The sequence below is a fragment of the Myxine glutinosa genome, chromosome 2 (assembly GCF_964187855.1).
Source record: "Myxine glutinosa chromosome 2, kmMyxGlut1.1, whole genome shotgun sequence".
NCBI classification, from domain to species: domain Eukaryota; kingdom Metazoa; phylum Chordata; class Myxini; order Myxiniformes; family Myxinidae; genus Myxine; species Myxine glutinosa.
In genome coordinates, this window is record NC_136262.1 from 106,838,385 (window position 1) to 106,982,563 (window position 144,179).

At 46.6% G+C, this 144,179-nt stretch overlaps 2 protein-coding genes across 17 annotated transcripts in view; one reads left to right on the plus strand and one right to left on the minus strand.

Annotated features, from left to right (window-relative positions):
* The first annotated feature begins 12,528 nt into the window (after nucleotides 1–12,528).
* WLS (Wnt ligand secretion mediator) lies at nucleotides 12,529–111,445 on the plus strand. 9 transcript variants are annotated; one of them, XM_078771384.1, is made up of 14 exons: nucleotides 12,554–12,599; nucleotides 26,160–26,227; nucleotides 55,449–55,564; nucleotides 58,342–58,602; nucleotides 59,669–59,793; nucleotides 59,937–60,098; nucleotides 76,165–76,301; nucleotides 77,241–77,409; nucleotides 80,370–80,467; nucleotides 80,649–80,712; nucleotides 96,214–96,357; nucleotides 109,094–109,177; nucleotides 110,417–110,552; nucleotides 110,777–111,445. In XM_078771384.1, exons 3-14 carry the CDS (start codon nucleotides 55,459–55,461, stop codon nucleotides 110,872–110,874), a joined length of 1,584 nt encoding a protein of 527 aa, XP_078627510.1. In that variant the 5' UTR covers nucleotides 12,554–12,599; nucleotides 26,160–26,227; nucleotides 55,449–55,458; the 3' UTR covers nucleotides 110,875–111,445. The 9 variants fall into 9 exon arrangements, with proteins under 9 accessions (XP_078627514.1, XP_078627510.1, XP_078627516.1 ...); XM_078771390.1 differs by having other exon boundaries at nucleotides 110,417–110,546; XM_078771388.1 differs by lacking the exon at nucleotides 26,160–26,227 and having other exon boundaries at nucleotides 12,529–12,599; nucleotides 110,417–110,546.
* Nucleotides 111,446–131,858: 20,413 nt separating this feature from the next.
* Nucleotides 131,859–144,179, minus strand: part of LOC137421449 (uncharacterized) — a 30,200-nt gene continuing 17,879 nt past the window's right edge. For 4 of the 8 annotated variants that reach the window (XM_068107530.2, XM_068107533.2, XM_068107531.2 and 1 more), the window contains exons 5-9: nucleotides 141,217–141,300; nucleotides 140,839–140,934; nucleotides 140,636–140,755; nucleotides 132,516–132,823; nucleotides 131,859–132,405 (exon numbers count right to left, since the gene is read on the minus strand). In XM_068107530.2, the coding sequence (XP_067963631.2) occupies nucleotides 132,157–132,405; nucleotides 132,516–132,823; nucleotides 140,636–140,755; nucleotides 140,839–140,934; nucleotides 141,217–141,300 (857 nt within the window). In that variant the 3' untranslated portion in view covers nucleotides 131,859–132,156. The remainder of the gene's footprint in view (nucleotides 132,406–132,515; nucleotides 132,824–140,635; nucleotides 140,756–140,838; nucleotides 140,935–141,216; nucleotides 141,301–144,179) is intronic. The other 4 variants (XM_068107532.2, XM_078771393.1, XM_078771391.1 and 1 more) reach the window with 1 other exon arrangement.

The window sequence follows — 144,179 nt, forward strand, 5'->3', positions numbered from 1 at the left end:
GGACAGTTAGACATCGACAAACAGCATGTGCTCTTGCCAGACAGTACCTCGACGGACAGTTAGACAACGGATAAACAGCACGTGCTCTTGCCAGACAGTACCTCGACGGACAGTTAGACAACGGACAAACAGCATGTGCTCTTGCCAGACAGTACCTCGACGGACAGTTAGACAACGGACAAACAGCATGTGCTCTTGCCAGACAAGTGCCTCGACGGACAGTTAGACAACGGACAAACAGCATGTGCTCATGCCATATAGTACTTCGACAGACAGTTCGACAACGGACAAACAGCATGTGCTCTTGCCAGACAGTACCTCGACGGACAGTTAGACATCGACAAACAGCATGTGCTCTTGCCAGACAGTACCTCGACGGACAGTTAGACAACGGACAAACAGCTTGTGCTTTTATCAGACAGTACCTCGACGGACAGTTAGACATCGGACAAACAGAATGTGCTTTTACCAGACAGTACCTAGACGGACAGTTAGACATCCGACAAAGAGCATGTGCTTTTACCAGACAGTACCTCGACGAACAGTTAGACATCGGACAAACATCACGTGGTCTTGCCAGACAGTACCTCGACAGACAGTTAGCTTTTGCCAGACAGTACCTCGACGGACAGTTAGACAACGGACAAACAGCATGTGCTCTTGCCAGACAGTACCTCGACGGATAGTTAGACAACGGACAAACAGCATGTGCTCTTGCCAGACAGTACCTCGACGGACAGTTAGACATCGGAAGCGTGTGCTTCTGCTTCGACGGACAGTTAGACATCGGACAAACAGCACGTGGTCTTGCCAGACCGTACCTCCATGGGCAGTTAGAAAACGGACATACAGCACGTGGTCTTGCCAAACAATACATCGACGGACAGTTATAAAAAGGACACACAGCACGTGGTCTTGCCAGACAGTGCCTCGACGGACAGTTGGACAACGGACAAACAGCATGTGATCTTGCCAGACAGTACCTCGACGGACAGTTACACATGGGACAAACAGCATGTGCTCTTGCCAGACAGTACCTAGGCGGACAGTTAGACAACGGACAAACAGCACGTGGTCTTGCGAGACAGTACCTCAATGGACAGTTGGACAACGGACAAACTGCAGACTGATTAAGAAATGAGTAGCTTGTATTGATCGATATGGACAGATAAAGGGTTGATATGCTGTCGCCTTTTAACACACAAACAACAACTATTGGGTCGATTAGTTTGTTGTGGTTCGTGTTTTTGTGGTTGCCTGTATAGTTGAGTTGTGGTTGCGGCTCATGTTGCTGATACGAACGCCCTTGGCGACTAATTACATACAAACCTCAACCAAAGGAATTGCCCCTGAAAACTTCCATTTCCCGTAAACCTCTCGTGGGAATTCGCTGACGTCATCACGGCGGGAATACCCGTCCGAGTGTGTATTTAACCTAAATGTGTCTGCGAGTGGAAACAGCTTGACCTTTCGGCTCGTCTGCCTTGTGTTCCATTTTGTGACCCCCAACCCCACCCCGGGTTTTTGACCGTTCGGGTTGAAGCTCACGTTTGTTGTTTTCCCCATGAAATTGTAAACACTTTTCGTTTGTCTCGTCCAAATGTCAGGGAGAAGCTCGAGAGATAAATATTCCCTGATGTTGGCACAGCCGGAGATGAAAAACCGGTTCAGATCCAGACTTGGAATATTTTAATGTCCTTGGAACACCGTCCCAAAAACCACACTTATTCGGTTATCCCTCTTCCCGCGTAACCACACACACACCTCCCTCTCCCGTATAACCACACTCCCAATCTCCCCCATACAATCCCTCCAACCCCGTAACCACATCCACTCTGCCCCTTTCAGCCACGTAATCCCAACCGCACTTTCTTCTTTTTCCACCTGAATTCCATCCACAATCTCCGATCGTCTTTCTTCCTCTAATATTAGAAATATGTAAATATGAAATTGGAAACCGGAAACTGTGATCGATGGAGTGTAAATAGGTAAATTTAGGCAGGAAGCGGCGTGATGAGGTATGAATGGAAGGAGCAAGCGATGTTCGATGGAGTGTGAATGCCGGATTTGAAATACGAAGCTGAATATAATCGATTGAGTGTTAATGCGGGATTTGAAATACGAAGCTGAATATGCTCGATGGAGTGTTAATGTGGGGTAGAACTCACGAAACTGTCTATGTTCGATGGAGTGTAAATGCGGGATTCGAATCACGAAACGGCCTGTGCTTGGTGTACGATGGAGTGTAAATGTGGAATTTGAACCATGAAGCTGTGTTCGATGGATGGAGTGTAAATGCGGGATTTGAATCAGGAAAGCTGTCTCTGCTCGATGGAGTGTGAATGTGTGATTCGAATCACGAAACTTTCTATGCTCGGTGGAGTGCAAATGTGCGATTCGAACCATGAAACTGTCTATGCTCGATGGAGTGCAAATGCGAAATTCGAATCATGAAACGGCCTGTGCTCGATGAGTGCAAATGCGGGATTCGAATCATGAAACGGCCTGTGCTCGATGTACGATGGAGTGTAAATGTGGGATTTCAACCACGAAGCTGTGTTCGATGGATGAAGTGTGAATGCGGGATTTGAATTAGGAAAGCTGTCTATGCTCGATGGAGTGTAAATCTGGGATTTGAATCAGGAAAGCTGTCTATGCTCGATACAGTGTAAATGTGGGATTCGAATCATGAAACGGCCTGTGCTCGATGTACGATGGAGTGTAAATGTGGGATTTGAACCACGAAGCTGTGTCGATGGATGGAGTGTAAATGCGGGATTTGAATCAGGAAAGCTGTCTCTGCTCGATGGAGTGTGAATGTGTGATTCGAATCACGAAACTTTCTATGCTCGATGGAGTGCAAATGTGCGATTCGAACCATGAAACTGTCTATGCTCGATGGAGTGCAAATGCGGGATTCGAATCATGAAACGGCCTGTGCTCGATGGAGTGCAAATGCGGGATTCGAATCATGAAACGGCCTGTGCTCGATGTACGATGGAGTGTAAATGTGGGATTTCAACCACGAATCTGTGTTCGATGGATGAAGTGTGAATGCGGGATTTGAATCAGGAAAGCTGTCTATGCTCGATGGAGTGTAAATGTGGGATTTGAATCAGGAAAGCTGTCTATGCTCGATACAGTGTAAATGTGGGATTCGAATCATGAAACGGCCTGTGCTCGATGTACGATGGAGTGTAAATGTGGGATTTCAACCACGAAGCTGTGTTCGATGGATGAAGTGTGAATGCGGGATTTGAATCAGGAAAGCTGTCTATGCTCGATGGAGTGTAAATGTGGGATTTGAATCAGGAAAGCTGTCTTTGCTCGATAGAGTGTAAATGTGGGATTCGAATCACGAAACTTTCTATGCTTGATGAAGTGTAAATGCGGGATTTGAATCAGGAAAGCTGTCTATGCTCGATGGAGTGTAAATGCGGGATTTGAATCAGGAAAGCTGTCTATGCTCGATAGAGTGTAAATGTGGGATTCGAATCACGAAACTTTCTATGCTTGATGAAGTGTAAATGCGGGATTTGAATCAGGAAAGCTGTCTATGCTCGATGGAGTGTAAATGCGGGATTTGAATCAGGAAAGCTGTCTATGCTCGATAGAGTGTAAATGTGGGATTCGAATCACGAAACGTTCTATGCTTGATGAAGTGTAAATGCGGGATTTGAATCAGGAAAGCTGTCGATGCTCAATGGAGTGTAATTGCGGGATTTGAATCAGTAAAGCAGTCTGTGCTCGATGGAGTGTAAATGTGGGATTCGAATCACGAAACTTCACGAAACACGAAATCACGAAAATTCGAATCACGAATCACGAAACGGGATTCGAATCATGAAACGGCCTGTGCTCGATGGAGTGCAAATGCGGGATTCGAATCATGAAACGGCCTGTGCTCGGTGTACGATGGAGTGTAAATGTGGGATTTCAACCATGAAGCTGTGTCGATGGATGAAGTGTAAATTCGGGATTTGAATCAGGAAAGCTGTCTATGCTCGATGGAGTGTAAATGTGGGATTTGAATCAGGAAAGCTGTCTATGCTCGATAGAGTGTAAATGTGGGATTCGAATCACGAAACGTTCTATGCTTGATGAAGTGTAAATGCGGGATTTGAATCAGGAAAGCTGTCGATGCTCAATGGAGTGTAATTGCGGGATTTGAATCAGTAAAGCAGTCTGTGCTCGATGGAGTGTAAATGTGGGATTTGAATCAGGAAAGCTGTTTATGCTCGATGGAGTGCAAATGTGCGATTCGAATCACAAAACTGTCTATGCTCGATGGAGTACAAATGCGGGATTCGAATCATGAAACGGCCTGTGCTCGATGGAGTGCAAATGCGGGATTCGAATCATGAAACAGCCTGTGCTCGATGTACGATGGAGTGTAAATGTGGGATTTCAACCACGAAGCTGTGTTCGATGGATGAAGTGTGCATGCGGGATTTGAATCAGAAAAGCTCTCTATGCTCGATGGAGTGTAAATGTGGGATTTGAATCACGAAAGCTGTCAATGCTCGATAGAGTGTAAATGTGGGATTTGAATCACGAAACTTTCCATGCTTGATGAAGTGTAAATGCGGGATTTGAATCAGGAAAGCTGTCTATGCTCGATAGAGTGTAAATGTGGGATTCGAATCACGAAACTTTCTATGCTCGATGGAGTGTAAATGCGGGATTCGAATCATGAAACGGCCTGTGCTCGATGTACGATGGAGTGTAAATGTGGGATTTGAACCACGAAGCTGTGTCGATGGATGGAGTGTAAATGCGGGATTTGAATCAGGAAAGCTGTCTCTGCTCGATGGAGTGTGAATGTGTGATTCGAATCACGAAACTTTCTATGCTCGATGGAGTGCAAATGTGCGATTCGAACCATGAAACTGTCTATGCTCGATGGAGTGCAAATGCGGGATTCGAATCATGAAACGGCCTGTGCTCGATGGAGTGCAAATGCGGGATTCGAATCATGAAACGGCCTGTGCTCGATGTACGATGGAGTGTAAATGTGGGATTTCAACCACGAATCTGTGTTCGATGGATGAAGTGTGAATGCGGGATTTGAATCAGGAAAGCTGTCTATGCTCGATGGAGTGTAAATGTGGGATTTGAATCAGGAAAGCTGTCTATGCTCGATACAGTGTAAATGTGGGATTCGAATCATGAAACGGCCTGTGCTCGATGTACGATGGAGTGTAAATGTTGGATTTCAACCACGAAGCTGTGTTCGATGGATGAAGTGTGAATGCGGGATTTGAATCAGGAAAGCTGTCTATGCTCGATGGAGTGTAAATGTGGGATTTGAATCAGGAAAGCTGTCTTTGCTCGATAGAGTGTAAATGTGGGATTCGAATCACGAAACTTTCTATGCTTGATGAAGTGTAAATGCGGGATTTGAATCAGGAAAGCTGTCTATGCTCGATGGAGTGTAAATGCGGGATTTGAATCAGGAAAGCTGTCTATGCTCGATAGAGTGTAAATGTGGGATTCGAATCACGAAACTTTCTATGCTTGATGAAGTGTAAATGCGGGATTTGAATCAGGAAAGCTGTCTATGCTCGATGGAGTGTAAATGCGGGATTTGAATCAGGAAAGCTGTCTATGCTCGATAGAGTGTAAATGTGGGATTCGAATCACGAAACGTTCTATGCTTGATGAAGTGTAAATGCGGGATTTGAATCAGGAAAGCTGTCGATGCTCAATGGAGTGTAATTGCGGGATTTGAATCAGTAAAGCAGTCTGTGCTCGATGGAGTGTAAATGTGGGATTCGAATCACGAAACTTCACGAAACACGAAATCACGAAAATTCGAATCACGAATCACGAAACGGGATTCGAATCATGAAACGGCCTGTGCTCGATGGAGTGCAAATGCGGGATTCGAATCATGAAACGGCCTGTGCTCGATGTACGATGGAGTGTAAATGTGGGATTTCAACCACGAAGCTGTGTTCGATGGATGAAGTGTGAATGCGGGATTTGAATCAGGAAAGCTGTCTATGCTCGATGGAGTGTAAATGTGGGATTTGAATCAGGAAAGCTGTCTATGCTCGATAGAGTGTAAATGTGGGATTCGAATCATGAAACGGCCTGTGCTCGATGTACGATGGAGTGTAAATGTGGGATTTGAACCATGAAGCTGTGTCGATGGATGAAGTGTAAATTCGGGATTTGAATCAGGAAAGCTGTCTATGCTCGATGGAGTGTAAATGTGGGATTTGAATCAGGAAAGCTGTCTATGCTCGATAGAGTGTAAATGTGGGATTCGAATCACGAAACGTTCTATGCTTGATGAAGTGTAAATGCGGGATTTGAATCAGGAAAGCTGTCGATGCTCAATGGAGTGTAATTGCGGGATTTGAATCAGTAAAGCAGTCTGTGCTCGATGGAGTGTAAATGTGGGATTTGAATCAGGAAAGCTGTTTATGCTCGATGGAGTGCAAATGTGCGATTCGAATCACAAAACTGTCTATGCTCGATGGAGTACAAATGCGGGATTCGAATCATGAAACGGCCTGTGCTCGATGGAGTGCAAATGCGGGATTCGAATCATGAAACAGCCTGTGCTCGATGTACGATGGAGTGTAAATGTGGGATTTCAACCACGAAGCTGTGTTCGATGGATGAAGTGTGCATGCGGGATTTGAATCAGAAAAGCTCTCTATGCTCGATGGAGTGTAAATGTGGGATTTGAATCACGAAAGCTGTCAATGCTCGATAGAGTGTAAATGTGGGATTTGAATCACGAAACTTTCCATGCTTGATGAAGTGTAAATGCGGGATTTGAATCAGGAAAGCTGTCTATGCTCGATAGAGTGTAAATGTGGGATTCGAATCACGAAACTTTCTATGCTCGATGGAGTGTAAATGCGGGATTCGAATCATGAAACGGCCTGTGCTCGATGTACGATGGAGTGTAAATGTGGGATTTGAACCACGAAGCTGTGTTCGATGGATGAAGTGTAAATGCGGGATTTGAATCAGGAAAGCTGTCTCTGCTCGATGGAGTGTAAATGTGGGATTTGAATCAGGAAAGCTGTCTATGCTCGATGGAGTGTAAATGTGGGATTCGAATCACGAAACTTTCTATGCTTGATGAAGTGCAAACGTGCCATTCGAATCACAAAACTGTCTATGCTTGATGGAGTGTAAATGCGGGATTAGAATCACGAAATGGCCTGTGCTTGATGTACGATGGAGTGTAAATGTGGAATTTGAACCACGAACCTGTGTTCGATGGATGGAGTGTAAATGCGGGATTTGAATCAGGAAAGCTGTCTGCTCGATGGAGTGTGAATGTGTGATTCAAATCACGAAACTTTCTATGCTCGATGGAGTGTAAATGTGGGATTTCAACCACAAAGCTGTGTTCAATGGATGAAGTGTAAATGCGGGATTTGAATCAGGAAAGCTGTCTATGCTCGATTGAGTGTAAATGTGGGATTTGAATCAGGAAAGCTGTCTATGCTCGATAGAGTGTAAATGTGGGATTCGAATCACGAAACTTTCTATGCTTGATGAAGTGTAAATGCGGGATTTGAATCAGGAAAGCTGTGTTTGATGCGTGGAGTGTAATTGCGGGATTCGAATCACGAAACTTTCTATGCTTGATGAAGTGTAAATGCGGGATTTGAATCAGGAAAGCTGTCTATGCTCGATAGAGTGTAAATGTGGGATTCGAATCACGAAACTTTCTATGCTCGATGGAGTGTAAATGCGGGATTCGAATCATGAAACGGCCTGTGCTCGATGTACGATGGAGTGTAAATGTGGGATTTGAACCACGAAGCTGTGTTCGATGGATGAAGTGTAAATGCGGGATTTGAATCAGGAAAGCTGTCTCTGCTCGATGGAGTGTAAATGTGGGATTTGAATCAGGAAAGCTGTCTATGCTCGATGGAGTGTAAATGTGGGATTCGAATCACGAAATTGTCTACGCTTGATGAAGTGCAAACGTGCCATTCGAATCACCAAACTGTCTATGCTTGATGGAGTGTAAATGCGGGATTCGAATCACGAACCTGTGTTCGATGGATGGAGTGTAAATGCGGGATTTGAATCAGGAAAGCTGTCTGCTCGATGGAGTGTGAATGTGTGATTCAAATCACGAAACTTTCTATGCTCGATGGAGTGTAAATGTGGGATTTCAACCACAAAGCTGTGTTCGATGGATGAAGTGTAAATGCGGGATTTGAATCAGGAAAGCTGTCTATGCTCGATTGAGTGTAAATGTGGGATTTGAATCAGGAAAGCTGTCTATGCTCGATGGAGTGTAAATGTGGGATTCGAATCAGGAAAGCTGTCTATGCTCGATGGAGTGTGAATGTGTGATTCGAATCACGAAACTTTCTATGCTCGATGCAGTGCAAATGTGTGATTCGAATCACAAAACGGTCTATGCTCGATGGAGTGTAAATGCGGGATTCGAATCATGAAACGGCCTGTGCTCGATGTACGATGGAGTGTAAATGTGGGATTTGAATCACGAAGCTGTGTTCGATGGATGAAGTGTAAATGCGGGATTTGAATCAGGAAAGCTGTCTATGCTCGATGGAGTGTAAATGTGGGATTCGAATCACGAAACTTTCTATGCTTGATGAAGTGTAAATGCGGGATTTGAATCAGGAAAGCTGTCTATGCTCAATGGAGTGTAAAGGTGGGATTTGAATCACGAAGCTGTGTTCGATGGATGGAGTGTAAATGCGGGATTTGAATCAGGAAAGCTGTCTGTGCTCAATGGAGTGTAAATGTGGGATTTGAATCAGGAAAGCTGTCTATGCTGGATGGAGTGTAAATGTGGGATTTTAATCAGGAATCTGTGTCGATGGATGAAGTGTAAATGCGGGATTTGAATCAGGAAAGCTATCTATGCTCGATGAAGTGTAAATGTGGGATTGGAATCACGAAGCTGTGTTCGATGGATGGAGTGTAAATGCGGGATTTGAATCAGGAAAGCTGTCTATGCTCAATGGAGTAAATGTGGGATTTGAATCACGAAGCTCTGTTCGATGGATGGAGTGTAAATGCGGGATTTGAATCAGGAACGCTGTCTGTGCTCGATGGAGTGTAAATGTGGGATTTGAATCACGAAGCTTTGTTCGATGGATGGAGTGCAAATGCGGGATTTGAATCAGGAAAGCTGTCTGTGCTCGATGGAGTGTAAATGTGGGATTTGAATCAGGACAGCTGTTTATGCTCGATGGAGTGCAAATGTGCGATTCGAATCACAAAACTGTCTATGCTCGATGGAGTACAAATGCGGGATTCGAATCATGAAACGGCCTGTGCTCGATGGAGTGCAAATGCGGGATTCGAATCATGAAACAGCCTGTGCTCGATGTACGATGGAGTGTAAATGTGGGATTTCAACCACGAAGCTGTGTTCGATGGATGAAGTGTGCATGCGGGATTTGAATCAGAAAAGCTCTCTATGCTCGATGGAGTGTAAATGTGGGATTTGAATCACGAAAGCTGTCAATGCTCGATAGAGTGTAAATGTGGGATTTGAATCACGAAACTTTCCATGCTTGATGAAGTGTAAATGCGGGATTTGAATCAGGAAAGCTGTCTATGCTCGATAGAGTGTAAATGTGGGATTCGAATCACGAAACTTTCTATGCTCGATGGAGTGTAAATGCGGGATTCGAATCATGAAACGGCCTGTGCTCGATGTACGATGGAGTGTAAATGTGGGATTTGAACCACGAAGCTGTGTTCGATGGATGAAGTGTAAATGCGGGATTTGAATCAGGAAAGCTGTCTCTGCTCGATGGAGTGTAAATGTGGGATTTGAATCAGGAAAGCTGTCTATGCTCGATGGAGTGTAAATGTGGGATTCGAATCACGAAACTTTCTATGCTTGATGAAGTGCAAACGTGCCATTCGAATCACAAAACTGTCTATGCTTGATGGAGTGTAAATGCGGGATTCGAATCACGAAATGGCCTGTGCTTGATGTACGATGGAGTGTAAATGTGGAATTTGAACCACGAACCTGTGTTCGATGGATGGAGTGTAAATGCGGGATTTGAATCAGGAAAGCTGTCTGCTCGATGGAGTGTGAATGTGTGATTCAAATCACGAAACTTTCTATGCTCGATGGAGTGTAAATGTGGGATTTCAACCACAAAGCTGTGTTCAATGGATGAAGTGTAAATGCGGGATTTGAATCAGGAAAGCTGTCTATGCTCGATTGAGTGTAAATGTGGGATTTGAATCAGGAAAGCTGTCTATGCTCGATAGAGTGTAAATGTGGGATTCGAATCACGAAACTTTCTATGCTTGATGAAGTGTAAATGCGGGATTTGAATCAGGAAAGCTGTGTTTGATGCGTGGAGTGTAATTGCGGGATTCGAATCACGAAACTTTCTATGCTTGATGAAGTGTAAATGCGGGATTTGAATCAGGAAAGCTGTCTATGCTCGATAGAGTGTAAATGTGGGATTCGAATCACGAAACTTTCTATGCTCGATGGAGTGTAAATGCGGGATTCGAATCATGAAACGGCCTGTGCTCGATGTACGATGGAGTGTAAATGTGGGATTTGAACCACGAAGCTGTGTTCGATGGATGAAGTGTAAATGCGGGATTTGAATCAGGAAAGCTGTCTCTGCTCGATGGAGTGTAAATGTGGGATTTGAATCAGGAAAGCTGTCTATGCTCGATGGAGTGTAAATGTGGGATTCGAATCACGAAATTGTCTACGCTTGATGAAGTGCAAACGTGCCATTCGAATCACCAAACTGTCTATGCTTGATGGAGTGTAAATGCGGGATTCGAATCACGAACCTGTGTTCGATGGATGGAGTGTAAATGCGGGATTTGAATCAGGAAAGCTGTCTGCTCGATGGAGTGTGAATGTGTGATTCAAATCACGAAACTTTCTATGCTCGATGGAGTGTAAATGTGGGATTTCAACCACAAAGCTGTGTTCGATGGATGAAGTGTAAATGCGGGATTTGAATCAGGAAAGCTGTCTATGCTCGATTGAGTGTAAATGTGGGATTTGAATCAGGAAAGCTGTCTATGCTCGATGGAGTGTAAATGTGGGATTCGAATCAGGAAAGCTGTCTATGCTCGATGGAGTGTGAATGTGTGATTCGAATCACGAAACTTTCTATGCTCGATGCAGTGCAAATGTGTGATTCGAATCACAAAACGGTCTATGCTCGATGGAGTGTAAATGCGGGATTCGAATCATGAAACGGCCTGTGCTCGATGTACGATGGAGTGTAAATGTGGGATTTGAATCACGAAGCTGTGTTCGATGGATGAAGTGTAAATGCGGGATTTGAATCAGGAAAGCTGTCTATGCTCGATGGAGTGTAAATGTGGGATTCGAATCACGAAACTTTCTATGCTTGATGAAGTGTAAATGCGGGATTTGAATCAGGAAAGCTGTCTATGCTCAATGGAGTGTAAAGGTGGGATTTGAATCACGAAGCTGTGTTCGATGGATGGAGTGTAAATGCGGGATTTGAATCAGGAAAGCTGTCTGTGCTCAATGGAGTGTAAATGTGGGATTTGAATCAGGAAAGCTGTCTATGCTGGATGGAGTGTAAATGTGGGATTTTAATCAGGAATCTGTGTCGATGGATGAAGTGTAAATGCGGGATTTGAATCAGGAAAGCTATCTATGCTCGATGAAGTGTAAATGTGGGATTGGAATCACGAAGCTGTGTTCGATGGATGGAGTGTAAATGCGGGATTTGAATCAGGAAAGCTGTCTATGCTCAATGGAGTAAATGTGGGATTTGAATCACGAAGCTCTGTTCGATGGATGGAGTGTAAATGCGGGATTTGAATCAGGAACGCTGTCTGTGCTCGATGGAGTGTAAATGTGGGATTTGAATCACGAAGCTTTGTTCGATGGATGGAGTGCAAATGCGGGATTTGAATCAGGAAAGCTGTCTGTGCTCGATGGAGTGTAAATGTGGGATTTGAATCAGGACAGCTGTTTATGCTGGATGGAGTGTAAATGTGTGATTCGAATCACAAAACTTTCTATGCTCGATGGAGTGCAAATGTGCGATTCTAATCACGAAACTGTCTATGTACGATGGAGTGTAAATGTGGGATTTGAATCAGGAAAGCTGTCTATGCTGGGTGGAGTGTAAATGTGGGATTGGAACCACGGAGCTGTGTTCGATGGATGAAGTGTAATTGCGGGATTTGAATCAGGAAAGCTGTCTATGCTCGATGGAGTGTGAATGTGGGATTTGAATCACGAAGCTGTGTTCGATGGATGGAGTGTAAATGTGGGATTTGAACCACGAAGCTGTGTCGATGGATGAAGTGTAAATGCGGGATTTGAATCAGGAAAGCTGTCTATGCTGGATGGAGTGTAAATGTGGGATTGGAATCACGAAGCCGTGCTCCACGGAGCGAAGGACAAGCATCCGCCCAATGGAAGCAGATGAAAGGTGCTGCTGCTGCTGCGTTCGTGTTGGCAATGTGGAGCTGGTGCGGCATTGGCCACCTGCCAAATAGGACTCGCCCTTTGTCCGTGTCTGAGTCAGTCTTACGTAACAGCTGTGTGCAGCCGCCCACTCTCAATCACAGTAATAAACAACAGACAGCTGCTCGGATTGGAGGTACTAAAACCTTACGGTTAAAGATAAATATGTGCTTATAAGTTACAACATTTCGAAGTTGTGTGGCGTGTGAATTTAGGCTTTCAGTCAGTCAGTGTGTGGCGAGCTATCAGTCAGTCTATCGTTTATTCCGAACCCGACTATAAACCGTTTCATCATTGATTCACAAGCTGTGTCCTGTATGACAGCATAACAGCAACCGAGGTATTTCCGAAGCCTGGTGTTAATTTAACGGTTAAGGTGACTGATTTAAGATCATTGGGTCTCGAGTTTGAGCCGCTGACACCAGGTGGGTTAACTCCGCCTGTCATACTTCCGAGATCGGCAAAATGAGTACCAGATGACTGGTAACAGGGGTTTTGCCATCAGTGTACCATCAAAAATGATGGTTGTTTTAGCCACGTTCAGCGCTTCCAGAAAATGATGCAACAAGCAGCCATCGGTTGCATACGAAACTAGAACAGCACTCGGTAGAGCGCATACCCCCGCCAGGCTGAACAGTTTACGTTTTGTATTCCACTGATCGGCCATATCTGGATTCGACCTCAATCAAAATCGAATCGGCTTGTTCTTGTCACTTACCCAACTCATCCACCAAGTTTCGTCTGAATCTTTTCATAACTTTTTGAAATATTGTGCTATATATCGGCTTTAGCCCTATCACTTAATGGCGAAGAGTCCCTTGAAAAAATTCTCAGATCCAGATCCACATCCGAGTCTTCACCAAAATATACTTTCGTCCGTGTCACATACCCAACCTGTCCAACAAATTTCGTCCGAATCGATCCACAAGTTTTTGAGATATCCTGTTCATAAACAACAAACAAGAAATATGTCGTGCATAGCACCTGTCCCTGGTGTTGGGCTAGCGGCTAGGGTGTCAGCTTAGGATCCTAGGATCCTGGGTTCGTAATCCCGGTCGATCGCTGAATTAACGCCAGGGGGGTTGACTCAGCCTGTCATCCTTCCGAGGTCGGCTAATTGAGGACCAGTTCACTGGTAATTCCCTGTTTGTCGTTAAAGGCGGCAAAAAGGGTTGGCGTCAGGAAGGGCATCCGGCCGTAAAACATTGCTTCAAAAAGGGGACCGAAAAACAACAACAACCACGGTTCCCGAAAAAGGCCAACCCCCGCTTGCGGGGAAAAATGGCCTCTAAAGGTGGTTATAGCACGATACTTGCGAAATCCCTAAAATAAGTTGTTGGCCTATGATGACCTCAAAAATAGTTGGGGGTTGAATTCAGTGACCAGACATGCAAATCCTCTTAAATTTCAAGTCAATCGGATTAAAATGGAGGATTTTAGAAATTCGGCCGATGTTGACATTTTGGCCTATGTTGACCTCAAATATACTTGGTGGTTGAATTCAGTGACCAGATATGCAAATCCTCTTAAATTTCAAGTCAATCAGATTAAAATGGAGGATTTTAGAAATTCGGCCGATGTTGACCCTTTGGCCTATGTTGACCTAAAATGAAATTGGTGGTTGAATTCAGTGACCAGATCTGCAAATCCTCTTAAAATTTCAAGTCAATTGGATGAAAATTGAGGATTTTAGAAATTTGAGAAAAGTGGTTGACCTTTGGCCTATATTGGGCTTGTGACCTATGTTGACCTCAAAATATTTGGGGGTGATTTCAGTGACCTTATATGCAAATCCTCTTCAAATTTCAAGTCAATCATATGGAAATTGAGGATTTTAGAAATTCCACAAAGTTGGTGACCGTTGGCCTATTTTGACCGATTGACCTTTTGACGCAAAACAATAGGCTTCTTGCTTATGACCAACTCTACCATTTGGTGAAGTTTCGTGAAGATCGGTTGACAATTGTGACCTGTAAGCGAAAATTGTGACATACAGACAGAGAGACAAACAGACAGAATAACGCACAAGACCAACCAATATACTTGAAAAATATTCGATTTTCGCAAGTAACAAGAAGATGGCATACAGAGCACGATACTTGCAAAATGTACCCCTCCCCAAAATAAAAAGTTGCCATGGATACATAAAATTGTCCATTTCATGAAGATTAAAATTGACGATCTTAATCAAAGCTCGGGTCAATCGGATGAAAATTGATGATTTTATAAGTTTGACCTTGAGTTGACCTTTGACCTCTTTGACCTAAAAAATGGTTGGTTTCCCCATTCAGTGATGCACTATGCAATTGCTCTTTAATTTTCAGGTTAATAGGATGAAAATGTATGGTTTTATAAGTTTGACCTTGAGTTGACCTTTGACCTTTGGCCTAAAAATGGTTGGCTTCCCCATTCAGTGATGCACTATGCTTATTGCTCTTTAATTTTCAGGTTAATAGGATGAAAATTTATGATTTTATAAGTTTGACCCTGAGTTGACCTTTAACCTCTGACCTAAAACAATTGTTGGTTTCCCCATTCAGTGATGCACTATGCAATTGATCTTTAATATTCATGTTAATATGATGAAAATTGGTGATTTTTCAGATTAAAATTTATGATTTTAGAAATTTGACCTTTTGACCTCAAATATTGTTGGTTTCCTAATTAATTGACCCAATATGAAAATCCTGTTCAACTGTCAAGTAAATCGGATGGAAAATGATGATTTAAAAAACTTGACCTCAAGATGACCTTTGACCTCAAAATCAATAGGCTGCTTCCTTATGACCAACACTATCATCTGGTGAAGTTTCGTGAAGATCGGTTTAAAATTGTGACCTGTAGGCGATTGATAGACAAGCATATAGAAAGACAGACAGGGGTGAAAACATAACCTTCATCCACCTCCGGTGGTGGAGGTAACAACAACAATAAGGGTATTGTTACGGATCCCGGATTTAGAGGAGTTACTATTCATGTCATTGCTTATTAATGTTTATTCTATTAAAGGTTGTTGTGGTTAAAGGGTTAGAGAGGCTCCGGATAACAGGAGACCGGAAACGGGATAGTGAACCGGAAGAAGAAAAAGACACGAGGTCCGGGAGAAGCGGCGATCTTCTTCTTCCTCGCCCAACTCCGACACGAGTGGTGTCGATATTGAGCAGCGTGGGGAACGCTGCGTTTGAAAGCCCGTCTGGCGAGAGGAGTTACCTGCGCGGAGTAATTACCGGTTACGCGTCAAGTTGCCGTGGGTTCGTGCACGGAACCAAGCGTCCGGCACAGTTCGCCTCAACGTCTACAAGGACGCGTACGGGTCGCACCTTGGGCCTCGCGCACTTTGCGAGCCGCGCCTTGCTTTGCCCGCTTTGCTTTGCAAGGAGGTGTGCGCTGCAGCAGCTGTTCCCGGTACGTGACGTGCACGTTTGGAGCACGTCAGCCAGGGGTTCGTTCAACCGCCCGTGTGCGGAGAAGTCGACCTTCACCTTGGTCTGGAGGGGCCCAGAGACATTGTGAGGGACAGGGACCATTGAAGGGTCGTGAGTGGGGAAAGGGGGGAAATATATGAGATGGCCATCTTAGTAATATTGGGGATTGATTGTTGATGGTTGTTGATTGATTGGGGAATATATTATTGAGTAATCCGGATCCTTGGTGTGGGGTTTCTTATTGACTTGAATTATTGTGTCTTTCATATTGATTGCGCTACGAAAGCGTAGAAATCATATATCTTTCTGGCGGGGTCCCTCCCACGGTCCGGGGGTCACCAAGACCAGGTAGTTACCGGGAGGACCACGTAACAGAATTGGGGACTCGTCCGGGATCTAAAATTGTATAACATAATAAAATAATAATTTTTATTAATTAAAATTAATTAATTAATTATTAATTGGTAAATTTTTGAGAAATTGTGGTAAAGTCTTGGGTGAAGGTTAACAGGTGTTAACGATAGTCACCATGGCGTTTGTTGCACAGAACTTTGCGGTAACACCTAGTGAGGCACAGTTCCGAGCGTTACTAAAAGCGGACCTCTTGAAATTGGCCAAACATTTTAACTTGGAGGTCCGAACTAATTTGAGGAAGGCAGAGTTGCAGACCACGGTGATACAATCTATGGTGGGATTAGGAACATGGGACGAGTTAGCCTGGCAGTGGCTACCCGAAGAACCAGAAGACGTTGAGCTCCGGAAACTGGAGTTGCAATTACGGAGCCAGGAACGGATCAAAGAAGAGGAAAGGAAAGCAGAAGAGAGGAGAGAAGAGAAACAAGCAGAGGAAAGGAGAGTGGAATGAGAACTCCAGGAAAGGTTAAAAGAAGAAGAAAGGAAAGCGGAAAAGGAAAGAGCAGAAGAGGAAAGGAAAGAAGAAGAGAGGAGAGAAGAGAAACAAGCAGAGGAAAGGAGAGTGGAACGAGAACTCCAGGAACGGATCAAAGAAGAAGAAAGGAAAGCAGAAAAGGAAAGAGCAGAAGAAGAAAGGAAAGCAGAAAAGGAAAGAGCAGAAGAGGAAAGGAAAGCAGAAGAGAGGAGAGAAGAGAAACAAGCAGAGGAAAGGAGAGTGGAACGAGAACTCCAGGAAAGGTTAGAAAGGATGAAAACAGAGGAAAGGAAAGCAGAAAAGGAAAGAGCAGAAGAGGAAAGGAAAGCAGAAGAGAGGAGAGAAGAGAAACGAGCAGAGGAAAGGAGAGTGGAACGAGAACTCCAGGAAAGGTTAGCAGAAGAAGAAAGGAAAGCAGAAAAGGAAAGAGCAGAAGAAGAAAGGAAAGCAGAAGAGAGGAGAGAAGAGAAACAAGCAGAGGAAAGGAGAGTGGAACGAGAACTCCAGGAAAGGTTAGAAGGGAGAAAAGCAGAGGAGAGGAGAGCTGCCAGGGAACTCGAAGCAGAGGAGAGAAAAGCCGAAAGGGAGTTGAAGGAACATGATCTGGCGCTTCAGCAAGAAATTAAATTCAAGGAGGTGGATTTAATGAGAGAACGGGGAGAGGTACCACCCTTGCTGATGGGGTCGACACCTAGCCAGAACACCTGGGAGGTGGGCAGTCATTTGAGGCTGGTTCCACCCTTCAGTGAAAAGGAAGTCACTCAATTTTTTCCACACTTTGAGAAAGTGGCTTGACAGTTAAACTGGCCGGAGGAGGCCTGGACCATACTAGTGCAAAGTGTGCTGGTGGGTAAAGCTCAAGAGATTTATTCGGCGCTACCAATGGACCAATGTGCAGATTATGAGGTATTGAAGAAGCACATCCTCAAAGCCTATGAGTTGGTTCCTGAAGCTTATCGGCAAAAATTCAGGAATGCCAGGAAGAGGGAGAGTGAGACCCATGTGGAGTTTGCCAGAGTGAAAGAAAACATGTTTGATCGGTGGTGTGAGTCGAAAGGAGTCGGGAACGACTTCGAAGCATTGCGTGACCTGATGCTGGTGGAGGAATTTCAACAGTGTGTCCACGAGGACATCAAAGTGTACCTGCAGGAAAAGAAAGTACCAAAGTTGTGGGACGCAGCCACCATGGCAGATGATTATGCCTTAACACACCGGATATGGGTCCACACACCTAGCTCCTCGCCTAGACTTCAGCAGGGGAGTTATGGAACACCCGGTGCGGAGAACGACAATACATGGCGGCGGCCTCGAGAGGATTATGGGGACAACGCGGATACCCCAACTGTTCGAAATCAGAGGGCTACGGGCCCAAGACAAACTTATTTCCCGGGGGCCCCGAGGCAGACCACGAGTTTTTCCTCCGGGCCTACTTGCGCCTTTTGCAAAAAACCTGGACACTTGATGTCCAGTTGTTACCTCATGAAAAGGGACAACCCAGAGCGGAGTCCGACTATTACAACTCCGAATGCGATGGCTAGCGTAAGAAATCGCCCACAGAAGAGTTACCAACCATTTATTTATATGGGGTTTGTCTCACTCGAGGGAGACTTGACTAACCCAAGACCTGTTAGGGTATTGAGGGACACAGGAGCCCATCAATCCTTAATGCTTGAAGGCATTTTGCCATTGTCAAAGAGTACCGCAACTGGTGATAGTGTTCGGTTACAAGGGATCGGTGGCTGTGTTAGTGCCCCACTTCATGTCATCCATTTGGAATCCGATTTGGTGTCAGGACCGGTCACCGTCGGTTTACAAGCCACGCTTCCTGTAGAGGGGGTATCTGTGATTATCGGGAATGATTTGGCCGGGGGGCAAATTTATGGTAACCCGAGGGTGGGTAAAGAGCCCCGCAGGGGAAATAACACCACCCCAGCTCGGGATGGCGACAAAAGTTCCAAGTTATTCATAGGGGGACTGAACTTCAACACAGAGGAAGAAGTTCTGACCTCTGTCTTCAACAGATATGGGCCGCTGGTGGAAGTGCGGGTGGTAAAAGACAGGGAAACGCAACGGTCAAGAGGGTTCGGCTTTGTCACGTTTGCAAGCACAAGAGACGCCAGGGAGGCAGAGAAGAATTGGAATGGTAAGGATTTGGAGGGTCGGACCATAACAGTAGGGAAGGCATTTCGTAGGCGTCGAGAGGTCTACAGAAGAGGACCACTTGGCGGTAGTTTTGGTGTTGGCAGCAGCCGATATTACTATGGAGGCTCCCAGAGTTACGGCATCTCCCGAAAGAATGATTGGCAGAGGACTGGCCGAGAAGGAGACCGCCAGTCAGGGGACTGCTGGGACAAGGGGTCCCACCGTAACTGTTCGGAGTCCGGAGAAGTTGAAGCCCTCTATATACGGCGGAGCCGCCGAGCCTGGGCTCCTACACGGGCTAACCGTGAACGCCACGTTCTTAAAAGGCGTCCCGGTAGGGAACGTTCCTACACGGACTAACCGTGAACTCCACGTTCTTAAAGGCGTCCATGTAATGAACTTTCCTCCCCGGACTAACCGTGAACCCCACATTCCTTAAGGCGTCCATGTAGTGAGTACTCAGCTGGGCCTCCATCCAAGAGCAACTAGAAGTGGTTGACGCTTGGTCTAGAGGGAATTACCTTGGAATCTCTGGGGGGTTTTGGTGAAAGTTTGTTGCTTTATTTTTGAGATGCGATAATTGTGCCCGGGGGGAACTGATGATTTGGGGTATCGGGTTGGTTTATCAAAGTTGGCCGGCACAGAAATTTTTCGCGGGGTTCAAACTTTCTTTCTTGAAGGGGGGGAGTGTTACGGATCCCGGATTTAGAGGAGTTACTATTCATGTCATTGCTTATTAATGTTTATTCTATTAAAGGTTGTTGTGGTTAAAGGGTTAGAGAGGCTCCGGATAACAGGAGACCGGAAACGGGATAGTGAACCGGAAGAAGAAAAAGACACAAGGTCCGGGAGAAGCGGCGATCTTCTTCTTCCTCGCCCAGCTCTGACGCGAGCGGTGTCGATATTGAGCAGCGTGAGGAACGCTGTGTTTGAAAGCCCGTCTGGCGAGAGGAGTTACCTGCGCGGAGTAATTACCGGTTACGCGTCAAGTTGCCGTGGGTTCGTGCACGGAACCAAGCGTCCGGCACAGTTCGCCTCAACGTCTACAGGGACGGGTACGGGTCGCACCTTGGGCCTCGCACGCTTTGCGAGCCGCGCCTTGCTTTGCCCGCTTTGCTTTGCAAGGAGGTGTGCGCTGCAGCAGCTGTTCCCGGTACGCGATGTGCACGTTTGGAGCACGTCAGCCAGGGGTTCGTTCAACCGCCCGTGTGCGGAGAAGTCGACCTTCACCTTGGTCTGGAGGGGCCCAGAGACATTGTGAGGGACAGGGACCATTGAGGGGTCGTGAGTGGGGAAAGGGGGGAAATATATGAGATGGCCATCTTAGTAATATTGGGGATTGATTGTTGATGGTTGTTGATTGATTGGGGAATATATTATTGAGTAATCCGGATCCTTGGTGTGGGGTTTCTTATTGACTTGAATTATTGTGTCTTTCATATTGATTGCGCTACGAAAGCGTAGAAATCATATATCTTTCTGGCGGGGTCCCTCCCATGGTCCGGGGGTCACCAAGACCAGGTAGTTACCGGGAGGACCACGTAACAGTATCTCCAACACCCTGAAACAAGTCCTGAAACTCCAATTCTTTCCCAAATCATTATTCACCTTCAATCGAATGTTAGGCCTTGGGTGTGTTCAGTTACCAAGCAGCTTGTGGAGTCCTCACCAACTGGTTTAAGCACTCAAGCAAGCATTCCATTTGAAACCGTTGATATAAGGAACGGCTGGCTTGGCAAGCGCTAACTATCTGCTTGGTAACGAACCACTCCGCCGGATATCCGGTTCGTGAAGGCTTGGGGCAAAACATGTCCGAGCGGTGTAGCCGACCCTGCGGCCTATCCTAGGAACGGTCCACTTTGTCCTAAGATCATTACCCCATGCACGCCAAGTGAAAAGCAGGGTTAGGTAATAATCGGTTCACTTCTGTCCTGTCTACAAACGTCGATTTATAATCGAGGAGCAAATTGGTTTCAATCAAATGTTATATTTTGAACATGGATATGAAAACAAACCTGTACTCTGTAGTTTCTGAATTTGTCCGATCACACTTGTACAGAGAGAGAGAATGAGATAATATTTTCGTCTGTCTGCCTCGCTGGCAGTCAGACAAAATTGATATTCATTCCAAACAGGAAACTGTTGTTAAGGACGTCATAAAGGACACAAACAGGTACAAGAGGATTCTTAATCATTACTGATCATTATGTTCATTCTTATGTCTTTCAGACCGTGTTCATTGTTGAAGTTGCAATAAACCGCCAACTGGATTAACAAAGAGAACTGGTCTTATTTATGAACACGGTGCAAGTTGACCAATGCCATCATGCCTGCTGTGGGATGCCTAATCGCCGGATGTGACGACACCACTGAAGACCTCGATCCTGCTATCGTGGCTGCACTCATCACTGCCCACAGTGCCATACACGCCCCTGGACATGCCGCCAAGGTTGAAAAAGTCAAAAGGCCCACAATTGTCGCCGCTGGCTCCAGTGAAGAGTGGGCTTACTTTGAGTCACGATGGTCTGAATACGTCGTCGATGCAACCAAAATAATTGGCTGCGATAAAGTAGTGCAGTTACTAGAGTGCTGTGATGAACCTCTGCGCAAGGATCTAACAAGATCGACAGGTGGTAGCCTTTCAAACAAACCCATCGAGGTGGTAATGGCAGCCATTAAAAAACTTGCTGTTCGCGGAGAGAACACTATGGTTGCCAGAGTAGCACTACATAATATGCGTCAATACCGTGATGAGACAGTGTGCAGCTTCGGAGCCCGCCTACATGGTCAAGCGGGAATATGCAAATTCCTAATCAAATGCCCTAGTTGTGATGCTGAAGTTAACTACACAGAAGCGATCGTGCATGATGTACTTACACGAGGAATTGCTGACCCTGAAATCCAGCTTGACCTCCTTGGTGACAAGAACCAGGACATGATCCTGGAGGACGTTTTCCAATTCATTGAGGCTAAAGAATCTGGCAAACGTTCAGCATCTACACTACTGGACACACACTCAGTGAAAGCAGCTAGCAGCACATATTAAAAGGCCAAGCAAGTAACCATCAAGGACAGAAACGACCCATGCTCCTACTGTGGCAAAAAGGGACACGGGAAGAGCGCCCCAGCCCACGTTCGCAAAACAGAATGCGTGGCATATGGTCACAGATGTGGGCATTGCAATCGCAATAATCACATGGAGAGTATATGTCGCAGTAGGAACAAACCCAAACACACGAGTGCCTCTTCTAATAACAGTGAAAATGCTGTGTTTGATACCTTATGTACTGTCCACGTATCAGAACAACAGTCAAATGAAACTCCTAACATATCTGGGCATGAATGTAATGAGTTTGATACTGTTATTAATTTGGGTTGATCACGCAGTGAGCGTTCCATCACCCTTGACCACCATGTTTATGACAAACTCTCTAATACATGGATCAGGAAGGGTTCAAAACCTCAACCATTTGTTAGTGTGACTGTCAAAATCATGCGCGAAGACTACGCAGCCCTTGGCTTTGACTTTTCCACTCAGACCATGACTTGCCATGTCCCCGCGATGGCAGACACAGGGTGCCAGAGTTGCCTTGCTGGTATAAAGGTCATCCACCGCCTTGGTTTGCGCAAATCTGACCTCATCCCAGTAACCATGAGAATGCGCACTGCCGACAATGGAGGCATCAATATCCTTGGGGCCACTGTACTCCGCTTGTCGGGCAAAGACAAACGGGGTCAGGTTGTTGAAACTAGGCAAATGACCTATGTCACAAAAAGCTCTGACAAGCTCTTCCTCAGCAGAGAAGCCTGTGTCGCCCTTGACATCATCCCGGATAGCTTCCCCAAGATTGGTGTAGACCTGACAGCACAGCAGCCGGACGCAACAGCAGTCTTACTGGAAGACCCCACTACAGCGTGCCGTTGCCTTCAGCGTCGTCGACCCCCACCACCCCCGACAAAGCTGCCGTTCCCCGCAACTGATGCTAATCGCATGAAGCTACAACAGTATCTCCTTGAATACTATAAGTCAAGCACATTTAACACTTGTGAGCATGAAACATTGCCTCTAAAGGAAGGCCCGCCCATGAAACTGATGGTGGATCCTAATGCTGAACCAGTGGCACACCTCACACTGGTACCAGTCCCACTACACTTGCGGGATGTGGTCAAAGCTGGGATAGACCACGATGTACAGTTGGGTGTGCTTGAACCAGTCCCCATTGGTGAACCCGTCACCTGGTGCCATAGAATGGTTGTCTGTGCAAGGAAGAATGGCCAGCCACGCCACACCGTTGCTTTCCAGGCCCTCAACGCCCATGCTACACGGGAAACACATCACACGCCATCACCCTTTCATCAGGCGAGATCGGTTCCGAACGGTAAGAAGAAGATGGTCTTTGATGCGTGGAACGGTTACCACAGCATGCCCATCTGCAAAGAAGACTGGCACCTGACCACCTTCATCACACCCTGGGGTAGATACCGTTATAAAACAGCCCCTCAAAGGTATATTGCGTCTGGCGATGGATATACAAGACGTTATGAGGAGATCGTGTCTGACATCCCCAATAAGACCAAATGCGTTGATGACGTCTTGCTATTGTCTGACTCGCTGGCAGACAGTTTCTTCCAGGCTGTTCAGTGGCCTGACACCTGTGGACAGAATGGAATCACCCTGAACCCTGACAAGTTTGTGTTTGGCGAAGATATAGTGGAATTTGCTGGGTTCGAAACAACTCCCAATAGTGTCCGTCCTTGCAGGAAATACCTACGCGCGATCCTCGATTTCCCAACACCCAAGGACATCACAGATGTACGTTCTTGGTTTGGACTTGTCAATCAAGTGTCATACGCTTTCAGTATGGCTGAGAAGATGTTGCCATTCCGGCAACTACTTAAACCTAGTACACCGTTTAAGTGGGATGAGCACCTCCAAGATGCATTTGAAGAGTCGAAAGCTGTCATTGCCAGTGAGATCGAGGAGGGTGTCCGGATATTCGACCCAAGCAAGCCCACGTGCCTCGCTACAGACTGGTCCAAGACTGGCATTGGCTTCTGGCTACTGCAGAAACACTGTACCTGTACCAACATAAAACCCTTCTGTTGTCACACAGGATGGAAAGTCATACTTGTTGGCAGCAGATTCACCCACCCTGCTGAATCACATTATGCACCAGTTGAGGGTGAGGCCCTAGCAGTTGCTGATGCCCTAGACAAGGCCAGATACTTTGTTCTGGGATGTGAAGACCTCATAATCGCTGTTGACCACAAACCTCTGCTCATGATCTTTAATGATCGAAGTCTAGAGGATATCTCAAACGCTCGACTTCGGAACCTGAAGGAGAAGACCCTGCGATACAGGTTCCGGATGGTCCATGTGCCGGGGATTAGACATCGCGCCACAGACTGCATCTCACGCCACCCTACTGGTGACAATATCATGCAGAGCCTTGTTGACCTTATCGAGTCAGGTATCCCTGAATTCCGTCATGAGCTCCCTGGACCCCTACACGAATACTTCCAATTTCGAGATAGTCTACATATAGTTCATGATGTCATACTCTACGAGGATCGTGTCCTTATATCACCGTCTCACAGGGACGAGGTGTTAGCCGCTCTGCACGCTGCCCATCAAGGGGTCACCTCTATGACTGCGAGAGCCGAGTCTTCCATCTTCTGGCCTGGCGTCGCCCCTGCCATTGCGGCCCTTCGTGCTGGGTGCTACCATTGTAATCGGATTGAGCCCTCCAATCCAAGTGCACCACCCACTCCTCTGACACCTCCAGATTATCCATTCCAATGCATGTGTGCCGACTACTTTCACTACAAAGGATGTAGTGGTCGACCTGTATTCTAACTGGCCGATAGTTGAGAGAGCCTCACATGGTGCAGGTGGACTCATCACTTGCCGAAGACGTACCTTTGTCACATTTGGTATCCCTGATGAATTAGCTTCCGATGGTGGTCCTGAATTCACAGCTGTCGCTACACGTCAATTCCTCAAGGACTGGGGTGTACATCATCGACTCTCCTCAGTAGCTTATCCACATAGCAACTGCCATGCTGAAATTGGTTTCAAGACTGTGAAGCGTCTTCTCATGGACAACACTAGCCCTAATGGAGGCCTTGATACCGATGCATTCCAACGTGCACTGCTCCAGTATAGAAATACTCCAGACAGAGATGCAAAACTCTCTCCAGCGATGTGCATTTTTGGCCACCCAATTCGAGACTTCATCCCAATACCACCTGGCAGATACAAACCTCATAACACCTGGCGTGGGACTCTGGAGGCTCGGGAGGAAGCACTTCGCAACCGCCACATGAGACGCTGAGCACTGGTCTGAACATACCAAGAGACTCTTGCCCCTTGTTGTCGGCGACTGTGTTTGCAACCAGAATCAGACCGGGCCACACCCCCTCAAATGGGACAAAACCGGCATCATCATCGAGGTTCGCCGGTTTGACCAATATGTGGTAAGAGTTGACGGTTCAGGAAGGGTTACTCTGCGCAATAGGAAATTCCTGCGAAAGTACATTCCTGTGCTAACACCCCTACCAAGATTGACGATAGATGGTGATATTGGAGTGCAGAGACCAATGGTTCGGCAGAACATCCCACACCCATGCATTGTGCACACCACAACCCCGGCCAGTCACAAGGAGGGCCTATGGCCCATCCATTACTAGTCCAATGCCACCGCAACATCCCACCATCAACTCTGACACCACTCCACCGCAGCCACCTGCTACGTTTCCTATTGAATCACCCAGGGTCAACCGGAGCCCTCCTGGCCACCATCAGCTCTTTGATGATGCTACATCCCCATCTATGGCTAAGTCATCGCAGGTAACTCGGCATATCAGTGCAGCACCTCTAATGTCACCTCCTCAAGTCAGTGATCCCAAACCCAATACGGTTACCACACGCCCTGCGCTTGACAAACCAGCTGCTGCACCCAGACGGTCCGGCCGAAGCACGAGCAAGCCTGCCTGGCACTCTGACTATGACATGTGATTCTGGCATTGACCATTACTGACATTGTGTTTGGTTTCTGGTTCACCAGTTCTTCAATTAGCTTCAAAGTTAGTTACATATCTTTTTCATATTCTCAGTCTTTGTCATGCCAAAAGACACACATACTTGTTATACACTTATATTTTCCATGCCAAAGACTTGGGGGGAGATAGAGGATTCTTAATCATTACTGATCATTATGTTCATTCTTATGTCTTTCAGACCGTGTTCATTGTTGAAGTTGCAATAAACCGCCAACTGGATTAACAAAGAGAACTGGTCTTATTTAGGTACGAAAAACGAATGTAATGAGGTGTCATCGGTGGTGAAACTGGAATTAATTTTTTTCCTCCAACCCTAAAATCTTCATTTTATTTTTCTACAAACCATTTATTTTTCTTTTTATTCAATTAATATACTTCAACACTGAGTAGGGTAAGGTGTTCTATGAACTCGATTTGTCCAGGAGGCGCGTGCGATTTGGTCTCTTCCGAAGACAGAAGCCTCTTCCGGAAGATTGCTTTGCGCCGAACAGGGCAACAGGCAGAAGAGAAGCAAGATGGCGGCCAAACATGTATTACTCGCGCTCATGATGGAAGAATTAGACAAAGATGACACTAAATCACAAGTTGATGCAAATATCCAGATTGTGTTTTCACTTGCAAGTTTTGCTGCATAAGTATAACCAGCAGTGTTTCAGATGCTCGTATAAAAGGACACGGAGCCGTCAGTAGTTCAAGCAATCCATGTTCCGCGTCCGGCACTCCGGCCCGGAGGTAACTCCGGAAGTACATGTGCACAGTACACTGGGCGGTGTTATCAACACAAGCTAACACCTGTAACAAGCAGCATTTCTCCGTGACTGAAATTATGGGTGAAAACGGCGTATATATCACTCCCATATCACTCACTAATTACCAAGAAAACAACAAATAAGTAAAATAGAACTCGTGATCAAGTGAGTTAAGCCTGTTAAACTCGTGATCAAGTGAGTTAAGCCTGTTAAGCAAACTTGCCATACAGCTGTAATATCAACGTGTCATATAGGCCTAATGAATACGTTGATGCGAAGCGAAAGACACCTCAGAGCTGTCACATTCACAATCGCTATGTCGTATGTCCTCCCGATACGTGTTTCCTTCATTGTAAAACTACCTAGTCAACAGTTAAAAGGAATTTGAGCCGATAGGTGTTACGGCCTTGGCAAATCGATGGAGACAGTGATCTGTTACTGTTAGCTTATACACCGCCCAAAAAGCTATGTGGCATTCTCTCATGTAGAGAGAGATTAAACCCACGTCGTTTGAACTTTGGCCGAGGTCATAATTTACTTTTAATGATGTTTATATAGGAATCAAAAAGAAGATAATTGGTTTTGGGTCGTCCTTTCCACAGAGGCCTATCTCGTGGGATTGTGAGTTGGAGAGACGACCGCGATGGCAGGGAGGGGGTTGGCATTCTCTCAAGCGGAGATTCAACCCATGTCCTTATAAAAGGTCTTTGTCCGAGGTCACCAAGTCCGATCGGTGCAGCCATACAGCGCAGCCATACAGCGATCGGTGCAGCCGTTTGCGCGGCACCCGGGAAAATAACGTTATGCGGGAGTCCAAACCTGAAAATGCTGGAGGCCAAAGCTGAAATTGGAAAAACAATACACTGTAGCGGTTACCGCTGGGTATACACAATCGCCTTGCACCTGCCAGGGACGCGGCCAGGGAGCGATCGCCGTGCCGGGCTCGCCCAGGCCGCCCGGACAGGCCCAGACGCGCCTCTCCCGGGCATGCCCGGACTCGCCTTTCCCGGGCTCGCCCGAGCCGCCCGGGCACGCCCAGTCTCGCCTTTCCAGGGCTCGCCCAGGACGCCCGGGCATGCCCAGCCTCACCTTTCCAGGGCTCGCCCAGGATGCCCGGGCATGCCCAGACTCGCCTTTCCAGGGCTCGCCCAGGACGCCCGGGCACGTCCAGACTCGCCTTTCCAGGGCTCACCCAGGACGCCCGGGCACGCCCGGTCTCGCCTTTCCCGGGCAAACGCTCCGGCATGACGTGTTTGAGTGTGTATATTGTTACGGATCGCGGATTAGATGTTATTTACCGAGCGGTGGTATTGCCGCGACCTAACAATTCCCCCGATTCTTCCCCAACTCACCCGATTCCACTCGAACGTTGGCCGAATCGCGCTACGCTAAATCAATGATGGAAAGGACACAACGGCTGGGATAAATGAAATGACACAAGGGGTACAGTTCTCAAGACCTCCGGAGGAGGATATAATTGGTGGGGGAGAAAAGGGGTAGATTACACGGTAATGAGGTAAAGACACAGAAGAGATAGGCACTTAGACACAATCTTATCTATCCCAGACAGACCACAGACAAACGGAACAAGACTGACTTACACAGGGATTGATGGCAGGGAAGGACAGGCAGTCGATAGCACAAGGTGCACCTTGGCTCAGGGACAGGATACAGCTCAGTCTTTGGGAGGTCTCTCGGCGCTCGGAGGGTGCGTCCTTTCTCCTTCAGCTCTGCGCGCATCTGACGTCACCTCCCTCTTCCTGCGCATGCTCAGCGGGGAGTGACACGCCCTCGGCTCGTTGGCTCCGCCCCAGATGGGATCGGTCCGCCGCTTCTATTGGGTGCGGGGGTTACCGGGCTCCGCCCTTGACGAGGAGCTGACAGCGAGCCCCTACCTGGTAACCCCGTCGAGCACATGCTCGATGGCGGCTCGTTGGAAAGGCATGGTGCACTCCCAACACCCCCTACCAACCAAGCCGGAGTGAGGACGCACACTCCCCGTGCCGCCACCGTTGTTGTTGTTGTTGTTGTTGTTGAACCGTGAGGAAGAGCTGCGGGGAGGTATTGGGAGGTCCTAAACTTCCTAACGGTGCCATACAATCACATTCTGGTGCAACGAAGAGTCAGAATTAATGGAAACGAGTCCTTAACTGACAAAGACTAAGAATAACTAGCAAGATGTCCTATAGTTGTCTACGTGAGATGCGGTGGACCTGGATGCGACATTTAATGGGGGAAATAGGGGAAGGTCGGGTCTACAGAGTGTTGTTTACAGAAAATGGGACTAGGGAATGGGGGATTGGGGATAGTTGGGAAGTACTGAGGAAATAGGGGAATATTTACAAGCGGATATGGATGGATGTAAATCCCATATCCGCAACATTGCACCCTTCTCTACCTCGGGGCGTCCCGACCCGATAAATTTTTACCTACTTTAGTGTGGCACTCAGATGTAGTTCCCTCTACTATTAACTCAACCCTGAGTGCGACAGTTTTACAGATGTTCACAAATGAGTAAATATGTCCCCCTGCGACGTTGCACCCTTCTCCTCACAGAAACACACCCACAGGATAACCGAATCGCGGAAAGAATCCTCAAACTAAACATACAGCCGGTAGGGAGCATCATTTATACAAGACTACACTGATATTTACACTACGATCCAGGACCCGTTCTTTGAGGAACACATGCAGATGTTATGCAAAGAGAGAGCACGCATGCCAGCATCGATACACCAACCCACGAGTGCCCTGTGGCCCTACGGCCTTTAATAATGTGCAGAGCACCCCATCCAAGCACCAAAAGCACCACCCCATACGCACAGTCAGCACCATCCGGTGCACCAATAAAGTGTTCATAAAAATGCACAATTAAGTGTCCATGGTCACCGGTGGTGTCGCAGCCGGCCGATGTTCTGCCGCTGGTCTTGCCTTCATGGAGTGCACTTGGCCTTCTGGCTTCTTTAAAAATAAAGAAAGGCGCCAACCGCGTCCATTTCTGAATTGTGGCCGTCAGGGGGGCCAACTATAAGTGGTTCACCTGTATGGCATAGGTGCCACGTTGACCCAGAGGTCCATCAACGGGTGGTGCTTGCCCGCAAAAGAACTGCGGTCCATTGTGGGCGGCCACAAAAATTGCGGTCCATATGGTGTATCGATCCAGGCAGCAAGCAGCGGAAGTGCAGGCCCACAACTGCGGAGCCAGCACCTCTCTCTCCTCTCTCTCTGCCCCAAAGCCAGATCCTCGGAGGTGGGAGACAAAAGAAGACAAGTGAGTAAGGTGGTAAGGGCGCAAAAGTGCACGCAATACCAGGTAATGCACACTAGGGGCACATGGGAACCAGGTGAGACAGGTATGTTCCTACCGTACGCCCCCCCCCCCACCAGGTAACCTACATTGCCCCTCCCTTACCCCTTACGGTATCCACAAAACACAACGCTACCCATAAACATCTACTTTACACATCAACAAACGTCCCTACTGTCTTCCCCGTTCCTCCCATAAACCAAATTCGTCTTCTCTCCCTCCTAACCAATCAACTTTGCCATTTCCAACTCTCATCAAAATTTGCCATCACCAATTCATCATCAGTCCCTCCTAAGGAGGGAGAGATGGAATCACCCCAATGTCTCATACACGTCGTGATGCGTCTCACAAATCCACACAGCAATTCTCCTTTCCTGCAACACAGAACAAAGGAACACAGGTGTGGAGTCATCATCATCACCTCAGGTAAGTGGCTGCGTATGGTGCGACAGGTTCATCAATCCTAACTATTTCCTAAATGACTTTAACAACTTTACATTACCCGGGGTCTTTCCCTGCCAATCCATTGGCCAACTTACACTATGGGTTCTAAAAACCAATTCCCATTGACCCACCTGTGGTGCTTCTCAATTTGGGGTCTCACTCCCCTGATTCATCTCCCGGTGCCCTCGCACAATTTCTGGGCTGTGACGTGTAGCTCTCCCAGCAGGTCTACCCACCTGCACACCTCCACCACTGTAGTTGCCACCCGAGCTTACCTGCTCCTCACCCTAACCTAACTAACTGGGGAAGGCCCTCTCGCACTCTCACCCCCTCAGTGCCCTCTCTGGCACGGGCTGCCCGATCCACACCCGGGATCCTCAGGCACCCACTGACACTAACGGCTCCCAGAGCCCACCTGCGGCCTCACCTGGCCGACATCCTCACAGTGGTGGAGTGCCCAAACCAACTACACACACTAACAGGCTACACGCCCAGCCATTTCCACAACACTAATGCACCCATCCACAATACCATTCTGCAACCGCACCACAAATGCCAATATCCAACCACAATTTACCTATACCTTCTAACTATTCTTTAAACTACCCTCCCCGGGTACTCGTGAAAAGGGGTCCACTCTTCCCCCATCCACACCTTCGCACCATGCACACCACTCCGTACCACTTACTCCATGTATTCCACACACCTGTACTTGCACACCTGTGCACTCATACTTGGTGCCGCCTGCACCCTTCTCTCCCCCAAGCGCATTTGCGCTGATCCACAACACTCACTACTCATACACTGCTCCACACACCTGTCCAGTTCTCACACAGCATCATCTCATCTAACTACTCCCCTCTGAAACTTGCGCTTCCCAGTCGTCCCTTTAAACTATTGCGCTCCCTCGTCATTATCATCCACTCTAATCTACCTGCGTCCCCACTACAGGTATCAGTCACTAGCTAAACCTTAACGTTACCTAATGTCAATCTCTTCTAGATCCCTACACACAATATCCTAACCCACCCGGGCTAGTTTCCACTGCCATACACCCCATAAGCTAGTGCGCATTTGCCCCACGTTTGTGAGGGATGACAGAGTTGCCATCCCACCACATCGGGCATCTCCCACTACCAATTTTGCACATCAAATTTCAACAAATCAAAAATTTGCCAATCACTACCCATCATCTGCCAATCATTACTGTCAATCCTTTGCCAATCATCAAATTTTGTTTTTCTCTAATTTTGGGTCCAAAACACTAACCTCATCACCCGTCTACTTATTAGATCCTCTCGGTGCGCCAATTCACGTCTACAGCCCGGCTTCGTACAGCCGAGCAATGAACGCGGGTTGTTTTGTGCCAGCGGCTGGATACGTCCCGCATTCGGGGCAGGGACGGGGGCTTACCTGGCCCGAGGTCCCATGCACCATCTCGGCACGGAGCCATCCCATGGCCCGATCTCGACCTGCCGGAATGCCTCAACAAAATGTGGTCGCCATGACGACCCTTCCTATCGGGCTGCCCGCTCCGCCTAGTGGAGCACGGACGCGGCCGTTCAAAGCGAGGCCCAGCGTGGATCGCGTAAGGCGGTCCTTTCGAACCCGCCGTGGCTCGGATCCCCGCTGGTTCTCGCGGCACGCGAAGCCCGGCACGCACCGAGGGCCTGATTCGGCTATAAGTCGCTCTAACCGCTAACCCGGTTACCGTCGATGCCTCACCTGCGTGCTTACACGCATACGCTACCCCTTTCTTGCTCATACATCCAGCCGTTTCCATGCTCCTCGTCGTACCTTCTCTTACACACCTCGGTACACTCATTCCACTCACAGCCTTGGTCACACACCTGACCACCGAACACTTTGGCACACATTCGTCGCTCGCACACCTCACCAACACACCTCTTCACGCCCCTTCCTCGGTCACCTCCTCTGTGACAATCACAGGTGTGCTTTCACTCGCACACCCAACCACGTGCCTCACTACCAATTCCAGCGTGCATTCTGTTACGTGGTCCCCTCGGTGACTACCTGGTCTCGGTGACCCCCGGACCGTGAGAGGAACTTCGCCAGAAAGTTCTATCACATAGGCGCTTTCGCCACGCAATCCATATGAATTCCCCACAAGAGAAACTGAGTTTCAATGATATATTTCAAGGGTAAGGATACCATACAATTTCAATGCTACAATCAAGGATATTTTCCCCGAGCAATCAACAATAGACAACCATCAACAATTCACACTCCACAATCAATTCCCTAGATGATTAAGATGGCCATCTTATATATGTGTGTCCCCTTTTGTACTCACGACCCCCTTTTGGTCTCTGTCCCTCACAATGTCTCTGGGCCCCTCCTGACCAAGATGATGGTCGGCTTCGCCGCACTCGGGCGGTTGAACGAACCCCGGGTGGACGTGTTTCCACCGGGCATGTATCGCACCGTGAACCACGGCTACAGCCCCCTCGTGGCCACGCGAAGCGGGTACTGTAAAGCAAGCAAAAGCCACCCGCCGCTTGCCACGCGTGTTAGGCCCCAACGTGCGACCCGTACGCGTCTTTGCAGACGGTGCCGCGAACGGTGCCAGACGCTGGGTCGATGCACGGCCCCACGGCAACTTGACGTCTCCACCGGGTAGGTACACGTCCCGGTAACTCCTCTCGCCAGACGGGCTTGGGAACGCCGCTTTTCCACGCGGCGCAAGATCGATCCCACCTTTCGTCGGAGCGGGGCGAGGAAGAAGAATCCTCGTCGCTTTTCTTCCTCGTGTCTTTTCCTCTTCCGTTTCCGGTCTCTTTTTCAGAAGGGCTCCTGACCCTCCAACCACAACAACCCTTAATCTACTACACATTGATAAGCAAAGACCTGAATGGTAATTCACATACATTCACATAAATATGTAACAATTCCCACACACGCTCTACCATTCCAGGTGTGCTTCCTTTCTCATCTGTCACAACCAACTCACGCTCCGTGTCACTCTTACTACTCTCACCTCCACTCTTGACAGCGCACTCACCCTTACTCTCGACAGCGAACTCTTTCCTCATGCACCCGTCCGTTACACACCTTTCTCACGCACACTCTTGCGCACACTCTCCCGTCACACCCTCTGTAACACTCACCACAGGCGTGCATTCTTCCTTACTTTTGACAGCGCACTCTTTCCCCATGCACCTCAGAGTCGGACTTTCTCGCACACCTCCTTTTTCGCACACCAGACCTGTCGCACACTTCACCAACGGCCTCTCACGAACACCCGGTTCCATCTCGACCCCCAAGCTTATTAAATCACCTGGCGCATCATACGCACGACCATATTGGTCACCACTTACACCGGGTCCTCTTTCTCTTTGCTTCTCCTCCATCACCTGCGAATCCCTCATCCGGTTAATGAGCACATCATCACGATCCGAACACAGACTTTGGACCAATTCTTTTACTTCCTCCTTTATCTCTTTCTTATCCTCTCTCCGTCGCTTCTTAATTTCGCTCACCCCTTCTTCCACTTCTTCTAATTTCTGCTTCACCTCCTTCATCTCCTCGTGCGCCCCCTTAAGTTCTTCCTCTAACTCCACATTATTTTTTTCTATGTGCTCCCGCACCTCCCGCTCTTTAACCTCCATCACCTCTACCACCTTGTTCATTTTCGTCAGGTCCTCATGTACTGTCTGACACTCTTTTTTAATTACCCCTACGTCCTTTTTCATCTCCTTCTGTGTCGATTTTAAACCCTCTATTACCGTTGTGTTCTTCTTTACCTGATCCCCCAACTCCTTTTGTCCCACTGTCAGTTGTTCTACTCCCAGCGTCAACTCCTCTATACCACCTTGCAATTTTACAGTCCCCTTTCTCACCTCCTTCTCCATGCGCTCCTTACAGTGCCTCACCTCCTCGCGCACTCCTCCGACCTCCTCACTCACACCTCTTCTGATCTCTTCTCCCATCACTTGCATCTCCTGCCCAGATGCCACCCTCATCTGCTCCATTTCCTCCCTGTGAGCATCCAATTTAGTTTCTACCCCCATTCTGACCCCCTCTATCTGCTGCCCCATTTGTTTAACTTCCCTTTCCGCTTGGTCCCTCATGTCCCTCAATTTGCCTGCCATACTGTTTTGTAACCCCTCTAACCCATTTTTCACTCCCTCTATCTGATTCTCCTGGGCAGCCATTCTATTTTCCACCCCCGTTAACCCCTCCTGTATTTCCCCTAATCTATTGTCTAATCCCTCTATTCTACTCCCTAACCCTCCGATCTGGGCCCCCATGTCCTCCCTCAATTTCTCGCTATTGGACCCCATTACCCCCATTTGCTCACTCTGAGCCTCTATACTGTTTTTCAAACCTCCAATTTGGTCTCCCATTTGTCCCATAAGGGCCCTCATTTGCAGGAAAAAAAGGTTCGAATCCACCAACGGCGCTGCTACGGTCGCGGGCGCGGTCGCCGTAGCCATGTGCGAGGCGCCATTTTGCGCGCCCGTAACCTCGTGCGCGAGGACGCCATTTTGCGAACCTGCCGCCCTCACTGCTTCGCTCTCCTCATGTCCCTCAATTTGGTCCTGGATCGACCCTGCCTCACTCTCCTCTACCGGAACCCAGCCGTCTTGATCCGCCATAGCGCGACTTTCAAAATTCGGGTTTTTATTTTAAAACAAAACAAATTTCGGTTACTTGTAATTTTGAGCGCGTTAAGCGCGCTTCGGGTCCGATCTCACTCCTCGACACCAGTTGTTACGGATCGCGGATTAGATGTTATTTACCGAGCGGTGGTATTGCCGCGACCTAACAATTCCCCCGATTCTTCCCCAACTCACCCGATTCCACTCGAACGTTGGCCGAATCGCGCTACGCTAAATCAATGATGGAAAGGACACAACGGCTGGGATAAATGAAACGACACAAGGGGTACAGTTCTCAAGACCTCCGGAGGAGGATATAATTGGTGGGGTAGAAAAGGGGTAGATTACAAGGTAATGAGGTAAAGACACAGAAGAGATAGGCACTTAGACACAATCTTATCTATCCCAGACAGACCACAGACAAACGGAACAAGACTGACTTACACAGGGATTGATGGCAGGGAAGGACAGGCAGTCGATAGCACAAGGTGCACCTTGGCTCAGGGACAGGATACAGCTCAGTCTTTGGGAGGTCTCTCGGCGCTCGGAGGGTGCGTCCTTTCTCCTTCAGCTCTGCGCGCATCTGACGTCACCTCCCTCTTCCTGCGCATGCTCAGCGGGGAGTGACACGCCCTCGGCTCGTTGGCTCCGCCCCAGATGGGATCGGTCCGCCGCTTCTATTGGGTGCGGGGGTTACCGGGCTCCGCCCTTGACGAGGAGCTGACAGCGAGCCCCTACCTGGTAACCCCGTCGAGCACATGCTCGATGGCGGCTCGTTGGAAAGGCATGGTGCACTCCCAACACCCCCTACCAACCAAGCCGGAGTGAGGACGCACACTCCCCGCGCCGCCGCCGTTGTTGTTGTTGTTGTTGTTGTTGAACCGTGAGGAAGAGCTGCGGGGAGGTATTGGGAGGTCCTAAACTTCCTAACGGTGCCATACAATCACATTCTGGTGCAACGAAGAGTCAGAATTAATGGAAACGAGTCCTTAACTGACATAGACTAAGAATAACTAGCAAGATGTCCTATAGTTGTCTACGTGAGATGCGGTGGACCTGGATGCGACATTTAATGGGGGAAATAGGGGAAGGTCGGGTCTACAGAGTGTTGTTTACAGAAAATGGGACTAGGGAATGGGGGATTGGGGATAGTTGGGAAGTACTGAGGAAATAGGGGAATATTTACAAGCGGATATGGATGGATGTAAATCCCATATCCGCAACAATATATACTGCTACCCGATAAACGGGCTGGACAGAGTGTGCTGGGTTCTGTACGAATAAACATGCTTTGAACTCAACCAAATGGCCTCGTTCTCTCGCCGTCCACGACTCCTAAACTGGTGACCTCGTCTACCCCCGAACGGATTCGGGGGCTGCAAACGAACACGGCGGTTTCGATCGGGCTGCCGGAGTTTTGGCACCGACGAGCGGCCATGTGGTTCGCGCACCATGCTCGGCTCCTCCTCTACGACCGGAGGGGCGACCCCACTCGAGGACCCTCCGAAGGAACGCAGTTACGCGATGTGGGTGGCACTGCTGCTCATCTCTTGCGCGCGCTCTGACGTTAGCGGCACGGCTGCTTCGTTACCTTCGCGCGCACTGCTGTTCGTCACCTTCACACAACTTCACTCTACAACTACAGCCGCAACTACTTCTCCGACCCTGCATCCTCGGGAGGCCTGCGAGGAACCTCGGCAGCCTCCCCCGAGGCCTTGACCAGCCCCTCGGTTGGCTCAACCGCTTTTCGCGTGCACCGACGCCGAGCGCTGCTCGAGCCTTCTCGGCACTGCACCCACGAACTGCAACCTCGGGAGGCCCGCGAGGAACCTCGGCAGCCTCCCCCGAGGACTTGACCAGCCCCTCGGTCGGCTCAATCCCGGTCCTACGTCCCCCCAGCGCTTCGCACAGCGGAGTACGTCGCGGCGAGGCCGCCCCCCGTCCGCGGTTCCCCCCGCTCGACCACCCACCGCCGCACCGCCCCCCCCCCCCACGACCCTCCAGGGGTCGCTTCAGCCGGGTCATCAGGTCCCCCTTAAATTGGCCCTGCCGGTGCAAGTCGATTCTGGAGGGGCGCGTGTAGCGGTTACCGCTGGGTATACACAATCGCCTTGCACCTGCCGGGGACGCGGCCAAGGAGCGATCGCCATGCCGGGCTCGCCCAGGCCGCCCGGACAGGCCCAGACGCGCCTCTCCCGGGCATGCCCGGACTCGCCTTTCCCGGGCTCGCCCGAGCCGCCCGGGCACGCCCAGTCTCGCCTTTCCAGGGCTCGCCCAGGACGCCCGGGCATGCCCAGCCTAGCCTTTCCAGGGCTCGCCCAGGACGCCCGGGCATGCCCAGCCTCGCCTTTCCAGGGCTCGCCCAGGACGCCCGGGCACGTCCAGACTCGCCTTTCCAGGGCTCGCCCAAGACGCCCGGGCACGCCCGGTCTCGCCTTTCCCGGGCAAACGCTCCGGCATGACGTGTTTGAGTGTGTATATATTGTTACAGACACGACTTTGATGTTAAAGTGGGCCGAGCGGAATGGCCGTCGTGTCCGCACAAATTACCCGACTATACTCGACGTTGACGAAGTCGCGCGATGCTGGCTCAATAAGAAAAAGAAGACACCCGGCTGGATCACAATAACACAATACGACACCAGGGGTTCAGTTCTCAAGACCTCCGGAGGAGGTTATATTAAGGCGGAAGGTTAGATTACAACTACAAGAGGGACAGCATAGAAAGACAAGCACTTAGACACAATCTTATATTATTCCCAACAGACGACAGATAAACGGGACAAAATGCTGACTCACACGGGGATTGATGGCAAGGACAGGCGGTAGCGATGGCTCCAGGTGCACCTGGGCTCAAAGGTCAGAATCGACTCGGTCCGGTCCAGAGATGCGGGGAGGTCGCAGCGCTCGGATGGCGACGTTCTTTCTCCAAGCTGAGGCGCATCTGACTCAGCGCTCGCAGGTGGCTTTCCTTCTCCAAGCTGGGTGCGCATCTGACTCAGCGCTCGCAGGTGGCTTTCCTTCTCCAAGCTGGGTGCGCATCTGACTCAGCGCTCGCAGGTGGCTTTCCTTCTCCAAGCTGGGTGCGCATCTGACGTCACATCCGGCGCGGGGCCGCGTATATCCGGCGGGGAGTGACACGCCCTCGGCTCGTTAGCTCCGCCTCGTGGAATCGGCACGTTGCTTCTCATTGGGTGCGTGCGGGGGGGTTTACCAGGCTCCGCCCTTGACGAGGAGCTGACAAGGAGCCCCTTCGTGGTAACCCCGTGGAGCGCATGGTCTATGGCGCTAATCGAGCCGGTGTGAGGACGCATCCTCCCCCGCTCCGCCGCCATCTCCTCTGTTGTTGTTGTAATTGTTGGGGAAGAAGATGGAAGGAGGTATGGGAAAGGTCCTAAACTCACTACTGATGCCATATAATCACATTCTGGTGCAACGAAGAGTCATAATTAATGGAGACGAGGCCTTAACTGACATAGAATAAGAATAACTAGGAAGATGTCCGAAAGTTGTCTACGTGTGGTGCGGTGGACCTGGGCACGACATTTAATGGGGGAATAAGGGGAAGGTCGGCTCTACTGATTGTTATTTACATGCAATGGGACTAGGGAATGGGGGATTGGGGAAAGTTGGGGAGTATTGGAGAAAATAGGGGAATATTTACAAGCGGATATGGAGGCCAAATTCCATATTCGCAACAATATACTGCTACCCGATAAACGGGCTGGACAGAGTGTGCTGGGTTCTGTACGAATAAACATGCTTTGAACTCAACCAAATGGCCTCGTTCTCTCGCCGTCCACGACTCCTAAAATACCCTATTTTACTCCAGGGGATCCCAGTATTACCCACCCAAAATATCGTTGCGATCGATTCAGCCGTTTTTGCGGTACCTTCAGACGGACAGACAGACAGACAGACGAACGGACATTTGGTGAATTATAGTAAGATATAATCTGACAGCACTGTTGCATATAGTTTGAAAATGATGATGTCATAGGTCACGTGGTTTGGCAGCCATCTTGGATAGAAAAACGAACCTTATCCGATCAACACTAAACTTCACAAACGTGATCCACTACCCATACATATACAGAGTGATGGCATCTACCCGTTGTGGGACTATGCAGAGGCATATTGGCGACACAGTCGCATTCTTCTAGTACTTCTTGTTATTAGGCTGGTTTAAAAAAATTCCCTGTTTATCATCGCCGCCCGTTCCATAAAAGTCGTCCGCCTCTAAAATATATATATATATTTTTGCTCACGAAGTCAGTAAAATCCGTTCCCGCTCAGTGGAACAGGTTCGAATTTCGTATGTGCTCGCGTACTGTCTGAGCCAAGTTACATGTGCTCGAACTTCGCCGATCTGCAGGAGACCAATGAGGCAAACGTCTTCAATAATGTCTACGCCAAAGCCAATCTCACATGCAACGATGCGACAGAGAAGCCATAGTACACGGCTGGCTATGAAGATGTGTGCTATTTATGTGGCTGTGTTGAGGAGCTGAGTACCACAGATGAGTCATATCCTATATGCAGTACCTGCAGTAAGCGTCGTACTGCCGAGAAGAGGCCCACTCGGAAGTTCAAGAAGTATATAGTTGGTATTCTGAAGGAGAAGCCAAATATCATCGGCAAACGGGAGAGCCTCATGTGATAATTATTGCTGTGGATTCCGAGTCAAAAATTAAACGAGCGCTACCACTACATGTAGTAGTAGGTGATGATAGATAGATACATCTATGAGTGCTATAATAGCAGTAGCTGCTGATATATAGATACATCTATGAGTGCTATAATAGCAGTAGCTGCTGATAGATAGATACATCTATGAGTGCTATAATAGCAGTAGCTGCTGATATATAGATACATCTATGAGTGCTATAATCGCAGGAGCTGCTGATATATAGATACATCTATGAGTGCTATAATCGCAGGAGCTGCTGATATATAGATACATCTATGAGTGCTATAATCGCAGGAGCTGCTGATATATAGATACATCTATGAGTGCTATAATCGCAGTAGCTGCTGATATATAGATACATCTATGAGTGCTATAATCGCAGTAGCTGCTGATATATAGATACATCTGTGAGTGCTATAATAGCAGTAGCTGCTGATATATAGATACATCTATGAGTGCTATAATCGCAGTAGCTGCTGATATATAGATACATCTGTGAGTGCTATAATAGCAGTAGATGCTGATATATAGATAGATACATCTATGAGTGCTATCATCGCAGTAGCTGCTGATATATAGATACATCTGTGAGTGCTATAATAGCAGTAGCTGCTGATATATAGATACATCTATGAGTGCTATAATCGCAGTAGCTGCTGATATATAGATACATCTGTGAGTGCTATAATAGCAGTAGATGCTGATATATAGATAGATACATCTATGAGTGCTATCATCGCAGTAGCTGCTGATATATAGATACATCTGTGAGTGCTATAATAGCAGTAGATGCTGATATATAGATACATCTATGAGTGCTATAATCGCAGTAGCTGCTGATATATAGATACATCTGTGAGTGCTATAATAGCAGTAGATGCTGATATATAGATACATCTATGAGTGCTATAATCGCAGTAGCTGCTGATATATAGATACATCTGTGAGTGCTATAATAGCAGTAGCTGCTGATAGATAGATACATCTATGAGTGCTATAATCGCAGTAGCTGCTGATATATAGATACATCTGTGAGTGCTATAATAGCAGTAGATGCTGATATATAGATATGAAGGACTGCGCTCCAACGCGAGTCGAAAGAATTGACGCGACCAAAGACGGAATTCGTCCGAGTTGCTTTATTGAAACAAAACAGCTCAGGTATTCTGACAAGCCCGTTTATCGGGCAGCAATATATATACACATTTATGTCGGGAAGTTTACCCGGCAAAAGCTATACCGGGCATGCCCGGGTGTCAAGGGCGAGCCTTGGAAAGGCGAGTCTGGACCTGCCCGGGCGTGTTTGGCTGCGGCCTGGCAAGTCGAGGCTGGGCGTGCCCGGGCGCTCTGGGCGAGCCCTGGAAAGGCGATAGCGGGCATGCCCGGACGCTCTGGGCGAGCCCTGGAAAGGCGATAGCGGGCGTGCCCGGGCGCTCTGGGCGAGCCCTGGAAAGGCGAGAGCGGGCATGCCCGGGAAAGACGAGACCGGGCGTTCCCTGGAGGTTCGGGCGTGCCCGGGAACAGTGAGTCCGGGCATGCCCGGGAGAGGCGCGCTGGCCGTGTTCTGGCCGGTGCATGGCGATTGTGTGCATCCAGCGGTAACCGCTACAGATACATCTATGAGTGCTATAATCGCAGTAGCTGCTGATATATAGATACATCTATGAGTGCTATAATAGCAGTAGATACTGATAAATAGATACAACTATGAGTGCTATAATAGCAGTAGCTGCTGATATATAGATAGATACATCTATGAGTGCTATAATAGCAGTAGCTGCTGATATATAGATACATATATGAGTGCTATAATAGCAGTAGCTGCTGATATATAGATACATCTATGAGTGCTATAATCGCAGTCGCTGCTGATAGATAGATAGATACATCTATGAGTGCTATAATAGCAGTAGCTGCCGATATATAGATACATCTATGAGTGCAATAATAGCAGTAGCTGCTGATAGATAGATACATCTATGAGTGCTATAATAGCAGTAGCTGCTGATATATAGATACATCTATGAGTGCTATAATAGCAGTAGCTGCTGATAGATAGATACATCTATGAGTGCTATAATAGCAGTAGCTGCTGATATATAGATACATCTATGAGTGCTATAATAGCAGTAGCTGCTGATATAAAGATACATCTATGAGTGCTATAATAGCAGTAGCTGCTGATAGATAGATACATCTATGAGTGCTGTAATAGCAGTAGCTGCTGATAGATAGATACATCTATGAGTGCTGTAATAGCAGTAGCTGCTGATAGATAGATACATCTATGAGTGCTATAATAGCAGTAGCTTCTGATAGATAGATACATCTGTGAGTGCTATAATAGCAGTAGCTGCTGATAGATAGATACATCTATGAGTGCTGTAATAGCAGTAGCTGCTGATAGATAGATACATCTATGAGTGCTGTAATAGCAGTAGCTGCTGATATAAAGATACATCTATGAGTGCTATAATAGCAGTAGCTGCTGATAGATAGATACATCTATGAGTGCTGTAATAGCAGTAGCTGCTGATAGATAGATACATCTATGAGTGCGATAATAGCAGTAGCTGCTGATAGATAGATACATCTATGAGTGCTATAATAGCAGTAGCTGCTGATAGATAGATACATCTATGAGTGCGATAATAGCAGTAGCTGCTGATAGATAGATACATCTATGAGTGCTGTAATAGCAGTAGCTGCTGATAGATAGATACATCTATGAGTGCGATAATAGCAGTAGCTGCTGATAGATAGATACATCTATGAGTGCTATAATAGCAGTAGCTGCTGATAGATAGATACATCTATGAGTGCTATAATAGCAGTAGCTGCTGATAGATAGATACATCTATGAGTGCTGTAATAGCAGTAGCTGCTGATATATCGATACATCTATGAGTGTTATAATAGCAGTCGCTGCTGATAGATAGATACATCTATGAGTGCTATAATAGCAGTCGCTGCTGATAGATAGATACATCTATGAGTGCTATAATAGCAGTAGCTGCTGATATATAGATACATCTATGAGTGCTATAATAGCAGTAGCTGCTGATAGATAGATAGATACATCTATGAGTGCTAAAATAGCAGTAGCTGCTGATAGATAGATACATCTATGAGTGCTGTAATAGCAGTAGCTGCTGATAGATAGATACATCTATGAGTGCTATAATAGCAGTAGCTGCTGATAGATAGATACATCTATGAGTGCTATAATAGCAGTAGCTGCTGATAGATAGATACATCTATGAGTGCTATAATAGCAGTAGATGCTGATAGATTGATACATCTATGAGTGCTATAATAGCAGTAGATGCTGATAGATTGATACATCCATGAGTGCTATAATAGCAGTAGCTGCTGAAAGATAGATACATCTATGAGTGCTATAATAGCAGTAGCTGCTGATAGATAGATACATCTATGAGTGCTATAATAGCAGTAGCTGCTGATAGATAGATACATCTATGGGTGCTATAATAGTAGTAGCTGCTGATAGATAGATACATCTATGGGTGCTATAATAGCAGTAGATGCTGATAGATAGATACATCTATGAGTGCTATAATAGCAGTAGCTGCTGATAGATAGATACATCTATGAGTGCTATAATAGCAGTAGCTGCTGATAGATAGATACATCTATGAGTGCTGTAATAGCAGTAGCTGCTGATAGATAGATACATCTATGAGTGCTATAATAGCAGTAGCTGCTGATAGATAGATACATCTATGAGTGCTATAATAGAAGTAGATGCTGATAGATAGATACATATATGAGTGCTATAATAGCAGTAGCTGCTGATAGATAGATACATCTACGAGTGCTATAATAGCAGTAGATGCTGATAGATAGATACATCTATGAGTGCTATAATAGCAGTAGCTGCTGATATATAGATACATCTATGAGTGCTATAATAGCAGTAGATGCTGATAAATAGATACATCTATGAGTGCTATAATAGCAGTAGCTGCTGAAAGATAGATACATCTATGAGTGCTATAATAGCAGTAGCTGCTGAAAGATAGATATGTAGCGGTTACCGCTGGATGCACACAATCGCCTTGCACCGGCCAGAACACGGCCAGACGCGCCTCTCCCGGGCATGCCCGGACTCACTGTTCCCGGGCACGCCCGAACCTCCCGGGCACGCCCGGTCTCGTCTTTCCAGGGCTCGCCCAGAGCGTCCGGGCATGCCCGCTCTCGCCTTTCCAGTGCTCGTCCAAAGCGCCCGGGCACGCCCAGCCTCGACTTGCCAGGCCGCAGCCAAACACGCCCGGGCAGGTCCAGAGTCCAGACTCGCCTTTCCAAGGCTCGCCCTTGACACCCGGGCATGCCCGGTATAGCTTTTGCCGGGTAAACTTCCCGACATAAATGTGTATATATATTGCTGCCCGATAAACGGGCTTGTCAGAATACCTGAGCTGTTTTGTTTCAATAAAGCAACTCGGACGAATTCCGTCTTTGGTCGCGTCACTTCTTTCGACTCGCGTTGGAGCGCAGCTCCTTCAGATACATCTATGAGTGCGATAATAGCAGTAGATGCTGATAGATAGATAGATATGTAAAGTATCTCGACAAACTGCGATCAATTGTCGTACGCGTTTATTCACTCTGCCAATCAAGGCCCGATTCACAGCAGCGCCATCCGAGCTCTGGCGTAGGGATACAACCCAGTCCCGGTGTAGGGATACAACGGTGAACATTTGCACTGCATACATGACATCCTCCCCTTTAAGTCCAAAATTACCAAGAGCAATACGTGCTAGATTTCCAGAATTGACATTTCAAAAGCAACATTTCCAAAACATGTGAAAATATGTGTGCAAACGGTTATGAGAATAATGAAAATACGTGAAAATAGAACATGTGTCAACGTGAAAAAAAACATCTTCAAAGATTCAACCGGTCGGGTGCTTTTCTCTCACGCATTGAGCGTCGCGGTGTACCAGTGGATACAGAGTCCGAGGTGATTCCTTTGGGTCGCGGTGTACCAGTGGATACAGAGTCCGAGGTGATTCCTTTGGTCTCCACGAAGGGTGTAGCGTTTGCAGAGGTTTTCGGGGCATCCGAGCTGGCTGGAGCGGCCACGACGATCTCCGGCAGTGGCGGGTCGAACTGTTGTCCTGACTGTGACGATGCTACAGGCTCCATCGACTCACAGTGACGGTAGGTTATGTGGTCCTGATGTCGACGAATTTTGCGGCCGTCCTGCAGGCGAATCACACTGGACAGTGGACCTGGCTTCTCGATGATGTCTCCCGGTAGCCACGTCGCACCTGCACCAAAATTTCGGGCAAACACTGGATCTCCAATGTTGATACATCGACTGTTGGACGTCTTATCGTGCACCAACTTTTGATTAAGCTGGCTCTGATAAACATTTGATGATATGTCTGGTTTGAGATTGTCAAGTGTCGATCTCAAGTGTCGTTTCATCAATAACTCAGACGGAGCTGCACCGGTTGTTGATTGTGGCGTGATGCGGTATTTGAACAGGAGACGAGACAGCTTTGTTTCCAGGGTTCCCTCCTGAAGTTTCTGCAATCCGGATTTGATGATTCCCACGGATCGTTCGGCCAAGCCATTTGAAGCCTGGTGATGTGGGCTGACAAACTTATGTTTGATGCCGTTCCGACGTGTGAACTTGGCAAACTCGGTACTGGAAAAACACGAACCGTTATCACTCACGATCATCCTGGGCAGACCATGAGTGGCGAAACAGCGTCTGAGTCTTTCGATGACAATGGCTGACGTAGTACCACGCGTCACATAGGCATCAATCCATTTTGTGTGCGCGTCCGTAATTATTAGAATCATGCTGCCGTTAATAGGCCCGGCATAATCGAGATGTAGGCGATGCCACGGTTCGCTGGGCCATTCCCAGGGATGCAGTGGCGCTTTCGCAGGTGTATTCCGGGTGCTCTGGCAGGGGTAACAATGTCGAACATGATGTTCGATATCAGCATCAAGATTCGGCCACCACACATAGTTTCTGGCGAGTGACTTCATCTTCACAATCCCGGGGTGACAGTCATGGATTTCATCCATGACCCTGGAACGCAGATTTTTCGGGATCACGACACGACATCCCCAGAGTAGGCAACCATTTTCCACGCTGAGTTCGTTTTTACGTGCTTTAAAAGCCGCAAAATCTGGGTCACCCTCAGGTAGCAAATGCCATCCAAGCTGTACAGCCTGGACAGTTCTGGACAGAACGGGGTCTCGTCGAGTATGAGTGCGGATCTGGCCAGAATCGACAGCACAATCTTCCAGATGATCCATCAGTGCGATAATGGATCCTGGTGTAGGCGAATCATCAACGGATTCTGGAAGGGGTAACCGACTCATGGCATCTGCATTTGTGATAGACGAACCGGGCTTATAACATATGGTGTAGTCATAAGCAGCGAGAAACAGGGACCAGCGGATGATCCTGGGCGGTAGTGTGTCAGATGTCGCCTTAGTTGGACCAAACAGACTGATCAGCGGCTTGTGATCAGTGCGAATCGTGAAATGATGTCCAAGAAGGTACTGGCGAAATTTGCCAACGCCGAAAACGATTCCCAATCCTTCCTTGTCAAGTTGGGAATAGTTTTTCTCTGCTGGGGTCAACGTTCTGGATGCAAATGCAACCGGTCTTTCTGTACCATCAGGCATCACGTGCGATAATACACTCCCCACTCCATACCGACAGGCATCGCATGTCAGCACAAGATCCTTCTCTGGATCAAAATGAACGAGAACATTGGACGATTTGAGCAGATCCTTAGAGGTCTGGAATGCTGATTGTTCACTAGACCCCCAGCTCCAGGAGACTCCTTTCCTCAAAAGCCGATAAAGGGGGCCCAAAACGTCGGTCACATTCGGGATGTAACGACCATAGAACTGAAGCAAACCGAGGTATGACTTCAATTCGGTCACATCTCGTGGAGAAGGAGCATCCTTGATAGCTCGGACTTTCTCATCTGTCGGGTGTAGACCCTCGGCATCAATCGTATGACCCAGGTACGTGACTGATGGCACCATAAACTTGCACTTGTCTCGACGCAAACGTAGGCCGGAGTCCGAAATCTTCTTCAGAACTCTCTCCAGGTTCTGTAGATGTTCCGCGTCCGTACGACCAGTAACCAGAATATCATCCTGGTAACAAACGACGTTGCGTTCGGCGGCAAACAAACTGTCCATGACACGCTGATAAATTCCAGGTGCAGATTTCACTCCAAAACTAAGTCGGTGGTACCTATACAACCCACGATGCGTGTTGATGGTAAGATACTGTTTCGAATTCTCGTCCAAGCAGAGCTGTAGATAGGCGGATTTGAGATCGAGTTTCGTAAAAGTCTTGCCTCCCGTGAGACGAGCATAGAGGTCTTCGATCCTCGGGATTGGATATTTATCCAATGAAGAACACCTGTTCACGGTCATTTTATAATCTCCACATATGCGGATGGACTGGTCCGATTTTATGACTGGAACGATGGGCGCCGCCCATTCGGCATACTGGATTTGCTCGATGATCCCCAGATTTTCAAGATGATCCAGTTCCTTGTCAATCCGCTCACGCAGGGCGAAAGGGACTGGGCGAGCCCTGCAAAATATAGGATTGGCATCCCGGTCAACCCTGAGTTTAGCCGTATGTCCTTTCAAGGTTCCAAGCTCATCCTTGAAGACATCCGGGTACGTATCCAGCACATTTTTGAGTGTGTATGCTGCGGTAGGAGAAACATTGGCTGCCCGGAGTTGATGAATGCTTTCCCACTTCAGTCGAATTATGCTCAACCAGTTCCTGCCGAGTAAGGAAGGGCCCTTTCCAGGAATGACGATCAGGGGTAGGTGAAACTCACGGTTATCGTAGCCCACCGTGACATCACATGTACCGCAGGGAACAATCTTCTCACCTGTATAGGTGGAGAGTCCATAGGTAGTAGGTTTCAGATGGGGTCGGTCAGCATCACTCCACAGGTTTGTGAAAACAGCATGGCTGATGAGCGAGACGGCCGCACCAGTGTCGACCTCCATTTGCAATGGTCGATTGTTGACGACAACATTGGCAAGAAGAGGGTCCCGCCTATGGTGAGAATCAATATGAAGCAGGTCATACGATTCTGAGTTGTCGGAAACAGAGCTCACCTGGTCAAGCTCGGGTTCCTCCGAACCGATAAACTGATGAATCTTGTCAGCAGCTTTTCCTTTTCCCGATTTGCGAGTGATGCAAGCTGGAGCAATATGGCCAGTTTTCGAACAGAAATGGCAGGTGGCATCTTTGAACCGACACGTCTCCGGAGGGTGCTTTCCGTTGCACCGAAAACAGTTGTTGTGGGTTTGAGACTGCACTGGCTTCTGACGAGGAGCCTTGTTCCAACGTTGTGGCTGAACATGATCCAACCGATTCACAGCAGGGCTGGTACCAGATGAGCGAGTGGCACCGATGCTTGTAGCGTTGCGTTCAGCACTTTCCATGGAAATTGCGGTGTCTCTGGCATTTTGGAACGTCAGTCTTCTCTCAGCAAGCAGGCGTCTACGAGTGCGGTCATCGGACATGCCAACCACCAGCAAATCACGAAGCATGTCATCAATCGTGTCCCCAAACTCACACAGATGTGACAGTTTTTTGAGGTGTGCAATGAAGTCTGCGATCGACTGACCTTGCTGCTGTCTGCACATGTAAAAATTAAACCGACACAGGATGACTGAAGGAGATGGGTTGCAATGTTCCTTCAAAGCGGCCTTGAGCTCTGCATACGTGAGCTCCTGGATTGTCCGAGGCCGAATCAGGTTTTTAACGAGTGTGAACGTCTCACCTCCGCAAACGGACAGGAAGACGGCCTTCATCAGGCCTTCGGTCGCAATGCCGTTCGCCTCGAAGTAGAAAGACAAACGCTCAGAATACGTGTCAAAATCCCCCTCATGAGGGTCGAATTCATCGATATGGCCGAAAGATGTCATGGTCTAGATGTTTACCTTCGTCGCCATGTAAAGTATCTCGACAAACTGCGATCAATTGTCGTACGCGTTTATTAACGCACAGGTTGTAAACCTGGTGCGTTATAGCGTTTGCCTGGGAATTTCGGGCGCTCAAAAGTGAAGCTAGTTTCTGTCACCCATTTCTGTCGCTCATTTCTGTCGCTCATTTCTGTCGCTCAGATGTGTAAACATGACGTCATCAAATCTATATTTATAGGATAGGTTATAGGAGATATATATGTTATAGGATAGGAATATAGGACCCAAATGACCCAGAGGACCCAAATGACCCAGAGGACCCAAATGACCCAGAGGACCCAAATGACCCAGAGGACCCAAATGACCCAAATGACCCAGAGGACCCAAATGACCCAGAGGACCCAAATGACCCAGAGGACCCAAATGACCCAGAGGACCCAAATGACCCAGAGGACCCAAATGACCCAGAGGACCCAAATGACCCAGAGGACCCAAATGACCCAAATGACCCAGAGGACCCAAATGACCCAGAGGACCCAAAATGACCCAGAGGACCCAAATGACCCAGAGGACCCAAATGACCCAGAGGACCCAAATGACCCAGAGGACCCAAATGACCCAGAGGACCCAAATGACCCAGAGGACCCAAATGACCCAGAGGACCCAAATGACCCAGAGGACCCAAATGACCCAAATGACCCAGAGGACCCAAATGACCCAGAGGACCCAAATGACCCAGAGGACCCAAATGACCCAAATGACCCAGAGGACCCAGAGGACCCAAATGACCCAGAGGACCCAGAGGACCCAGAGGACCCAAAGGACCCAAATGACCCAGAGGACCCAAATGACCCAGAGGACCCAAATGACCCAGAGGACCCAAATGACCCAGAGGACCCAAATGACCCAGAGGACCCAAATGACCCAGAGGACCCAAATGACCCAGAGGACCCAAATGACCCAGAGGACCCAAATGACCCAGAGGACCCAGAGGACCCAAATGACCCAAATGACCCAGAGGACCCAAATGACCCAGAGGACCCAAATGACCCAGAGGACCCAAATGACCCAGAGGACCCAAATGACCCAGAGGACCCAAATGACCCAGAGGACCCAAATGACCCAGAGGACCCAAATGACCCAGAGGACCCAAATGACCCAGAGGACCCAAATGACCCAGAGGACCCAAATGACCCAGAGGACCCAAATGACCCAGAGGACCCAAATGACCCAGAGGACCCAAATGACCCAGAGGACCCAAATGACCCAAATGACCCAGAGGACCCAAATGACCCAGAGGACCCAAATGACCCAGAGGACCCAAATGACCCAGAGGACCCAAATGACCCAAATGACCCAGAGGACCCAAATGACCCAGAGGACCCAAATGACCCAGAGGACCCAAATGACCCAGAGGACCCAAATGACCCAGAGGACCCAAATGACCCAGAGGACCCAAATGACCCAGAGGACCCAAATGACCCAAATGACCCAAATGACCCAGAGGACCCAAATGACCCAGAGGACCCAAATGACCCAGAGGACCCAAATGACCCAAATGACCCAGAGGACCCAAATGACCCAGAGGACCCAGAGGACCCAGAGGACCCAGAGGACCCAAATGACCCAAATGACCCAGAGGACCCAAATGACCCAGAGGACCCAAATGACCCAAATGACCCAGAGGACCCAAATGACCCAGAGGACCCAAATGACCCAGAGGACCCAAATGACCCAGAGGACCCAAATGACCCAAATGACCCAGAGGACCCAAATGACCCAGAGGACCCAGAGGACCCAAATGACCCAGAGGACCCAAATGACCCAGAGGACCCAAATGACCCAGAGGACCCAAATGACCCAGAGGACCCAAATGACCCAGAGGACCCAAATTCTATGTATGTTTCTATGATGATGTATGTTTTGGTGAAAGTACATAATGTGAATACAAGTAGCAATTTTACAAAAACCATGGCATAATTTCAAATCTTGACCCGAGATGATAATTATGCTACATCATAATTTCCATGTGCCAACCTGGGCGGAATCCAAGTGGATTCACTTGACTTGTTCACTCTGCCAATCAAGGCCCGATTCACAGCAGCGCCATCCGAGCTCTGGCGTAGGGATACAACCCAGTCCCGGTGTAGGGATACAACGGTGAACATTTGCACTGCATACATGACAAGATACATCTATGAGTGCTATAATAGCAGTAGATGCTGATAAATAGATACAGCTATGAGTGCTATAATAGCAGTAGATGCTGTTATATAGATACATCTATGAGTGATATAATAGCAGTAGCTGCTGAAAGATAGATACATCTATGGGTGCTATAATAGCAGTAGCTGCTGATAGATAGATACATCTATGAGTGCTATAATAGCAGTAACTGCTGATAGATAGATACATCTATGAGTGCTATAATAGCAGTAGCTGCTGATAGATAGATACATCTATGGGTGCTATAATAGTAGTAGCTGCTGATAGATAGATACATCTATGGGTGCTATAATAGCAGTAGATGCTGATAGATAGATACATCTATGAGTGCTATAATAGCAGTAGCTGCTGATAGATAGATACATCTATGGGTGCTATAATAGTAGTAGCTGCTGATAGATAGATACATCTATGGGTGCTATAATAGCAGTAGATGCTGATAGATAGATACATCTATGAGTGCTATAATAGCAGTAGCTGCTGATAGATAGATACATTTATGAGTGCTATAATAGCAGTAGCTGCTGATAGATAGATACATCTATGGGTGCTATAATAGTAGTAGCTGCTGATAGATAGATACATCTATGAGTGCTATAATAGCAGTAGCTGCTGATAGATAGATACATCTATGAGTGCTATAATAGCAGTAGCTGCTGATAGATAGATACATCTATGGGTGCTATAATAGCAGTAGATGCTGATAGATAGATACATCTATGAGTGCTATAATAGCAGTAGCTGCTGATAGATAGATACATCTATGGGTGCTATAATAGTAGTAGCTGCTGATAGATAGATACATCTATGAGTGCTATAATAGCAGTAGCTGCTGATAGATAGATACATCTATGGGTGCTATAATAGTAGTAGCTGCTGATAGATAGATACATCTATGAGTGCTATAATAGTAGTAGCTGCTGATAGATAGATACATCTATGAGTGCTATAATAGCAGTAGCTGCTGATAGATAGATACATCTATGGGTGCTATAATAGCAGTAGCTGCTGATAGATAGATACATCTATGAGTGCTATAATAGCAGTAACTGCTGATAGATAGATACTTCTATGAGTGCTATAATAGCAGTAGCTGCTGATAGATAGATACATCTATGGGTGCTATAATAGTAGTAGCTGCTGATAGATAGATACATCTATGGGTGCTATAATAGCAGTAGCTGCTGATAGATAGATACATCTATGAGTGCTATAATAGCAGTAGCTGCTGATAGATAGATACATCTATGGGTGCTATAATAGTAGTAGCTGCTGATAGATAGATACATCTATGGGTGCTATAATAGCAGTAGATGCTGATAGATAGATACATCTATGAGTGCTATAATAGCAGTAGCTGCTGATAGATAGATACATTTATGAGTGCTATAATAGCAGTAGCTACTGATAGATAGATACATCTATGGGTGCTATAATAGTAGTAGCTGCTGATAGATAGATACATCTATGAGTGCTATAATAGCAGTAGCTGCTGATAGATAGATACATCTATGAGTGCTATAATAGCAGTAGCTGCTGATAGATAGATACATCTATGAGTGCTGTAATAGCAGTAGATGCTGATAGATAGATACATCTATGAGTGCTATAATAGCAGTAGCTGCTGATAGATAGATACATCTATGGGTGCTATAATAGTAGTAGCTGCTGATAGATAGATACATCTATGAGTGCTATAATAGCAGTAGCTGCTGATAGATAGATACATCTATGAGTGCTATAATAGCAGTAGCTGCTGATAGATAGATACATCTATGGGTGCTATAATAGTAGTAGCTGCTGATAGATAGATACATCTATGAGTGCTATAATAGCAGTAACTGCTGATAGATAGATACATCTATGAGTGCTATAATAGCAGTAGATGCTGATATATAGATACATCTATGAGTGCTATAATAGCAGTAGCTGCTGATATATAGATACATCTATGAGTGCTATAATAGCAGTAGATGCTGATAGATAGATACATCTATGAGTGCTATAATAGCAGTAGATGCTGATAGATAGATACATCTATGAGTGCTATAATAGCAGTAGCTGCTGATATATAGATACATCTATGAGTGCTATAATAGCAGTAACTGCTGATAGATAGATACATCTATGAGTGCTATAATAGCAGTAGATGCTGATATATAGATACATCTATGAGTGCTATAATAGCAGTAGCTGCTGATAGATAGATACATCTATGAGTGCTATAATAGCAGTAGATGCTGATATATAGATACATCTATGAGTGCTATAATAGCAGTAGCTCCTGATATATAGATACATCTATGAGTGCTGTAATAGCAGTAGCTGCTGATAGATAGATACATCTATGGGTTCTATAATAGTAGTAGCTGCTGATATATAGATACATCTATGGGTGCTATAATAGCAGTAGATGCTGATAGATAGATACATCTATGAGTGCTATAATAGCAGTAGCTGCTGATAGATAGATACATCTATGAGTGCTATAATAGCAGTAGATGCTGATATATAGATACATCTATGAGTGCTATAATAGCAGTAGCTGCTGATAGATAGATACATCTATGAGTGCTATAATAGCAGTAGATGCTGATATATAGATACATCTATGAGTGCTATAATAGCAGTAGCTCCTGATATATAGATACATCTATGAGTGCTATAATAGCAGTAGATGCTGATATATAGATACATCTATGAGTGCTATAATAGCAGTAGCTCCTGATATATAGATACATCTATGAGTGCTGTAATAGCAGTAGCTGCTGATAGATAGATACATCTATGAGTGCTATAATAGCAGTAGCTGCTGATAGATAGATACATCTATGAGTGCTGTAATAGCAGTAGCTGCTGATAGATAGATACATCTATGAGTGCTATAATAGCAGTAGATGCTGATAGATAGATACATCTATGAGTGCTATCATAGCAGTAGCTGCTGATAGATAGATACATCTATGAGTGCTATAATAGCAGTAGCTGCTGATAGATAGATACATCTATGAGTGCTATAATAGCAGTAGCTGCTGATAGATAGATACATCTATGAGTGCTATAATAGCAGTAGATGCTGATATATAGATACATCTATGAGTGCTATAATAGCAGTAGCTGCTGATAGATAGATACATCTATGAGTGCTATAATAGCAGTAGATGCTGATATATAGATACATCTATGAGTGCTATAATAGCAGTAGCTCCTGATATATAGATACATCTATGAGTGCTATAATAGCAGTAGATGCTGATATATAGATACATCTATGAGTGCTATAATAGCAGTAGCTCCTGATATATAGATACATCTATGAGTGCTGTAATAGCAGTAGCTGCTGATAGATAGATACATCTATGAGTGCTATAATAGCAGTAGCTGCTGATAGATAGATACATCTATGAGTTCTGTAATAGCAGTAGCTGCTGATAGATATATACATCTATGAGTGCTATCATAGCAGTAGCTGCTGATAGATAGATACAATAAACTGCCCAATATGCATGTACCGGTACCATGAAGTGATATTTCGTGGCGAGGAATTCTAGTCAAATATGTATGAATGTGATGGCAATAGCTGCTGATAGAAACATGTATGGCAACCGGACATTATTCTTAAAAGCCGAAGTTTTGGTCTACCATTGTTATATGTATCAGCAAATATTAAAAGTAAACAGAACTCAATGTGACACAGGTTTCTTTATTTTCTTTATTTGAATGGTATCAGTGCGTACATACGAAGGTTTACTCGTTTAGAAATCATAACATGATTCATCATGTATGTCCGATCAAGTATATTTAAGAAAAAAAACATTGTGCGTTGAAGAAACCATTAAAATTTGATTCTGAAAAAAAAAAAAAAAAAAAAAAACCCCTCTCCCTCCCCACTTTTTTGAAAAAAAGTGATAAACAGGATTTTTTTTTTTTAACCAGCCTTACTGATATTTCTGTAAAAGCGTCAGAAATAAACTATTTATTTCTTAAAAATATAATAACACTTGTGAAAAGAGTTGTGTAATAATATTACTTTTTTTCAACCAAACCTCAAAATGCAAACGATATGCAGTGAAGTTGTACGTCGAGAGCCCCCCACTAAAGCACCCCACCATATTATTGTTTCGGGATAATCTGAGAATCTCAACGTCCGGCGTATTTTGCAACGAAACAACCGCCACAGGAACGTATTTTCCCTTCAGAATGTGAAATCGGAGAGAAACCCTCGGAAGAACCACAATGGCGCGCGCGAGGTCGCGGTGGCGAGGCGGTTACCTGCGCGTTATTGTTTTGGCGCGCGCGTCGTCCCTCAGGGTGCTCCCTCAGGTTCCCACCGCCGGGATACCTTTTGTTCACGAAACTTTTCTCTTTGAGCCACGAGTTGGTGAAGTTTGTGGTATTCTTCGCCCGGTTCGATTTGGCTATTTCATTATTTATTATTATTATTATTGTTGTTGTTATTATTTCTGAGGTGTGTGAGGATGGCGGGAGCGATCATCGAGAACATGAGTTCGCGCAAGCTCTGCATGCTGGGCGTCGCGCTGCTGCTCGTACAAGCGCTGGCGTTCATGGTCGGCGGTCTTATCGGTGAGGCGGCGCGACCTTTCACGTCTCCTGCTTGGCGTCTTTGTGTCGCCGCCGGTCTCCATTTGCAGTATCTCTCCTCAGTTCTCATTTATTTATTTCTCCGATCTTCCCCTCCCGCATTCTACACTTCGCTCCATTCTCGTGGTTTACCTGGTTGGTGGCTCCTTTTCTTTCTTGGGTCTTTCTTCCCATTTGACATCAACACAAAAATGGAGTTTAATATATAAATGGGTATCTTGCATACTCATGTTAATTTCCGCTGGAGGGTACTTCCTTTTGATACCCATATTTGGCAACCTCACCTGATAGATAGTGATATGTATATATATACGTATATATATATATATATACAATTATCTAAAAACGTAACTTTTGTCAGATAATTGGTGCTGCTTCTTACCCACCCATTTGTTCCTTTTTGCAAATATTTGCAACGACCACCCCACCCCATCTCTTCCCTTCTCCCATCCCCATCTTCTTTTTTCTTTTTTTTTCTTCTCGCAATCCCATCTTCTTCTTTCTCCCTTCGCCCATCAGCATCTTTCTCTTCACTTCACTCATCCTCATCTTTTACCCTCCTCTCTGTCTCCCTTCCCTATATTCTTCTTCCTCCATTCTCCCATCTTCTTCTGCCTTTCAATGATCTCTATCTTCTTCCCTTCTCCAATGTTCTTCTTCTTCTTCCCTTTGACCATCCCCACCTCCTTCCCTTCTCCCACCTCTATATTCTCCCATCCCCATCTTTTTCCCTTCTTCCATTCTCATTTCCTTCCCTCCTCCCATCATCATCTTCCTCCTCCATACTCTAAACCCATTCTTCTTCTTCTTCCTCCTCATCGTCTTTCCTTCTCACATCATTTCTAACCCCTTCCTTTCAACTCCTTTCTTCCTCCCATGTCCAACTCTAATCTTTAAAAGTATTTCTTTATTTTGCACATTAGCCAAATTTTGTTTTAACAAAAACAAAAGTTAAATTACGACTGGGATTACGAACAGTAAAATGACAGTTCAGTACTTCGTGCAACCCCCACGAGCATTCAGGAGAGCACGTACACGTTGAGGAATGCTGTTCACGAGATTTGCCAAGGTTTGGACAGGAATCTCTTGCCATGCAGTGACAATAGCCTGCTGCAATTCACGCACAGAGGTAGGCTGCTGGTCCAAGTTGTCGATTAGACGCGTTAATTCTGCCCACAAGTTCTCTATCGGATTCATATCCAGGGACATGGCAGGCCACTCCATATGCTCTACACCACGGTCAGCAAGAAAGTGTTGGATCATGCGAGCACGATGAGGCCGTGCATTGTCATCTTGGAAGACAAAGTTTCCTCAAAAGGCTGCACGAGCAAATGGAAGCAATGTTTCTTCCAGAATGGCCCTGTACTTCAACTGGTTCAGGTTTCCATTCAGAACAACCAGGTCAGTTTTGCCCCCTGCATGAAAAGCAGCCCAAACGGTCACCCCACCACCTCCAGCCTGGACTCTTGGCACTATACAATCTTCGTTGTAGGCTTCATGCACTTGTCTGCGCACTCGGACATGGCCATCTTGACGATAGACCAGAAATCAAGACTCGTCACTGAAGATCACGTGATTCCAGTGTCCTGGCAGCCATTGATGGTGCTCTCTGGCCCACTGCAATCGGCGCTGGCGGTGTTGTCTTGTCAGGTGTGGCTTTCTCAGGGGACGCCTGGCACGATAGCCTGCTTGAACCAGTCGTTGGTTGACTAGCCTTCTGGATACAGGCACATTTGTCAGTTGCTGCCACTCAGCCCTAAGCCGATTAGCTGACTTGGTACGGCCATTGCGGACTAACCGGTGCAGCTGGCAATCATCCCTCCTTGTGGTTCTGCGGGGACGTCCTGGCCTCGATATTGGAGAAGGGACATCCCTCTGAGCATTTCGTTTCGGGATCTTTGACACCTGACCTTGAGTGATGCCATACTGCTGAGCAATAGCACGCTGTTTCATGCCGGAAGTTCGTAAAGCCACCACTCCATGACAAACAGCATTGTCGAGTTGACGGACCATCTCCAGAGGAAGAGGCAATAACTTTTGTAGACGTGCAGCAGTTGTTTTGCCACTAATACAGAACGCAACAACCCTTATATACCCGATTGTGAAGCCAATCGTCAAATGTACCTGTCCGTACATTTTGTCACGCCACCTGTGATATAATCCTGTTATTGACTTCTTGCTGCGACAGACAATCAGTGACATGGTTCTTTTCACAAAGAAATCACCGAAGCGTAAAAGAAACTCACCAGATTGATATACCGAGTTCAGAAAGTAAACCCAAGTCAAGAAAAAAAATAATTCCATATTAAATGCCAAGTCTGTATGAAGTTTCATTTCTCTAAAAATTCTTTAAAATTCTAAAATTTCTTAAAATTCTTTCTCTAAGTTTTTTTTTTTTCTAAGTTATTATTATTTTGAAGTCTTCATTATTATTCCTTCATTATTATTCCTTCATTCCTTCATTATTCCTTCATTATTCCTATTTTTCCTTCATTATCCCATGCCTTTTGTTTTGTCTTGAATCACTGACGTTTTCTTTCCACATTTATTATTGTTTCCCTTTTCCAACCTCCTCCAATGCAGAGTGATGTCAGAAAAATATAAGTGATTAGAAGTTCCCCCATTTCTCTTGCTGTCTCGTTTTGAAAAAAATTCTTAGTTTTCCCTTTTCCTTTGTCCCTTTTTTCCCTCTCCACTCTGATCCTTGAATTTTGTCTGTACCCCTCCTTATTATTTTTCGTTCTTTTCAATGTTCACAGCTCCAAGCCCCACGAACGCCAGTCACTACCTCGCAACAAAGTGCGTTCGAAGTCACCACACTGGCTGGCTCGAACCATGGGGTAGAAACTCGTGCAAAAAGGTGCGCGACTTTGGCGAGGCTACGGAGCAGCGCATTGAGGCCAGCCAGATTGTGTTTGCAGTCCACGTTCCTCAGCCTGGCTATGAGCTCAGCCCATGGTTCCAATACATGCTCGTGGTGCTGGATCTAAATATTCAGTACTGGGAGCAAAATAAGATCGGTAGGTGGCTTGGAGGGAAGGACCGGTGTGAAATTTCTTGGTTTGGTTTATTATTAAACAACAATTGTGTTTCGTTTTTAGAATTGCTTTTTCTGTAAAGGGGCTGGGAAATTATAAGATCTTTTTTGCATACAGATGTCCAGGCTCGTGGAAGAGCTGGGACACAACAAATTAGGACGCAACAGAAGAAACAATTATGACAATTGAACACGTTATATAAATGGATTGCCAATCACAGGTGTTCTTAGGTCAGTGCGACACACGGATTGTTGAAAGTTAAAAAAAAAATTGCATCATTGGTTAAGAGTACATCTACATAGTCATGTGATCAGGATCAAGCCTGCCCCCCAACAGCTGAGCTGTAACCCCCAAAGGGATGGACTAAATGAAATCACACCCCCAACGTTGAGACACGCCTCGATTACAAAAATCATGATTGACTCGCCATATTGGCAGCTGTGTCAGAAAGTCGGTCAATCAAAGATGTCGCCAAAATTGCTGATTCACAGAGAACTTTTTCTCGATGTTAAAGTCATAATTTTCTGCAATTTATTTTGATATTTGGTGTGTTGGTTTGCTTTAGTTAGTGGAACATTCAAACATCCATATTGTTTTTAGTCACCCCGCACACACGCGTAGCGAAGAGCAGAGTTAAGCAATTAGTTCACTTCTTGCTATCCGTCCGTCTGTGTGTTTACAGTTGTCCGTTTATGATTGAGGAACAATTTAAATTCAATATTATATCTTCAACATGAATCAGACCATGAATTGGAAAACAAACTGCAGTTTAACAGTAAAATGGCTCTGAATTTGTCCAGATCGCACATGCGCAGAGAGGAGTGAAATAATTGTTTTACTCTGTCTGCCTGTCTGGTGACCAGCCAAAATTTATAGTCATGATAAACTTCAACTTCATTCCAAACGGGAAACACTCTTTTTAAGGACGTCATAAAGGACGCAAACAACAGGCACGAATAACTAATGTAACAATATGTGTGGGGAATGTCTTGTGGCAACACGGTTAATGATATATTTCTTCATGCTGCCTTTCCTTGTTGCTGAGCAGAGGAGGGAGCAGCAGTGACACTGGATGTAAGGGTAGGATATCGAGACTCGCGTGAAGAAAACTGGACAGAATTGGTGCGTGCTGTGGAGAGACGCACCCTGCAGTGTACATTCCCATTCGCCATGGTAGGGACTGGAATATTGTAGCACATGTTGATGTTCCAGAATCACTTCCTAATGCATTATTTTGTAACAATTTCATGAAATCCTTTAATCTTCAACTGTTCAATATTTATTCAACTGAAATCCCTTTTCCGACCCTGTATTAGACGCCAGAAAATGAAGGGCGGAGATATGAATGTCAGTCGATGCCTTTCTTGGAGTTGGGTAGCCTTGGACACAAGTTCTACTTATTCAACATACGCCTCCCAGTCATCGAGAGACGCAGGCTGAATATGGGTATTGGTGCTATTGAAGATCTCAGTCTTGTGGTAAGCTTAGTTGAACACACACACACACACACACACACACACACACACACACACACACACACACACACACACACACACACACACACACACACACGTTAGTCAGTGGGGGATGCGATAAGCATTTCACACTACGATTTGTGAAAATGATGCTTTTGACTCGGCCGGATGGTTGGAGGCTGGAATCGAGCAGTTTTATTATCCTTACTATTATAATTATTGTTATGATAATTATTATTATTAATAATATTAATTTGGAATAACGTTGATATTATTATGCTCTTATCATTATTGCTGACGCACTATTTTGAATGGAAAGAATGTCCTGCGAAGATAAAACATTTGATTTCCTGCTCCTTGTTCACGTAATGTACAGATGGCAGCATGGTAATATTATTAGCATTACTATTATTATTATTATTACTAGGGCATGCCCGTACGTGGGTGCCCGTTCCTTGCCAAAAAAAAAAAAAACGCTACCCGTACGCTCTACCCCGCCCGTACGCCCGTAAACAAAAAAAACAACGCTCTTCGCTTCCGCCCTTCGCTCTGACTGAATTGGGAGAAATAATGCGCATATGAAATCGAGAAATTATTATTTTCTCCGGAAGAAATCGAATTACGAACCGTAACGTAATGGCGGTCAGCTCGTAACGCGCTCAGCTCCGCTCGTTCTCACATCGGCCACGCCTACGCAACAAAGCGTTCTGTGATTGGCTGCCGGACCGGAAGTTCGCAAATCGTCGCAGTTACGATGAATCGTTTTAATTTAATCGCAGTTTGAATTCGTTTTAAAACATAGTTTAACGGCAACATAGTTTTCCAACGTGAAATAAATGAATACGCTCTCAAATGTGCCGTCCGAGGTAGAGTCTGATCGCCACGTTCGGCACACGTGATAGCTCGCTGCTCTCTGATTGGTTGAAGCGTTTTTTGGACATAGCTCGGTAAGTACTTGTCCGATTAATTTAAAACCTTGAAAAGGCACATCCTCGGGTCCCCAGCAATATACCTGGCAAGTTTAAAGTATATCGGACCCGTGGTTGTCGAGAAACAGCGGTCACAGACAAACACACAGACACACAGACACACAGACACACAGACACACAGACACACAGACACACAGAGATTGCTGGAATTATAGATAGATTATTATTATTATTATTATGCCATCAACATTATTGTTATTACTCCCGCCAGGGAGTAACGCGTTTAGCCGTGTCCGTCTGTGTGTGTGTTCTTGCTTCGCTTGCTTCGGGCTTGCTTCGATCTCTCCACGGCATCAAAGTTTGAGTGTTTTCCCGTTCGTTTCTTTGTCAAATTTCCGCTGCGTATTTTGTTGTGTATGTGTTATTGTGTGTTTCTATTTGGTTTTGGTTTTGTAGTTGTTGCAAATTTGTGTGTAATTAGTCGTTTCTTTGTTCGCGCCTCGTGCGCCTCGTGCGGCCTGGTGTCTCGTGCGGCCTCCTCGTCTCGACTTGTGCCCCGCCCCCTATATCTCGTTTTTCTTTCACCTCTGCTCCTGCTTTCTCAAATCCACGTTCTCACTGAGAGACTTTTCCCAGATTGTTTTCATGGTTTTGTTTAAATATTTATTTAAATATGTTTAAGCCACAGCCGTGATGCTGACGCCCCCCCCCCCCCCACCCCCCAGAATTTCCATGTTTTAAACGTTTCCCAGTGTGTACCCTGGATAAGAATAGGTACGCCGTATCCCTGCGTGTCGTAAGAGGCGACTAAGAGGGTTGGCGTCAGGAAGGGCATCCGGCCATAAAAACATTGCCTCAAAAAGAGAACCATGACAATTACAACTACATGTGGGCAGGGTACAGCCCGAAGTGGAGATCGGTTTCTGAGGTTTGGGACATGGAATATAGGGACAATGACAGGGAGATCAGGAGAAGTGGTGGAAGTATTGGTCAGAAGAAGAGTGGACATATGTTGTGTGCAAGAGACGAGATTGGAGGGAAGTGGTGTGAGAATGGTGAAGGGTAGGCAGGGACAGAAATACAAGTTTGTGTGGCAAGGGTGCCTGGAGGGTGTGAATGGTGTTGGTGTCCTGTTTTCTGAGGAGTTTGTAGACAGTGTGGTGAGTGTGACTAGAGTGAGTCATAGGTTGATGATGGTGAAAATGATGATTGGAAAGCTCTTGGTGAACGTCATCTTATGCTCCGCAGGTTGGTCGAAACGATGAAGAGAAGGACAAGTTCTGGTGTGCGATAGAGAAGCTGATGGAAAACGTGAAATATGAGGAAGTTGTTGTGGTAGGAGGAGACCTAAATGGACATGTGGGAAGGAGTATGGATGGTTTTGACGGAGTTCATGGGGGTTACGGATATGGTGTGAGAAATGGAGAAGGTGAAAGGATTATGGAGTTTGCTGATGGAGCTGATTTGTTGATTTGTAATACTCAGTTCCAGAAAGAGGATAATAAGCTTGTTACATACACGTCAGGTGGGTCGACGACAACCGTTGACTACCTGATGGTGCGTAGGCGAGATAGGGGGCACCTCCGGGACACAAAGGTGATCCCGGGGGAGGAGGCTGTTTCACAGCACCACTTGGTTGTCTGCGACATAATGGTGAAAAGTGCGAGGAGAGCTCGGCGGGTGAAGTACCAACCGAGAATGAAGGTGTGAAGGTTGAAAGAGGTGACAGTAAGGGAGGCATTAAAAGAGAGGCTGAGTAGGGTCGAGGATGATGTGGTTGAGCTTGAAAGTGGTTGGATGTCAATGAAAGCTGGTCTGTTGGGAGCCGTTGGTGAGGTATGTGGATGGACAAAAGGACCACCGAGGCACTCGGAAACATGGTGGTGGGATGATGAAGTTGGAAAGAGGATTTACGAGAAGAGGAAGAAGTTCAAGGAGTGGCAGAAGGCGAAGGGTACGGGAGCAGAAACAGCAGAGCATGAAAGTTATAAGGCAGCCAGGAAGGCTGCAAAGAAAGAGGTAGCAAAGGCGCAGGAGGCATGTAGGAAAATGTTCGGAGAACGCTTGGATTCGGAAGAGGGTCAGAAAGCAGTATTCAGGATTGCAAAGCAGATAGCAAAAGAGAGGTGTGATGTGATGGGGGTGAGTTGCTTGAAGGATGAAGTGGGACAAATCGTTGTCGACCCAGATGGAATTAAAGGAAGATGGAAAAGATATATGGAAATGCTGTTGAATACAGAGAATGAATGGGATGGCAACATAGAGAGTGGCCCAGTTTTGGGACCGGCAGAGAGGATAACTGAGAAGGAAGTTGAGGAAGCGATAAAAGCAATGAAGGGTAGAAAAGCGGGAGGGCCGACGGGAGTTGTGGGAGATGTGTTGAAGGCAGCAGGAAGTTGGGGTGTGAAGAGAATGACAGAGATCTGTAATCTGGTGGTGAAAGAAGGCCGCATTCCAGTGGATTGGGAACTGAGTACCCTCGTCCCTCTATACAAGGGGAAAGGTGACCCTCTGGAGTGTGGCTCGTACCGAGCGATAAAGTTATTGGAGCATGGAATGAAGGTATTGGAAAGGGTGTTGGAGAGGAGGATAAGGAAGAAAGTGAAGATCGACGAAATGCAGTTTGGATTCATGCCAGGAAGAGGAACGACAGACGCGCTTTTCATTGTGAGGCAGTTGCAGGAGAAGTACATGGAGAAGAGGAATAAGTTGTTTCTTGGGTTTGTTGATCTGGAGAAAGCATTCAATCGGGTTCCACGCAAAGTATTGACATGGGCATTGAGGAAGTTAGGAGTGGAGGAATGGTTGAGCAGAGTAGTGATGGCAATGTACAAAAGAGCGCGCACAGCTGTAAGGACGAAGGACGGGAACAGTGGTGAGTTTGAGGTGAAGGTGGGAGTGCATCAGGGGTCGGTACTAAGTCCGCTACTATTTGTAGCTGTGATGGAGGTGCTGGCTCAGAACGTAAAGGAGGGTTTACCGTGGGAGTTGTTGTATGCAGGTGATCTGGTGTTGATTGCGGAAAGTATGGATGGACTGAAGGAAAAGATGAACACGTGGAATGAATGTATGGAGACAAAAGGTCTGAAGGTGAATATCGGAAAGACGAAGGTGATGGCAAGTGGTAAAGCATGTGGTGAGGTGGAAAGAACTGGGAAGTGGCCCTGTGCTGTGTGTAGGAAGGGTGTCGGAGTGAACTCCATTCAGTGTACAATGTGCGCTGAGTGGGTTCATCAAAAATGTAGTGGTCTGAGAGGGTCATTAACCAGTGTGGCAGCTACATTCAAATGTAAGGTGTGCACATAGGGAGCTGCAGATGGAGGAAATGTTGAGTTGGATCTTGGAGACAGCGTGAAGCTGGAAGGTGTGAAAACATTTTGCTACCTCGGAGACATGCTGAATGGAGAAGGTCGATCAGACTCGGCAACGGTTGCTCGAGTGAGATGTGCATGGAAGAAGTTTCGGGAATTGAGTGGCATGCTGATGATGAGGGGAGTGTCGTTGAAGCTGAAGGGAAAGGTGTATGCTGCATGTGTGAGAAGTGATGATTTATGGGAGCGAGACATGGGTAATGAACGTAGAGCAGCAACGAAGGTTGGAAAGGGTGGAAATGCGAATGGTTCGACGGATGTGCGGAGTATCGTTGAGAGAGAGGAAGACAAATGATGAATTGCGAAAGATGATGGGAATAGAGCCTGTGATTGATGCTGTGAAGAGGAACAGGTTGAGATGGTTTGGTCATGTGTTGAGGAAGGATGAAAGTGACTGGTTGAGAAGAGTGATGGAAATGAATGTAGAAGGAAGTAGAGGACGGGGAAGACCGAGAAAGACTTGGCTAAAGATGGTGGAAGAAGAAATGCGGGCAAGGGGGTTAACAAGGAGAGATGCAGAAAATAGGGCCAAATGGAGAAGATTGTCATGGGGACCGCAAGGCTAACCCCCACTCTAGCAGGGAAAATGGCCTTAAAATGCATGTTGTTGTTGTGTTGTTGTCTGTGTGTGTGTTCGTATGTTTGTGTGTTTGTGAACAAGATATCTAGAAAAGTTCTGAACGGATTTGGATGAAAGTTGGTGGGATGATTGCCCTTGGGATAAGGAAGAATTGATTAGTTTTTGGTGAAGCTCAGGATATTATTCCGGATCCAGGAATTTTTTGAAGGATTTTTTTTACCATTGGAAGATCGGGCTCGGCAGCGGCCACCCACGGCGGGAGTATGCGCTCTACTGAGTGGCGTTCTAGTTGCTTTTGTTGTTATTAGCAGCCACGGAAAAATGCCACGATAAGCTATATATACATGTTAACATGGCGTTTGTTTAAGGCGGAAAACCCCTATGGGGAGGAGGACAAATGAAGTCACTACAACCTCCATCATATGACCCGTAGTCTCCCTCTGGTAAGTTTGGTTGAGTAACGACCGACTAGGGCTGTCAACCGAGCCGAGACCGGGACGAAATCCCGGCGGTTTCGGCTTTCGAGACGGTCTTGGGACGGTCCCGAGATAAATTATTGACGCAATTTATCGGTAAAAAAATCCCGGTTAAAATTCCAACTTCTTGCAGATATTTTCCATAATAGAGGCATTTATTGAACCTTGCTTTCATTACTCTGCTTCTGCACAAGAATCATTTTTCGCAAGTGCAGCTGAACTGACACAAACGATGATAGATAAAGTAAACTCACTGTTCCAGGATTTTCCCCTTGTCAACAAACAATGCACTGCAAACGAATCCGAATTCCGAATCCGGATCTTCACCAACATCTAATCATGTCGTCCTTGTCACACACGCTGCATCTCCACAAAATTTCGTCCGAATCCGTCCACAACTTTTTGAGATATTGTGTTCACAAACAAACGGACAAACAGACAGGAGTGAAAACATAACCTCCATCTACCTTTGGTGGCGGAAGTAACGACATCAGGATGAAGGTCACAATGAAAATCCGCCGCATCGCGGCTTCATTTAAACCGTTGAATCCTTCCGCTGTATCACTCCGCCTCGCTCCGCTTTATGCTGCGGTCACGTGTCCGTCCTTGGAGACGAGTTACAGGATGTGGTTGCTAGGGTCTTTTGCACATTAATATCGAGGGACTCGCTCGAGGCCCCGTGAATGGAGGGACGATGTTTATTCAGATTAAAAACACGTTTATAACGGATTATTCTACACACAATGTATTAATACAAGTACAATACATTATGTAGTTTTATGAAATGAGTTTTTGATGAACGTTTATGTTTAATTGCAACGCTAAATCTATAAATTGTAAGAATCCCTCGGGGTTTGGTTTGACGGTTTGAATGTGAAAGTATTTTGGTTATCTTATCTCCACTTTAGGCCTGATAAGCTGATTACGTTTACTTTAGTCACAGAGTCAAAATAAGGAGGGGGGGGGGGGGTGATCACTACACCGCCTGCTTTATAATTTACTAGCAGAAGTACCCGGCATTGCCGGGCGGGGGAAGGGAGGGGAACGGGGGGGGGGGGGGGGGGGGAGCGAGCCCCTTGGCGATCACAACTCACAAAATGATAATGAAACTCCAACCGGGACTCGAATATGCCTGCGCAGAAACATTTTCTCCCTCTCTCTGACATTCCGAGCAAGAAATTACACGACAATACAAACTGTAATGAGATAACCCGGTCCCATCGGTGGCCGATCATCTGCATGTAGGCGGTGTATTTTATTTCATCCCGGTAAATGGAAGCTAAGTCGGAATTTAAGTACTCAACATCAGAAATGAATTTTTTTCATTGTTGTTTATATATTGTAATGAAATTCCATTATTTTTGAAGCCTTGTTTATTTTTTATTATTTTTATTTTTTTATTTTATTTTATTTTACTTTGCCGGGAACCGAGCCGAACCGAGATCCCGTTATGAAAATTGAAAATTTATCGAGACGGTTCCGAGACGGGATTTTGAATCTAGCTAACAGCACTATGACCGACTGCATCACGGTCAAACCGACAAGACTGACAGACATGAATTGGCGTATTTTTAGTATGATGGTTTGGTCTTGACTCAAATTAGCACTGGGATCAACAATGTGATATAACAAAAACCTCTTTTGGATCCGGCTCGGTCCCAGATTTGCATGAAACTCAGATAGGTTGGCTGTTTTAACACGATTTAGGCTCGTGGAAGAAAGAGCCTAATCCTAAGCCTAATCATTCCATTTATGACGACGAAACGTCTGATGCCCAACGTGGAGATCGGTTTCTGAGATTTGGGACATGGAATGTAGGGACAATGACAGGGAGATCAGGAGAAGTGGTGGAAGTATTGGTCAGAAGAAGAGTGGACATATGTTGTGTGCAGGAGACGAGATGGAAGGGAAGTGGTGTGAGAATGGTGAAGGGTAGGCAGGGACAGAAATACAAGTTTATGTGGCAAGGGTGCCCGGGAGGGCGTGAATGGTGTTGGTGTCCTGTTTTCTGAGGAGTTTGTAGATAGTGTGGTGAGTGTGACTAGAGTGAGTGAAAGGTTGATGATGGTGAAAATGATGATTGGAAAGCTCTTGGTGAACGCCATCTCGGGATATGCTCCGCAGGTTGGTCGGAGCAATGAAGAGAAGGACAAGTTCTGGTGTGCTATAGAGAAGCTGATGGAAAACGTGAAAGATGAGGACGTTGTTGTGGTAGGAGGAGACCTAAATGGACATGTGGGAAGGAGTATGGATGGTTTTGAGGGAGTTCATGGGGGTTATGGATATGGTGTGAGAAATGGAGAAGGTGAAAGGATTTTGGAGTTTGCTGATGGAGCTGATTTGTTGATTTGTAATACTCAGTTCCAGAAAGAGGATAATAAGCTTGTTACATACACGTCAGGTGGGTCGACGACAACCGTTGACTACCTCCTGGTGCGTAGGCGAGATAGGGGGCACCTCCGGGACACAAAGGTGATCCCGGGGGAGAGGCTGTTTCACAGCACCACTTGGTTGTCTGCGACATAAGGGCGAAAGGTGCGAGGAGAACTCGGCGGGTGAAGTACCAACCGAGAATGAAGGTGTGGAGGTTGAAAGAGGTCACAGTGAGGGAGGCATGAAAAGAGAGGCTGAGTAGGGTAGAGGATGATGTGGTTGAGCTTGAACGTGGTTGGATGTCAATGAAAGCTAGTCTGTTGGGAGCCGTTGGTGAGGTATGTGGATGGACAAAAGGACCACCGAGGCACTCGGAAACATGGTGGTGGGATGATGAAGTTGGAAGGAAGATTGACGAGAAGAGGAAGAAGTTCAAGGAGTGGCAGAAGGCGAAGGGTATGGGGGCAGAAAAGGCAGAGCATGAAAGTTATAAGGCAGCCAAGAAGGCTGCAAAGAAAGAGGTAGCAAAGGCACAGGAGGCATGTAGGAAAATGTTCGGAGAACGCTTGGATTCGGAAGAGGGTCAGAGAGCGGTATTCAGGATTGCAAAGCAGATAGCGAAAGAGAGGTGTGATGTGATGGGGGTGAGTTGCTTGAAGGATGAAGTGGGACAAATCGTTGTGGACCCAGATGGAATTAAAGGAAGATGGAAAAGATATATGGAAATACTGTTGCATGCAGAGAATGAATGGGATGGCAACATAGAGAGTAACCCAGTTTTAGGACTGGCAGAGAATATAACCGAGAAGGAAGTTGAGGAAGCGATAAAAGCAATGAAGAGTAAAAAAGCGGGAGGGCCGACGGGAGTTGTGGGAGATATGTTGAAGGCAGCAGGAAGTTGGGGTGTGAAGAGAATGACAGAGATCTGCAATCTGGTGGTGAAAGAAGGCCGCATTCCAGTGGATTGGGAACTGAGTACCCTCGTCCCTCTATACAAGGGGAAAGGTGACCCTTTGGATTGTGGCTCGTTTCGAGCGATAAAGTTATTGGAGCATGGAATGAAGGTATTGGAAAGGGTGTTGGAGAGGAGGATAAGGAAGAAAGTGAAGATTGACGAAATGCAGTTTGGATTTATGCCAGGAAGAGGAATGACAGACGCGCTTTTTATTGTGAGGCAGTTGCAGGAGAAGTACATGGTGAAGAAGAAGAAGTTGTTTCTTGGGTTTGTTGATCTGGAGAAAGCATTCGATAGGGGTCCACGCAGGGGTCGAATTACTCTGTGGGGAGGGCACAGCAATGTTTGCCTTTGATGACTTCAAATTTTTTGGGGCACCAAGGCATTTTCTTTTGGGTTTGGGGGGCACCAAGGCAATCTAGAATTATTCTTGTGGGCACAAAGGCAAAGTGTGTCGGTAACTTAAACAGGCAGGGAAATGTTACTGACAGAACAAGTAAATCAACTTAAACTTTTTAATAATGTATTTTTAGAATATAAACCGTTTCAGAAAACTCAACTCAACTCATTGTTGCAACTCAATAACTGCATTGTCATCATGGCCATGTAACAAAGTTTAACCTTTGTTTGACAGAACAAGTAAATCAACTTAAACTTTTTAATAATGTATTTTTAGAATTTGAATCTCAATAACAGTTTCAGATTTGATTTCTCTCAAAACTCAACTCAACTCAGTCAGAACTGCATTGTCATCATGTCCATGTAACAAAGTTTAACTTTTGTTTGACAGAGTTGAACTTTTTTCATCATCATCATCAGACATCATCTTTACTCAATACTGACTCAGTCTTGAGTCAGGTATACATGATTACAATTCAATCACCCTTGGGGGAGAGGGGTGTAGTATCAGGCCTACGTCCAAATGCACTCGTAGAATGCCACCTGGCATTGCCACCTGGCCAAAGCCGACGAAGTCAGTTTGTTGTTTTCATCATTACTTTATTCATACTTTGGTCTCTATTATTATGCTTTATTGACAAAAAGGGCACAGCAGCAACTGAAGAAAAAGGGCAATGCAACTCTCTGCCGTAGTGATCATGAAAAGTTCGGGGGCAGCACAGCAAATAGCTTGGGCACGCCGGCTTATGCCGTCGATAATTTCGACCCCTGGGTCCATGTGAAGTAGTGACATGGGCATTGAGGAAGTTAGGAGTGGAGGAAGGGTTGATCAGAGTAGTGATGGCAATGTACAAAAGAGCGCGCACAGCTGTAAGGACGAAGGACGGGAACAGTGGTGAGTTTGAGGTGAAGGTGGGAGTGCATCAGGGGTCGGTACTAAGTCCACTACTATTTGTAGCTGTGATGGAGGTGCTGGCTCAGAACGTAAAGGAGGGTTTACCATGGGAGTTGTTGTATGCAGATGATCTGGTGTTGATTGCAGAAAGTATGGATGGACTGAAGGAGAAGATGCACAAGTGGAAGGAATGTATGGAGACAAAAGGTCTGAAGGTGAATATCGGAAAAACGAAGGTGATGGCAAGTGGTAAAGCATGTGGTGAGGTGGAAATAACTGGGAAGTGGCCATGTGCTGTGTGCAGGAAGGGTGTCGGAGTGAATTCCATTCAATGTACAATGTGCGCTGAGTGGGTTCATCAAAAATGTAGTGGTTGGAGAGGGTCATTAACCAGTGTGGCAGCTACATTCAAGTGTAAGGTGTGCACAGAGGGAGCTGCAGATGGAGGAAATGTTGAGTTGGATCTTGGAGATGGCGTGAAGCTGGAAGGTGTGAAAACATTTTGTTACCTTGGAGACATGCTGAATGGAAAAGGTGGATCAGACTCGGCAACGGTTGCTCGAGTGAAATGTGCATGGAAGAAGTTTCGGGAACTGAGTGGCGTGCTGACGAGGGGGGGAGTGTCATTGAAGCTGAAGGGAAAGGTGTATGCTGCATGTGTGAGAAGTGTTATGATTTATGGGAGTGAGACATGGGTAATGAACGTAGAGCAGCAACGAAGGCTGGAAAGGGTGGAAATGCGAATGGTTCGGTGGATGTGTGGAGTATCGTTGAGAGAGAGGAAGACAAATGATGAATTGCGAAAGATGATTGGAATAGAGCCTGTGATGGATGCTGTGAAGAGGAACAGGTTGAGATGGTTTGGTCATGTGTTGAGGAAGGATGAAAGTGACTGGTTGAGAAGAGTGATGGAAATGAATGTAGAAGGAAGTAGAGGACGGGGAAGACCGAGAAAGACTTGGCTAAAGATGGTGGAAGAAGAAATGCGGGCAAGGGGGTTAACAAGGGGAGATGCAGAAAATAGGGCAAAATGGAGAAGATTGTCATGGGGACCGCAAGGCTAACCCCCACTCTTGCAGGGAAAATGGCCTTAAAATGCTTGTTGTTGTTGTTGAAGAAAGAGCTTGAATCGAGCCTATGTAAATCAATCATATGGGGACGCATGGCCTTGATCTCAGCTGCATTGGCAGGTAAAGCTGGTCATAACTGCTCACATTGCAATACAATGCTGTCCTATGCAGGAAATTTTGGTGATTAATTAGTTACTTGACAGTGCAAATTTTATTCCTTTTATCCTATAATCCATATATAAATGGAGCTGAGTTTTTCCCTCGAGCTTCAGTTTCTGCTGTCGTAGAATTATACAAATGGTACCGTTGGAACGGTTTCTGATTTACTTGGTTGGAAAGGTAATAATCGATTTACTTGGAACATACATTTTTTGTTTGATCAAAAGCTTGTTGGTTCTAAAAGTCTTTCCATTTTTGAAGAATAAGAAGAAGCACTAAAGGTTTCTTCACGCGGTTCAAACAGAAACATTTATTATTTTACCAAAGCAGGAACCCTTTGAAAGGAGAACACAAAATTCTATATGCTTTAGTAATATTTTTGAAGCAATAGAAAAAAAAAATGTATAAAAGTACACAGGAGCACCCAAACCACAAGAACCACCATCATGACAACAACAACAACAACTTCATATTATATAAGATCCTTTTTCACGTGTTTTACTTCATTTTGCATCCTCAATGACACTCACAGATATACATGCAATGCTTGTGAAGTACAACATGCCCTCTTTTGTTTAAATCCTTCAGCTGTCACGATTTTTTTTTTTTTTTTTTTTTTTTTTTTTTTTGTATACAAGATCGAGGCTCGTGAAAGAGCGAACATTAATCACACAGAAAGACAAACCGACACATAAAACATATAACATCGGGAGCGGTAGACAAGATGGGGAGAGAGGGGGAAGGACACAAACACAACATTTGAGAGCAGGGACCGAGAGACATGGAGACATCGAGAGATCTGAGAGAGGGCGAGGGCTTTGGGGGGGGGGGCATGGGAAGGGGGCGGTGGGAGAGGTATAAAACATATGGACACTGCCAGGACTTCCAGGAAAGAAGTTGGAATTTCAAACAAGGTGGATCTGGGGTGAATTAGCGGGGGTAGAAAAGATCAAGGTTTTGGATGGGGGAAGATAAGAGATGGTGGTGAACAGCTGTTTTAAAGACCTGGAGGGAGGAGTGGGATTGAAGGGAGTGAGGAAGTTTGTTCCAGAGGCGGGAGAAAAGAGGAATGAAAGAGTGAAGGTGAGCAGAGAGCCGAGATTTCGGCAGTTTAACCATCAGAGGGTTGCTGGCAGATCTTGTGCGACCTGTAGGAATATTTGGGGGACAGAGCACAGAGAGAGCTGGGGGTGCAAGGCCGGAGAGGAGTCGGTAGAAGACAGAAAGACCACCTACCTGCCTGCGGTGAGTGAGTGAAAGGCCCTCAGAGATAGCTTCATCGCGGGAGATTCCAATAATTCTGAAAGCTTTGGTTTCAACAGCGTGAAGCCGAGCTAGGTGTGAGGCAGGAGCACCGGCCCATAGGGGAGAACAGTATTCCATTGAGCTGCGGATGAAAGCCTTGTATGTGGTGAGGAGCTCAGGTGTGCCGAGGAAGGACTTCGCACGACGGAGGATGCCCAGTCGGCGACTGGCTTTGGAGGCCAGCTTAGAAATGTGGTTTTCCCAAGAAAGATCATGGCAGATAGTGAGACCCAAAATCTTGAGCGACAGAACTTCTTGGAGAGGATTGTTGAGAAAGTAGATGGGAGGGTTGTCCAGTCGATCTTTTCGGAGAGACATAGTAAGAGTGTGAGATTTGTCAGGATTGAAAGACATGTTCCACTTGTTTGACCAGTCTGTGATTTTGTCCAGGTCTTCAGAGAGTGAGGAGGCAGCAGACTGCCGATCTGAGGGAAGAGGAATGGAGCGGCAGAGAGTGGAGTCATTCACAAAGAGATAGAGAGGATTTTCGAGAGAGTCAGAGAGATCATTGATGAAGACCAGAAAAAGCACGGGGCCCAGAACACTGCCTTGGGGAACTCCAGCCTGAACAGGAAGAGGAGATGAGAGAAACCCATTCAGGGCCACACGTTGACGACGACTAGAGAGGAAGTCCGCCAGCCATGCGTGGAGATTTCCATGGATACCAAAGGAGGAGAGTTTGGTGAGCAGAGCGGGGTGCCAGACCGTGTCGAAGGCACGTGATATGTCGAGGGAGACAGCTCTAATTTCCTGTTTGGCATTGAGGACCTCCATCCATTGTTGAGACAGCAGAAGCAGCATGTCCAGAGTAGAGTGACCTGGTCTGAAACCATATTGATGATCAGAGATCAAGCCATTGGAGAAGAGGAAAGATTTCATATCCGAAGCAATGATGGATTCCATGACTTTGCTGATAATTGGGAGAAGGCTGATTGGTCTGTAGTTGCTAGGATCTGTTTTTGCACCTTTTTTGTGCAAAGCGGTGATGTTGGCTGATTTCCAAGCAGATGGCAGTTGACCTTGAGCAAAAGAGAGGGTGAAGAGAACAGAGAGAGGGTGAGATAGAGCAGCAGAGCAGGATTTTAGGATCCGTGGGCTGATGCCGTCGGGTCCAGTTGCAGAATCAGAGTCGAGGGTTGACAGAAACTTTTCCACCTTGTCAGGAGGAAAGGACACGGAGTCCAGGAGCAGCAGGGTACGACTGGGTATGGTGGGTACAGAGAGGGATGGGTTTGGGACACAAGATTTAGAGGCAAACACAGAGTTGAGGCATTCAGCTTTTTCACGTGCGGAGTCAGCTGTGGAGCCGTTTGAGGTAAGGGAGGGGATGGAGGGGGAACAAACACCAGAAACGGATTTGACCAGACGCCACCAGGATTTGGAAGAGGGAGACAGATAAGAGAGTTCGGTCTTGAGAACGGAGAGATATTGTTTCCTGGCTCTCCTGAGGGTGGACACACACTTGTTTCGGGCTTTGTGAAAGGAAATGAGATTTCCTTCCGTTGGATTTGCTTTCCAGGAGACGAAGGCAAGTTGTTTCTGGGCAACAGCCTCACCACAAGATTCCGTGTACCATGGACGGGAGGAAGGGTATGACAACTGAAGACGAGATGGGATAAATCTGTGCATGAGAGAGAGCAATTTACTTTGGAAGAATTCCCAGGATGAGTTGATGTCAGAGGTGGTAGAGATGGGAGACCAGTCCAGATGATTGATGGCTGCTTGAAGACCGTGCCAGTTGGCCTGAGTGAAATGCCAGACTCGTCGACGCTGAGCAGGCTCCCTGAGGATGGTCAGAGAGATGTCCACTTTAACAAGGACATGATCAGATGATCCGATCGGAGCAGAAGAAGAGCAGCAGACATTTTCAGGGAAGTTAGTCATAACCAAGTCCAGAAGAGAAGATGTTCCGTTGACTGAGATCCGGGTCGGGAAATTGACAGATTGTGTCAGTCCCAGTGAGTCGCAGAAGTCCTTTGCTGAAGAGCCATGGCTGGTGAGAGAGGTACCCACACCCAGCCAACTGGCATGGTGACAATTAGTGGATCTGAGAGTTGGCGAAACATATGAACATATGAAAACACACATATGAACAAGAGGTGGGAGCGAAGGGGAAGCCGTAGCCAGAGGTATTCCTGGGGGTGAGGTGGAGAGAGTGCAGTGCAGGGCGAGTGAGGAAGAGAGTTTTTGATAAAGATAGCAACCCCGCCTCCAGGACGAGGCTCAGGTCTATCATACCGGAGGAGGGAGTAGCCCGGGAGAGATACTATGGAATCAGAGACATCATAAAGGAGGAAAGTTTCTGTTAAGCAGATCACGTCTGGTTTGACAGAAGCAACCTGTATGGAGAGATCAGTTAAGTTTGAACGAAGGCCCCGGATGTTTGAGGTCCATACCGTTAATGAAGAGGAAGGGGGAGCATCAGATACAGAACAGGGGGGAGGAGGGGTAGGGTAAGATGTGGAAGAAGTGGAAGAGATAGGGAGAGCTGTTGAAGGTGTGTCAGAGATTTCAGAATAGCTCGGAGAAAGGGAAGGATGGGGCGGACAAAAGGTTTGATGGTGATTGGGTGAGCCACAATGAGGTGTTATTTGAGGAGGGGGAAGAGCGAGGCAGAAGGTTGGGGGAGATGGAGGTGAGAGTTTGAAGGGGGAAGAAGCGGGGAGGACGCTTTGAGGAGGGGGAGTGAGAGGGGGGAAATTGAGAAGCAATGAGGGTGGGGAGATTTGAAGGGGAGGGGTGAGGGGGGAGTTTGGGAGGGGAGGGATTTGAAAGGGATGGGATATGGGGGAGATTTGGAGGGGAGGGGTGAGGCAGGAGTCTAGGAGGGGAGGGGCGAGGGGGCGTCTTGGCGGGGAGGGGTGAGGGGGTAGTTTAGGAGGGAGGGGGCAAGGGGGGAGATTTGAAAGGGATGGGTGATGGGGAAGATTTGGAGGGGAGGGGTGATGGGGAAGATTTGGAGGGGAGGGGTTATGGGGAAGATTTGGAGGGGAGGGGTGAGATTGGATTTTTGAAAGTGTACGATTTATGGGAAACGAACATTTATTGCAAAATGAGTTTCTTGTGACCTTCGAGTTAAAAATACGTTTAAGGACGCTGGATGGAGGATGGAGTGCAGGAGAGTTTAGGGAATGTAGAAAATTGTACGAAATTAATGTACGATGATGAAGTTCAGTACGAAAAGAGATTAGTGTCGACTCAACGACATGAAGGTGTCGATAAAACTTCTTATCTCTGCAGGCGTGCTGCTTGATACTACTTTTCAATTCTTATTGTAATGAAGCGTGACTTGCATTGAATAATCAAATCCAAACGGTATCTATACACAGCCAGCCGTGAGATCTGTGCTCACGACGGGTCTCAGACGGGTCTCGCGACTAACGCCAGACAGGTAATAGTTGCATTGCCCGATTAGGGAAACCATTCTATAACACATCAGGTGCATACACTAACGCATATTTCTACCATACACACTTGCAAAATACTGTAAACTTTGTATGTTTTCAAGTTCCTAAATTTTTTTCCTCTAACATATTTTTCCATCTTATATTCTATAGGAGATCCACCAGAATGGTGGGTTCACCAAGGTCTGGTTTGCCATGAAGACAATGCTAACTCCAGCCATACTCCTCTGCCTTGTCTGGTTTTGGAATCGTGTCTACAAGCTTCCTCGGACACCAGTGTTACTGGAAAAGTAGGATTTCGCTTCCTCCCTCCTGCTTAGCTAGCTACTTGTGAAATTGAAGGGCAGTACATATATCGGTTGGTCTGGTCTGCCAGACAGACAGATAGAAGAGCAATCATCTGCAGGTCAATTTTGCTCAGATCTTAATGAAACTTAACCAACTGGTAGAGGTAGATACAAGCTAAAAGCCGATTGTTTGAGGTTAATAGGTCAAAGTTCAAGGTCACATAAACTCGTTATTTTCATTCAATTGACTTGAAATTTCAGCAGGTTTGCATATTGGTCTGCTGAAGCCTCTAGTCATTGTGTGAGGGAAAAATATCATTGTCACATAAATTGTTGAACAGAATTTGCATATAGCGTCACTGAATTGGTTCACCAATCAAAAAGCCTATTGATTGAGGTCAAAGGTGATGGTTACAAAATCATCCATTTGCATCTGATTGACTTGGAATTTGAAAAGGGTTTGCAAATAGTGTCACTGAATTGGTTCCACAAATATAAGAATGATCAATTTTGTTGTTTTGACATGTTAACGGGTTCCATGACAATTTCACCCCATTACAATCAAATGGGACTTTTTTGTATTTTTATTATTGCCATATCTCAAGGTTTTCAACATATCAGATTGAAACTTGCACACATGTGCAGTATTTGTGTGTAATATGTGGTGGATTTAGTAAAAGGTCAAGGCCAATGCCATCCAAAACATGTAAAACACCTATTAAGCCATAATTAGAAAATGTATTAACGATATTTGTTATGCATAACAGTCCATCATGTAAAACACTTCACAGGTCAAATTTTTGCAATTGCCCTTTCCATGGCAACTTTTGTTTGTTTGCATTTCACAAGTATCGTGCACGTTCTTATTTTATCGTCTTTCTTGTTTTATTTGTTCGTTGCTGCTTTTTTGCTTCATATTTCTTTCTTCTTTTGTCTATTTAGGCTCATCTTTTCATTGGGGCTTTCCATGACATTGGTGAATCTGCCGTTGGAGTGGCTTTCCGTGGGATTCAACTGGACGTGGATGCTGTTGTTTGGGGATCTGAGACAGGGACTCTTCTATGCTTTGCTCCTCTGCTTCTGGGTCATCTTCTGTGGAGAACACCTAATGGTCAGATGATGGGGAATTCAGTTCGAGAACATTAAACTAAATACAGTGTTACAAGTTGAGTAGGCAAAAGGGGTTTCAGACATTCTTCCTCTACTTTTGAAGACATTAAGAAATGCAGGGAAATGGAAACATGAAATGGAAACAACATGGAAACCTTTGAAGACAAAAGCAGTACAAATAGTGTTAAAAAGAAAACTAGCAGAACATGTGTGTTCTCTTGTTGAAGATATGAGATGAACAAAAGCCCTTGGCTAATTCTAAATGCTGACCGTTACTTTTGAGGTATGAAGGGATTTATAGCCCCCATTGGCTTAGTCTGAAACGGGGGCTTATAGATTGGGTCTCGTCCGTCTGTCCGCTACCATATCTCGTACATGTATGGACCAATTTTGTTGATACTTGGCATATGGACAATACATGATGGTATACAGAGGCACATAATTTTGTTTCGTTATGCGATCAAAGATGGCCGACTGGCAGCCATTTTGGTTGTACAAAAACCTGATGTTGAACACGTCCTCAACCATTTCTCAGACTTGCATTTACGGATATTGTTCAAATTTGGCAAACAGATAATGAATTATAGCTTACATATGCAAGTCATTTTCTTTTGAGATCAGATCCAAGATGCCTGCCTGGTGGCCATTTTGTTACTTAAATATGTCCTCAAACATTTATTGAACATGCATGGTCCAATTTTGTTCAAACATGGCACAAGCACAGTACATGATGGCATACACTTGCATCTCACTTTATTTTGCAATCTGATCAAAGATGGCTGACTGGTAGGCTGGCGGCCATTTTAGTTGTAAAATAGCGGCAATACCCCTGGACGCTCACCTGGTAGACTAATGCAGTACACTACACCGACTAAAAGGTATTTTAAACAGCATCATGGTATTTTGAACCAATTACAATAGTTGCTAAAAGACAGGGCAGCATGTAGAAACATACAAACATAATCACAAGACTTAAGACAAACAAACAAAAAGGAATACCTATTTTGGGAGGCAACCGAGCTGTTAGGGTTTGCCGTGAACAAACGTTGACGCATCACGGGTGATGAAGGTTGTGTTCAAGTTTCATCGAAATTGTGTTTGTAGTTTCAGAGGAGAGAGTAAATACATACTTGGGAGGGGTGGGGGGGGGGTGGGAGGGCAACCCCCCCACCCCCCACCTCTGCCTCGATTTTTAATTGTCCCCCGTCGCACCACGGAGCGAAAGGGGGACTATGGTTTTCCCGTCCGTCCGTCCGTCCGTGCATGCGTGCATGCGTAAGCGAAGGACCGCATTCGAATTTGGTGTGTGGGTGCAACCCACGTCAAATTCCAAGATGGCCGCCACCATGTATGTCTGATGCCATGTATGTCTGAACCTTGTGAGCAGAATATCTTGAAAAATAAGCGAAGTACCAACGTCTAATCTTGTGTGTGGATGTATCTAGGCATAAGGAGGAACCCTATTGAAAATTGGGTCGCCACGTCAAAATCCAAGATGGCCACCGCCATGTATGTCTGAACCTTGTGAGCTGAATATCTTGAAAAATAAGCGAAGTTCCAACTTCTAATCTGGTGTGTGGGGGTATCTAGGCACAAGGAAGAACGCCATTGAAAATTGGGTCGCCATGTCAAAATCCAAGATGGCCACCACCATATATATGTCTGAACCTTGTGAACGAAATATCTTGAAAAATAAGCGAAGTACCAACTTCTAATCTGGTGTGTGGGTGTATCTAGGCATAAGGAAGAACCCTATTGAAAATTGGGTCGCCACGTCAAAATCCAAGATGGCCACCGCCATGTATGTCTGAACCTTGTGAGCGGAATATCTTGAAAAATAAGCGAAGTACCAACTTCTAATCTGGTGTGTGGGTGTATCTAGGCAAAAGGAAGAACCCTATTGAAAATTGGGTTACCACGTCAAAATCCAAGATGGCCGCCTCCATGTATGTCTGAACCTTGTGAGCGAAATATCATATCATAGCATGTTTTCTGCGTCTTCCACTTTGTCAACTCACATCACTTCCCCGACGGGGGACCTAGGCGTAACGCTTGTTTTTTTTTAATGTCGTGAACAAACTTTGGTATATCACGGGTGATGAAGGTTGTGTTCAAGATTCATCAAAATCGTGTGTGTAGTTTCAGAGGAAAAAGCAAATTCCTATTTTGGGGGGTCAAACCTGGATCCATTTTGATCCCACGGTAGACCCCCTTAAAGCCCAATACATATTTCTGTCATGACATGAACAAATTTGAGTTGCAACATACCAAATATCATTTGTGCCAAGTTTGGTCACAATCCCATCAGCAGTTTCGGAGAAGTAGCAAATGTTTATGGACTAATGGACAGACGACGCGCATGAGCTCCCTGGAACTATATTCCAGATGAGCTAAAACACCAGATATTGGACACATCCTCAACCATTTCTCGGACATGCATTTAGTGATTTGTTCAAACTTGGCACACAGATAATGAATGATGGCTTACGTATGCACTTGATATTTTTTTGTGATCAGATCCAAAATGGCGGACTGGCGGCCATTTTGTTACTTAAATTTGTCCCCAACCATTTCTCAAAATGCATTGACCGATTTTGTTCAAACTTGGCACAAAGATGATACATGAGAGCATACACATGCAGAAGATTTTGTTTTGTAATCTCCGACCAAAGATGGCTGACTCGTGGCATTTACTCGTGGTACAGCCGAATTACTAAAATCACGGGGGCTATGACATTTTCTGTCTTTTCTCCTTGTTGTTTATTCATTTGTTGCCCTAGCCAGCCCAGGCAGTAGTGCAAATTATTTATCAAATGCAAAGATGCAGTGTTTCAAATTGATCACCAGGTCAGATGTTTTTACAGCAATTGTATTGGCTGTTGCAACTGCAGTTACGTCATCACCATTGATTTCATTCAAGGGATTGCTTGCAGTGGTTGAGCTGCTTCTTTTGGTGTTTAGGACCAGAAGGAGAGGAACCGACTCTCTTTTTACTGGAAGCAGGTGGGAGCTATTACCTTTGGATCTCTCTGTCTTTTCCTCTTCGATCTCTGTGAGCGGTGAGTCGGTTGACGGTCCGTTTCAGTGTGTTGTTTGGTCTCCATACAATTTCCTTCTATGTCCTTATTTATTTATTTAATTAATTATTTCCTTCCCTGTTTGTACTATTCCTCCATCTCTCGCTCTTCCATGATCCTCAATCTTGTACTTGAAAAAAATTGCCGTTATGTTTTCTCTTAGTGGAGTACAGCTCAAGAACCCATTCTACAGCGTGTGGGCCACAGAGACAGGGGCACATCTTGCTGTATCCTTTTGGGTTACGTACGACCTACTTCAATTTGGGAATGGTTCTGGTACTTAAACAATTAACATGGTTTCTTTTTCTGATTCAGTTTTCATCTTTTCAGCAGGTACAATTCACATCTGTTTTAAGATTGACCAACACATAGACCAGAAAACCAGCTAACACATAGAACATATAACGGGCTAACACATAGAACATATTGTTGCGGATCCTGGGTTTGTCGACGTACTAAAGGGAGTTTATTACCCCGCTCCACCTCAAACTCCGGGTCCACGCAGGGCGCCGACCGCGACTAAGCTCGTGATCAACGGGTTGCGAAGGCAACTTCAACCGCCAACCTCCCAGCCACGTGCCGAAGCGTTTGCTGGTCAAAGAATCCCAAATACCTTCAAGCCACGCAGCCGAAGAAATCGGGGGTTAAACCTTCGCTTTCCACACACCTTATTTCGTGCCGAGCCATCTACACGGTGAGGAAAGCGGCTTGCGTGATTGTCGGTCCTGATTCTAGCCAAATTCAGTCTTGGATGATGCTAGGCCAATGGAGAAAAGACGTACCCGAACAGGTTTGAAAGTAACAACAAAAATGTACAGCCTTTTATTTAGAAGGCACAGAGAAAAAGAGACGAAGATGCAACCTTATCAATTCCTTACCTAATTAAACCCAACAGGCGCCTACACACACTGACACACGGGAAATCACACACACCGGTTAATTCTCGTACCGATGTACGTGCAGGGATTGACTCGAGGGTGGCTGCTTGGTGTGCGCAGTGCGCAGTTCGATCTTCAATCCGGACGTGCAGCCTGGGTGAAGTAAGGTCCGAAAGACGAACCGCCGCCTCAAAGTCAGCACGAATGACAGGTTGAAGCGCAGGTTGGACGAGTTTCAGCTCGGATGATTTGCTGCCCATGAAAGATGAACCAGCACTTCGGACAGCCAGCTTCGAGCAGAATCGTGGGAGAGATCAACGCCAAGAGAGCGAGTTCGCTTGCAGGTCAGAGAAGGCGGCCGGATCAGAGCGAGATCAACACTTGCAGGTCGGTGAAGAGAGAAAGGGCGTCGGCAAAGTCAGAGCTGAGAGAGGCGTCGGCGAAGCCAGAGGGTTCAACACTTGCAGGTCGGCTCAGAGAGGGGCGTCAGCGAAGCGAGAGGGGCGAAAATGCGATGGGTGGGGTTTTTTATCAGACCCGAAAAGCTTCCAGAATGTTCCACAGCCTCCCATTGGCTGAGGTTGGTCACGTGCGGGCATTCAATCCTTCCTCCCCTAGGAAGGTTTCATTCCTCCTTCCCTCTTTCATTCGGGGAGGTTTCACAACCCATTGGTCGCTTGCTGGTGATGTGTCCTTTGCTGTTTGTTGGTCACATGGCCTGTGCTTTTGGCCACGCCTTCCTGCACATTAAAATGTCTTTCCTCAACCACACGCAGGTTTAAAATCCTGCCTAAATCGACGCATATTTGGTCTCGATTCTTACACAATGCAATGGGGGTTAATCTTTACATTCAATAAAAAATAACTAACGACTGCAGGCTACATGTTGTCGTGCAATTAACTATAGGGGGTTTGCCTTTATGGCAAAACCACAACAATATAATAAAGGGAGCGGGAGACAAGAGGGGGAGAGAATGGGAAGCACAACAACAGTAGAGAAGTAGAGAACAGGCACATCGGGAGATCTGTGGAAGGGAGAGGGTTGGAGCGGGGTACACGGGATAAACAAGATGGACACTACAAGGACTTTCAGGAAAGAAAACAGAAAATTGTTGCTGAATTGTTTCCTCCTTGGGTTGAAAAAGCTGAACCCTTAGCATTGTAATAATTGAAAATGAACTTTGAGAACAAAAAATGTTTATTGATGTCTTGACTCATTTTTAGGCCAATTAAAAAATATATTTTAAGATGTACTTTGTTCTGTGAAAACAGTGCCAACTAGAACGGCACTAAGTAGAGAGCAAACCTCCGCCTGGTTGGCCACATCACTCAATGGTGAAAAATCGCTTAAAAAATTATACTAGCTGGATCCGGATCCAGATCTTCACCAAAATTGAATCGATTCTTCCTTGTCACACACACAACCTGTCCACCAAATTTTGTCCAAATCCGCCCATAACTTTTTGAGATATCCTGCTATGTATTGTTTTTGGCCCTATGTCCCAATGGTGAAGAATCACATCGATTAATTAAATAAATCTCATATCCGAATCCATATTCAGATCTTCACCAACATCGAATCGAATCGTCCTTGTCAGACACCCAATCGGTCCACCAAGTTTCATTCAAATCCGTCCACAACTTTTTGAGATATCTCATTGTATGAGAATCTCATTGTATCTCTCTCTATGAGATATCTCATAGATATCTATGTATCATTTTTGACCCGATCTCCCAATGGTGAAGAATCACTTTAAAATTCTAGTACCCGGATCCTAATCCGGATCTTCACCAAAATCTAATCATTTCGTCCTTGTCACATACGCTACATCTCTGCCAAATTTTGTCCAAATCCGTCCACAACTTTTTGTGATATTTTGTTCATAAACAAATGGACAGGGAAACAGACAGGGGTGAAAACATAACCTCCATCCACCTTTGGTGGCGGGGGTAATAAAATAACAGTTTGGGGACCTTATGTACGAATCTGTGGATGTACAGTGTACATGTACAATGTACATGCACAATGTACTTATGTACGAATGTAATTATGTACGAATTCGTAATATGTACGAATCTGTACCTTATGTACGAATCGCTCTCCTCCTCGTCTCGACTTGTGCCCCGCCCCCTATATCTCGTTTTTCTTCCACCTCTGCTCCTGCTTTCTCAAATCCACGTTCTCACTTAGAGACACTTTTCCCAGATTGTTTTTCATGGTTTTGTTTAAATATTATTTAAATATGTTTAAACCGCAGCCGTGATGCTGACGCCACCCTCCCCCCCCCCCCCCCCCCCCCAGAATTTCCATGTTTTAAACGTTTCCCAGTGTCTACCCTGGATTAGAATAGGTACACCGTATCCCTGCGTGTCGTAAGAGACGACTAAGAGGGTTGGCGTCAGGAAGGGCATCCGGCCATAAAAACATTGCCTCAAAAAGAGAACCATGACAATTACAACTACATATGGGCAGGGTACAGCCCGAAGTGGAGATCGGTTTCTGAGGTTTGGGACATGGAATGTAGGGACAATGACAGGGAGATCAGGAGAAGTGGTGGAAGTATTGGTCAGAAGAAGAGTGGACATATGTTGTGTGCAAGAGACGAGATGGAAGGGAAGTGGTGTGAGAATGGTGAAGGGTAGGCAGGGACAGAAATACAAGTTTATGTGGCAAGGGTGCCTGGAGGGCATGAATGGTGTTGGTGTCCTGTTTTCTGAGGAGTTTGTAGACAGTGTGGTGAGTGTGACTAGAGTGAGTGATAGGCTGATGATGGTGAAAATGATGATTGGAAAGCTCTTGGTGAACGTCATCTCAGGATATGCTCCGCAGGTTGGTCGAAGCGATGAAGAGAAGGACAAGTTCTGGTGTGCGATAGAGAAGCTGATGGAAAACGTGAAAGATGAGGAAGTTGTTGTGGTAGGAGGAGACCTAAATGGACATGTGGGAAGGAGTATGGACGGTTTTGACAGAGTTCATGGGGGTTACGGATATGGTGTGAGAAATGGAGAAGGTGAAAGGATTTTGGAGTTTGCTGATGGAGCTGATTTGTAGATTTGTAATACTCGGTTCCAGAAAGAGGATAATAAGCTTGTTACATACACGTCAGGTGGGTCGACGACAACCGTTGACTACCTGATGGTGCGTAGGCGAGATAGGGGGCACCTCCGGGACACAAAGGTGATCCCGGGGGAGGAGGCTGTTTCACAGCACCACTTGGTTGTCTGCGACATAAGGGTGAAAGGTGCGAGGAGAGCTCGGCGGGTGAAATACCAACCGAGAATGAAGGTGTGGAGGTTGAAAGAGGTGACAGTAAGGGAGGCATTAAAAGAGAGGCTGTGTAGGGTCGAGGATGATGTGGTTGAGCTTGAAAGTGGTTGGATGTCAATGAAAGCTAGTCTGTTGGGAGCCGTTTGTGAGGTATGTGGATGGACAAAAGGACCACCGAGGCACTCGGAAACATGGTGGTGGGATGATGAAGTTGGAAAGAGGATTGACGAGAAGAGGAAGAAGTTCAAGGAGTGGCAGAAGGCGAAGGGTACGGGAGCAGAAACAGCAGAGCATGAAAGTTATAAGGCAGCCAGGAAGGCTGCAAAGAAAGAGGTAGCAAAGGCGCAGGAGGCATGTAGGAAAATGTTCAGAGAACGCTTGGATTCGGAAGAGGGTCAGAAAGCAGTATTCAGGATTGCAAAGCAGATAGCGAAAGAGAGGTGTGATGTGATGGGGGTGAGTTGCTTGAAGGATGAAGTGGGACAAATCGTTGTCGACCCAGATGGAATTAAAGGAAGATGGAAAGGATATATGGAAATGCTGTTGAATACAGAGAATGAATGGGATGGCAACATAGAGAGTAACCCAGTTTTAGGACCGGCAGAGAAGATAACCGAGAAGGAAGTTGAGGAAGCGATAAAAGCGGGAGGGCCGACGGGAGTTGTGGGAGATATGTTGAAGGCAGCAGGAAGTTGGGGTGTGAAGAGAATGACAGAGATCTGTAATCTGGTGGTGAAAGAAGGCCGCATTCCAGTGGATTGGGAACTGAGTACCCTCGTCCCTCTATACAAGGGGAAAGGTGACCCTGTGGAGTGTGGCTCGTACCGAGTGATAAAGTTATTGGAGCATGGAATGAAGGTATTGGAAAGGGTGTTGGAGAGGAGGATAAGGAAGAAAGTGAAGATCGACGAAATGCAGTTTGGATTTATGCCAGGAAGCGGAACGACAGACGCGCTTTTCATTGTGAGGCAGTTGCAGGAGAAGTACATGGAGAAGAGGAAGAAGTTGTTTCTTGGGTTTGTTGATCTGGAGAAAGCATTCGATGGGGTTCCATGCAAAGTATTGACATGGGCATTGAGGAAGTTAGGAGTGGAGGAATGGTTGATCAGAGTAGTGATGGCAATGTACAAAAGAGCGCGCACAGCTGTAAGGACGAAGGATGGGAACAGTGGTGAGTTTGAGGTGAAGGTGGGAGTGCATCAGGGGTCGGTACTAAGTCCACTACTATTTGTAGCTGTGATGGAGGTGCTGGCTCAGAACGTAAAGGAGGGTTTACCGTGGGAGTTGTTGTATGCAGATGATCTGGTGTTGATTGCGGAAAGTATGGATGGACTGAAGGAAAAGATGAACAAGTGGAAGGAATGTATGGAGACAAAAGGTCTGAAGGTGAATATCGGAAAGACGAAGGTGATGACAAGTGGTAAAGCATGTGGTGAGATGGAAAGAACTGGGAAGTGGCCCTGTGCTGTGTGTAGGAAGGGTGTCGGAGTGAACTCCATTCAATGTACAATGTGCGCTGAGTGGGTTCATCAAAAATGTAGTGGTCTGAGAGGGTTATTAACCAGTGTGGCAGCTACATTCAAATGTAAGGTGTACACAGAGGGAGCTGCAGATGGAGGAAATGTTGAGTTGGATCTTGGAGACGGCGTGAAGCTGGAAGGTGTGAAAACATTTTGCTACCTCGGAGACATGCTGAATGGAGAAGGTGGATCAGACTCGGCAACAGTTGCTAGAGTGAGATGTGCATGGAAGAAGTTTCAGGAATTGAGTGGCGTGCTGACGAGGAGGGGAGTGTCGTTGAAGCTGAAGGGAAAGGTGTATGCTGCATGTGTGAGAAGTGTTATGATTTATGGGAGCGAGACATGGGTAATGAACGTAGAGCAGCAACGAAGGTTGGAAAGGGTGGAAATGCGAATGGTTCCACGGATGTGCGGAGTATCGTTGAGAGAGAGGAAGACAAATGATGAATTGCGAAAGATGATGGGAACAGAGCCTGTGATTGATGCTGTGAAGAGGAACAGGTTGAGATGGTTTGGTCATGTGTTGAGGAAGGATGAAAGTGACTGGTTGAGAAGAGTGATGGAAATGAATGTAGAAGGAAGTAGAGGACGGGGAAGACCGAGAAAGACTTGGCTAATGATGGTGGAAGAAGAAATGCGGGCAAGGGGGTTAACAAGGGGAGATGCAGAAAATAGGGCAAAATGGAGAAGATTGTCATGGGGACCGCAAGGCTAACCCCCGCTCTAGCAGGGAAAATGGCCTTAAAATGCATGTTGTTGTTGTTGTTGTTGTATGTACGAATATGATGATTTGGGTGGGAGAAGGTGGGCTCAAGCTGTAACACATAGCCCTTTGGAACCGTCAGGCTCTTTGTGCGCCATTTAAATACCAAAGATACATACACTTTGCAGTTGAGAAAAGGGGGAATCCCAACTAACAGCCCTCAACCTCATACACTGCCTGGCCATTCATGGATTACATCTGTTACTAAAAGGAGAACCGTATATCCGCCCGTCCGTTCATCATACATTATTCTGAAGGGAATGCCATAGAATAATAAAAATGGTACTGTTGGAGAGAGGGCTGACGGGATGGCCTCGACTAGAGGTACGTACACTCGCCTCTAAGCTGTCTTGCCTCGGTTTGAATCCTGACCCAGCTATAAACTGTCATCCTGGTATTTCACAGGCATGGTGAAGTTATGGTTCAGTATTTGAGGTGTACATACTCATCATCTGAACATTTTCCCTTGGATAGGAGGATGTATATGTACACATCGTAGAACAGGGAGTTGTACAAAAGTTTATATGAAAGAGATTGCCCAAAAATTGAATTGAGGAGTGCTCTTACATTGACAAATAACTTTCTCAACAAAGGTTTATGCTAACCTCTGAGGGAAAGGTGAAGTGACATTTTGGGTGTGAACCCTTCTTCAAAGCAAGAGGAGATGTTGGTCTCATCTTACTTTTAAGAAGGGCTCACACCTGAAACATGACTCACCTTCTTTCCCATAGCAGTTAGTATACCTTTCACAACATTTGGTTAAGAAAATTCATGATCCAAATAAGAATACATTGTCCATTTCCACTGACCCAGACCGACTCTAATCGTTTTTAAAGACTAGTTACCCTTGCCTGAGGAGAGGGTATTGCATTTGAGTCCGTTTGTTTGTTTGTCTGTTTGTTTGTCTGTTTGTCCACACAGAATAAATATGATTCTCTCTGCAACTGTTGGTCCGATTGACAGGAAATTTTCACCATAGGTGCAACTCCACCTGTAGAATTTTTTAAATCGTAATTATGACGTCATAGGTCATGTGGTTCGGCCGCCATCTTCGAAAAACCGAAAATTTTTGCACCTCTATATCTCCGAAAGCGCTGAATAGAAAAAATTGAGACATGGCTCATTGTAAAGAACTCTCCATTGGGAATAAAATATGTTAATGATGATGTCATAGGTGCCTCCATTATGATGTCATAATTCGACAAGTACAAAACGTCATCCTATCAAGATGAAATTTCTTGAGCGCCATGTCGGCATAAATTGGTGGAGAAAAAAATAATGATGACGTCATCGGTCACGTGGTTCGGCTGCCATATTTGTTTTAACACAAAAGCCTTAAAAACGACTGAAAATACATCCTGGTGAGGGTTTGCAATCTCTGATTGCTCTTTCTTGTTTTCCATTGCATTTGTACAGTATATGGTTTGACAAACTTACAGCCATCACCAAAGTAATGAAAACAAGCTGCTAGCTTTTTGTTCTTTAATGTTACTAATTTTCATCCATAAATCTAAGGTGTTGTCATCTAAAATTGTTTTGTCCCTAACCCGTTATGCTTGGCTAACTGTTAGTTCAAACGTGTCACAACATTCCTAGCAGATAAACTGTACAGAAATTGCAAGAAAACAAAATATTGTTGCGGATATGGGATTTGGCCTCCATCCATATCCGCTTGTAAATATTCCCCTATTTCCCCAATACTCCCCAACTATCCCCAATCCCCCATTCCCTAGTCCCATTGTCTGTAAACAACACTCTGTAGCCCCGACCTTCCCCTTTTTCCCCCATTAAATGTCGTGCCCAGGTTCACCGCATCTCACGTAGACAACTATAGGACATCTTGCTAGTTATTCTTAGTCTATGTCAGTTAAGGACTCGTTTCCATTAATTCTGACTCTTCGTTGCACCAGAATGTGATTGTATGGCACCAGTAGTAAGTTTAGGACCTCCCAATACCTCCCCGCATCTCTTCCTCATGAAACAACAACACCAACAACAACAACAGCGGCGCGGGGAGTGCGCGTCCTCACTCCGGCTTGGTTAGCCGCCATTGACCATGTGCTCCGACGGGGTTACCACACAGGGGCTCACTGTCAGCTCCTCGTCAAGGGCGGAGCCCGGTAACCCCGCGCACCCAATAAGAAGCGGCGGACCGATTCCATCTGGGGCGGAGCTAACGAGCCGAGGGCGTGTCACTCCCCGCTGGACATTCGCAGGAAGACGGAGGTGACGTCAGATGCGCCTGAGCTTGGAGAGAAAAGGACGCCACCTCCAGCGCGACGATACCTCCCCGCCTCTCTGGACCGGACCGGGTCGATTCTGCCCCTGAGCTCAAGGTGCACCTTGAGCTATCGACTACCTGCCCTTCCTTGCCATCAATCCCTGTGTGAGTCAGTCTTGTCCCGTTTGTCTGTGGTCTGTCGGGGCTAAGATAAGACCGTGTATAAGTGCCTATCTTTCTGTGCTGTACCTCTTGTGCCGTGTAATCTAAACGTTCTGCAAACCCATATTATATCCTCCTCCGGAGGTCTTGAGAACTGTACCCCTGGTGTCGTGTCATTTAATCCCAGCCGTTGTGTCCTTTCCTTCATTGATCTAGCGTAGCGCGATTCGGCCAACGTTCGAGTGTAATCGGGTAACTTGTGCGAACACGGCGGCCATTCCGCTCGGCCCAGCATAACATCTTAATAAGTCGTGTCCGCAGCAATTGGTGTCGGGAAGTGGGATCGGTCCCGGAGCGCGTTTCACGCGCTCAAAATTATAACGGCGAAATTTAATTGTGTTTTACAAAAAAAAATAAAAACCCGAATTTTGAAAGTCGCGCTATGGCAGACCAAGACGGCTGGGTTCCGGTAGAGGAGAGTGAGGCAGGGTCGATCCAGGACCAAATTGAGGGACATGAGGAGAGCGAAGCAGTGAGGGTAGCAGGGTCGCAAAATAGCGTCGTCGCGCACGAGGTTACGGGCGCGCAAAATGGCGCCTCGCACATGGCCACGGCGACCACGCCCGCGACCGTAGTAGCGCCGCTGGTAGATTTGAACCTTTTTTTAATACAAATGAAGGCCCTTATGGCCCAGAATAGTGAGCAAATGAGGGCTGATAGAAAGCGATTGGGTGAGCGATTGGAGGGCCAAAGGGGGGCAATGAGGGACGAAGCGAGGGCTCAGAGTGAGCAATTGGGGGTAATGGGAAACCAAATGGGGGTAATGGGAAACCAAATGGGGGTAATGAGGGACGAAGCGAGGGGTACCGGTGAGGGGTTAGACAATAATTTTAAGGGATTAGACAAGAAATTTGGGAAATTAGACAATAGATTAGGGGAAATACAGGAGGGGTTAACGGGGGTAGAAAATAGAATGGCTGCCCAGGAGAATCAGATAGAGGGAGTGAAAAATGGGTTAGAGGGGTTAGAAAACAGTATGGAAGGCAAATTGAGGGACATGAGGGACCAAGCGGAAAGGGAAGTTAAACAAATGGGGCAGCAGATAGAGGAGGTTAGAATGGGGGTAGAAACTAAACTGGATGCTCACAGGGAGGAAATGGAGCAGATGAGGGTGGCATCTGGGCAGGAGATGCAAGTGATGGGAGAAGAGGTGTGAGTGAGGAGGTCGGAGGAGTGCGCGAGGAGGTGAGGCACTGTAAGGAGCGCATGGAGAAGGAGGTGAGAAAGGGGACTGTAAAATTGCAAGGTGGTATAGAGGAGTTGACGCTGGGAGTAGAACAACTGACAGTGGGACAAAAGGAGTTGGGGGACCAGGTAAAGAAGAACACAGCGGTAATAGAGGGTTTAAAATCGACACAGAAGGAGATGAAAAAGGACGTAGGAGTAATTAAAAAAGAGTGTCAGACGGTACATGAGGACCTGACGAGGAAAATGGACGAGGTGACAGAGGTAATGGAGACGAAGGACCGGCAGGTGAGGACGCACATGGAAACGGTCAAGGTAGCCTTGGAGGACGAGCTTGAGGAGACGTACCGGGAAATAAAAGAGGTGAAGCAGAAATTAGAAGAAGTGGAAGAAGGGGTGAGCGAAATTAAGAAGCGACGGAGAGGGGATAAGAAAGAGATAAAAGAGGAGATAAAAGAATTGGTCCAAAGTCTGTGTTCGGATCGTGATGATGTGCTCATTAACCGGATGAGGGATTCGCAGGTGATGGAGGAGAAGCGAAGAGGAAGAGGACCCGGTGTAAGTGGTGACCAATATGGTCGTGCGTATGATGCGCCAGGTGATTTAAGAAGCTTGGGGGTCGAGATGGACCCGGGTGTTCGTGAGAGGCCGTTGGTGAAGTGTGCGACAGGTCTGGTGTGCGAAAAAGGAGGTGTGCGAGAAAGTCCGACTCTGGGGTGTGTGAGGAAAAAGTGCGTGCCAAGGAGTGAGGGTGCTGGCGAGAGTGAGTCGGTCGTAGCGCGTGTGTGAGGGAGCACATGGAAGCGCGGTGTGGTAAGTGTTACAGAGGGTGTGACGGGAGAGTGTGCGCAAGAGTGTGCGCGAGAAAGGTGTGTGACGGACAGGTGCAGGGGGAAAGAGTGCGCTGTCAAAGGCAAGGAAGAATGCACGCCTGTGGTGAGTGTTACAGAGGGTGTGACGGGAGAGTTGGCGCAAGAGTGTGCGCGAGAAAGGTGTGTAACGGACGGGTGCATGAGGAAAGAGTGCGCTGTCGAGAGTAAGGGTTAGTGCGCTGTCAAGAGTGGAGGTGAGAGTAGTAAGAGTGACACAGAGCGTGAGTTGGTTGTGACAGGTGAGAAAGGAAGCACACCTGGAATGGTAGAGCGTGAGTGCGAATGCACGCTGGAATTGGTAGTGAGGCACGTGGTTGGGTGTGCGAGTGAGAGCACACCTGTGATTGTCACAGAGGAGGTGACCGAGGAAGGGCCGCGAAGAGGTGTGTTGGTGAGGTGTGCGACCAACGAATGTGTGCCAAAGTGTTCGGTGGTCAGGTGTGTGACCAAGGCTGGGAGTGGAATGAGTGTACCGAGGTGTGTAAGAAAAGGTACGACGAGGAGCATGGAAACGGCTGCATGTATGAGCAAGAAAGGGGTAGCGTATGCTTGTAAGCATCCAGGTGAGGCATCGACGGTAACCGGGTTAGAGGTTAGAACGACTTATAGCCGAATCGGGCCCTCGGTGCGTGCCGGGCCTCGCTTTGAACGGCCGCGTCCGTGCTCCACTAGGCGGAGCTGGCAGCCCGATAGGAAGGGTCGTCATGGCGACCACTTTTTGTTGAGGCATTCCGGCAGGTCGAGATCGGGCCATGGGATGGCTCTGTGCCGAGATGGTGCGTGGGATCTCGGCCCGGGTAAACCTCCTTCCCTGCACCGAATGCCGGACGCATCCAGCCGCTGGCACAGAACAACCCGCATTCATGGCTTGGCTGTACGAAGCCGGGCTTTGGACAGGAATTGGCTCACCGAGAGGCATTAGTGAGTAGACTGTGTGATGAGGTTAGTGTTTTGGACCCAAAATTAGAAAAAAAACAAAATTTGATGATTGGCAAAGGATTGGCAGTAATGATTGGCAGATGATGGGTAGTGATTGGCAAATTTTTGATTTGTTGAAATTTGATGTGCAAAATTGGTAGTGAGCGATGGGCCCGGTGGGTAAGGGTGGCATCCCTGCCACCCTTCCCAAGTGGGGCAAAGGAGCACTAGAGTAGGGGGTGTATGGCAGTGAAAACTAGCCCGGGTGGGTTAGGATATTGATAGGGCCCTAGAAGATGACATTAGGTAACGTTAAGTTTAGTTAGTGACTGATACCTGTAGTGGGGACGCAGGTAGATTAGTGTGGATTATAATGACGAGGGAGCGCAATAGTTTAAAGGGACGACTGGGAAGCGCAAGTTTCAGAGGGGAGTAGTTAGATGAGATGATGCTGTGTGAGAGCTGGACAGGTGTGTGGAGCAGTGTATGAGTAGTGAGTGTTGTGGATCAGCGCGAATGCGCTTGGGGAGAGAAGGGTGCAGGTGGCACCAGGTGTGAGAGCACAGGTGTGCAAGTACAGGTGTGTGGAATACATGGAGTATTGGAATGAGTGGTGTGGAGAGAGTTGGAGTAAGTGGTACGGAGTGGTGTGCATGGTGCGAAGGTGTGGATGGGGGAAGAGTGGACCCCTTTCACGAGTACCCGGGGCGGGTAGTGTAAGTGTTAGGTAGAGGGTAGAGGTAAATTGTGGTTGGATATTGGCATTTGTGGTGCGGTTGCAGAATGGTATTGTGGATGGGTGCATTAGTGTTGTGGAAATGGCTGGGCGTGTAGCCTGTTAGTGTGTGTAGTTGGTTTGGGCACTCCACCACTGTGAGGATGTCGGCCAGGTGAGGCCGCAGGTGGGCTCTGGGAGCCGGTAGAGTTGTGGATGGGGCCCGAGGATCCGGAGGACGGACCCGGGTAGCCCAGTGCCAGAGAGGGCACCGAGTGGGGAGAGCGCCAGAGGGCCTTCCCCAGGTAGATAGGTTAGGGTAAGGAGCAGGTAAGCTCGGAGGCAACTGCAGTGGTGGAGGTGTGCAGGTGGGTAGACCTGCTGGGAGAGCTACACGTCGCAGCCCAGAAATTGTGCGAAGGCACCGGGAGATGAATCGGGGGAGTGAGACCCCAAATTGAAAGGCACCACAGTTTGGTCAATGGGAATTGGTTTTTAGAACCCATAGTGTAAGTTGGCCAATGGATTGGCAGGGAAAGACCCCGGGTAATGTAAAGTTGTTAAAGTCATTTAGGAAATAGTTAGGATTGATGAACCTGTCGCACCATACGCAGCCACTTACCTGTGGTGATGATGATGACTCCACACCTGTGTTTTCTTTGTTCTGTGTGCAGGAAATGAGAATTGCTGTGTGGATTTGTGAGACGCATCACGACGTGGATGAGACATTGGGGTGATTCCATCTCTCCCTCCTTAGGAGGGACTGATGATGAATTGGTGATGGCAAATTTTGATGTTGAATTGGAGATGGCAAATTTTGATGTTGAATTGGAGATGGCAAATTTTGATGTTGAGTTGGAAATGGCAAATTTGATTGGTTAGGAGGGAGAGAAGACGAATTTGGTTTATGGGAGGAACGGGGAAGACAGTAGGGACGTTTGTTGATGTGTAAAGTAGATGTTTATGGGTAGTGTTGTGTTTTGTGGATACAGTAAGGGGTAAGGGAGGGGCAATGTAGGTTACCTGGTTGGGGGGGGGGGGGGGCGTACGGTAGGAACGTACCTGTCTCACCTGGTTCCCATGTGCCCCCAGTGTGCATCACCTTGTATTGCGTGCACTTTTGCGCCCTTACCACCTTACTCACTTGTCTTCTTCTTTTGTCTCCCACCTCCGAGGATCTGGCTTTGGGGCAGAGAGAGAGGAGAGAGAGGTGCTGGCTCCGCAGTTGTGGGCCTGTACTTTCGCTGCTTGCTGCCTGGATCGATACACCATATGGACCGCAATGTTTGTGGCCGCCCACCATGGACCGCAGTTCTTTTGCGGGCAAGCACCACCCGTTGATGGACCTATGGGTCAACGTGGCACCTATGCCATACAGGTGAACCACTAATAGTTGGCCCCTGACGGCCACAATTTAGAAATGGACGCGGTTGGCGCCTTTCTTTATTTTTGAAAGAAGCCAGAAGGCCAAGTGCACCACATGAAGGCAAGACCAGCGGCAGAACATCGGCCGGCTGCGACACCACCGGTGACGTTGAACATTTTATTGGTGCACCGGATGGTGCTGACTGTGTTATGGGGTGGTGCTTTTGGTGCTTGGATGGGGTGCTCTGCACATTATTAAAGGCCGTAGGGCCACAGAGCACTCGTGGGTTGGTGTATCGATGCTGGCATGCGTGCTCTCTCTATGCATAACATCTGCATGTGTTCCTCCAAAAACAGGTCCTGGATCGTAGTGTAAATATCAGTGTAGTCTTGTGTAAATAATGCTCCCTACCGGCTGTATGTTTAGTTTGAGGATTCTTTCCGCGATTCGGTTATCCTGTGGGTGTGTTTCTGTGAGGAGAAGGGTGCAACGTCGCAGGGGGACATATTTACTCATTTGTGAACATCTGTAAAACTGTCGCACTCAGGGTTGAGTTAATAGTAGAGGGAGCTACATCTGAGTGCCACACTAACGTAGGTAAAGATTTATCGGGTCGGGACGCCCCGAGGTAGAGAAGGGTGCAATGTTGCGGATATGGGATTTGGCCTCCATCCATATCCGCTTGTAAATATTCCCCTATTTCCCCAATACTCCTCAACTATCCCCAATCCCCCATTCCCTAGTCCCATTGTCTGTAAACAACACTCTGTAGCCCCGACCTTCCCCTTTTTCCCCCATTAAATGTCGTGCCCAGGTTCACCGCATCTCACGTAGACAACTATAGGACATCTTGCTAGTTATTCTTAGTCTATGTCAGTTAAGGACTCGTTTCCATTAATTCTGACTCTTCGTTGCACCAGAATGTGATTGTATGGCACCAGTAGTAAGTTTAGGACCTCCCAATACCTCCCCGCATCTCTTCCTCATGAAACAACAACACCAACAACAACAACAGCGGCGCGGGGAGTGCGCGTCCTCACTCCGGCTTGGTTAGCCGCCATTGACCATGTGCTCCGACGGGGTTACCACACAGGGGCTCACTGTCAGCTCCTCGTCAAGGGCGGAGCCCGGTAACCCCCCGCACCCAATAAGAAGCGGCGGACCGATTCCATCTGGGGCGGAGCTAACGAGCCGAGGGCGTGTCACTCCCCGCTGGACATGCGCAGGAAGACGGAGGTGACGTCAGATGCGCCTGAGCTTGGAGAGAAAAGGACGCCACCTCCAGCGCGACGATACCTCCCCGCCTCTCTGGACCGGACCGGGTCGATTCTGCCCCTGAGCTCAAGGTGCACCTTGAGCTATCGACTACCTGCCCTTCCTTGCCATCAATCCCTGTGTGAGTCAGTCTTGTCCCGTTTGTCTGTGGTCTGTCGGGGCTAAGATAAGACCGTGTATAAGTGCCTATCTTTCTGTGCTGTACCTCTTGTGCCGTGTAATCTAAACGTTCTGCAAACCCATATTATATCCTCCTCCGGAGGTCTTGAGAACTGTACCCCTGGTGTCGTGTCATTTAATCCCAGCCGTTGTGTCCTTTCCTTCATTGATCTAGCGTAGCGCGATTCGGCCAACGTTCGAGTGTAATCGGGTAACTTGTGCGTACACGGCGGCCATTCCGCTCGGCCCAGCATAACATCTTAATAAGTCGTGTCCGTAACAATATCATGCACAATAAGATATTTGCAACAGAGGAGTTTGTTCATTGTCACGGTAACCTTTGTGGATCCTTGACTAGCAAACCAGATGGGGTTCATTGTGGTGGCAGCCGTGTGTGCAGGTCTCTACTTCTTCTTCCTCGTCTTCATGGTCATTCAGGTTTTCCGTAACATCAGTGGGCGGCGTGGTTTCCTGCCATCCATGAGCCACAAGCGCCGCCTGCACTATGAGGTTGGTGCTCATGTGTATATATGTGTATATGGAACCACCTTCCACATTCCCTTCAATCTCAACCTTCCCTCCAGGTCTTCAAGACAGCTGTTCACCACCATCTCAAGTCATCTCCATTTCAAAATCATGGTCTTTTATACACCTTTTAAACCACCCACCCTCCCAAAAATTTTGCTTTAGTATCCATCTTGTACACCCCTTGTGTTCTCCCTTACCCCTCATCGTTTCCGGTTACCTCATGATTGTTTCATGTTACCCCATGGTTACCTCCACCTCCTCAAAACTTCAAATCCGCTTCCGGTTCCTCGGGTGAGGAAGCGTACTTTGAGCTCTCCATGGCATCAAAGTTTAAGTATTTTCCCATTCGTGTCTTTGTCAAATTTCCACTTGTTATTTTACTGTTACTGTGTTACTGTGTGTTTCTAGTTAGTTTTGGTTTTGTAATTTGTGCAAACGTGTGTAATTTATCGTTTTCTGTGTCGTACCTCGTGTGTGGCCTGGTCCTTCTAGGCTCCCTCCCCCCATCGGTATTTTGTAAATCTAAGTTCTTTCCTTCGCTGTATTGCTTGTTTCTTTGATTTTCTTTTCTCCCCCTAACTCCCACGAACATCTTACCCTTTGTCTAAAGTTTTAAATACAAAAAACAAACAACAAAAAAATTACTTTATTATTTCCTTCTCTCTTCGCGGACACGTGCTTGTTGTCTCGCCCCGCCCCCTTTTTCTTCCACCTCTCCAGGCGATACACTCCTTTCCAACTCCAGTTTCCTCCATACTCATTCAACCCTTCTCCTTCTTTCTCAAATCCACGTCCTCACTTCAGGGACTTTTCCCAGATTGTTTTTCACGGTTTTGTTTAAATATTATTTAAATATGTTTAAACTTTCCCCTGCATTGTTTTATTCAGTTTATTACAACATGCTGTTTTTCTTCCTATTTAAAAGGCTTTTTTCAATTTCCTCTTCAATTCATTCCACTTCAAAAAAAAAAATTCAATCTCTTACAGTTCTTCCTCCCTACATTCTCTAAACTCACCTGCATTCCACCCCTCCTCTATCATTTTCAAATGGATCTCTGACTTGAAAATCACAATAAACCCAGTTTGTAATAAATGTTCGTTTTTCATTAATCATCCACTTTCTAAACTCCCCCCTCACCCCTCCACTTCAAAACTCCTCCCTCACCCCTCCCCTTCAAAACTCCCCCCCCCCTACCCTTTCCCTTCAAATCTCCCCCCCCCCCACCCCCGACCATCTTTCTCCAATTCTCCCCCTCCCCCCTTCCTCCTCAAAGCTGCCTCCTCCCTACTTCGTCTCCCTTCTATCTCATACCTCCACATCCTCCAAACTTCTACTTTGCTCTGCTCCCCCTCAAACAACCCCTCACTGTGCCTCATCCCATCACCATCAAACCTTTTGTCCTCCTCATCCTTCCCTTTCTCCTATCTCTGACACACTATCAACAGCTCTCCCTACCTCCCCCTTTCACCCTTCATCTTACCCTACACCTCCCCTCCCCTGCTCTGCACCCGATGCTCCCCCTCTCTCCTCATTAACGGTATGGACCTCAAACATCCGGGGCCTTCGCTCTCAAACCTGATTGATCTCTCCATACAGGTTGCTTCTGACAAACCAGACATAATCTGATTAACAGAAACTTTCCTCCAAGATGTCTCCGATTCCTTAATATATCTTCCTGGTTACTCCCTCCTCCGGTATGATAGACCTGAGCCTCGTCCTGGTGGTGGGGTTGCTATCTTTATCAAAAACTCTTCCTCACTCTCCTTGCACTGCCCTCTCCAAACCCCATCCCCAGGAGTACCTCTGGCTATGGCTTCCTATCTGCTCCCACCTTTTGTTCATATGTGTTCTGTACCATCCTCCAAACAGTGATGACTCCATTTACATTTCGCTGTCTGACAACATGAACCAACTTCTATCAACTCATCCCAACTCTCTCTTCTTCATATGTGGCGACTTCAACTGTCATCATGCCAGCTGGCTCGGTGTGGGTACCTCTCTCACCAGCTATGGCATCTCAGCAAAGGACTTCTGCGACTCGTTAGGACTGAAACAATCTGTCAATTTCCCGACCCGGATCTCATTCAATGGAGCATCTTCTCTTCTAGACTGGGTTATGACAAACTTCCCTGCAAATGTCTGCTGCTCTTCTTCTGCTCCAATCGGTTCTTTTGTTCATTTGCTTGTTAAAGTGGTTATCTCTCTGGCCATTCTCAGAGAGCCTCCTCAGCGTCAACGAGTCTGGCATTTCACTCAGGCTAGTTGCCATGGTCTTCAAGCAGCCATCAATCATCTGGACTGGTCTCCCATCTCTACTGCCTCTGACATCAACTCTTCCTGGGAATTCTTTCAAAGTAAACTGCTCTCTCTCATGCACAGATTTATCCCATCTCGTCTTCAGTTGTCATACCCTTCCTCCCATCCATGGTACACTGAATCTTGTGGTGAGGCAGTTGCCCTGGAACAACTTGCCTTTGCCTCTTGGAAGGCTAATCCAACTGAAGGCAATCTCAGTTCCTTTCACAAAGCTCAGAACAAGTGTGTGTCTACCCTCAGGAGAGCCAGGAAACAATATCTCTCTACTCTCAAGACCGAACTCTGAAACCTGTCTCCCTCCTCCAAATCCTGGTGGCATCTGGTCAAATCTGTTTCTGGTGTTGGTTCTCCCTCCATCCCCTCCCTTACCTCAAATGGCTACACAGCTGACACCGCACGTGACAAAACCGAATGCCTCAACTCAGTGTTTGCCTCAAAATCTTGTGTCCCAAACCCATCGCTCTGTACCCACCTTACCCAGTCGAACCCAGCGGATCCTGAACTCTGTGTCCTCTCCTGACAAGTTGGAGAAGTTTCTGTCAAACCTCGACTCTGATTCTGCAACTGGACCAGACGGCATCAGCCCATGGGTCCTAAAATCCTGCTCTGCCGCTCTTTCACACCCTCTCTCCATTCTCTTAACCCTCTCTTTTGCTCAAGGTCATCTGCCATCTGCTTGGAAATCAGCCAACATTACTGCTTTGCACAAGAAAGGTGCAAAAACAGATCCATGCAACTACAGACCAATCAGCCTGCTCCCAATAATCAGCAAGGTCATGGAATTGATCATCGCTTCTGACATCAAATCCTTCCTCTTCTCCAATGGCTTGATCTCGGATCAGCAATTTGGATTCAGACCAGGTCATTCTACTCTGGACATGCTGCTTCTGCTGTCTCAACAATGGATATGTTGTGGAACTAATTAATTTAGCCTTGACTGATAGACAGACTCAAAAATAATTAATGTCCAAACTGTTTAAGATAATTGACTGATTTTTAATGAAACATGGAGGACTTTGCTTATGTTACAAGGAAGATATACATTAAAGGAATACAGAAAACCACTTGGCATGAATCCAAATCCAAAAGAACACACACACACACAAACACAAGAATTCCTAAGCAAAATCCTGAAGCATTTGTGCAGCACAGCCTTTCTTATACTTGTGAAGACAAAGGACAATAGGGTGGGGGCTGTGGGGAGGAGAGAGAAAGAGAGGGAGGAACTTAGATCGGGAGGGATGGGGGAACGAGAGAAGAAAAGTTGCAAGAGATTCAAGCGTGATGAAGGCAAACTGGTTTTGTCCATTCCTTTCATCTTGGGAGAGATTTTAGGTTACAGAAAATACAATTTTCCGTTATTGTGAAGCATACAGTTATAACATAATACATTTCCCATTTTGTCTCAGAACATGCCCATTTTGTCTCACAGTTGTGTTGACTTGAAAGAAAGTGTGCAATTCCTTTGATTCCCCAGAGAACGGTATTTCTCCAGCCCAGTAGCTAGGCAACTATCTAGTCAGGTTCACTATGTCAATAAATTATATTTCGTTCAAAATCATGGTAGATTAGCAAACCTATACATTTTTGGAAAGGTTATAGCATAAGGAAACTAAAAATCAATGTTTACATTTGGAGAGATACCTGTATGGCGGCCATTTTGGATTTTCACAATGGCCACTGTAAAATACATATTTTGTTATATTTCTGCCTCTAATTACCCTAAAAACTTTCAAAAATATACTAAACCTATATTTTCAGGGACAAGTAATCCAATGAAAGTATCAAATTAGTGCTATGGGGAATGGTAAGACACGAATCAAAGGTTTTGAATTGCAAAATACTGTCTTTATATTCGCGATAAGTTGCATAATCAAATACATGTTATCATTTTGTACAGGCAGTTAATAACATCAAAATGTGTCACAATAATTCATATCACCAAACATACACAGGCAGTCAACAAAATCATATATACACATGCAGTCAGTATAACTTCACATCTACACAGGCAGTCAATGACAAAATATACACAGGCAGTCAATGGCATCAAACATACACGATTACAGAATATGCCATTTAGAGTTCGTCATCACTGTCCTGTGTGTCGTATCCGACAATATAGTCCGCATCGTTTTCACAGTCCGTTCCACACAAGCAAAGGTCTGTCAAATTGATTGGCAAATCGAATTGGTCGAATGGTCGATCGAATCGAATTCGATGAATCGAATCGATCGAATTGGTCGAATGGTCGATCGAAGCGATTGGTCGAATGGTCGAATTGGTCGAATTGGTCGGATCGAATTGGTCGGAATTGGCAAATGTAAACATTGATTTTCAGATTTTCCATGTAATAACGTTTCCAAAAATGTATAGGTTTGCTAATCTACCATGATTTTGAACGAAAAAACATAGTGAACCTGACTAATCTCTTCTCCTTTTGTAGGATGTGCCGGATGAACAGCTCAATACTTATTAAAAAATAGTTTTAGAAAGTTTCTCTCGGCTTATACAAAATATTACCAATAATAAAATGTTTGTTCTATAGTCCAAACCATTTGAGTATACAGTTAAAGTTTTCGAACTCATAGACAGTCCTTTTGGACAACAAAGTTTCGGCTCACCAGGTGTGGAGCACGTCATGCAACACGGATTTGGCCTTCACTCCTCCAAGATAAGAGTTAAGCTTTTCCGAGCAGGCAGGTTCCTGCAGCAACCATTTGCCTTTAGCTTTATTTATGACCTCTCGAGTACCAGTTCACTGGTAATTCCCTGTTTGTCGTTAAAGGCGGCAAAAAGGGTTGGCGTCAGGAAGGGCATCCGGCCGTAAAACATTGCTTCAAAAAGGGGACCGAAAAACAACAACAACCACGGTTCCCGAAAAAGGCCAACCCCCGCTTTGCGGGGAAAAATGGCCTCTAAAGGTGGTTATATTTTTTTATAATGAAATGTTTGGTGTTGGGCTAGCGGCTAGGGTGCCGGCTTAGGATCCTAGGATCCTGGGTTCGAATCCCAGTCGATCGCTGAATTAACGCCAGGGGGGTTGACTCAGCCTGTCATCCTTCCGAGGTCGGCTAATTGAGTACCAGTTCACTGGTAATTCCCTGTTTGTCGTTAAAGGCGGCAAAAAGGGTTGGCGTCAGGAAGGGCATCCGGCCGTAAAACATTGCTTCAAAAAGGGGACCAAAAAACAACAACAACCACGGTTCCCGAAAAAGGCCAACCCCCACTTTGCGGGGAAAAATGGCCTCTAAAGGTGGTTATTATATATAATGAAAAGCTCTGAGTAAATAGTTGCTAGTCAATACGTTCTAAAGAACACAATTAAAGCTGATTAATATATGTATTTATGAAGCTTAAGTATGCAATTAAAACTTAAGTGTTTGCAACATCAGGTGGAGGTTCAAGGAAATCCACTTAACTTACACAAATTAGGTACGCAATTAATTCATTTTCTCCCACAGATGGAGGTCCTCAATGCCAAATAGGAAATCAGAGCTGTCTCCTTTGCCATATCTCGTACCTTCGATACGGTCTGGCACCCCGCCCTGCACACCAAACTCTCCTCGTATGGTATCAATGGAAACCTCCACGCATGGCTTGCAGACTTCCTTTCTGGTCGCAGTCAACGTGTGGCTCTGAATGGAATTCTCTCTTCTCCCCCTGCCTGTTCAGGCTGGAGTTCCTCAAGGCAGTATTCTGGGCCCTGTGCTTTTTCTTGTCTTCATTAATGATCTCTCCGACTCTCTGGAAAATCCTCTCTATCTCTTTGCTGATGACTCCACTCTCTGCCGCTCCATATTCCAACCCTCAGATCACCAGGCAGCAGCCTCTTCACTCTCTGCAGACTTGGACAATATCACAAACTGGTCAAACAAGTGGAACATGTCTTTCAATCCTGACAAATCTCACACTCTCACTTTGTCTCTCCGAAAAGACTGTCTGGACAACCCTCCCATCTAGTTTCAGAACAATCCTCTTGAATAAGTTTTGTCACTCAAGCTTTTGGTTCTCACTATCTGCCATGATCTTTCCTGTCGCCGACAATTTTCCTCCAAAGCCAGTCGCCGACTGGGCATCCTCTGTCGTGCGGTCCTTTCTGGGCACTTCTGAGCTCCTCACCACATACAAAGCTTCATCCGCAGCACAATGGAACACTGATCTTCCCTCTGGGCTGATGCTCCTGCCTCACACCTAGCTCGGCTTGACGCTGTTGAAACCAAACCATTCAGAATCATTGGAATCTCCCACGATCAAGCTGATTCTGAGGGCCTTTCTCTCTCTCATCGCAGGCAGGTAGGTGGTCTTTCTGTCTTCTACCGACTCCTCTCCGGCCTTGCTCCCCCTGCTCTGTCTTTGCTCTGTCCCCCTATTATTCCTGCAGGACACACAAGATCTGCCAGCAACCATCTTCTGGTGAAACTGCCAAAATCAAGACTCTCTGCTCACCTTCGCTCCTTCATTCCTCTTTTCTCCCGCCTCTGGAATAAACTCCCACACTCTTCAATCCCTCTCTTCCCTCCAGGTCTTTAAAACAGCTGTTCACCACCATCTCTTGTCTTCCCTCATCCAAAACCTTGATCTTTTCTACCCCCGTTAAAACACCCCAAATCCGCCTCTTTAAATCCCCAACTTCTTTCCTGAAATTCCTAGAAGTGTTCATTTGTTTTATACCATGTACCCCTCCCTCCTCCCTCAGCCCTCCCCCTTCCACAGATCTTCTGACATCCCTGTTCTCTTCTGTTGTTGTGCTTGTGTACTTCCCCCTCTCCCCCTCTTGTCTCCTGCTCCCTTCATTGCATGTTTTATGTGTCTGTGCATCTTTTCATGTTTAATGTGTTTGCTCTTACAGGAGCCCCGATTCTGTATTATAAAAAAAATCGTTATCTGCAATCCTCGTTTGTTTTTCTCTGTCTATTTTCTCCCTCTGCCCTGGTGTTGGCATTTCCCCTTTCTCCTGCTGTTCCCTTTGTTATGTTGTGTCCTGAGTTGTTTCGTGTGATAGCCCTTTTGTGAGCCTAGACCATATAGTTATAATATAGTTATATATATTGTCGTGCGATTCCCCTCGGTTAAGACCGGGAAATCACAAATGGAAACGAGCTTACTTTGAGGAGTTCGGGTCAATGGCGGATTTTCTATACAAGCACGGGAGGAAGAAGGGGAAGAAGAAGAAGAAGCGGGAAATAATCCAAACCAAACACGGATTTCGAAAAGAAAGGAAAAATAATTAAAAGGTTTATTTACAAGAACTATTGGCACAAGGAAACGTGACGATAAAAACTAAATCCTAAGTTGGGACGTCCCCACATCAGACTTAAACAACAGGACAAAGGAGGAATCAATAAAATAAAACGTGTTTGTGGATGCGTCTTAGCTCGATCAGTATTCAGGTCCGCTCATGTCGTCCAGGCACGGCTCCGGCGTCGGCCCAAGCAGGCCTCGACACACCCCCGTGCACTAGGCCCCGACAAGGCCTCCCGCGCGAAGCGAGCGGGCGTGCAACCGCTTCCGCAGCCATGCAACGTCCCCTCGAATTTGGCACGGCTCACCGATGCACCCAACGTTCGTGGCGAGAGGGTCAAAGGTGAAGGGACCAAACGAGCAGGGTGAGGCAAGGGCAGAAGAACAAGGGCAAGAAGAAGGGTCGAGACAGAGGTCCGGGCAGGATGGATCCAGGGACTAGAAGGGAAAATGTCGGCTCGCCCGTCGTTTTGTCAATCGCCTCGTGACGTAAACCCTGTTTTTCTCCAATCCCCGCCTCGCTTGTCAACATCTCGAATGTTCTTCTCATTGGCCGAGCGCTTTGCGCCGTGATGTTAATCCATCCCGAGGTGGGCGTGGCCTCAGCCTGCCTGTCCGATGTCTGCCTGCCATGCCAGGGTCATGCGTGACCGCTTCCTGTCTGCTCTTCCGGTAAGTTTTATCGTCATGTGGTGGAGGGGGATTTAATTAGTGTGTGCACTAATGGATCTATCTACTGTTTATTAGTGCATTGCCATACGGGACAAATGGGTTATCACCGAGGGGATGACGTACAAGGGAATTAGCATAATCCCTACGCTAGTTAACAAGCCCCGCCCCCCTCATGGCGGGGACGAAGACACAAGCTTAATCCGACATTCGGGCTACAGAACTTATTACATCAAGATTCCCTATCATGACAGCCGGAGCATAATGCCTACACAGATCTACCTGGATCTATATATCCCCCAACCCAAAATTCATAACAATAATATATATATATATGTATATATATACACACACTCTTATATACAGTCGGACCCCGCTATTCATGGTTGATAAAATGCGACATGTTTCCCTATTCGTGGAAAAATGTCCCGCGAATTCGCGTTTTTCTTTTTCTTTTTGCAGTCGTGTTCCGCGAAATCGTTTTTTTTTTTTTCCTATTCACAGCCATGTTCCTCCACGCATATATATGTAAATATATATATATATATATATATATATATATATATATATATATATATATATATATATTATTTGGACAATATTGCATTGCAGGAAGTAGTATATTGCTGTCATGATGGCGAGAAAAAGGCAATTAACAAAGGAAGACAGACAGACCATTATAACCCTTAAAAAAGTGTAGGTCTTTCCTTTAGAGAAATTGCAAAGAAAGCCAAGGTGTCAGTGAGTACAGTTTCCTACACCATCAAAAGGCACTTGGAAACTGGAGGAAACTCTAACAGAAAGAGGTCTGGCAGACCCAAAACCACAACAGAATCAGAAGACAAGTTTCTGAGAGACAACAGCTTGCGTGATAGGCGGCTCACAGGACAACAGCTTCAAGCACAGCTTAACACTGGTCGAAGTAAGCAAGTCTCAGTTTCAACTGTGAAGAGAAGACTTCGAGCTGCAGGTTTGACAGGCCGAGTGGCAGTAAGAAAGCCATTGCTAAGATGGCAAAATAAGAAAAAGAGGTTTGCCTGGGCCATGAAGCACCGCCAGTGGACTACTGAAGACTGGAAGAAGGTCTTATGGACCGATGAATCAAAATTTGAAATCTTTGGTTCATCACGCAGGGTTTTTGTACGCCGTCGAGTCGGCGAAAGGATGGTTCCTCAGTGTGTGACACCAACTGTCAAACATGGAGGAGGAAGTGTGATGGTGTGGGGGTTTTTTGCTGGTTCCAGAGTCGGCGACTTGCACAGAGTGACTGGCACCCTGAACCAAAAGGGCTACCACAGCATTTTGCAGCGCCATGCAATACCCTCTGGTATACGCCTAGTTGGTCAGGGGTTCATCCTACAGCAAGATAATGACCCTAAACACACCTCCAGGCTATGTCAAAACTACCTTCGAGGAAAAGAACAAGACGGTAGGCTACAAATAATGGAATGGCCAGCACAGTCTCCAGACTTAAATATATTTGGTCCTCCAGGAACAGCTCACCCGGCGTGGCCCTCTGGCGGGTCACAGCACGTATCCCGGCGAAGGCAGGCGGAAAAATCCTCGCGGCGCGTATCTCAGCAAAGGCAGGCAGGCAGGAAAATATGCGCGTCTGTGGCCTGGCACGGCTGTCTTTCACAGTGCGATTAATACAACAACTCTGATTCGTAATTCGTCTCTTGGGCCGCGCAACTCGTCTGCACTCCTCGGGGATCTGACTCCAGCTCAACTGAGAACTCAACTCGCGTTCATCTCATAATTTGGCGCATCTCACCCGAGCTCATAACTAGTGTTTGTACTAAACACCCCGCACTCTCATAACTTGGCGCATCTGACCCGAGCTCATAACTTGTGTTCGTACTCAACACCCCGCACTCTCATAACTCGTCTGCCTCCCTTCTCATAACTGAGGTCGTCTCATAACTTGGCACATCTCACCCGAGCTCATAACTGAGGCGGGGGCTCTGGGCACAGGGTTATATCGTCCCGCCCTGGCCCGCATCAAATGTTCCAAACCCCGCCTTTTGCCGCAGTGGTAAGTCACTCCCCTTGAGCCCTGATTGGCGGCTTGTGCTTACCGGTCACTCCCACTCCTCCTGCCCCGCCTTCCTTCGGCCTTGATCGACTTGTTCAGGCCGGCCTCGTGGTATTTTGCGCCAAAACCCAAAGCATCGAGGCATCGTAAAGGACCTAACTCTCCTTGTCCTACTCAACGCAAAACTAAACACAGGAAAGGTCTACGCTTACATTTACTACGAAATAACTGAGCTTTAAACGAGGCTACGTGTTGTAGTGTAACTAAACGATGAGGGGAAATTAACCTTTATTATAAAAACACAAAACCGCAGCTACATTATATATATATATATATATATATATATATATATATATATATATATATATATATATATATATATATATATATATATACACAGACTTGGCATTTAATATGGAATTTTTTTTTTCTTGACTTGGGTTTACTTTCTGAACTCCGTATATCAATCTGGTGAGTTTCTTTTACAGTTTGGTGATTTATTTGTTGAAAGAACCATGTCACTGATTGTCTGTCGCAGCAAGAAGTCAACAACAGGATTATATCACAGGTGGCGTGGCAAAATGTACGGACAGGTGCATTTGATGATTGGCTTCACAGTCGGGTATACAAGGGTTGTTGCGTTCTGTATTAGTGGAAAACAACTGCTGCACGTCTCCAAAAGTTATTGCAGCTTCCTCTGGAGATGGTCCGTCAACTCGACAATGCTGTTTGTCATGGAGTGGTGGCTTTACGAAATTACGGCATGAAACAGCGTGCTATTGCTCGGCAGTATGGCATCACTCAAGGTCAGGTGTCAAAGATGCTGAAACGAAATGCTCAGAGGGGTGTCCCTACTCCAATACTGAGGCCAGGACGTCCCCGCAGAACCACAAGGAGGGATGATCGCCAGCTGCACCGGTTAGGCCGCAATGGCCGTACCAAGTCAGCTAATCGGCTTAGGGCTGAGTGGCAGCAACTGACAAATGGCACTCAACCAACGACTGCTTCAGGCAGGCTATCGTGCCAGGCGTCCACTGAGAACGCCAAGCCTGACCAGACAACACCGCCAGCGCCATTTGCAGTGGGCCAGAGAGCACCGTCAATGGCAGCCAGGACACTGGAATCACGTGATCTTCAGTAACGAGTCTAGATTTCTGGTCTATCGTCAAGATGGCCGCGTCCGAGTGTGCAGACAAGTGCATGAAGCCTACAACAAAGATTCTATAGTGCCAAGAGTCCAAGCTGGAGGTGGTGGGGTGACCGTTTGGGCTGCTCTTCATGCAGGGGGCAAAACTGACCTGGTTGTTCTGAATGGAAACCTGAACCAGTTCAAGTACAGGGCCATTCTGGAAGAAACATTGCTTCCATTTGCTCGTGCAGCCTTTCGAGGAAACTTTGTCTTCCAAGATGACAATGCACGGCCTCATCGTGCTGGCATGATCCAACACTTTCTTGCTGACCGTGGTGTCGAGCATATGGAGTGGCCTGCCATGTCCCCGGATATGAATCCGATAGAGAACTTGTGGGCAGAATTAACGCGTCAAATCGACCACTTGGACCAGCAGCCGACCTCTGTGCGTGAATTGCAGCAGGCTATTGTCACTGCATGGCAAGCGATTCCTGTCCAAACCTTGGCAAATCTCGTGAACAGCATGCCTCAACGTGTACGTGCTCTCCTGAATGCTCGTGGGGGTTACATGAAGTACTGAACTGTAATTTTACTGTCCGTAATCCCAGTCGTAATTTAACTTTTGTTTTTGTTCAAAATTTTTTTGGCTAATGTGCAAAATAAAGAGATACTTCTGGAAAACGTACACAAGTTTAACACAGTACTGTCCATGAATTGAGTTCGATATCAGTTTACATCACTTTCAAGGATCAATTTATTTGTTTCGAAATGTCAAATGTGGTTTTTGTTTCTTTAAAGGTCACATTAACAAAATCTAGAATAATTTCAACATAATTCCAATGAACTTTTGGTTCTAAGACATCTTGAAAAGTAAGTTCACCGCCACAAAAAAAAATTCCATATTAAATGCCAAGTCTGTATATATACAGTATATATATATATATATATATATATATATATATATATATATATATATACTGTATATATATATATATATATATATATATATATATATATATATATATATATATATATATATATATATATATATACATACACACACATACGTACATATACATATATATTACTATCTATTTAAGTGATGGAAAACATGGAGTAGCTGGTAGAAATGTCGCATGAAGGAAAGCGAGCTTTAAATACACGGTACTTTAAAATTAATTGCAAGGACATTCATAGACAATGAGCAAATCAATATCGCATGTGAGATTTGAACCTGGAGTCTTAGCATCAGGAGTTGTGTTCAGATGGGAATGCTGAACAGGTTGAATATCTTCCCATTTTCTTTCCCCTGTTTATGCTCCAGGGATTAATCTTCCGGTTCAAGTTCCTCATGATGTGCACATTGGCTTGTGCTGCGCTTACTGTCATCTTCTTCATCATCAGCCAGGTATTTCATTATTACCCTTCACAAGTAGCGCGAAGTGGTCGTTAGCAATTGGTTCACTCTGTCTGCCTGGCAATTTCTGTGATTTAGAAACGACTTAATGTCATTTGAACGTAATATTTTGAACACAGTAGAACATGAATCGGAACACGAATCTGCAGTTTAGCAGTATTTTGGCTCTGAAATTGGCAAATTGTATGGAATCTCGTCTTGAGCAATTGCTTCAGTCTGTCTGTCCGGCAGTGAAATAAAATTGCAAATCATTCCAAACAGGAAACCTTGAACTGTTACTCCTGCCTGACATCCATATTCTTGCTGTACGAGTGATTGAGTTTTCACGATAATGTCTTCAGGGTGCATAACACAAACAGGCATAACCATTTGTTTTTCGGGACAATCAAGAACACAACATGGGCACGGAGGACGAATGTAACGTCTTAAATAAGGTGGTGTAAAAGAAGAGGGTGCATCAACGGTGGTAAACCTTTGATTCAATGCAACTTTCTTTCTACTGCCTTTGAAATATTATTTCAATTGATTATATATTTAAACACTGTAGATTGTAGAACACAAATCGCCTTGCTTGCACCTCCAAAAACCTTCAACGTAGCAGTACCTGGGCAAAATTTACGCCGTCTCGACCAATCAAATTTGCTGTGCGTGGAGTAACACCTGGATTCAAACAATATGGCGGCACTTAGCGATGCAACCACAGAGCTTACGTTGTCCAAAATATCTGTTTGTTTCGAGCATTCCTTCTCAAAGATCGTTCCAAAATCATCAGTTTCTCCAAGAAGAGCTGGCAAAAAGTTCAGCTCTGGCCTGTTCCATTTGACCGATCGGCTTCGTAAGTTTGCCACTGTGCCTATTATTAAAAGTTCACGAACAAAGCGAATACGGTACAGATCGTACTCGGAAACTCAGAGTTTCAAAGACCCTTCCCATGACCTTTTCCTCAAGACTACATGGGGGTGAGGAGTTCTATGAACTCTCTAGTCTCATCTTTGTTGAAGTTTCTTTGGATTTCAACACCTTTGACATAACTGATTTGTTCAAGTTTTCCATTGGATTTGGCAGAAGGGTTTTGTGTCTATGTCGTGAATGAAGCTTGTTATGCATAAACCATATAACAGAAAGCAGAGATGAATCCTGGGAGGTGGTAATTGTAATATTTCAATGCATAGACAATATCAACATGGTTGAATCATTAAAAACGTTATCCTTGTTCATTTCCGGTTGTAGGTTAATGAGGGTCTCTTGCGCTGGGGAGAGTACACAGTACATGTGAATAGCGCATTCTTCACTGGCATCTATGGCATGTGGAACCTGTATGTCTTCGCCATCATGTTCCTTTATGCTCCGTCTCACAAAGGTGGAAGTGCGTCAGCACATATTCACAGTGTTCAGATATTTGCTGTCAACAAATGCTGAAATCATGCACTCATCTATCTACTCATCCATAAATCATGGAATTGAAGTTCGATATCGCACTCTCATTTTCACAGCTTCCCTTTCTTTTTCCACCCAAATCCACCGATATTCTCGTTTTTACTTGCTGTCTACAACTACAATACTCTGTGCTTTACCTCGTTTGCGTATCAGATGCCTCCGATAGCAGCGCCGATGAAATCCATCTTTCCGGAAACAGCAGTGCTCCTACAGAGGTGTATCGTCTCACGGGCAAAGAAGCACAAGAGTGAGAGGGAGAATTGTGCAACGTGTTGGGGAGGGTGGAGGAAGTGTAACGTGGAAGAGCATTGGAACAAGGAGTAAATGAACACAGGAGCTCTTGAAACAGTAAATAACATTTGCCTCTTGGAAAGTTACTTTTGTATGGAAACTAAACTAAGTTAGTGCACTTTAGTTATATATTAGAACATAATTTACATTTGTTTGTTTTGTTGTATTTCAATATTTTTTTAATTTTATTTTAAGGCTCGACTGGCTTGATGTCAAACTTCACTTCCCTGTGTATTTAGTTTATATCTGAGGAGTTTTTTCTAAATAACGATTTCTTTGGTAGTGGAGGTATGAAGTTTGTTTGAATTGTTTATTTGGACATTTTAGCATTGCATGCAATATTTATGACCGTGCCTATGATGTCACTATTCATATACCTTTTCTATAGCTAAACAAATGTTAACCTGCATTCCTAATGCCAAAGTAAATGGGTATGTTTATCTAAGCATGCCTTTTGTCTTGCCTGATTTCATTTTGTTTCTGCATGAGTGGTGTGGTGTTGTTTAATTAAACACTCTTTTATTACAACAATTCTCCATCTTTTTCATACATGTCCCCATGATTTTCTACATCTATGCAGTAAGGTATCTGCCTACAGATGTTAATGATGACACATTGCCCTTTTCGACCAATTGAAAAAAAAAAAAATGAAAAGAACAAGGGTCTATCAAAGTTCATTATGCTGCAATGCAAGGAAATTAAGTTTACATGTACATCAGAATAATTAGCAAATACTCCATTCTGGCACTGTTTCACCCACTGTTGTGCTGAACTCACACAGGCTAAGCACTTGAGGGCATGTTGGCATGGTTGACAGCGAGTGCCCCGGAAGCAGTGACGGAAAGAAAGTGGCAATTCTATGTGTGGGAAAATTGCATGCTTGATCAGGGTCGCCCAGATAGCTCAGATGGCAGAGCATTGGTACGGTTCACCAGACGACCTGGGTTCGATTCTTGGTCTGGGCGTGTAATGTTCCCACATATGTAAATTAATTAGTTTTAATCCTGTTCATTAATTTCATTGTTTGTACAATTATTAGCCCAAATTTTTAGTGGTACCACAGAGTTTCTCAGACCACTCCCCCCGCCCCCCCCCCCCCCCACCCTCGGGAGTACTAAATCACCACTTTTCATTTTTTCCCCATGCTCTCTCTCTCACGACACCAAATTTCCAAACTGTATCAATTTTCCGAGCTGTATCTCGGAGCCGACTGGGACTTTCAGAATGAAATTTTGCATCAATAATGTGAATAGAAAGTACGGGAGTTAACCTAATTTTTTTTGATTTTGCCCTAATATTACGGTCATGCCCTAATTATAGACATTTAAATATTTTTTAACCATAACTCGACTAATGTTTGTCCGATCAGAACAAAATTGCCCTCTACATTCCCCAGGGCAAGGTGCATTTACTAACAAAGCATGTACGGTACTAACAACCGCCGAAATGAATAATTCGCCTCGGTTTTTTGATAGCACGTTATTAAACCAACCCTTGTGGGGTATATAGATTACAGTAGATCTTCCCTCCTTACCTCACGTGTATATAGATCGTGTGGGGTATATAGATCTTACCTCACGGATGTCGGGATTCCTCCAAATTTCTTTGTTTAATGTTATATACAGCACTAGCGATTGTTTAAAATGCTAATCATGTGTGTTTGTGGTTTATAATATTTTACAAGCCTAGCTACGCTGCTGTTAGACTTTCAGTCTTGTTTTTTATCATCACTCAATTTTGCCAATGCGGAATCTTAAAGACTGCTTGGCCTTCCAAGATGTTTTTGCATCATAATAGTGGATCCGCACTGAAGTTGTGCACCTGATATTTGATTTGTGCCCTTGACCTATTTTTTCGGATTGTGACCTAATACGAAAAAAAACAGCTTTTTGATTACAACTTGAATAATTTTCATCTGATTTTCATGATGTGAGTTCTTTGGATAGACTGTAGATGGGGATATGTTTCCTTCATCCCTAAATGTTGAAGGTCAAGGTAATATGACGGTCCCAACAAAATATGGCTTGTGGGCCAAGGGTAAGTCACGGGCTATCACCAAGGGTACAGTGCAGGCGATTGCCAAGGGTAAGTCTCCTCTCCCCTCCCCCCCCCCCCCCCAGGTGGCCATTCAAGACCATCCTCCACCACCCAAGACATACTGGGCATAACTCATCATCACTGGAACATCATATGTCAAGAAGACCCCATTTGGCATTAGCTAGTTCAAAGCAGCAGAGACTAATTGAAGAGGGCTGGTGGGTGACTGCACAGCTCATAATTGAAGGCCGATTCGAGATCATCTGATGTCATCCACATACTGTGGAAGGTGTCATGGCCATCCAGTATTCGGATGTTGTGGTCTACATTGTCGGTTGCATACTGGACAAACTCAGTCGTCAGGTTTGGTACTTCTGTTCCATTTCATTTTTGTCATCTAAATGGTGTACCTCGAGCAGCATTTCCTTCAAATTGGTGTACTTCTTGTAAGGATCAGCAGACTCCATGGTGATGAAGTGAGTCAATTAGGAAGCGTGATGAGAAGTGATGATACAGTTGCACACCTAATCGTGACGTGATGAGAAGCCTAATCTTCTCTACATTAGGATTGTCCCTCTGCTGGCTGTAGTATTCCTGAAGCACAACCCGAGCCATTGTCCTGAAGGTGATCACATTTGGCTTGCCATTGATCTCGGTTTGGATGGTCTTGTCACCAAAGTGTTCTCGCAGCTTCAGCTTCATGGAGGGGTAGATCAGTGGTTCTTAACTTGGGGTGCACGCACCCCCTGGGGGTGTGAAACATGCCGGCCGATTCAATTACAACGTTATTAAAGGAGTGCGAATAATATAATTCCAAGTCTTTAATTCTTTGACCTATCCTAATTCATTTATTTCTGACAAGGGGTGCGAAAAATTATTCTGAGAACCAAAGGGGTGCAGGCACCAAAAAGGGGTTAATAACCACTGGGGTAGATGTATGCTTCATGTTGAGAGTCGACCAGTTTCTGTTCCATGAGCTCAATAAGATAAATTGATGGTGATTTGCTCGTTATCAAGAAAACTTGCAACCTCCAGGAATGCTTCTGTTCTCTTGTCATCTTGTGGCTGGCCCGGTTTTGCCCTATTCGAACGCTCTGTGTTCTTCTGTTGCGCTACTGGCATGTGCAGCTTTGACCTGGTTACCTCCACCACCAAAGGTGGATGGAGGTTATGTTTGCACCCCTGTCTGTCTGTCTGTCTCTGTTTGTTTGTGAACAAAATATCTCAAAAACTTGTGTATGGATTCAGATGAAATTTGGCAGAGATGTAGCGTATGTGTCACAAGGGCGAAATTATTAGATTTTGGTGAAGATCCAGATCCAGCTAATATAATTTTTAAAGTCATTCTTCACCAATGGGAGATGTCTCCAGCTTGCTTTATCTCTCGCTTGTCATTTTAGCAACATAGTAATGCAGGAGCTGAGGAACATCAATGCTATACATTTCTGGTCATATGGCTGAGTAGCCCAATTCAAAAACAAGCTCTGCTTCGTCCTCATGTCTCGATATTCATGTGACTGGGATATTTCCTGGAATTTCTTTGAATCCCTCCACGGTAAAGGTGCCGCAGATATGAAGCTTGTGGCCATGTTTCATCAAAAACGTGTGTTGTTTCAAGCGATGATGACTCAAGTGCTTACAGACTCACTCAGTCACTCGCTGACTTACCTACGGACATTGCTCGATCGCATGAGCTCACCAGACTAAAGTCCAGGTGAGCTAAAAAAAAAACATTTTTGTAAGGTAGCTCCAGCCCTTAACCTCCATCCTCCCCCCCCCCCCCCCCCCCAACCCCTACCCACTGTCTTGTATCAATTCAAATTCCGATGTTGGCAATATGCTGGCATATACGTTCAATCTTCCGTCCCAACACGTAAAGGGGCATTTGAATCAAGGCCAGGACCTGGATTTTCTTGGGCTTGGAAGTGGTGGGTAAGGGAGTGGAGTGGAGGGATAGGGGAGTGAAATAGAGAGGTTGGTAGGGGAGTGGAATAGAGGGGTGGACAGGGGAGTGGAGTAGAGGGGTGGGCAGGGGAGTGGAGTAGAGGGGTGGAGAGTGGAGTGAAGGGATAGGGGAGTGAAATAGAGAGGTTGGTAGGGGAGTGGAATAGAGGGGTGGACAGGGGAGTGGAGTAGAGGGGTGAGCAGGGGAGTGGAGTAGAGGGGTGGACAGGGGAGTGGAGTAGAGGGGTGGGCAGGGCAGTGGAGGAGAGGGGTGGGCAGGGGAGTGGAGTCGAGGGGTGGGCAGGGGAGTGGAGTAGAGGGGTGGACAGGGGAGTGGAATAGATGGGTCGGCAGGGGAGTGGAATAGATGGGTCGGCAGGGGAGTGGAGTAGAGGGGTGGGCAGGGGAGTGGAGTAGAGGGGTGGGCAGGGGAGTGGAGTAGAGGGGTGGAGAGGGCAGTGGAGTAGAGGGGTGGGCAGGGGAGTGGAGTAGAGGGGTGGAGAGGGGAGTGGAGTGAAGGGATAGGGGAGTGAAATAGAGAGGTAGGTAGGGGAGTGGAATAGAGGGGTGGACAGGGGAGTGGAGTAGAGGGGTGGGCAGGGGAGGTGGAGTAGAGGGGTGGGCAGGGGAGTGGAGCTGAGGGGTGGACAGGGGAGTGGAGTAGAGGGGTGGAGAGGGGAGTGGAGTGAAGGGATATGGGAGTGAAATAGAGAGGTTGCTAGGGGAGTGGAATGGAGGGGTGGACAGGGGAGTGGAGTAGAGGGGTGGGCAGGGGAGTGGAGTAGAGGGGTGGGCAGGGGAGTGGAGTAGAGGGGTGGGCAGGGGAGTGGAGTAGAGGGGTGGGCAGGGGAGTGGAGTAGAGGGGTGGAGAGGGGAGTGGAGTGAAGGGATATGGGAGTGAAATAGGTTGGTAGGGGAGTGGAATGGAGGGGTGGACAGGGGAGTGGAGTAGAGGGGTGGGCAGGGGAGTGGAATAGAGGGGTGGGCAGGGGAGTGGAGTAGAGGGGTGGGCAGGGGAGTGGAGTAGAGGGGTGGAGAGGGGAGTGGAGTGAAGGGATATGGGAGTGAAATAGAGAGGTTGGTAGGGGAGTGGAATGGAGGGGTGGACAGGGGAGTGGAGTAGAGGGGTGGACAGGGGAGTGGAGTAGAGAATTGGGCAGGGGAGTGGAGTAGAGGGGTGGACAGGGGAGTGGAATAGAGGGGTGGGCAGGGGAGTGGAGTAGAGGAGTGGACAGGGGAGCGGAGTAGAGGGGTGGGCAGGGGAGTGGAGTGAAATAGAGAGGCTGGTAGGGGAGTGGAATAGAGGGGTGGGCAGGGGAGTGGAGTGGAGGGATAGGGGAGTGAAATAGAGAGATTGGTAGAGGTGTGGAATAGAGGGGTGGACAGGGGAGTGGAGTAGAGGGGTGGGCAGGGGAGTGGAGTAGAGGGGTGGGCAGGGGAGTGGAGTAGAGGGGTGGGCAGGGGAGTGGAGTTGAGGGGTGGCAGGGGAGTGGAGGGGTGGACAGGGGAGCGGAGTAGAGGGGTGGGCAGGGGAGCGGAGTAGAGGGTTGGACAGGGGAGTGGAGCAGAGGGGTGGGCAGGGGAGTGGAGTAGAGGGGTGGGCAGGGGAGTGGAGTAGAGGGGTGGACAGGGGAGTGGAGTAGAGGGGTGGGCAGGGGAGTGGAGTAGAGGGGTGGACAGAGGAGTGGAGTAGATGGGTGGACAGGGGAGTGGAGTAGAGGGGTGGACAGGGGAGTGGAGTAGAGGGGTGGACAGGGGAGTGGAGTAGAGGGGTGGACAGGGGAGTGGAGTAGAGGGGTCGGCAGGGGAGTGGAGTAGAGGGGTGGACAGGGGAGTGGAGTAGAGGGGTCGGCAGGGGAGTGGAGTAGAGGGGTGGACAGGGGAGTGGAGTAGAGGGGTCGGCAGGGGAGTGGAGTAGAGGGGTCGGCAGGGGAGTGGAGTAGAGGGGTGGACAGGGGAGTGGAGTAGAGGGGTGGACAGGGGAGTGGAGTGAAGGGATCGGGGAGTGAAATAGAGAGGTTGGTAGGGGAGTGGAATAGAGGGGTGGACAGGGGAGTGGAGTAGAGGGGTGGGCAGGGGAGTGGAGTAGAGGGGTGGGCAGGGGAGTGGAGTAGAGGGGTGGGCAGGGGAGTGGAGTAGAGGGGTGGACAGCAGAGTGGAGTAGAGGGGTGGAGAGGGGAGTGAAGGGATAGGGGAGTGAAATAGAGAGGTTGGTCGGGGAGTAGAATAGAGGGGTGGACAGGGGAGTGGAGTTGAGGGGTGGGCAGGGGAGTGGAGGAGAGGGGTGGACAGGGGAGTGGAGTAGAGGGGTGGAGAGGGGAGTGGAGTGAAGGGATAGGGGAGTGAAATAGAGAGGTTGGTAGGGGAGTGGAATAGAGGGGTGGACAGGGGAGTGGAGTAGAGGGGTGGGCAGGGGAGTGGAGTAGAGGGGTGGGCAGGGGAGTGGAGTAGAGGGGTGGACAGGGGAGTGGAGTAGAGGGGTGGACAGCAGAGTGGAGTAGAGGGGTGGAGAGGGGAGTGAAGGGATAGGGGAGTGAAATAGAGAGGTTGGTAGGGGAGTAGAATAGAGGGGTGGACAGGGGAGGGGAGTGGAGTTGAGGGGTGGGCAGGGGAGTGGAGTGGAGGAGAGGGGTGGACAGGGGAGTGGAGTAGAGGGGTGGACAGGGGAGTGGAGTAGAGGGGTCGGCAGGGGAGTGGAGTAGAGGGGTGGGCAGAGGAGTGGAGTAGAGGGGTGGACAGGGGAGTGGAGTAGAGGGGTCGGCAGGGGAGTGGAGTAGAGGGGTGGAGAGGGGAGTGGAGTAGAGGGGTGGGCAGGGGAGTGGAGTGAAGGGATCAGGGAATGAAATAGAGAGGTTGGTAGGGGAGTGGAATCGAGGGGTGGACAGGGGAGTGGAGTAGAGGGGTGGGCAGGGGAGTGGAATAGAGAGGTTGGCAGGGGAGTGGAGTAGAGGCGTGGACAGGGGAGTGGAGTAGAGGGGTGGACAGGGGAGTGGAGTAGAGGGGTCGGCAGGGGAGTGGAGTAGAGGGGGTGGGCAGGGGAGTGGTGGAGTGGTGGACAGGGGAGTGGAGAAGAGGGGTCGGCAGGGGAGTGGAGTAGAGGGGTGGACAGGGGAGTGGAGTAGAGGGGTTGGTCAGGAAGTGGAGTGGATGGGTCGTGGAGTAGAGTAGAGGGATGCGTCGAGGATTTGCACGTTTGTAGATCTTGAAGAATTAGGAAGAAAATCAGAAGTAAAAATTAAAGTATGAAAAACACGATTCTATAAAAGCCGGCGTTGTGAATGAACGTGTACGTATTATGTTAAAAAGCCAGATTTTGCTGGATCCTTTGAGAATTTTGAAGCTTTGACGCACCAAATCGCTCCATGGAGGCCGCCATCTTGCGGATGCGGAAGTACGCATAAAAATTTGCGAAAAAGTTCAATAGGAGTTTGTTTCACCCGTCTTTTTTTGATTCACAATCTTATGCACCTCTAATTTGTAATTAAAATACTTTAAGACCAACCTCGTTCCCCGGGCCCGCACGGGCCCTGGTTATCTTCAACGAAAATCGTCACCAAACACCGGAACCAATGAGATTCGAGCATTTGAAAAAAACTTTTTTTTAAAGCTTATTACCGTTTCGGATGCTGAAAACGGCGTCAAATATTCTAAAATTGCAGAATGATTTTTTTAGAAATCTCGCGGCCGTAGGGGATAGTTTTTCACGGCCGGAAATATCCGAAGTTGAGACGGAATTCACCGAATTAATCAAAAAGGAAATTAGATAAATTTTAATCTCATCCAGAATGCAAATGGTGTCATTTTGAACTTGGTACGGTACCTACTACACCTACCTACTACCAACTACCTAACCTACTGATGCCATTGTGATGGGTAAAATAGTGGCAAGAGGCTTTGGCTTCGCCGGCTCATTGCGGCTTTGCAGTCGGTACTAGTGTATTATGACTTATGAGTACTGACCCACAGCATTTAACCCCTGACTATCTCTTCTCCTTCTCCCTCCTTTTGCTTTAAATATTTCCCTATTGATTCTTGTCTTTTTGCAATTGTTGTTTTCATGTATTGTTATGCATTATATTTTCCACTCTGTCAAAGCGCCTTTGGGCTTCTTGAAAAGCGCCATACAAAATAAATGAATTATTATTATTATTATTATAAATAACATGAGCAAAGATACTAGAGCAGAGCAAGAAAAACCACTCGGCCGTAAACCCATATAAAAGAGTGAAGTACACACTGGGGCTGAACGGCCGCCATTTTAGTTACGGTAGTAACTTATCTGCGGCGCTCCATGACCACTGCGTCACTGACGTGGCACAGAATGGTGAAAGGTTTTTCTTTTGCTTTTGGGGCAAAGGAGGGGATGGAATATCAATTTAAAGGCAGTTTTTTTTTCTAGCTGCTTTTCGTGTGTAAATGAATGGGATTATTTGCATTATGAGTGAAATGTTTTATTTTGGTGACATGATGGTGGAATCACTGGCGTTTTTTGTTTTCGTACCAAAGCTCATCGTTGTGTTTTAGTACCACAGCTCATCGTTGTTGCCAAAGATTCAATACATCAGGTTCTATCTTTTTGGGGGTTTTTTTCTATAATCAATGAGTAGATGTGTTTTGTTTTCATGTTTGAAACATTGATAGCATCTCCAGTTGACATTTCTATAAACGGTTCCCCTGATTAATCCATACCTGTTTCAGCAGTACACAATTCATCCAACCATAATATCGGAAACGCTTTCTATAATTTTACGAACTTAAAGGGAAATAATAGTTTCGGCAAACGTATTACATTTAACAGATGGATCAGCCTCTTTACAATACCCACGACAAATGACGTGTTGTACCTTACAAATCCCTGCTTTTCCCATGACTTGAAATAAAACATCTGATTTTCAAAAGTTATGTTTTTTTTTTGTTTTTTTTTTGTATACAAGATCGAGGCTCGTGAAAGAGCTAACATTAATCACACAGAAAGACAAACCGACACATAAAACATAACATGGGGAGCGGTAGACACGATGGGGCGAGAGGGGGAGGAACACAAACACAACATCTGAGAGCAGGGACATCGAGAGATCAGTGGGAGGGAGAGGGTTTTGGGGGGGGGGAGGCATGGGAAGGGGGGGGGGGTGGGAGAGGTATAAAACATAAGGACACTGCCAGGACTTCCAGGAAAGAAGTTGGAATTTCAAACAAGGTGGATCTGGGGTGAATTAGTGGGGGTAGAAAAGATCAAGGTTTTGGATGGGAAAAGATAAGAGATGGTGGTGAACAGCTGTTTTAAAGACCTGGAGGGAGGAGTGGGATTGAAGGGAGTGTGGGAGTTTGTTCCAGAGGCGGGAGAAAAGAGGAATGAAAGAGTGAAGGTGAGCAGAGAGCCGAGCTTTCGGCAGTTTAACCATCAGAGGGTTGCTGGCAGATCTTGTGCGACCTGTAGGAATATTTGGGGGACAAAGCACAGAGAGAGCTGGGGGAGCAAGGCCGGAGAGGAGTCGGTAGAAGACAGAAAGACTACCTACCTGTCTGCGGTGAGTGAGTGAAAGGCCCTTGGAGTTAGCTTCATCACGGGAGATTCCAATGATTCTGAAAGCTTTGGTTTCAACAGCGTGAAGCCGAGCTAGGTGTGAGGCAGGAGCACCGGCCCATAGGGGAGAACAGTATTCCATTGAGCTGTGGATGAAAGCCTTGTATGTGGTGAGGAGCTCAGGTGTGCCGAGGAAGGACTTCGCACGACGGAGGATGCCCAGTCGGCGACTGGCTTTGGAGGCCAGCTTGGAAATGTGGTTTTCCCAAGAAAGATCATGGCAGATAGTGAGACCCAAAAGCTTGAGCGACAGAACTTCTTGGAGAGGATTGTTGAGAAAGTAGATGGGAGGGTTGTCCAGTCGATCTTTTCGGAGAGACATCGTAAGAGTGTGAGATTTGTCAGGATTGAAAGACATGTTCCACTTGTTTGACCAGTCTGTGATTTTGTCCAGGTCTTCAGAGAGTGAGGAGGCTGCAGACTGCCGATCTGAGGGAAGAGGAATGCAGCGGCAGAGAGTGGAGTCATCAGCAAAGAGATAGAGAGGATTTTCCAGAGAGTCGGAGAGATCATTGATAAAGACCAGAAAAAGCACAGGTCCCAGAACACTGCCTTGGGGAACTCCAGCCTGAACAGGAAGGGGAGATGAGAGAAATCCATTCAGGGCCACACGTTGCCTACGACCAGAGAGGAAGTCCGCAAGCCATGCATGGAGATTTCCATGGATACCATAGGAGGAGAGTTTGGTGAGCAGAGCTGGGTGCCAGACCGTATCGAAGGCACGTGATATGTCAAGGGAGACGGCTCTGATTTCCTGTTTGGCATTGAGGACCTCCATCCATTGTTGAGACAGCAGAAGCAGCATGTCCAGAGTAGAGTGACCTGGTCTGAAACCAAATTGATGATCGGAGATCAAGCCATTGGAGAAGAGGAAGGATTTGATATCCGAAGCAATGATGGATTCCATGGCTTTGCTGATAATTGGGAGCAGGCTGATTGGTCTGTAGTTGCAAGGATCTGTTTTTGCACCTTTTTTGTGTAAAGCGGTAATGTTTGCTGATTTCCAGGATGCTGGCAGAGGACCTTGAGCAAAAGAGAGGGTGAAAAGAACAGAGAGAGGGTGAGATAGAGCGGCAGAGCAGGATTTTAGGACCCGTGGGCTGATGCCGTCTGGTCCAGTTGCAGAATCAGAGTCGAGGTTTTACAAAAACTCCAGAACAACAGAATGTTGCTGTTATTCCATTGTATTTTATTCTCAATTTTATTCTCATCAGGTTAACTCAAGTTGATCTAGCTCAATTTTGCGGTCCCTTTCTAATGGCCCTTCTGACCACACCCACCAGAATGTGCCCGGCAGACGTCCATTTCCTTACATGGACATGCACATGGACCATTGCCATATACATGAAAATTGGTTAACTTTCCAGCTCGGCTGACCCTCCTGGGCTCCTGGTCTTTATGTTGATGGTGACGTCATCGGTGCCTTAATTATGACGTAATAATTCGACAAGTACAACGCTTGATCTGATCAGTATGAATGAAACAAAATTCCTCTGCAACTGTTAGTCCGATGGACACGAAATTTTCAGAATATCTGCGGCTCCTGTATAATTTTTTAATGATAATTATAACGTCATCAGTCACGTGGTACGGGCGCCATCTTGGAAAAACGAAAAACTGAACCTCTATATCTACGAAACCGCTCCATGAATCTTTTTTAGTCGTGCCTCATTGTAATGTACCCTGCATGGGGAATAAGTGTTGTTAACGATGACGTCATCGGTGCACTTATTATGACGTCATAATTCGATAAGTACAATGCTTAGTCCAATCAGTTTGAAATTTGTTGAGCGTCATCTATGCAACAATTTTTTGGAGAATGTAAATTTATGACATAGGTCACTTGGTCTGGCAGCCATATTGGATCGAAGCAAAAATATAAGAACCTTAAAAGAACAGAACAATGGGGTCGCACCAAGTCCTCAATAATGCGTTGATCAAGTATCTTACTATAATTCACCAAATGTCCGTCCGTCTGTTCGAAGGTACCGTAAAAACTGCTGAACCGATCTCAACGATATTTTGGGTGGATAATCTTGGGATCTCCAGGAGTAAAATAGGCTATTTAGTTTTCCCAATTTCAGCTTTAGTCTCCAGCATTCTCAGGTTTGGACTCACGCATAACATTCGCGTTCGCATAACGTTCATTGTTCTCATTGTGACGATGTTGTTTTCCCGGGTGCCGCACAAACGGCTGGTGCCGCACAAACGGCTGCACAGATCGAACTCGGTGACCTCGGACAAAGACCTTTTATAAGGACACGGGTTGAATCCCTGCTTGAGAGAATTCTAACCCATTTCAACTGAAGGAAACACGTATCGGGAGTACATATGACGTAGCGATTGTGAACACGATTAGTTTAATCTCCACATGAGAGAATTCCACATAGCTATGTGGGCGGTGAATACGCTAACAGATCGCTGTCTCCATCGATCTTGCCAAGACCGTAACAGCTATCGGCTCAAAATCCTTTTAACTGTTGATTTGGAAGTTTTTACAATGAAGGAAACACGTATCGGGAGTACATACGACATCGGGAGGACTAACTGCACAGGTCTTCAGTATCAAGCTTAAATCTGTCATGGCGGATCTGAAGAGCGGAATGCTGGGAGAAGTGGTGGGCTGCTTCGGCATGAAGGAGGATCAGAAACGTGGACACCCACACTGCCACATCCTGCTGATACTTGTTCCCGCATGACGTTATGTTCCCGGGTGCCGCACAAACGGCTGCACCGATCGAGATTTAACGGATGTTTATATAAATTGTTTAAAAGAAAAAAAGCCTTCAATTTTTGATATTTAGCCTTTTCATTTGGGCCTCCCAATTGAAGACCCGCCCATAGGGAGGGTACCATTGCTAGTTATACAAATACCATCTCGCAGTGCCATCTCGTAGTCTAATTGTTTGTAATCGAAACGCTTGGCCTTAACACTTGAGCGGTGTGGTCGTCGAAAGCATTCATCGGTAGTTTTCTCAAATCCGTTATATCCGCTTTTTAAGGGGGCTTTCTTCGGCACAATATTAACAAACAAGAGGCGTTGAAAAGAAAATCTCAAAAAAGAAACGAAAATTATTTTGAAAAACCATTGCCTTTTCATACGACTGTTTTCCTCGAAACGGAAGTGACACACCGACCTACCGGCACAGGGTAGTTCCGGTTCCACAAACCTCGCTCGGTGTTTGCTTTCCGTTTCATGGAAGACGCTGCAGTCCCCCAAGTGTTAATTTGCAGTCGGCATGTCGCGGGTAAAGAAACACACTCACGAGTCACTCGAGCGCTCTGGCATTTCTCTTGTTCAGGGAGCCTTCCCCGCTTCACGATCTGGCATGACGCCGTCCGACAAAGACCATGGACCCCGTTGAGACCGCCACCGCGTCTTCTCGAATCGAGAACCCAAGACCCACGTAGTGACGCGAAATCCTCGGATCACCGCGGCCCAGCTTCAGAGAAGCCCGAGCGCGCCTTGGCCCGGCCTCGAAAGGCGCGTAACGTACCTGTCGGCTCCTGGACGCCCGCCCGCACCTGGTGCATCTCCCGGAGAGCGACCTCAGCCGCTCGTGTGACCCGGCCGTCGAACCCCGTCGCCTTGCGCCGAACGTTGACGCGACTCGGGCTGGAGCCCGAGCGCCGTGCACGCTGGTCCGCCGACTTCGTGGACCGGGAGGCGCTTCGGGCGGCCTGGGCGGCCCTTTGCGCGACCCTCCGCCGAGGAGAGCCACCTGGCTGCACCGGCCGTCTGGACGAGTCCTCCGTTCGCATCCTGGTCTATTGCGACCTCGGCCAGGCTGGACCAGTGGGGCAGCGACTGCTGCAGTTACTGAAGCCGCAGATGGGTTTGAGTTTGTTCGTACCGGGACACGGCAGGTTATTCGTGTTATAAACACACGTCTTGGTAAAACGAACAAGAGTCTTGTTTTGTGTTCTTTGGAGTGGATTCGATGATTGTTTTGCACCATGAAGATTGATAGATTATTTATAAACGTTTTCAGATTAAACCAAAGGTGCATGGAGATTATGTTTTCTCCCCTGTCTGTTTGTCTGTCTGCAGGATATCCTAAAAGGCTGTGGACAGATTCGGACAAAACTTGGTGGACAGGTTGGGTGTGCGACAACGACGAATTGATTAGATTTTGGTGAACTGAATCTGGAACCGACATAAAAAATTATAAAAAATTATTCACCATTCAGAGATGGGACCAAAAACGATATATAGATATTTCCAAAAAAAAAAAAATTTCCCTTCAGGTCCGGCTCGATTTTGGTCCAGATCCCCCCTATCAGTGGGATATATATAATATATATATAGGAGCGTACAGTGGATCAGCACCATCCCGACACACACCACTGTCCACTGTGTGTGCAACGGAATGAGGTGTTTTTACGGCGGCCGGAGTGCAAATCCTACCACCAACCTCCTTGAGAGAGGACCGTGTACCCTGGTACTCATTTCGCCGACCTCGGAAGGATGACAGGTTGAGTCAACCCCACCTGGTATCAATTCAACAGCTGAACGGGATTCAAACTCAGGACCTATAGGATCCCAAACCCGCCGCAGCTCTGTTCGTTGGCTTTTGAAAACCCGCTTTGGGATGTAAACAAGTATACAAAACAACCAAGATGTCACAGGTACATCATTTCATTGATGACGTTGCAGCTCCCTGACCTCATAAGACCAGTTACGTTCATCAGACGTCGCCTCGTATTTTCGATGCAGGCTCCAAACCACCGTCGAACCCACCAGTTTCATCGCACTCGGTGAAACTGGCGGTTTAGACGGTGGAGACGTTACATCGAAATGCTTCCCATCAAACATGTACCTGTTCAGCCAGAGTCGGTTCCCAGGTACACGTCTGGAATCCCTCCTGCATTTGTAACTCACAAAGACATCAGCACTTGAGAGGGAGGTGAAAATGGATGACACGCTGAACACTGAACCACAACAGGATGACATGCGGACGACATCTGAGCAAGCACAAGTAACCACAAGGAGCCATGATGGTCAGTAAGCTCTTAAGGAAGTGGATAAGCTGTGGGTGTCCAAGTTGTGTGTGCTTTCCCCCTCTCATCGACGTGTGATGTAAAGACTGCAGTTTCAGTTACTACCTGTGAAGTAACACAATAGGACGCCAGGAATGGTAGCAAATATGTATCATCGTGTGCAAGTAACATCCCATGAAATTGCTGACGGTTATTCAGGCGGAAGGTGCATCGTCTCAATCATCCGTTTTTTTTTGGTATACTGAATCGAGGCTCGTGAAAGAGCTAACATTTATTTCACAAACAAATCAACCAGACAAACAAAATATATAAAAGAGGGAGCGGAAGACAAGATGGGGAGAGAAGGGGAAGCACACAAACACAACATTTGAAAGCAGGGAGAAGTGTGGGAGGGAGAGGGCTTGGGGGGAGGAGGCGTGGGAAGGGGGGGGGGGGAGGTATAAAACACAAGGAGACCAAGGACTTCCAGGACAGAAGTTGGTATTTCAAAAAAGTGTAGGATTTGGGGTGAAATTAGCGGGGGTAGAAAAGATCAAGGTTTTGGATGGGGGAAGATAAGAGATGGTGGTGAACAGCTGTTTTAAAGACCTGGAGGGTGGAGTGGGATTGAAGAGAGTGAGGGAGTTTGTTCCAGAGGCGGGAGAAAAGAGGAATGAAGGAGTGAAGGTGAGCAGAGAGTCTTGATTTTGGCAGTTTAACCATAAGAGGGTTGCAGGCAGATCTTGTGCGACCTGTACGAATATTTGGGGGACAGAGCCCAGAGAGAGCTGGGGGGGGGCAAGGCCAGAGAGGAGTCGGTAGAAGACGGAAAGACCACCAACCTGCCTGCGGTGAGTGAGTGAGAGGCCGTTGGAGTTAGCTTCATCGCGGGAGATTCCAATGATTCTGAATGCTTTGGTTTCAACAGCGTGAAGACGAGCTAGGTGTGAGGCAGGAGCACCAGCCCAGATGGGGGAACAGTAATCCATTGAGCTGTGGATGAAAGCCTTGTATGTGGTGAGGAGCTCAGGTGTGCCAAGGAAGGACTTCACACGACGGAGGATGCCCAGTCGGCGACTGGCTTTGGAGGCCAGATTTGAAATGTGGTTTTCCCAGGAAAGATCATGGCAGATAGTGAGACCCAAAAAACCTTAAGGAGGCGGAGGTAAAAAAAATACAAAATTTAAATTGATGATTTTATGCAGCCTTGACATTTCGATCTAAAAAAATAATCAGCTTCTAGCTTTTGCTTCGTGAACCAATTCAGTGACTTGATATGCAAATTCCTGAAATTTCAGGTCAATCGGGTAAAAATTGGCGATTTTATGTGACACTGACCTTTGACTATTTAACCAAATTATAAATTTATCTTCTCCATATTCTCATAATAATAAGGCTTTGTTGAAACTTTCATGACAAAACTCAAATGGTAAATTGAAATTTCAGGTCAATTGGTTGAAAATTCCATCCCCTTCCAACACCTCACCATCCCCTTCCAACACCTCACCACCCCCTTCCAACACCTCACCATCCCCTTCCTGTTAAGGCTGGAGTTCCCCAAGGTAGTGTTCTGGGCTCTCCTTTTTCTGGTCTTCATAAATGATCTCTCCGACTCTGGAAAATCCTCTCTATCTCTCTGCTGATGACTCCACTCTCTGCCGCTACAAATCTCAATCCTCGGATCGGCAGTCTGAGGAACCTCTTCAGCCTCTTCACTGAGGCTCAGGCTCAGTTCAGCTTCACTGAATGAGACTCAGCCTCTTCCATCTCTGCAGACCTGGACAATATCACAAACTGGTCAAACAAACGGAACATGTCTTTCAATCCTGACAAATCTCACACTCTTACTATGTATCTCTGAAAAGACCATCTGGACAACCCTCCCATCTACTTTCTGAACAATCCTCTCCAAGAAGTTCTGTCACTCAAGATTTTGGGTCTCACTATCTGCCATGATCTTTCCTGGGAAAACCACATTTCCAAGCTGGCCTCCAAAGCCAGTCGCCGACTGGGCATCCTCCGTCGTGCGAAGTCCTTCCTTGGCACACCTGAGCTCCTCACCACATACAAGGCTTTCATCCGCAGCTCAATGGAGTACTGCTCTCCCCTCTGGGCTGGTGATCCTGCCTCACACCTAGCTCGACTTCACGCGGTTGAAACCAAAGCTTTCAGAATCATTGGAATCTCCCACGATGAAGCTGATTCTGAGGGCCTTTCTCTCTCTCACCACAGGCAGGTTGGTGGTCTTTCCGTCTTCTACCGACTCCTCTCCGGCCGAGCTCCCCCTGCTCTATCTTTGCTCTGTCCCCCAAATATTCCTGCAGGACGCATCAGCTCTGCCAGCAACCCTCTTCTGGTGAAACTGCCAAAATCAAGACTCACTGCTCACCTTCACTCTTTTATTCCTCTTTTCTCCCGCCTCTGGAACAAACTCCCTCACTCTCTTCAATCCCTCTCCTCCCTCCAGGTCTCTTAAACAGCTGTTCACCACCATCTCTTGTCTGCCCCCGTCTAAAACCTTCATGTTTTCTACCCCCGTTATAATTCCCATATCCGCCTCTTTCAATCCCCAACTTCTTTCCTGAAATTCCTGGTAGTGAAATTCCTAGTAGTGTTAATTTGCTTTATACCGTGTACATCTCCCTCCTCCCCCAGCCCTCCCCCTTCCACAGATCTACCGACATCCTTGTTCTCTACTGTTTTTGTGCTTGTGTGCTTCCCTCTCTCTTACGCTCCCTTCATTGCATGTTTTATGTGTCTGTGCATGTTTTCATGTTCAATGTGTTAGCTCTTACACGAGCCTCGATTCTGTATTCAAAAAATAAAATTGATGATTTTAGGTGACACTGACCTTTGGACAAAATTATTAATTTCCCTTCTCTGTATTATCATGATAAAGCTTTGATGAAAATTTGATGACAAAACTCAAATGGTAAAAAGGTTATGGCCCGGACACACACGGACACACACACGGACACACACACACACACACACACACACACACACAGACACACACACACACACACACACACAGAAAATGAGGACGTCATGCTCACGTACAACCTGATGATTGCATCGAGCGTGAACACAGAAAACAAAGCATTGTGTCCAGACATTGTACAAAATGAGGTCAAGAGATCTTGGAAGTTGAAGAGCATCGAAATTGTACCAGTGATAATTGGAGCAACAGGAATGATGAAGAAGAACCTCGCGAAGATTTGAAAAACCATCCCCGGGAATATTACCACAAATGAACTACAACTGGAGGCAATCCGACGATCCTGACAAGAGTCCTTGGAACAAAACTCTGAAAAAGAACACCTGAACGGTCCATGAACTGTGATCCCTTAACGAAGCGGAGATGGATTTGGGTCCAGGGAAGACTCCGTTCCACCTTCTGAAACCCACAAATGGAGATAACAAACAACAACAACAACAGCAACAACACACGCACACAATACCCTATCTCCTGCTGTGCAGAGGACGAACCAATAAACCAATCGCAGCACACATGGATTGCATTCGTGCAGGCAGATGGCACCAGGGTAGTGGCTTTGCTTTTGAGCAATCTCATCCAGGTTCTATTCTAGATATAATTTTTTAAAATCTTATACAATATATATATATACAACAACAACAACAACAACATGCATTTTAACACCATTTTCCCTGCAAGAGCGGGGGTTAGCCTTGCGGTCCTCATGACAATCTTCTCCATTTTGCCCTATTTTCTGCATCGCTCCTTGTTAACCCCCTTGCCCGCATTTCTTCTTCCACCATCTTTAGCCAAGTCTTTCTCGGTCTTCCCTGTCTTCTACTTCCTTCTACATTCATTTCCATCACTCTTCTCAACCAGTCACTTTCATCCTTCCTCAACACATGACCAAACCATCTCAACCTGTTCCTCTTCACAGCATCAATCACAGGCTCTATTCCCATCATCTTTCGCAATTCATCATTTGTCTTCCTCTCTCTCAACGATACTCCGTACATCCACCGAACCATTCGCATTTCCACCCTTTCCAGCCTTCGTTGCTGCTCTACGTTCATTACCCATGTCTCGCTCCCATAAATCATAACACTTCTCACACATGCAGATATATATATATATTTTTATTTTTTAAAACTTGGACTGATGCTTCACAGGCAAGTCAGGATGGTGCAATCATTGAGTGCACCTTCACTTGAATGGATGTTGAACTGGGTGTTCCGTCTGCTCGCATCAGGAGTCCACCGACAGACATCTCTAACGTCCACCAACTAATGCCAGCAGATGGGATTCCCATTTAATGTCCATCCGAGGGACGACAGACACATTGATGAATCGCCCTGCCTGTGAAACACCAGGGTGGCAGTTTATATCTGGGTCAGCATTCAAAGCCAGGCTCGAGGCATCCCAAATCCAACTTACAAATTCCTGCCTTGACTGCCTCCCATTAGGCAATGCAGCTTCCTTCAAACTGTTTGGCCAACCTAGCCTAGGATAGTGCTACCTGGATTAATGGCCACCAGAGGTGAGGGGCCAGTAGTAAGAGAGATAGAGAGATTGTATTGTATGTAATTAAAGTTTTACATCACCTGCATTGCATGATTTAACAAGCGTTACGCCTAGGTCCCCCGTCGGTGAAGTGATGCGAGTTGACAAAGTGGAACACGCAAGGCGGCCATCTTGGATTTTGACGTGGCGACCCAATTTTCAATGGCGTTCTCCCTTATGCGTAGATACACCCACACACCAGATTAGAAGTTAGTAGTTCGTTTATATTTCAAGATATTCCTCTCACAAGGTTTTTTTGTTTTGTTTTGTATACAGAATCGAGGCTCGTGAAAGAGCTAACATTTATTTCACAAACAAATCAACCAGACAAACAAAATATACAAAAAGAGGGAGCAGAAGACAAGATGGGGAGAGAAGGGGAAGCACACAAACACAACATTTGAGAGCAGGGAGATGTGTGGGAGGGAGAGGGCTTGGGGGGAGGAGGCGTGGGAAGGGGGGGGGGGCAGGGGGGTGGGAGAAGTATAAAACACAAGGACACCAAGGACTTCCAGGACAGAAGTTGGTATTTCAAAAATGTGGATTTGGGGTGAAATTAACGGGGGTAGAAAAGATCAAGGTTTTGGATGGGGGAAGATAAGAGATGGTGGTGAACAGCTGTTTTAAAGACCTGGAGGGTGGAGTGGGATTGAAGAGAGTGAGGGAGTTTGTTCCAGAGGCAGGAGAAAAGAGGAATGAAGGAGTGAAGGTGAGCAGAGAGCCTTGATTTTGGCAGTTTAACCATAAGAGGGTTGCAGGCAGATCTTGTGCGACCTGTAGGAATATTTGGGGGACAGAGCCCAGAGAGAGCTGGGGGGGGCAAGGCCAGAGAGGATTCAGACAGACATACATGGCGGCGGCCATCTTGGATTTTGACGTAGCGACCCAATTTTCAATAGCGTTCTTCCTTATGCCTAGATGCACCCACACACCAGATTAGAAGTTGGTACTTTGCTTATTTTTCAAGATATTCCGCTCACAACGTTCAGACATACATGGCGTCAGACATACATGGCGGCGGCCATCTTGGATTTTGACGTGGGTTGCACCCGTACACCAAATTCGAATGCGGTCCTTCGCTTACGCACGCATGCCCGCACGCACGTACGGAGGGGAAAACCATAGTCCCCCTTTCGCTCCGCGGTGTGACGCGGGACAAAAAACTGAGAATTACTCGACCTGATCATTATCGAATGTTTGAGCACATTATTACATAAAATAATTAAAATGCACCGTTGGATATCAAACGACTTCGGTGAATTTCCCACTAATGTATACGAAGAATCTACTTTTACATGAATTATAGGGACAGTGGAAGTATGTGGGATTTGAACCTTGGCACCTCACATGAACCATGGGTCAGATAAGAATGGCAACATGCCATTGGCCCTTGGGGGTGGGGGTTGGGGGGGGGGGGATTTGGGGTTGGAGTACATCTTTCATATGCAGCACTCGGCTGTGGATGGCACCATTGGCCGAGAGCACCGCTGCGCCGCTGATGCAGTGCCCTCTGTAGGTTATGGCAGGAACTTATAATTTTATCATGGTGCCGGCATAGGTCGCCTACTTTTCCAGAAAGACCACGTGGGATCTTTAACGTCCACCAACTAATGCCACAGGCAGAAGGCCCGTTTAACGTCCATCTGAGGAATGGCACACACACTGACGAATCACCCTGCCTGTGAAACACCTGGATGACAGGTTATAGCAAGGTCAGGATTGAAACCCAGGTTAGACAGCTTAGGAGCGGGTCAGTCAGCCAGAGGAGGACATGATTCGATGTGGAATGCATATTTCTGTCACGTGTGTTTCACAGCCAATCAGGGACCCCCAAACGCAAAATGTGAGTGTTTTCTCAAAAATCGGTTGGAAATTCACAAAGTTGTATTTACTGGTTGATATTTTCATACAAGGCTCGAAAGTGGGAAAAAAACCATCATGAAGGATATAGTAAATCTCGTAAACCTAACTGGTTTACTTTTAACTCGGCACAGGAAATAAAACGAAAGCTTTACATCGTTAATGTCCACCACATGTGGATCATTCTATTGAACGAGTTCACCACTCATCTTGACCCTCTCCCCTTATGTTTCACATTTGCACCTCATTTGCACATCCCTCGTTACGGTTCTCTTCATCTCTTGTCCCTCCCGCAGCAGATCAACTAAGAGCTGACTGGTTGTGCGGTGGAAGTCGGGCCATGTACAAGTTGTGCCTCCGCCGGTGTCTGGACAACGTGGCGTACTGAGCGAACGCCTTGCCGCAGTGCGTGCAGCAGAAGGGGCGCTCGCCCGTGTGCCGCCGCCGGTGGTCTCGTAGGTGCTGCGTCCGCTTGAACGACAATCCACACTCCTCGCACCGATGGCGCTTTAGCTCCCCCGTTGCCACCGGCATGGGCATCGCACAGGTCTGGAGGCAAGCACAAAATAATCATGAAAGCCTTAAATATAATATTGATGCACATGAACAAACGACAATGATAATTAAAAAAAAAAAATCTTCCCAGGAGTGCATTGTACTTGTAGTTGTAAGACGGTGGGAGGGCCGCTCGGCCCTGGCGCGAGGCCGGGTTCCCAATCTCGACCTTGCTGGACGTAGCCCGACCTGTCCGGCAACCCGATACCGTCCCAAGCACAAGATGCATCACCGCTGAGGATATTGGATGCCGGAGGCATATCAGGCCCAAAGGGTGCGGCAGTGGGCATTCCTGGGGCCCATGAAGAGCGACCTGGGTCGTGGCTCGAGGTGTTGCTGTGACCAGGTCGGTTGGGTTCAGATTCATTGCAGAATGCAGGCAGGGTCGAGCTCGTAGATTCGAATGTCCGGGCTGGGTGGGAACCGACTCGTCATACATCGAGACTCAACTCAAAAAAAGATATAAAACTTAAATAACAATAAAACAATATCAGAACTTTGAAGTGAACAAGTATAAATGGCATCACATGATAAGGTGGCACAACGAGAGGTCATTTAAAGAATGGTCACAATGAGCCGCCCTACAGTCAAATCTAAAAATATGAAAATATTGAGAAAAACAACGATATCAAGATCGAGATGATACATTCGTTATTTTTCTTTTTCAGATTACTAATTCATTCATTAATGACAGTCTTTAAGGGAACTGTACTGCAAATTGGGGCAGTACTTCAAAAACGGGCAGTACTCAACAGGAAAAAATGGCAGCGACCAGTATACTTGCATTAGTTGTAAGTGTAGGGCTCCGACTGTCTACCCATGAATTTCATTTTCGGCAAAATAAAAACATAACATGCATTTTTTTATTTTTGTTATTGATGTTATTTGCTTTGGTTTTTTGTTCATTTATTTGTTCGTTTGATTCTTTGTCCATTTGCTATCAGAGAAAGGGGAAGTAAGACGAAAGTGGAAAATCTTTATGGTGGCTTTTGCGCGTGTTTTTCTTGTATCAACGCAATGAAAACCTTCCTATATGTAGACCTGTTGGGAGAAAAAAACTACCCTTATCCCTGAATGAGCACACAAGCCCCAACGGGGATGCAAAATGCCTCGTCAACCATGCATGGGTCAACCAAGATCTTGTTTCCCCACCAACGCAACGAAAATTTCAATATCACCCCCCCTTGACTTTTTGAAATGGATTTACACCACTCTGCATGTAACAGGGACTTGTTATGCTAAGTTGTATGTAATATGTGCACCATGGGGGCAGTGACTGTTAATCTTTAAGAGAGTCAAGTCAGGGTAAGGTTGTGTATCGTAAAACCTCGAGATGAAGGTTGTGTAGGCGAGATGTGCTATACAAACCCAGAAGGGGTAAAATACTTATTTATGGGCATGCCCCGCGTGGCATGACAGCAAGAGCAAGGTGCCGCCCACACCCGCGGGTGGCCATTGGAGTGATCCGAGACTTGGAGAGGCTGGCCCAAACACCATGGGGAGGGATGGATGTGCAACGCAGGGCCAGACAGTGCGATTGGCATTTTAATAATAATAATAATAATAATTCATTTATTTTGTATAGCGCTTTTCCAGAAGCCCAAAGGCGCTTTGACAGAGTGGAAAACATAATGCATAACAATACATGAAAACAACAATTGCAAAAAGACAAGAATCAAGAAAACAAACAGCAGCGATATACGGCATATATATAAGACAAGAATCAAAAAGACAAGACAAGAATCAATAGGGAAATATTTAAAGCAAAAGGAGGGAGAAGGAGAAGAGATAGTCAGGGGAGAGACGGATTTTGCAGGGGATTTTGTCCCAGTCAGGGGATTTTGCAGGAGACGAGACGCACTAGTCCTGACCTCTGGGGATCATCATTTTGAATTGCCTTCATCGCTCCTCACTTGCGTGAGAAGTGCATATGGGAGCGAGACATGGGTAATGAACGTAGAGCAGCAACAAAGGCTGGAAAGGTTGGAAATGCGAATGGTTCGGTGGATGTGTGGAGTATCGTTGAGAGAGAGGAAGACAAATGATGATTTGCGAAAGATGATGGGAATAGAGCCTGTGATTGATGCTGTGAAGAGAAACAGGTTGAGATGGTTTGGTCATGTGTTGAGGAAGGATGAAAGTGACTGGTTGAGAAGAGTGATGGAAATGAATGTACAGTCACGTGAAAAAGTAAGTACACCCCATGTAAAGTTTTGACTTTTTCAACATATTTCAGCATACAGCTATTTGATCTTCATTTCAACAATATTGAAAGATAAAGGTGATATTATATAACAAATATCATGAAACATTTACATTTTGTAGTCCATTGTATAATTTAAACAAACATAAATGCAAATTTCGCGTGTGGAAAAAGTAAGTACACCCGTACATTTATCACTACTTCAAATACCTAAAATTAGAATCAGGTGCACTAGCTCAGGTGCAAATGATTAGAACATCGTTAGAGAGAATCTTGGACGAACCTGTCTTATTTAAACCTCAGACATTTAGTTTGGTTTGCTCTTTGTTGTTGAAGTGTGCGGCGTCACCATGCCTCGATCAAAAGAGCTCTCTGAGGCCTTCAGAAAGAAGGTTATAGATGCCTACGTGTCCGGGAAGGGATTTAAAAATATCTCCAAACAATTTGAAATCAATCATTCGACTGTCTGGAAGATCATCTACAAGTGGAGAAGATTCCAAACAACTGCCAACTTGTTCAGGCCAGGCCGCCCAGCAAGTTCAGCCCGAGAGCAGACCGCAAGATGCTGAAAGAAGTCTCAAAGAACCGCAGAATGTCATCACGGAACCTACAGGTAGCTCTTGCCACTGTTGATGTCAAAGTGCACGAGTCTACCATTAGAAAGAGGCTGAACAAATTTGATCTACATGGGAGGTGTGCCAGGAGGAAACCTTTGCTGTCCAGAAAGAACATCAGGGCAAGACTAAAGTTTGCCAATGAACACCTAGGCAAAGACCAGCACTTCTGGAACAATGTGCTCTGGACAGATGAGTCAAAGGTGGAGCTATTTGGCCACAGTACCAGAAGACATGTTCGGCGAAAACCAAAGACAGCATTTGACCACAAGAACCTGATACCAACTGCAAAGCATTGTGGTGGAAATATTATGGTTTGGGGCAGCTTTGCTGCATCAGGGCCTGGGCAGCTCACCATCATAGAATCCACGATGAATTCTTCATTGTACCAGAGGGTGCTCGAGGATAATGTGAGGCCATCTGTCGGGAAGTTGAAGCTCAACCGAAGGTGGACCTTGCAACATGACAATGACCCTAAACATACCAGTAAATCCACCAAGGAATGGCTGAAAAGAAAGAAATGGAGGGTTCTGGAATGGCCAAGTCAAAGCCCGCATCTAAATCCCATCGAGATGATGTGGGGGGATTTGAAACGAGCTGTGCATGCAAGAAACCCCTCAAACATCGCACAGCTGAAAGAATTCTGCATGGAGGAGTGGGTAAAAATTTCTCCCAGTCGATGTGAGAGACTGCTAGACAGTTATAAGAAACGCCTACTTGAGGTTGTTTCTGCCAAAAGGGGAAATACCACCTATTAGAGCCAAGGGTGTGCTTACTTTTTCGACATGCGAAATTTGCATTTATGTTTATTTAAATTATACAATGGAGGACAAAATGTAAATGTTTCATGATATTTGTTATATTATATCACCTTTATCTATGAATATTGTTGAAATGAAGATCAAATAGCTGTATGGTGAAATATGTTGAAAAAGTCAAAACTTTACATGGGGTGTACTTACTTTTTCACGTTCCTGTAGAAGGAAGTAGAAGACGGGGAAGACCGAGAAAGACTTGGCTAAAGATGGTGGAGGAAGAAATGCGGGCAAGAGGGTTAACAAGGAGAGATGCAGAAAATAGGGCAAAATGGAGAAGATTGTCATGGGGACCGCAAGGCTAACCCCCGTTCTAGCAGGGAAAATGGCCTTAAAATGCCTGTTGTGTTGCGTTGTTCCTCCTCACTTGCATCACCCCTGACCTTCACTGCTTCTCGCCTTTGTGAGCAGAGTTACTCCGGTCTCTTCGACGTCATGGGACCACAACCAGCCCATACCAATACTACCCCTTTCCTGCTCCATTGTCAGTAAAAGTGCGGCCTGTGGCATTTAGTAGGGTTAGGATTGTTACTTATTCATCCTTGTATACTGTACAAGTTTGCATGTCCCCACATCCATCTTTGCGTCTGTTTTCCTCGCACGGTTTGTTCTGATTTGCATGTCCCATCCACCTCTCTCCCCACACTCATTATAAATAAAACCTAATAAAGGTAAGAAACGTCTTCCATCCATCTGCTTCCGGTGCATGCCGCCGCCAAATTCGGTTAATTTCATTGTCTTTTGGGAACGGTAAAGTTGTAGATTAATTACACTGAACACAGTAGTTAGAGACCTTTCCACCATTCACGGAATAAAATATCCCAGCGCAGATGGCCTGTGTTAACGGAGGCTGTCTGACGATGGAGTCCTCATGTTGAAAATCTATTCTCAAAGGAAAACTGAGGACTGCTGCTGAGCTCATAGCTGATTAAACCATTGTAGGGCATATTTGCGACAAGGATTGTGTCACAAATGAAGTGAGGTACCATCATGCATGGTATCGGAGCTACACTAGATGCACTTATCTCTAAGTCACAGGTCAAAGGTTGGTACGTCAAACATTCCGAAATCGATAATGATTTTTAATTTTCACGTCGAGCAGGTTTTCATCAAGATATTCACACTTCCATTTTGATTGCAGCACAGCAGATGTCCCATGCAAGAGAACATAGGAAGTCTTCTGTCAGATGGTTGTGGAGGCAGACATCATTCAAATACAAGCTGTCTGTGTACCGAAATGCTCGAAAAGTTTGTTGGAGTTGGATGTATTCAGTTAGAACGCATTTTTCGAGTTCTGATGTGACATTGCAGCTGATGATATCTTTTCGCCAGACGTTGGGACGCCGACCCTGGTGTTGGGCTAGCGGCTAGGGTGCCGGCTTAGGATCCTAGGATCCTGGGTTCGAATCCCGGTCGATCGCTGAATTAACGCCAGGGGGGTTGACTCAGCCTGTCATCCTTCCGAGGTCGGCAAATTGAGTACCAGTTCACTGGTAATTCACTGTTTGTCGTTAAAGGCGGCAAAAAGGGTTGGCGTCAGGAAGGGCATCCGGCCGTAAAACATTTTCAAAAAGGGGACCAAAAAAAACAACAACCACGGTTCCCGAAAAAGGCCAACCCCCGCTTTGCGGGGTAAAATGGCCTCTAAAGGTGGTTATATATATATATATATACAAGATCGAGGCTCGTGTAAGAGATAACATCAATCACAAAAAAAAAAAAACGGACAAACAAAACATACAATAAAGGGAGCGGGACACAAGATGGGGAGAGAGAGGGAAGCACACAAGTACAACAGCAGAGAACAGGGACAACGGAAGATCTGTGGGAGGGAGAGGGCTTGGGGGGAGGAGGCATGGGAAGGCGGGGTGGGGGGGGGGGTGAGGGGGGTTAGGAGAAGTATAAAACATGTGGACTATGCTAGAACTTCCAGGAAAGAAGTTGGTATTTCAAAAAAAGTGGATCTGGGGTGAATTAACAGGGGTAGAAGAGATCAAGGTTTTGGATGGGGCTTGTGAATGAAATTACAATTAACTTGTTAATAACACTGTAATAACTTGTTAATCACGTCTGGTTAACAACAGGACACAGCTCAAGAAAACATGACACGAGTGACCATTTCGTATGTGGCTTGGCTGCCTGAGGAAGTGAGAAGATCCTTCTCCAAGTTTGGCATTGTTCCATCAAATGAAGCACAAAACATTACGTGCAGCCAGTTGGTTCATGTGAAGGACAAGATCCGGAAGGATGAGAAACGCGACCTGGTGTATGGCATCAGGTGTGGAGACCCATCATGCACTCAGAAATACAAAGGAGAAACTCGGCAAACTTAAGGCCTGTATGAACAAACATCGTCGTCTAGCTTATGAAGAGGCTTTGAACTCCGCTGTAGATACAAACCTGAACCTGCATGGTCACAGCAGCTTTGATAACGGTGAAGTCGTCATCTTCGACAGAGAAAAAAAAAAATGGTTTGCTTGGAGGTGTAAAGGAATCTACTTTGGAGAGTTGAATCATAATCTCTCAACAAAAGGGGCGGTTTGCGAATTAGTCCGTCACGTACGTGGGACAAGTCCATAACATCTCTCCCACGCCAGACCAATGGTCTACAGACCAATTCACACTCCCAATGGTGGAGGTCACATGGCGATTCTCAAGCTTCTTCTTCACTTCAACATCTGCCGTGACAAAGGCGAGTGGATTCTTGCCGAAACGTCGGCACGACCGACTAGTCCAACTTTTTACAATTACAATATAAACTGTTACTGTTTTAATTAGACTGGTCGAATAATAACAACCTGCATCGACTTGTTAATAACACTGTTAATCCCTTCTTTCTTTTTTTTACAGAACCTTCAAATTGAAAGAATGATTTAAAAAATTGTACCCACAGCTTAAATTTCACCAGCCCACCACAAGCGAACCAAAGCGTGTAAGATTCTTACATCATTTCAGGGCCGTGAATGGAAAAGTTTCAGCAGTTCAGCTCAGGAACAGATAGTGACTCAGATCTAACCTCAGTCATCAAAGTACATCCACAAACCAGTGTTCGTACATTGTATTCTGCTGTGTCAGGGGGTTTATGTCACGTGGCCGCCGACAGCCAATAACTTGGATGTTAAACCACCTTTAGAGGCCATTTTTCCCCGCAAAGCAGGGGTTGGCCTTTTTCGGGAACCGTGGTTGTTGTTGTTTTTTTGCTCCCCTTTTTGAAGCAATGTTTTACGGCCGGATGCCCTTCCTGACGCCAACCCTTTTTGCCGCCTTTAACGACAAACAGGGAATTACCAGTGAGCTGGTACTCAATTAGCCGACCTCGGAAGGATGACAGGCTGAGTCAACCCCCCTGGCGTTAATTCAGCGATCGACCGGGATTCGAACCCAGGATCCTAGGATCCTAAGCCGGCACCCTAGCCACTAGCCCAACACCAGGGCTATTGCTGATGTTGATGCTGCAAAATCAGTGATTCCGATGGGCGGCGCATCAAAAAGCCTACTCCTGAACATTTTGTTGAGGTGCTACAACAGACGCATTTGAGGTTGTTATCGTTGCTGTAGGAAGTGATTTATCTGGAATCGAAACCCACACCCAAATCATGCTGTCAAAAACATGATGCTATCAGTGCTCTTTCCTCTAAATGCTGAATGTCAAAGCAAGTGACATTTTTGAAGTTGTTGGCATGACTTGGCCAGGAACTGCCGACCTCACAGACTCAGTGCGGGCGGGATTTTAACCCTTATGCCACTGGGGCTGTTGGTTAAACCATAATAACTTTTAGTTGGTAAAATCCATTGATTTCACAAAGGTTACTCAAGTAAAGTAAAATTAATTTTGTCCATGCGTTCTGTGCAGGAGATAAATGTCAAATATGAAGGATGGAATGATTTTTAGGTTATTTTTCCGAAATAACCTCTAGGTGGGTCCCAGTGTCCGGTCGTACGTATGTTACCATTTGACCAAAACGTCTCACAAACTACGCAGGCAATATGGACCAAATTTGGTTCGTTGCATCAGGACAGCAAGTCGCATGGGGTTGTGCTCCCCATCCAGATGCACCCCCTGTGGAGGGCGTGAAAGAGGGATTTTGCCCCAAATATTGGTATTTTATTCAACAATGTTCTTCTCAGAAACCACCAGACAGATCCAGATCAAACTCGCCACGTGGTATCGGGACCATGCCCTAACCTTTAGTTGTGCTCCGCAAATACCTCATTTTCACTAAAACATCTTCTCTACAACTACCTGAGCCATACAGACCAAATTTGGTACAATGCATCAAGACAGTCAGGTCTCATGGGGTTGTGCTCCCTATTCGGATCCACCCATTTAGAGGGGATAAAAGGGGGGTTTTGCCCCAAATGTTGGTATTTCATTCAAAAATCTTCTCAGAAATCGACAACAAACAAAACTGGCCATGTGCCATCGTGATCATACCCTAACCTTAAGTTGTGCTCCCCATGGCCATATCTCTCCTGGAAGGGGGACCACGGGCTCCCTCCCCTAATCCCTCATATTCACTCGAACAAATTTTCCTCACAAACTACATGACCGATATGGACAAAGCAAGTTTCACCTTTGTGCTACAACTTACCCCGCATTGTGCAGCTTCTAGAATCTACATCCACCTTCCACTCAAGGGCATCACCACTTCCAATACAATCACCACCACCATTTCTGGTATTAGCACCCCCATCTGCCACCTCCTCTGGCACTGCCAACACAAAACACTCAAATCTGTTAGGGTAGGTAATTACCATGGATGATGGGTCTACAACGCTATAATGCGTGGGTTACCAGGCTGAGGATCAGCTTCCCCGTTGACTTCTCTCTTCACTTGCACTGCTCCCCAGGAGCACACCGTGTCTGCAGACCATGTCCGCTCACCATGATCTGGTACAAATACAGACTTTATCAAAAATCATACAATAATGTTCTGGGACTCCTCATATGATATGATATTTAAAGTTGTACAAAATGCTTGCTATGAGACATATTTCAAGTCAGACAAATCATAGGTCAGGTCTTAACTTTGAATAATAGTGGTGGATAAACACGGACTAAGGGGAAAAAAATCTCACAGACACCTGGAGTTGAAGGGAAACCAATAATAATTGAAAAAGCAGGTGAAGCCAGGCCTTTGAGAAGGTGGCAAAATACAGACAGGTCACCAACCTGTGTGTATTTTGATTCTGCATTTTGATTTTGATTCTGGATGATTCTGCAGTAGTTCAGCAGCAGACCTTGCGCTGTGATCTCCTGAAACAAGATGCCATTGAGTATTAAGGCCTAAGACAACAGAATCGAAAAAGAGCCAAGTAGGAATCTGGTGAATCGACGCAAAGTGGATAGGAATATTCCAACACAATACTGGAGATGAAGGTCTTTAAGGAGATACAAGTAGTGGACAAACAAGAATGGAAACACCAATGTAAAATCACTTAATAGACATCAGGCCAACACGTACGGCTAGTATGCGTCGTGGCATAGAGTCTACCGGCGTCAGGAATTCTGCAGGAGGGATGTGGCACCATTCTTCCATGGGAAAGTCAATCAACTCACACCTGTTTGATGGAGATGGAAAACGCTGTCTCAGGCGTCGTTCCAGAATATATCATAAATGCTCGATTCGGTTCTGATGTGGTGACTGAGAAGGCCATGACATATGGATAACATCAGTGTCATGCTCATCAAACCATTGGGGACCACACATGCTCTGTGGATGGGGGCATTGCCATCCTGGAAGACACTCCTCCCAGTAGGAAAGGAATGCTGCAACATGGGGTGAAGATTTTCACTCAGCACCACGAAGTAGCGATTGGCATCGACCTTGCCTTCCAAGGGAATGACTGTACCCAAACCATGCCAGGAAAATGTGCCCCACAACATTACAGAGCCACCAGAATCCTCCACTGTTGGAAACAAGCATTCAGGGTTGTAGAGTTCTTCAGGTTGGCACCACACGTGCACTCGTCCGTTTGTCGAGAACATTGTGAAGGACGATTCATCTGACCATATCATATTTCTCCACTGCTCAGTAGTCCATTACCTGTGCTCTTTTGCACTACTGGACTCACAAACGTGCATTGCCAGGTGTGATGAGCGGTTTGTGCACTGCAACGCGACCATGGTATCTCGTTCTGTGGAGTTCTCAGCACACCGTTTTTGAAGTAACTGGCTGCTCACACCCCAGGTTGAGATTTACAGTCAATTGATCTTCAGTTTCTCACCTGCTTTGCCTTACACTTCAAATTAAAAATTAATGCATGGATATCTAGATCCTAAAGTTTGCATTCTGCCCACTGTTGCCCCTTTACTGAATATGTCTTTCCCTCGGAGTTCCATGCAGACATCACCGTTGACACCGTTGATCGTGAAACATCAGCAAGTTCAGCTGTCTTTGTCACTGAAGCTCCTGCCAATCATGTCCCACCAATCACCTCTCTTAGAAAGTAACCGAGGTCTCCTCTTGCAGCCATGGTAGCCATAATTATAGGCAACCAGGCCTGTGCAGCATTTTTATACATGACCCTAAGCATGTTGGGATGTTATTTGCTTAATTAACACATCGGCCACACCTGTGTGGAAGTCGTTGCTTTCAATATACGCTGGTGGCCCTCATTTACCCAGGTTTTCCTCATTTTCCATTTTTTGTCCACTACCTGTAAATAGCAAGTGTGAAATATGAAGGACGGACGTGTCATGGTGGAGAATTTCCAACTGCTTGGATGCCAGCCTGGAGATTTGAACAGCCCAAGAAGATTAATTACCTTCGCCACCTAAGTTGGATTCGCCACCTTCGCCAGAGTTACATTTTCACCCCTGTTCGTCAGTCTATATGTCTATCTGTGCGCAGGATATCTCAAAAAGTTATGGAACGATTTGGACCAAACTAGGTGACCAGGTTGAGCGTGTGACAAGGACGAATCGATTTGATTCTAGTACGGATCCGGATTCCGAGAACTCATAAATGATTCTTCACCATCGAGTGATAGGGCCAAAAACAATATTGTTGCGAATATGGAATTTGGCCTCCATATCCGCTTGTAAATATTCCCCTATTTTCCCCAATACTCCCCAACTATCCCCAATCCCCCATTCCCTAGTCCCATTGTCTGTAAACAACAATCAGTAGAGCCGACCTTCCCCTTATTCCCCCATTAAATGTCGTGCCCAGGTCCACCGCACCACACGTAGACAACTTTCGGACATCTTCCTAGTTATTCTTAATCTATGTCAGTTAAGGACTCGTTTCCATTAATTCTGACTCTTCGTTGCACCAGAATGTGATTATATGGCATCAGTAGTGAGTTTAGGACCTTTCCCATACCTCCTTCCATCTTCTTCCCCAACAATTACAACAACAACAGAGGAGATGGCGGCGGCGCGGGGGAGGATGCGTCCTCACACCGGCTCGATTAGCGCCATAGACCATGCGCTCCACGGGGTTACCACAAAGGGGCTCCTTGTCAGCTCCTCGTCAAGGGCGGAGCCGGTAACCCCCCCGCACGCACCCAATGAGAAGCAACGTGCCGATTCCACGAGGCGGAGCTAACGAGCCGAGGGCGTGTCACTCCCCGCCGGATATACGCGGCCCCGCGCCGGATGTGACGTCAGATGCGCCCCCAGCTGAAGAGAAAGAAGGACCTGCGAGCGCTGAGAGAGATGCGCCCCCAGCTGAAGAGAAAGAAGGACCTGCGAGCGCTGAGAGAGATGCGCCCCCAGCTGGAGAAAGAGGTACCTGCGAGCGCTGAGTCAGATGCGCCCCGCCTGAGAAAGAACGTTGCCTGCGATCGCTGAGAGAGAAAGACCCGCCTGAGAAAGAACGTCCCCTCCGAGCGCGGTGACCTCCCCGCATCTTTGGACCGGACTGTACCCTGCTTTGAGCCAAGAGTGCACCTTGAGCCATCGCTATCTGCCTTTCCTTGCCATCAATCCCCGTGTGAGTCAGCCTTGTCCCGTTTACCTGTCGTCTGTCCGGGGTTAAGATAAGCCTGTGTCTAAGTGCCCATCTTTTCTGTGCTTTACCTCTAGCCCCTGTAATCTAACCTTTTCCGTACGAATATAATTGAGAATCGAAACATTGGTGTCTGTCATTATAATCCAGCCGTGTGTCTTCTTTTCCTTTATTGATCCAG

Excerpts from the sequence above, each read along its gene's own strand:
- WLS (XM_078771384.1), top strand. The coding sequence starts at position 55,459 with ATGGCGGGAGCGATCATCGAGAACATGAGTTCGCGCAAGCTCTGCATG. Across the intron at positions 55,565-58,341 it reads CATGGTCGGCGGTCTTATCG|CTCCAAGCCCCACGAACGCC; the intron begins GTGAGGCGGCGC and ends CAATGTTCACAG. Across the intron at positions 80,713-96,213 it reads AGACAGGGGCACATCTTGCT|ATGGGGTTCATTGTGGTGGC; the intron begins GTATCCTTTTGG and ends CTAGCAAACCAG.